Raw genomic sequence first — 144,179 nt, 5'->3', positions numbered from 1 at the left:
AATTTTTCGTGAAGGGACATTGTTTTAAGTCTTAGGTCAATATAGGCTTCAACTTACAATGGCTTCTAATGTTTCTATTACGTGATTAGCAAACACTTTAAAATAGCCGCATATTGTATTGCTTTCAGCGACACTTCGAAACGTCGTTTTTTACCCGACTGAAAACTGTATGTGGATCTGTACATATGCAAATTATGCGGACGCATTGCGGTTTATTTAGTTTAAATTTAAAGTTTTAAATCTTTTTTTAAATATAGCCAATAGATGTCACTTATTCATGCATTAAAGTTTGGTTGTTAAAAAGTACTTCGAGATTAGAATATGGAGCATAATTTCACAGATACGAACTAAAACAGCTCACGAATGCGAAGAGAACTACCGATTTCGACATGAAATTCCGAATTGTGAACGCCACAGACAAGAAAGTACGCACTGAATATTCAAAAGTATCCATTGTGCCGGTGCGAGTTGCAGCGAAACATTTTTATTTAGCCAACAAAAGAGCATCTGTGTCAATACTGCGCCACTCCCTGTACGAGACATGCTGACATGACGATAGTTTACCAAACGTGTACCTATTCGTTATTTGCAGATATAAAACACAGTAAAAATAATGCATTTCTTCCCTCGATATATAACACTAACTACCACACTAATTAAACTGTATTAAATGATCCCCCTTAGTACACTTAGAATGTGGAATCTACACCGAGGAACTGTAAAGTAATAATTAAAAGACTATGAGGGTGAAGCCAGTTTTATTTATTTACTTATGTTTTTCAATTTGTATCAAGCTTGTGCTTGTACAAAACTCTACAAGCTTAAGATAAACTTGTAACGTCTATCACAATTATATTAATACGAACAATTTGTTATATCACCATTGTCTTAAGCCTACGTAACCAACGCCCACGCGCAATCCTAAAAGGCTTCTCCTATATCATAGTAATTATTCAAACATTTTTACAACTATCAAGGAGGCATTCGCATGAACTGTTGACGCCGAGGCCATCGTTATGAACAATACACACAATTTTATACTTTAAAATTACAGCATTAAGTTAAAAACGTGTTATTAGTTACTTAAAGTCATTGTTTGTTTGGCGATTAGTAATTATCTGTCATTTTGACACGTGTCCACGATTATGTCAAATCGATTAGTCAAGTGTCAGTTCCGGTTAATTAGTTACGGTCCTACTATGTTCAAAACATTGTGCGGGTGTATTTTCGAATAAATACTTGAAGCAATGTTGGCTATATAGGGTGATATGCGTTCTGGAATTGACATACATTATAACCCGCATACATTTAGAAAAAAAATATTATTGTAGGCGTGATGTTAATTTTACATAGCTTTTAACACTTTGATGTAACTTAAAAACTTACGATATAGCAATAAAAGATAATTAAGAGTGAAAGCTAATTGGACGTCATCGAGTTCAGATCACAGCATGGCGGTTTTTATTGTCTTTGTAAGATATAGGGTTGTCACTTGGCAATTTGTGATTTTATTACATACTTTAATGAACAAGTTCTATGAGTGGTCCATTATTTAACGGTTATTAGCCAGTTGATGTCCATATCCCTAGGGTAATAGTTTTATTTCCTATTCAAGTCACAACATGATGTAATATATTTCCTGTTTGAATTTAGTTTACGTATATTTCGTTACATGAGATAAACGCAAGAAACTTACATAGCAGAGAGGGAGAGAAAGATTATGCATATGTTCAATACCAATAACATTGCGATACATTTCTTTCAAATGTGCCTTGATCTTACTCTATTGTATTTTCATCTATTTTAACTAAGTGACTGATGCTTCTTTATATCTCTCTCTCGTACTCCTTGTCTCTCGCCAATAAAAAGAACAAATGACATAGGAAAATCTACATAACAGCGGTAAGAACAAATTAAAAGGGAATTAAGTTAATGCATTTAAGATGATGTGACGACAACTGTTTACTAAGATTTTTCAAATTGCTTTAGGAAACCCATTAGTGACTTTAGTATAAGGAAATTTGCATTATTGTTGGAACGAAGTCGTAATATCATTTATTTAAAACTATTTGCAATTTACTGTAATTGTATGCAAAGTGTGATTACCATAGGAAATTATTTCAAAGTGTAGATCGTTTTGTACAGTTTCATAGTTTCACATTTCCTTTAAGAACAGGTGATTACTTACACGCTATTTTATTTTATTTATGTTCCTGTAATTTATTTAATATTGATATTATTTTATTTGAAATATATTTCCCGTCAATATAAAATTCCTATAAGAAAATACAGAACCGCTGACGTCATTAAGTATTCGAAATGTTCGTTTATTTGACTATTAATATTAATATTTAATATAAATTTCCTGACATACATTTTATATACTGGAAATTTACGATACATTGATATTTATACTACTTTCAATAAAACCTGTTCTTTATCTATTAAATTTTAAGTGTCCGTAAAATAATATTTCGATACTGATTTTTTTATAGACAGATTTATATTATATTTATGTTTATAAGAATATAAATAGGTGTGCATTTTTATTATTTTTATATCCTAATTTATTCCGAATAAATTAAAATTATAATATTTTAACCGTTATTGGTTCAACCAGTTATCAAGTTATTATAATTATTATATTCGGAACGGAATGTTTTTTCTTTGCCACATGTAAAGAATAAAAAAAACATTTATATTTTTAAATTATGTGCCTTTTCCTTCAGCTTAATATCACGACGACATAATAATTAAAAGAGCTTTTCTGCAGTAGAAAGTTCCAATATTTATATAAAAAACAGCTGCTCGCTTTTAATTAAGAATGATTTATTTTGAATAATTCACCATAAGTACTATATTCGAAGTTGACGTTCGGAGTTGTGAAAGACACAGAAATAAACCTGTAGTGCGGCCGTGACCTAATATGATGACGTCATATCAGATTAGACTGTCCCATGACGCTGCGGTCGAATAATGACTTCAAACAGTTCAAATTAATATTGGTTTTCTTTTAAATACGTCATTATTTTTACTAGACTGAAATGTCTCCAGATGCGTCGATGTCTCGATGTCGATGAGCATTGTCTAAACAGTTTTCGAGTGTCGAAACCAATCTATTTGTCGACTGATTTGTTTATTTAAACTACACAATACGCTTTTATCTGTGGGTTTTTGAAAACAAAATCGCAGTTTTAAACATATTGTTATCTCGGTTTTTTCAAAGAGATTGACAGGGAAGAAGACATGATTTATAAAATCTCTGATTTTGGTCTCAGAAATCCACGGTAGCTGTGAAGTTATAATATTTTATTTTTATGATTGGAGTATTTCCAATATCTTGCAAACATTTTGCGTTCTCCATAATATGTCGCTTATAAAAAATATATAAACGGCCAAATTAAAATGTTGGGAACATGAGAAGAAATTGTAAATGTTTTAAATTGTTTAGTTATATATTTTGCAGCTGAGTTGTTTGTAGAGCATATACTAATTAATATTTTCGTTCATCCCAAAATATCCACTAGAACTTTCACTGAACAAATTGTGATTCAAATCCGGTGTTCAGCTGTGTTCATAATTCGGCGAATCAAAGCTCCAACGTCCCGAGAAATGCTCACGTTCCTCGTCTATAAATAAACGCAAATGTAACTCGTCCATCGATCGCTTTCTAAACTGAAATTATTTGTTTACATTGCCGCTGCCCGGACCTAACTTAACATACTTTGTTTTGTACTTTGAGCACAAATAAACGATGTTTATATTGTATGTACTAAATGTGGTAAATGAAAACTTAGTAAGTAACCAGATTTTTTAAAAAGTTCAGTTACCTATTATCTTGAGATTTCTTGTATCTGCTTTGTTTAAAAAGACACCATTACTAGACACCTTTTTTGAGGTTAACATAACGCTGCACCAATCAAACATTTTATCCCTTGAACTTAATTGCATATTTAGTATGAGTTTTGGCGACTATTTAAACCGAGTCATGTAGGTTACTTACCAATACACACAGCTGGCAAATTTATGGTGTTTTTATGATATTATTAGGTGGTAAACGAGTGTGCGGCCACCTGAATTTAGCAAATTGGCGAAGCGACCGCTGACTGTAGACGGCCACCTGAATTCAGCAAATTGGCGAAGCGACCGCTGACTGTAGACACAGAGAGATATTACCCCTTCTTATGCGCACCCTCTTGCGTCAAATCCACTTAATCTAAAACAGGTCTAAAATAGAAGGGCTTAAATTATTTCTCCGGAACACAAAAGCGTTACGCGCTTGGAAGTGACGTGACTTATTACTAATCAACTTTATTGTTGATGACTAATATGTTTAAATTAGAATTATGTGATCTAGAAGATTACGTAACACAACAATGTTACGTGTGCAAGACACAATAAGGCTGTGATAATTGCAGACATAATATTAAAGATTTTCTATGTCATCCTTTCGATGTAGATTTGTATTTGGCCTAATTTACTAAAAAGGTATGTTTTGAAAGTCATAACTTAAGTTAATACAATACAATTAACACGTTAACTGCGAGGCCATTTTGGCGGAACTTTCAGCCAGTGCGTTTGAGGCCTGTTCGTGGCAAAGTTGAACGTTTTTCCAATGCTATTGAGGCCTCTCCTGCCTCACAAAATTATGTTTTCGAAAAACATTTTTAAAAAATCCAAATTAGACGATATTTGCTTGAAACTTCACTCTTATGAACTTAAATATGTGCATAATATGAATCTAGCTTCGCCTGGAGTTAGGACGTTTCGTTAATGAATAAAGTAAAATTAAAAATTTGTCATCGGTTCTGCCTCAAATCGCACTGAAAGGAAGGTCAATTAATGCCTCGACTAGTGATGGGATTAAAAGGGAGATGTAGTTACGATAAATGTTTATTGAGTATTAATCACAGAAAATGTTTTTCATTAAAACATGGTAAACAAAAAGATTTGTCACACTGGACACAAAAAGTCACAAATTTTTTAGTTTTCTTAGCAGCTTGCGTGCCATTCAATGTCAATCTTAATTTTTCGTAGCAACCTACGCAGCGCTTTCTTTGACCACCTCTTTGGAACAAATGATCAGCACATCTGCCGATAGGAAATCTTGGAATAAAATATATATTTTAGATCATCAGCAAAAACTTTCAACGTTCTCTGTACATAAACGATGATCAGCACACAATGGTAAAAATTGCCACTATGGACTAAACTTCGAATGGAACTGTGACTTGCTTAAAATAACAGTGAAGAATAATCCACAACTGAGCACACATTTTAAGGCAACACCCATGTGCAAAACAAAATAATGATGATAATTGAGTATTGTTAGTGGTGAATGTGCGTGCGTGCGAATATTATATTAAGTATAAGACGTACTAATCGTGCTATTTAAGTAGAATTAGTTAATAGTAGCTTGGCTTTTAGTGTTGTGTTTCTGGCTCGTAAATACATTCTGTGTCCGATTTATGCACTTTTGGTTCATCACAGACACAGGCCACCCCCTTAAAATTCAAAGTTGCAGTAATTTAGGTTTTGTATGGTATAAGTAAAATTTTTACCGAGGTCAACATAGTTTCTCATAACTCCAATAAACATTTTCAAATAAGTCAGATGAAGTACCATTATTGGTTTCAAACGTTAAGGATTTTAAAATAAAGTTCTACGCTCAATCTTTAATAAATCCTGCCAAAACGTCCTCGAAACTCGAAACGTTATCGAAACTTTCCACAACACTAAGCTAGGATGCGCGGCGCCCGCGCCGCCCGCGCTTCGTGCAGTGCGGCCATGAGGCCTACAATTTTTGAGATAGATTTGACCTCAATCCGCACTAGGCGTAATTTATTTCTTTTTAGTGCGTTTGGGGCCTGTGGGACCTCATTTTTATCTAATTACGCTATTCGGCTAGATATCGCAAGAGAAACATTTCTATATATTTGTCTCTGTCGTACTCATAGAAATACTGATCTAGTAGCCTCCCGCACAGAGCGAAACAACCCGATTTTGACTGCCGCACCAGCGAGAAGTTACGCTTTGGGCCTATCCTGCCTCAATCCGCAGTTAACGTGTTAATAATGACAGCGACACTAAGCGCTAGGTGGTTTTGGCGAAAGAGGGATGCGTAGAAAGAGAAATATCCTCCCTCTGCGACATCTGTCGATTTAATTAAGGCAACGTAACTCAAAATGCGGATGACTATTGCAGCGGTCACTTCGCTATTTTAGCGAATTTAGCTTGCTCATTTGTGCTAATAACAAATCGAAAAAAATATGTAGTTTTAGATAAAGTACGATAAGTCTAAAAATTCATTAAATCTTTTCTTTTAATTATTAGCCGACTTCAAAAAGAAGGAGGTTATCAATTCGACTGAATTTTTTTTTTTTTTTTTTTTATGTGTGTTACCGCGAATCTCCGCCCCTGGTGGTCCGATTTTGATAAAAATTATTTTAATCGAAAGGAAGTGCTTGCAGGTGGGTCCCATTTTTTTGTTTTTTTTTTTAAATAACTAGTCTTTTCTCTCAATTAAAAAAATGGAATTTAATATCTTTGTATAGCAAAAGTAGTATTAGTTAATTAAGAGGGTATTAAACTCCAGTCGGTCAGTATTTACGACTACATCGGCTAAGCTTCGCGCCAACCTTCATTAACCACTTTTAAAAGCTTTTTCAATCACTGAAGGGGCACCGTATTACGCGTAAACCACAAGTCCATTACTCCCTTTTAATTACCAGTAATATATTGAGTGCGATAAATGGTTGTAAAGATAATATTTGAAAACTAAATGTATTTGAATTATAAACATTGTATGGTTAATTAATTGTTACTTTACATAGCTAAGACGATAAATATTTACTAACCGTGAATTTCCACTGAAGAAATACTTGTTTTAATACAAACGTAACATCAATGGAAACGTACCTTTTGTAGTAATTGCAATTATTTTTCATAAGTTTTCTTTGGTTTTTCACACTTTTTAGATGAAAATAAATTACACGAGGTAATGTAAGGTATATTAAAAGTTCAAAGCTCTAATGCATTACATCATACAAAGCAATAAACCCCGCGGTATGTGGATCAAGTAATTATTTATAAAACACTCCAAATGCGTGTATGATCCACGTAATGTCTTAATAATCTTACTAACCATTTGATTCAATATTTACATTGATCGCGTATCTTTGACTTATTAAGTACTTACTAACTGTTTTGACTCATTAAACAGAACTAGACATTTTCCTAATCAATTTTTTTCCGGGTTAGCTTAGGTAGGTTAGACTCAATATGTTGAGTTATCCATCCGTGATAAATAATTAACTAGCACCTTTAATATTACAAAAAAATGTAGTCAAAGATGCGTTTCTTTAAGCCAAAAATGTAAAATATGTGTATGCTAAAATCCATCTCAAATTTCTGTCTATTCAGTAATAATTTCTGTTTCTAAAATTGACCGTGACGCTTAGAGCACTGTCGTATGCGTCGTAAAATAATTACGTGATGTGCAAGTCGATTGCACTGAGCCATGACTAATAGGAAAAGCTCAGTCATTGGTTAAGTTTAGTTCTAGTGATAAAAATACCGATTCCTTTAACATCATGCGTATTGAATTTTTCTAATACGTTTACAAAATTCTAAGCTAACGCCAACTATATAAAAAAACCTCGTGACATGCAATTAATCTTACATAGAATACATAAATCTGCGCAAGAGCACGTGTTAGGAATACATTTTTGTAGTTTTTTAGTGAAATATCGAGCATCGACCGTCAATAGTGCATCAATTGACATTCACTTTGTGTCCAAATTTTTTTTTTTCGTCTTAATGTAGAAACTAATCCTTGTCATTTGTGACTAGACTAGTCAACAAGCTTCTGAGTGTGAAGTTTGACACCTATCTGAATTTAAATTATTTGGTTAGAACTTTTTATCCTTAAATTTTAGGCAAGAAAATCGAGGTAGCTTTATTAAGCAGCAGCATTTTCGTCCACCCCAAAATATTGACTCGAAATTTCGCTGATCAATCTTATATTTAAATGTGGCGTTAAGGCGTGTAGATAATTCGGCGAATCGAAACTTCATCGTCTCGCGAAAAGCTCACGTTCCCCGTCTACAACGCCTTTAGACAGGCTATTGTGTTGTACCAAGTTAGTATTATTATTAATTTGCATATACCTAAGCATCTTTTAAGCCATTCGCTTTTGTTGGTTACGGCGTTATCGTAATATTGGCTCGAAATAAGTAGCCTATGTATTCTTCCAAACAATTTTTTACATCTGCGCCAAATTTCATCAAGATCCGTTGAGCCATTCCGTATACTATACCTTCTAACATCCATCCATCCATCTTTCCCATTTATAATATTAGTACGATTTTTTAGATGACTTTGCTCTAACTAAAATGACATCGGTAACTCAATTATTTCTCATTTAATGGCAACAAATTCTAAAATATTAAAATGCCATCTTTTGCCTGCGGCTTTGTCCGCGCGGAATTAAAAAACAGGATGTATAATATACTATGAGTTGTTGCCTAATTTCAAAAAGTTGAGTAAAACCGTTGCAGAGTTTTCGAGTATATATAAAATATGTAAAAACACAAACATATACAACGGGAACCGTACGTATTACCGGAATCATAGGTACGTGTTCTTCCAGACAATGTTCTACATCTGTATCAAATTTCATCGATATCCATGAGCCATTCTGCAGATAAGTACCTTGTAACAAACATCCATCCATCCATTCGAACATTTCCATTTATAATATTAGGAAGGTTTATTTTATCCATCCTAAACGGCGTTAAATATCATTAATTGGTCATCCATCACGTCACTTGCATCTGTCAGGCCTGTCATCACGAAATGAGCAATGTTTATTCATGAGTTCTGCAGAATGGCCGGTGATGATCCCGCCGGCGGGTGACGACTAGGCTCGTCAGCCATTGTGTCGTCATCTTGCGAACTGTCAAATGCAACAACAGATTCTAAATTTAAATATATGAATGCCAGTATTATTATTCCATACAAATAACTTTTGATAGAAGATCATAAAGACTTGAACGGGTGTCTTAAAAGTCGTTGTAATTCCGGATTAAATATATGAATGAAATACTCAGCTTACATTATGTGTTGTAGATTTAATGGGTGACAAATTTGACAAAATGCAAATAGAAATACACAAATTCGCTATCAGGACACGTTAACTAATAAAATAAAATAACGGCATCTTGAGTTAAATCAGCAAAATAAAATTTAAATAAATGAGATAAAGTTTGTTGAAATTGTCATCAGTGTTGTTTTCATTTTTAAAAAGGGGACAAATCTTTTTTTTATATACGTAAAGAACTGTATCATAAGTCGAACTTGACATAAAACCTGGAGACACAATATCATCTTACTTCACATGCTTCGATATTACTAATACATTCGTTCATTAGCATAATTTTGTTTGAATTAGAAATACATATATTTTGACTTCTTATAAAACCTGCTCGCCTCCTTCCAATATCTTAATTAAATAATGTTTAATACTTATTCATTGTTTTTCAGTTTACATGCGAAAGTTGTTTTAATTTATTAAAAGCACCAAAGAGTATAACATTTTGGAGTGTTTTTTTTTTTAAATAAGCATATATAAACTTGAATGACGAGAGACCAATCAACTATCTTACAATGTCCATTTAAATCACGACCTTTTCCTTTAACTGGCCTTTTACTTCACGAAAAATATTCGTTAATGCAAAACCTTTAGCTGCGTTTAATTCGCTAACATGTCTCGGAGAATGCGAGACAGAAATCGTATCAAGGATCACGATCTGATAATTATTAAAGTTACTTTCTCTATAAAGGCGAGGACAGAATAGTGAAGGGATATTTTCCTATAGAATTATTTTTATACTTCTCTAAAAAATCATAAATCTGTCATTATGGCAAAAAGTATTAAAAAACGACTGCACTTTATATGTATTTCATATAAATATCAGAATAAAATTCATCATTTATTTTTATATAATAAACATTAAAGTTTATAGTTTATAGGATGTGACGACATCGTTGGCGTTAAGGATTGTTCAGCGACGACTTCCGTTTTTCCGGCGAGTAGGCGGATGTAGATGGCGTAACAATAGCTACAGAGAATATTTTAGTGCTAAAAAACATTATTATATTTATTCCACCAGTGTATCCCTAGCTTTATATAAGAGAATGGAGCGGCGTGATTTTTTGATCTCATTAACGTCACTGGCTCCGTCGCGCCCTTTGTAACGGTACCTCAAGTGAAGTGGGAAATTATTAGTGATTGATAATGTCTCACTTATCTTACGCCTCGTGCCGATGCTCTTGCACGCCCCGTTGACTGCTATCAGCTAAATCAATCCTACATGCCGGTAAAACTTGTTAGTGTCTATATTATTCAATAGCTTGGTACATGAAATTCTAAATTGTAGGCAAGAAGCGATTAACGATCCGATTGCTTAATACATTCCGTTTATTTGAAGGCATCTGAAATTATATAGGAAAAATAATTAAAGTGTGTTCACTAAGCCACTACCTGTCTACTACATGTCCTATCCTAGATTGGAACCTTTTTACATATTGGTGTGTATTAATTAATTAATTAAGAATTTACATATAAAAAAGTACTCCGCTCTATCAAGTTTTCAGCAATTCGTTTAATTATATGTGTACACTTATACGAGATTGTGCCAGCTTTCCATGTTGGTATTGTAATTTTATTCAATTCTAAATTAAAGAGAATACGCGAAAGGGGCGGCCGTAATCGTCAGCTTTAGTGATGGGACTTTTGTTTTTATATCCTACACATTTCGTAATTTAATTCATTTGTTTAAATTTACAGAAAAGACTAGAATGACGTATGTGTGTTTTCATGTGTCTTACATTCATAGATTTTAATTTTTTTTTTTATTATTTCGTATTTTATGTCATGTCACTTAATACAATTTTGATATTAAAGAATATTACAGAAAAAGTTACAAGTAGCGTTTGTATTAAAAACTTTTTTCTACTAAATTGTTCGGGCACATCCCTATACCTTCATATTCGTATAAAAAGTTAACAGCAATGCAAATTAAACAAGCCAGGGATTAATGCATAAACGTGGTTAATACGGGACATGAGCGCTAATTGAACCCTCGTCTGGATAGTGTACGTCCGTGGATACGTGCCCGCCTGCATTGTGTGTCAATAGAAACAGCTTTTACAACTGACATTTAGTATGTCGGTTACCGATTATGTTTAAATTTAATTAACGTGCGAATTTATTAAATAATAATGTTTTTATTCATGATTTTTGTAACATTAAATTGTTACACAAAAAGTTACAGGGTGATGTAAGTGTGAAATATATTTGGCTGTATTTTGAATGATTCTTAAAGCTTGGTGTATGTTTGTAAAAATTTGAACACAGTACCGATTCATGGAAATTTATGGGCTTGTATGTTTTATAAGCATATTGGAGTCATTGCATTATATGTCATAGACTCATGAACTTTGTGCAACTTTTTTTTGAGTACACGATCAAAATTATTTTTAAGCTTTTTTAAATAGTAAGATTCTATTTTAGTTTGAAAATTCATTGGTCACAGTCCGCGCTGTATCCAGACAGGTAAATTCTGTCGGTTACGGTTTAATATTCATAAACCTGAGAGCCTGACACATCTGGAAGGTCATGGCCATGCAACATGTATTTTGTGGGACAGAGACTATTAACCTTGTTCGTAAATGGTATTCAGCTGCATATAACATGTACCTATAGCTACTATAATTTCGATCAAGATAGTTAAGACGATAATCTTAAAAAATCTGCAATTAAATACGTGAAACGATAAAAACAAAGGAATGGAAAAGAATATTGATGCGGCAAGTTTTTAACACACATTTTGATTCCTATTTTCTATACAACTTTGTAACATCGAGTTTTCATTTATTATACTCGTTACTACAATATGCTGCAATTTTAACACTCATTTAACTACAAAGTACCTAAATTTATGCTACAATTCTGGAACAAAATTCCAATCAAAAACTTTCACTTGTATCTCAAGAGTTCAATTAATGAAGGAAGCAAGTAAGGGAAGCATTTGCGTAAATAACTACAGTGAGCGGCGTGTAGTGCCAATTAGTGCCAGCGGGCCGGAGCACCTCGCGATATATATCACCCACCTAGCGCATTGTTAGCTGCATATCAGTGAATCACTGTAAGCCTGAGAGAACACTGCAATCATGGCAAAGAAGGCTAGATACAACGTGCATATATCTACGAAGAAATCCAAATATGTGTGTTTAGTCAACCAATCCGAAACAAAAGCCTAGTCACCTCTAACATAGGATAGACTCGAGCCTCTCTGTGTGATCGTATATAAGCTAGCGAAATTCTAGAAACAATAATATATCCTTCTTATAGTGTTTAGCTCGTGGCTACACTGCATATGTATAAAAAACAATCCTCTGGTCATTAAGCTTTATCTCGGTGGATATCGTATATAGCTAAAAAAACTTGCCTTCGTGTTATAAAATAAAATGCTAGCTAGTAATATTATCGTTGATTGGTTTCGTTCTTGCGGCTTCGGCTTGAGCCGAACAAGGAACATTTCACACGCGAATGCGTTCGCGTGACTACTTCAATATAAGCATATGGGATGCATTATCTAACGCCTAAGTTGATCGAACGAGACCTACACGTTCTACGAGTAGCACGCATTTCTTATATTATAATTGATTAATTGACCTTCTCAATAAGGGTCAATTATAAAATTACTTAGAAATTAAATAATTCATGCAGGAAATGGAATTTTATTAAACAAGCGACTACCGCGTCTTTTACTTCTTGACATATTAGATCGTTTGAACTCGTCATTACACTTAAATATTACCTTACCATAAAAACTTAGACAGTTTTTATACACAACATACCTCAACACTTTTATACCGTGACTCTAGCGCCCGGCGCGGATTTTTGGCAAATCATGGTTATTAAAACAATAGTTTTCCCAATATTTGTACCTACCTAGTGTTACATGAAATAAATAAAACAAATAAATTATTATGCGTAGGTTTACGAAATATAATTTCTACCAATAAATAATGAAGTACTTATACCAAAAGCATTGTGGTTTTCATATTTATGGTGAAACATCTCACCACGTTGACGTCAATAATATCAAAGAGTAAAAACAGTGTCTTAACAGTATTTTTGGAGTATTACAAATAATGTTTTAAATACATTTTTCTCTTTTCAGGTAAACATTTAACAATATTAAATCAGTGATATTTTGGAAACAAATAGTAAGTACGTTTTCATTAAATTTATTCACGGTAACTATATTTATTCATGAGATTGTAAATTGCTTGCGAACAAGGATATAAAGCTAAAATTGAACAAACAGTCCACTGTAAAATTAATTATAATAAGGATAATAAAACGACCTTTAAGTAAATGACAGCCAAATTATTATAATTCTGCTTAATAGCAAAATCCTAAATCATATAAAAGTAACTCCGGAAGTAGTGTGAAATCACAATATAGTAAAATATGCTTAAATTTTTTTAACTAATGCATAAATCATCAATCATTTCATCGCTCTGTTAAACACATTATAAATATTATGAAACTTTTTTTGTATAACGTAATCTAATTTAAATAATAATAATATAATGGGCACATAACCTTGAGGCCATAGAACATCTATCACTACGTTACTTTTGCTACATAAAACATATTTCAGTACATATGAACATTTATCAGTTTAACGGAGACAGTAAATTTTAATCGCTTTCCATAGACAAAGAGGGTCTTTGACCAAAGTTTCAGGTACTATTTATGTCCAGACAAGACACGTGTGTTCTATATACGCATCATTGATGCATGTGGGTCACTAAGACCTCGGACAGTCACGACTTCGCACGCCTCCGTACGAGCTGGCGGGCTAATTATCCTAACACTTTGACGCTGCTCCGTCCCTATTATAATTAAAGTGTTAAAAGACACCTAACTAGACAGACGAGATTTGCTTTAAAGCTCTTTGTTAAGAAAATTAAAATACCTAATTAGTAGTCGTTAACTTACCAACTTCAATCATTCTAACTTAAGGTTATGTCGGTACTTTATTTGTTTAAAAACTTTGTCATATTTCGTTATTTTTAAATTGAATAGTACTTAGCTATCTATCGAATAATATTATTCTTAAGATAGGTATGTATCTGTCATTTAAATCTTTATCTTAAATCATCTTACTCATAGTTTCATTTTTAACTGCGGAGCATACAATATACATCTTTTGAACAAAATAATACAGATTTTCATAATGAAATTAATCGATAATTGATGTGGGAAAAATACTCTGAGAAATATCTGCATAATCTCATGACCTCCGTTAGATTCAAACTTGCTAACTGTTAGATTAAACTGGCAAAGATTGTAAGATGTAGGGTGCGAAATCCTAAAATTTCATCTATGTACAAGGTAAAAATATTGACCAGTTATACTCGCGTTTTTGGGTTAGCTAAAGATATTGAAATTTATCAAAATGTTATAATATCAAAGCGACTCGAAATTCGATCGTTAAAAGAGGACGTTCTTAATGAGTAAGTAAATATGAACACATAGAAACCAATGGTAACTCAGTACCAGTTCACCTGTTATTCACTTGCCCCATTATCTTATATCGTTCTCATATGTCCATAATCATAAGCAAATATTTTGATGTTATCAATTTTTTTTATCAAAATTGCTACTCGTAAGTGTTTGACTCTCTATTCCTTGTGGCGGCACTTTTCATCTCTATTTATATTTATTATCATTTGGCATTTCGTGCCAGTCGTGTTATTGTAATCGACCTCTTTGCTATCTTTTATCAAGACATTTTGTCTCGAGGCTTTCTTACGTCAGTGCAGAGTCGAAAATCCCGAGAAAATTGACGCGTGGAACGCGGAAATGGAAAACTAGCGCCACTCGCTACTCTTCCACGAACAGATTCATCAAGTTAAATGTAATGGAGATTCGCTTTATTTATTCTTATGCACATACCAATGTAACTATTGATAACTAATGTCTCCGAATTCAATTTTGATAAATGTTACACTTAAATGTCAAGATGTTTTAAAATTTCGTTTAATAAAATAATTTTATTTAATTTGTGTTACAAGTGATGTGAATAAAAATATGAACAACTTTATGTTATATTCCAATTTAGCAATTAAGTAAAGATTTAAATTACCTTTACTCGATTTATAATTCAAACTGTTATCAAAGTCAATCAAAGAAAACACGTTACGTGGAAGCGGTAAAGTTAAGTGTCATAATTAAGTTTCTACTCTGAATTTATCTTAAAATTCGATATCATCGTAGGTACTTACAGAAACACCGAAACTTTGGCTCAATCCACAGATAACTAGAGCTGATAATGACGTCACATTTACTGCCGAAATTACCAAAATTATGTCACTTATTTCCTCAAACGATCATGATATCGAATTCTAAAAAATATGTTGTTTTAACGGAACATATATACCCATATAACTATATAATGATGTAGATTGAAAGTTTTAGTGACAGGAGGCCTAATTTTAATTTTCTTTCCTCTCCCGCCCTCATAAGAAAGTGATGGGTTGGGTAGATGTCTATGGGCAACGGTCACATCACTATTTTGGTGAATTCAAATGGGAGCTTACTCGTTTGCCAAGTGTTGCTATAAAAAAACAATTAAACTTTACTTACGTCTCAAACTCTAATGTATTATTTTTGCCTAACTGTTTTGGTCTACATTTTATTTGACATCGTATATTAAAACTTAATTCCATAGAATAGAACATGACTCATAATCGCTTTCCTTGTCTTTGATTACGTAACTAAATTTCGTCTGATTAGAAACCCAACTTTCTTCCGTAGCAGTAACCTTAACGGTAAGACGATAGTAACACAGCTGACTCACTATCGGCGCGTTTATTGCCATCATCTAGATTCAACACACGTACCAGTGGGTTACCCATACTACGACATGAGACGACAAGTCCGGGTTCAATTCCTAATTAAGTCATCAATTGTTTAGGTTTATTCTTATGACGTGTACAAAACCAAAAAAGGTAGTTTTCAATAATTAGTAGAAAGTAAAAATATCAGAAAAATTATAAACTATAGATACAGGCCCGGAAAATTCGGTGCCTACTTCCTTAGTTGCCTTACTAAATAAAAAACAATATAAAATAAATTAACTATTAACATGATGCATATCTGAAAATTAAGTACATCTTCATAACAGCATGGAATCTGCGCATACGCATAATATTTTAACTGGTAATGTATGACTTGTATTTCGGAAACAGCGTATTGTTTTGCCCTCATTATGCAATGAGACGCGGCGTTTGACCCATAAAGACTACTCACGAACATTGTTTCACTTCTTTATCTATAACTAAGAAGAGCTGATAACGTTATCAGAGATAACGCGTCTACGAGCACGGTGTTATGGCGAATAAGCTATGCTAATTAGTTTTTGTTAAATTATTTTACATATTCCGGTTGAAAACGTTGAAATATGAAATTCCGTTTCACGAGGACGAATAGTCTACAGCTAGGTTTTCTTTTGACCGCATACAGCAAAATGTTTTATATTTAAAACGGTCATAGTTTCATTCTTTAAAAGGCTTCGTTTACTTTCTTTTAGACGATTACTAACTTATTTGTCGCTGTGTAACTGTCATGGACGCGTTGAGGTAAATTTACAACACTTGTTTTTAAATATATATGAAATAAATCTCAAATAAAAATTTATTATTCTCAATTAATGTGACTACGCTTGCATGAAAATGTATCTTATGTCATACTTAATAAAACTTAATTTGTAATAAACAAGACAGAAGTTGAAAGTGAAATTTTAAATTTCAAGTAACATTTGTTTTAATTGGCTAAATACTATAGCGAACAAATAAATCGGTCAAGGGAAGTCACATATTTATACAAAATACTACAGTATTTATTTATTTAATATCATCGATGAACAAAATTATCCGAATTTGATATTTAAACAAACAAAATAAAATCGAAAATTGAATGTCCAATTTCTGTCCTTGTATAACCTGTGGGTGTAGATGTATCAACCGTATAGACGTCTCTTGACTTATCATTCATGACATCACAGTTTAAACTAGATTCCGACAGATGTCGTGATACCGGTTCTATGTACCCTTTAACACACGGTGATAAAGTTCTAAATATAATACTTACGTAACTTCGTAAATCTACGAACGTTTTCACAATAAACCATTAGGCATTCTTGATTGGACTATAAAGTACCTCATTATACCGGCAAAGGATCTAAAAGACATAAAAGAACAAACTACAATAAACGTCTTAGAGTCTACTTTAGTCTTCAGTCGTATATAAAACGGCATGTCCTTAGCATACCTAGACTTACGTCTCAATCTGATATCATAAAACTAAATTTTGTTCGTAAAATACGTACTTATGTTGTAAATTATACATAACTTATAAATAACTTAACTTACCTAAATTAATGTTTATTTTAGCTTACTTATTTAAGATATTATGCATCTATATATATAAAAGAAAGTCGTGTTAGTTACACTATTTATAACTCAAGATTGGTCGAACTGATTTAGCTGAAAATTGATGGGGAGATAGCTTAGAACCAGGAAAAGGACATAGGATAATTTTTACCCCGTTTTCTATTTTTTTTTTATTCCGCGCGGACGGAGTCGCGGTAAAAGCTAGTACTTAATAATAGTTGATATGTTCATACAGATGTATAAACTATCATAATGTCTACGTACATATATAGGTACAAGTATTCATTCAACCTCTTTTCTATTCGGAATGCTCGCAACATGGCCTCATACCACTATAAATAAACTTAAGCACATCGATCGAGTGTACAAAATACACATTTATAGACACGGAACCAAAGTCAAACACTCGCAGGGTAAGAACCTTTCCACTGGTAAACTAATAGAAAGCAAATAAAATGGTCACGTACATAGGACGAATGTTAAATATTTTTGAGAATTTCTAAACAATAAAGTACCGTAGTAAAGTGGTTAAGGACCTTAGATTCCGGATCGTATCCTGGAGAGCATAAACGTGTTACACTCCAGATGCTGGATATAATTTATTCTGATAAGTGAAATCAAGAAATATGCTTGCTATTGAAACCTTTTATATGCTAGTTAAATAAAAATTTTTGAGTAAATAACAGAGATAATTGTCATTACACCTTCATGTAAAAGGTGTTTGTTTTATTTATTCCGGAACTTAGCTGCAATTTTCTTGACTATGAGCCATTGCTTAGCAACATTATCTTTCAACGCAACTAACATGTGCCATACCTAAAAGTTGAACTTAGTATAGACAATCGATATTTTTATCAGTTTATTATCATCCGCTTCACAAGTACACAGGCAAGGTAACAGAGTACGGACTAACTAATAATCCATTCTGTGTAGTCAGAGAATGCTGACGTAAGCCTCAGTTAATTTCAACGGATATTAAAATATATATTTAAATTAGCTGTCTCTCGCGAATCCGTCCGAGCGGAATTAAAAAAAACTCAATTAGTACCTTATGTGTTCTTCCAGAACACATGTTCTACATATATGCCAAATTTCAACGAAATCCATTTAGCCGTTCTGGATATACTTTCTAACAAACATCCATCCACTTAAATATTCGCATTTATAACATTAATAAAATGATTTGCAGTATTAAACCTTGAAATTTCAACATAAGTTCAACATACATTTGCCATTATTATTTTTAGTTCATTAAAATGTATTCAAATCATTATAATTTAAAACCATCATAAAAATTGTAGTTTATTATGATATTTATGAATAAGTTATTTTAAATTATGAGAAAATATTAAATAAAATCTGTGATATAGCTAAGAGTATTAGTTTTATATCTAAATTTAATATATTTCTTATAAACCAACTTAATAAAAAATGGACATAAAACTCTAAACTTACCCGTTTCTAGACATCTAAATTACCATTTGACTTTGTTCCCAATAGAGATAGAAATTACCATTTTCAATCTCCTTCATTATTTATTGTATCAGAATCAAGTCATAAAGTAACGAAACGCTCAAAGAAGTAATTGTTCTAAAGGTAAATCAATTCATATAAAGAGTCCATATGATAGCTGGCATTGATACATCGGCACTTAGATGCCCAGGAACAGAGGTCCGTTGTACTGAGCCTACGCCATCTCTGGACCTTTCACCGAGGACTGTACGAGAACAACGAGCCTAGTGATTTGAGTGTGGCACGTGCTTCGCGAAATTGTATCATACACCACGACCTCAACGGTAAACTTCAAGCTTCGATAAACATATAGGTCAACGTTAACAGAAAATTCTTATTTATATACCTACTAGCTTTTACCCGCGACTCCGTTCGCGCGGAATAAAAGATAGAAAGCGGGGTAAAAATTCCTATGTCCGTTTCCTGGTTCTAAGCTACCTGCCCACCAATTTTCAGTCAAATCGATTCAGCCGTTCTTGAGTTATAAATGGTGTAACTAACACGACTTTCTTTTATATATATAGAAGATTTACAATAAATAATTATTAATTGAAATCTATCTATATATGTATCGGTCGAACTGATTTAGCTAAAAATTGATGGGGATGTAGCTTAGAACTAGGAGACGGACATAGGAACTTTTTTATCTTCTGGGCATTTTATTTTATTCCGCGCGGACGGAGTCGCGGGTAAAAGCTAGTAAATAATAAACTCGCTACTGTTTGTAATTTTAATAGTACGGTGAACAATAAAACCGGATGACATTTCACTTATCAAATCAGTTAAACCTTTTAGGCAAGAGATTAATTTGGAATATGTAATTAATTACTTGTGTGAATTACTATAAAATAGACAACTAAAGTAATAACAATTGTTATATATCTGTTATATTGTTAGGTCATATTTAAGTCTCTTGTTCAATTATACATTGTATTATTTGATCGTTCTCTTCAACCAAACATCTTTTGTAGGACGTACAATTTGCTTCCAGCTTCGTAGTCATATTAAATTATATAGCACTGATTGTATAAGTTACGAAGCTTACTCAACTCTCTTGTAAAGTCATTGTAAAGCTTAGATTCACTATCTATTGAACCTAAAATAATAACGTTTTGCAATCAACTACATGATTGTTACATGATTTCTTGAAGTTAAATTAATCTATGTATATTGAAATGCTTTCATTATTTAAATAATGTTCGAATGAAGACATAGCCCTAGAAATAGTAAATTTCTGTAGATCGTTCGTCGTACTTTCTTTGATAAAAAGTTAATAAACATGTTACATTACGTACAAGAAAAAAGTGGATCATTTTAAATTTAAATCAATCGAGACAGGCTTTATGTAATATCTTTTTTATTCCGTCCATCATAGTTTTTCTACTGTCTTTTTATCGTTTCAAGAACACCGACAAAGTTGCGTTCCGTTTTATGAATGAAGCTCGAAATAACAAAGGTACGCACATAATAATCGGTTGCAGTTATCGTATTGATTTTTTTGTGAAAGTTGACTTACTGGTTTTTTCTTGGAGCAAAACGATTTTTAAATGTTTAATGAGCAACTGTTGTTTCATGAAAATATGCGTATCGATGTTTTCGGTAATTTATGGCGAAGACAAAAGAATATATAAGATAACTAGCTGTCGCCCGCGACTCCGTCCGCGCGCAGTTAAAAAAAAATTAAAAATAGATGTTGGCCGATTCTCAGACCTACTGAATATGCTCACAAAATTTCATGAGAATCGGTCAAGCCGTTTCGGAGGAGTACGGTGACGAAAACTGTGACACGAGAATTTTATATATTAGATTGAAGTAATAATAAAAAGTACACCGTATACTAGAATATAACTTTTCTACAGTTCAGTGCTCTTAGCTATTTTTTTTTTAAATTGAATTGAAATTTTTGAAAGATTTTACTACTTCTCTGTATATTGATATTTATAATTAACTTTTTAACATGAGTTTAGTAAACAAGATGAGCAAAATAAAATTTTGGATATGAAATTTTAAGCAGGTTCTTGGTACGACTCTGGCATAGCTCCCTTGCTTTTTCATTTAAACATCTACTAATACAAGCAAGTCAATGGCTGTTACTCCTATTACATAATATTAAGATTTAAAGGGAAACAGCATTACTTGTTTTTCCTGCAGATTTAGATACATGCGCTTGCTTCAATTTTCATAGCTGAACTAATATAGACTTTATTTCCGGATGACAAAGTTAATTTTCATAAAATTAGTGTTAAAACATCTGTTACCAAAGCCTGTCGTGTAGGAGTACCGGTCTGTGGGTCAGCGTGTTGTGCAGTAGGTTATGTTTGCACATAAATAACACGCCCCATAACAAATAAATTTAGTTTGGTTTGTTATTAGGAAAGTTTTTGATTTCAAAAGATACCGACGAACCACGCCTTCGGAACTCGAACAAAGACAATATATACATATATATCTTAGAAACATTAAATTAATTTTATAATAAACTTTAACATATTGCAGAAGATTACAAATACAAATCTTCAATATTTCTTAGAAACATAATTTAAAATTACATTGATACATTTTACAATAAGATATATACGTCAGTTCTAGCTAAACTGTAGCTAAACGTTTGGCTCATAAACACTTTAAGAAGACATTTGAAATTAATAGATCAATTCCAATAAAACAATCAAAATTATTGCTTGACTCCGTACGCTTGGAATTAAAAAAGTTAATAAATAGCCTATGTGTTCTTCTACACTATGTTCTACATTTGTGCCAAATTTCATCAAGATCCGTTAAGCCGTTCCGAAGATACTTTCTAACAAACATCCATTCATCCCTTCATCCATCCATCTATCCATCTAAACTTTCGCATTTATACAATTAGTAAAATTGATTTTGACGTTAATTTCAAAAACATATTTAATAGAAACTTTTGTACTCTATTGTGGATGTTAAATAATATTAATACGATTGACCTATAAACATTAATCTGATACACATTTTAAATAAATTCTTCTATGAAGACTCAGACCAGTTTTTATTCTTAATTGGTCATAATTCTTATTCAATTGAGCTACAAGTTTTTTGTTACTATTAATAAAAATAGTGTTTTATTAATATGTATGTTATTATCCATTAACAACTAGCATATAAAAAATAGTTGGATTACATAAAGACATTAGATAAATTACGATATCATTACATTATCATAAAAAATGAGACTAGCAATTATGTTTTCTTTTACCTTAAATTTAGTTTTAAAAACATAGTTAAAGGATATAATAGGATAAGTAGATTCTTTAATAAGGTCACTCCAGCCAAATTCTCCAGTCATAAAAAGCAGAAAAGCTCCTCGTTTACGATGTAATGTCTACGGCTACGAACCGTCAAATTAACTCATCGGCGGCGCTCCATTATTCAAAAACTTCTAAATTAAGCCTCGGTCATGATGTCAGATATTTTTAGCAAGAAAGCTCACGTATTATGGGTGAGTTTCCACTGCTGAAAACATGTATAAAACATATTATGAAATATGTTTTTGCAAGGAGAGTGAGCTGGATGACAAAATCCATTTTTAGGTGTAACTACATAAGCCGAAATAAAATATCTTGTGTGGTTTACCTAAACAAGGACTGTATACTACTAAAGTAGACATCAAATCGTTCATCAGAGCAGGCTTTAAAGCTTAAGTTAATTAAGAAATTCCTGTGAACCTCACGGTCATTAAAATCAAATGTAGTTAAAGGCGTCGTTAATATTGTTACAAAAGAATCAAAAGACAAGTGATAAACAGTAGCGATTTTATAATATAGTAATAGTCTTGAGCAATATTTTACAACCTATCGTGTTATGTTTTCTAAACGAAACATTCTTTTTTACATCTTAAGACAGCGAAACGAAGGTCAACGTTTTCATTTAAATAGGTTTTCTATTTATGTAGTAACTTTGATATCATGAAACTTATACAAAAAAACATGAATTTAAATCAAATTATTCCACTTTACGAGTATTCTGAATTACTTAAAGTCTTTTTGCCATAGTGGCTTATCGTTATAGATTGCTATATGTGCTTTATTAAAGCCAAGAAATCTTCCCGTTAACGATGTCGATGACCGCTGACCGTCAAATTAACTTCCCAGCCGTTCCCTGATCGTTAAAAACTTTTCAATGAAGTGTTGAATGGTAGATATTTCAAGGGCTATAAAAATACTATTGTGTTTGTAAATGATTAATCTAAACGCATATTACTGCAGGCTTTTAATGAGTTCAGAAATTTTATTTTGTTAATTATTCATAAAAAAAACGTTGTTATAGTAACAACCAGCCGTAAAGTAAATTTTAAGGTTATGTTGAATAATGAAAACTTATCAAGACTCATAGAAAATTATTGCAAATATCTTATTTTACGAATCGTGTTACAAACGGAAGTTTAATGTGAACGCTCATTGCGTCAGACATTTCCGTAGGGATTCACGTTGCAAACCAACTTGTTGTTTGCCTTCCCAAATCATCGATATTGAATTTCTATGTACACATCCTAGACCAATATTATAAGTTAAATAAAAAATAAAATAAGTACAAAAAATGTTTCGGAACCCCGAACTTAGCTTACTGCTATTTGGGTCGCCTAAGTATACATAGATCGTAATTCGTAATCCAAGACAGAAATGGGATTAAATGGATGAAATAACGTCTAACTTAATCTTGGCCATGACACAGGAAAAAATACTTTTTTCTTGTATCCTTTATTTATGTATTACTCGTACCTAGAAACATAATAAAAATAATTTACGACCACTTGTCAGAATAACACAACAGGAGTCCATAAAACACATTTAATTGTTCTATATCTAAACGAATAATAAAATTCAATTAAAAACAGACACTTTGATATTTAATTACTTTAGTAGAAGATGCCAAGTTCATTTTAAATATGTGGTAACATCGTAAAACGAACATAGAATTTGACGCGTATTGAAAAATTCGATGGTAAACATTAATAAAAAATAAAACCGCAATTGCTCATTGACTGAGCGTCGGACTTAAGATGCGAAGATTACGAAGAATAATTAATTTGTATAGTTAACGGTTGGTTTCTGAGACCAAAGTCTCTGTATAAAACATATCGTTATCTCTGTCATATCTTTGAAAAAACAGAGATAGGTCTAAAAAGTAGATTCTGGTCTCAGAAATCCATGGTAAAGATTTAGCAACAAACAAATCAACGTAATAAAGCTTCTTTTTACCAAATTGAAAAATAACTGTGACGAGGGCAAATGTTAATTTCATTGTAATTAATTATTTAAAGAACACGGAACTGTACTTAAATATTTCCTTTTATTAAAGATAAGAAAGATAACTAAAGACATATTTGACCTTTAAATATCACAATATGCAATTGTATTTAAAAAAAATAAAAGCCAAAACAAGTAACAAAAGATTTTGTGTCTAATATTGCTAAACGTATTAGAAATTTATTTTTAATTCCTTAACGATTATTTTTATAACTGCCTAATTTCGTCGTACCCAAGTATGATCAAAAACACATACTATACCATCACAATTAATAATTAAGAAAATTTCATCTCTAAAATAAATTTAATTGGCGCTTCAAGGTTCTTATGTAAATTTATCAAAATAGAATCTTAAATAGTCTAGGTCATTGACGTGTGACCGTGGATATTGAAAAAAATTTACGATTCACTTTACATCCGTATTCAAAAATTCAGACGATACGCCCACGATTTTATTTTGTGTTTTCGCGATATCAGAATCTGCGAATTCCAATGTTAATGGACTTCGTAATGGATCGGCACAATCATTAATATTTAAAAGAATACCAAGTAGACTCTCACAACGGTATTGTTTGCATCCTTAAAAATAAAACACTAATGTAAAATATTTATTTTCTTCAAGGCACGATGGAAAATAACGCTGTCTTTAATTTAGTTTAGTCTTCAGGTTATGTTTCTAAAACATTCCTAAACCTTTATATAAAAGAAGTAACACAGGTGATAGCTCCACAAGGACAGCAGATATACAGTTTAATATAAAGCCGTTTGAACGAAAAAAGTTGAAATTCAAAAATGCTACAAAACTGCTTTCTTCCTTTTAAATCCCTTGCATATGTACTAATAGATTAGTCATTTTAGTATTCTTTCTTGGCAGAATTTCTCCTGTCCACGTATTTTCAAATTAGATAAATGGTGCAAAAATTATATATGACATAAAATGTGTTCCAAGCCGCGTCCCACTTACACAACATGCACCGTAAATGTTCCACTTATAGCTGATAACGACCAAGTTCACCAACTTTAGACTTTTACAAATGTACGCTTTGATAAGCTTTGATATATGTTGTGCCATTCTATATTAACGCAATAGTCCAGGGTCGGATTAGATAATTAATTAACATCATTGTCTTATTACGACACAATTTTCTTTTTAGTTTAGGACCTGAATGCTTTAAAATCAACAAAAATTTTGGAACATGGTATAGTGGATAATTTGTACACATATCGATTTTAAAAGTAATTATACAAAAATGCATCGTATTAATAAACAGCGTAAACTTTGATTTCTCTTCTCCTTTGAGAGCAAATTGGAAAAATAGTTGTTACTGAGTGAATTGTGTAAGTGGTAGACAGGCAACAGTGATTACATTGCTTACATTTAATTCTACGTCCAGACATTTCAATGGACGATAAACGGAACCGGGAGTCAAATGATTTTATTGTTGAAGAATGACCCATTTATGTCAATGCGTTATTTTGTCGCGAAGTAATTGAAAAGCGCTGTGTCATTTGTAATACAAAATGAGTTTTAAAAGTGTCTAACTGTGCGTTTTCATTATCAAAATGCTTGGATAAATGTATTATGTTGTCATTATTTTAAATCTCTTATTGTTTTAGGGTGTGCATGTTCTTTGATTCGTTCTTTAACGCATACGCATTTGAATTTAGACAATAAAATAACTGTTATTTTTGTTATAATAATACATTTAATAATGCAAAAGTTTATATTTCTAAATAGGACTAATACAGTCCTGTTTAGAAATCAATTCTGATCGTCTCTTCTGTCTATACTTTATAAATGTCTAGTTTTAAATACAGATACATTATTTTTTAGAGGACATGAAATTAAGATTTTATCTGTTCCGTGCTTGGAATACCATTAAACCGGTAAAACCGATATGCAAAATGGTCTTGATCATCAGGACATTTCGAAGTCGCACTAGTCTAGCATCTCGCATTACCAAACTTCTCAGTTCTAAATTTTACTTTCCATATTAGTATTGCACTTTACGTTTAAGTCTAGATTTTATTCTTACAATTTTAGTGTCAATAAATAATAGGAGTGCAATGGCCAATCATTACTGTCTAAATTACAATTTAAACTGATATTTTGATTTTTTATCAATTGTGAATCACAGTGCTTTAAATTTACGTTTATATAATTATTTATTTTCTTATTTCCTTAGTAATAATATTGAAAATGTAATGAAGTCTTTTATAATACTTAAGAATTAAAAAAAATATAAGTATAGCAATAACTAATAGTGAATAATGTTGGATTGTTTACATAAAATTTAGCCTTGAATACAAGTCTACAAGAAAACAAGTGACGATATTTATAAATGCGACGCAGCTGACTAAATTTTTGATCACTGACTCAATTCGATATGAAATGATTCATAAATATCTTAGTATTAAAACTTGAATATAGTTTTAACCGACACTAGTCAAGGAATTAATATAATATTGTCATTTTACATAATTTTAACAGAAAAGTAAAGCGCTTTGCTTACATTCAATAACCCCATTAGAGTCATAAATAAATGTAACACCAAACCCGTTCGAATAGGAATTGTGTAAAAAAATATCAAAGAATTTTTGGATAAAAGTTTGTTGAAAGATTTATAAAGATATATTTTAGTTTCAGAACAAAATATAATAAATTTAACCTCTCATAGATTTACTTATTTGTCTAATCTTTAAAAATGTAGTATTAAAATTTTGCCAGTGTTAGAAACTGTAGACAAAAATGCTGTTATCTCGTGCCGTCGACCTGTTCAGAACGCAATATCTATGCTGGGACAAAAAAAAAAACAGCCGCACGCGCACATTAAAATGGATTATCGAAGCCGCAGACATTACTGCAAGAATCCGAGGATAAGCGTTATGCTATGCGAGTACAGCTTTAGTAAATGTCTTAGTTAAAATACGCTTCTTTCATCTCTAAGTTTCTCCCACAACCTATAGATTAAACAAGGTGCATTTTTATCAGATCTCTATATAAATATCCTAACATTCTAGTATTACAGTTACGAGTATACATTACTAGCTGACGCCCGCGACTCCGTTCGCGAGGAATTAAAAAAAAACTTAATTTGTAGCCTATGTGTTCTTCCAGATTATGTTCTACATCCACGTCAAATTTTAGCGGGATCATGCAGCCGTTCTGGAGATAACTTGTAACAAACATCCATCCATCCATCTAAACATTCGCATTTATAATATTAGTAAGATTACGGTACTACTGTGTGCGAAGTCTTGTTATTGATCCCGCTAGTTAATAAATTGCTGTACTCAATTTTATTAGATAAATAGCCTTTACTTTAAGTTTTTTATACCACATTTCATATATAAAATATAAATTATATGAAATGTAATATACGGATATTGATCGCACAAGGTCTATAATAATTCCGTAATATTTAAAATCAATATAAAAACAATTATCACTTGCATTATTGCAGCTATTAGCAGTGCTATAACGAAATAATCCAGTATATTTAAAGTTCCATTCATTTGAGTAATTAAACATTCACTGTATTAGAATTATTTTAAATGAATAATTCAAGTAGAGTAAGTTATAAATTTTATTTCAGATTGCATTGCATCTTATTTCAGTTGCATTCATATTTCAGATTCTCCTTTTTAGAAACTGACTAACTGTATACGAATGTATACTGTGATTGAATTTCCATTAACAACATCGTGAGACAACTAACTATAAAAACTTTCGTATCTCTGATTTCATCGATATGTTTTCTTTTATTTCGATAGCTGTAACTACATCACTATATTTAAATGTTGACAGTGAATATAGATTGATACAAGGAGATTCATTCATTGTCATTTTAAATGTCGCAAAGTTATTTGCTATTATTTGATAGTTTTTTGCTCGAGCAAAGCCTCGTCCATTGCCACAAACCAGTTTTATTCAAATCACCGACATCTAGCTGTCAGAATAAGAATTTTAATGTGCCGCGGATTACGCATCCATATCCATTATTCATCGTTTGATTTGATACCTCTAATATAGTTATGTAAAAAATTTATATATTATATTCAAGACTAATATTTACATAAAATTACATGCAATATAAGTTATTTATTACTTATACACTTATACACACTGTACCTAATAGATGGTATGGTGTGATTAGAGTGTTAGTAAAGTTTTGTAACTTTATCGTAAATTTTTTTAAGAACAATCAGGATCATCATGATGTCTGATTTTTAAGAAAAAGAATTACGCAAATTGTTTATATTAAAAATTAATTTTGGCAAGGTTATTCTGCAATATTTATTTATGATCCCATACACATAAAATAGCTCCATAGATCCCATATACATATAAAAGCACCAACGGCTTAAACGTTCAAATATAATTAAACTTTAACATGAAACTGCATATGGACACCGAAAGGCGTCTGTGATGCTATCAGTATAAAAAACCGAAGCCTGGTTACGATCCATTTGCAAAATAATTGAATAAAAATTCTCGCGATACTTGTTAACGGTCATTTTTTTCAAGTGATACAGCCTTGTGTTCATTTGGCACTTTTGATGAGAATAAATTGGTTGATTAATAGTGGAATTTATATTGGGACCTGATAAACAGTTTGTTCGAAGGCGGTTATTAAACTTGTGAAATATGTATATCAAAACTTGTGAATCATATGTCCAACTAACATTCGTATGACTCTATATTGTACCTAATTTAGCTAATGTCTTAAGAGAATTATTGCTAAGCATACTTCTCACTTCTTATGCATTCCTATAAAAATAAATTAATTAATTCAGATGCAAAGTTATCCTTTCTATATTTAGTTACATTTCATATTTCAATATAGAAATTCCTATTAATTTAGAAAATATTTTACTAAATATAGATTGATGTTAATATTTTTAAAGACTAATTAAAACTGACCTGCTTTAAATATGAAAATCAGGTTAAAGTGCCTACTTGAAATTTATTTTTACATTAATTAAATTATTTTTTATATTTTTTTACTTAATTCAATCCTAAAACTTGACCGCAATATGCCCTAATTACGTCCAACTATATTTCCAGATGGAAAGACATAAAATACTTATTAAATGAAGTATTAAATTAATAAATAAAAAATAAAATATTTCTAATACCTATTACTTTTCCGTGTAACAGAATATCCGTAGCATAGCATAGCGAGGATGGATGTATTTTATCGTCATCTCACTGGCCTTTTCCCACTCACGTGGGGTCGGCACACAAGGTTTTACAAACCTTATATATGTATGATGTATTTATATTCGCTTATTACTTTACAATGAATTACGATACATGAAACATATGTCACACAAATATTTTTATATGTATGACAGTTATGTATCAATATGTTCTACAATAATCACAATACAAAATTACTGGTTTTCATTCTTATTTAGGACTAGCTGTCGCCCGCGACTCTGTCCGCGTGGCATTAAAAAAATCGTTGGAAGTAGCCTATATGTTCTTACAAATCATGTTTTACAACCGTGCCAAATTTTATCAAGATCCGTTGATCCTTTCTGGACATACCTTCAAACAATCTTCCACCCATCCATCCATCTAAACATTCGCAATATTTTAAATATATTTGTAAGATTATCTCTATACATTTATAACCAATCTCCACGTTCATTAACAACCATTTAACCAAAAATTTACATTCATTATTCACAACAAAGAATGTACAAATTGGACTTGAACCTTGTAGTATGTTCCATTGCAGTGGCATATTGAATTAATAGATTGTATCTATGAACGCATTCAGAATGTCGTAACATGCCATTGTGTGTGGTCTTGGCCCGACAATTAAACATCGATAAATTTATTAAGAAGTCACAAGACATCATATAAAAAGCCGACAATTCGAACTATGTCGTAACTTCCTCTCTTTATTTTTTAACGAGACTTGTTAACAGAATGCCTGCAAAGAAAGCGGGTATGTCCATTATGTCGTATTTAACATACGAGTACATATTTAAAAATAGTCCAATCAGGTGACTCATTACTTCATGACATTCATTTGGCACATTAACAGCTGCAGGGATCTTTATGAAATTTGGCATAGCTGTAGACCATAGTCTGGAAGAACACATAGGCTAACTGAAGCCCGAAGGCCCGGAAATAGTTACGGTTCCCGTGGGATACGTTGATATACATATTTACTCGATATATCCGTAACGGTTCAACAAATCTTATTGAAATTTGGCACAGATATAGAACATAGACTCGAGTAACACATGAGATACACTTTTTTCTTTTTTAATTCTGCGCAGATGAAGTTGCGGGCATAAGCTAGCATACAAATATATACGAATGTTCTAGCTCAAAACAAACTAGCATATTAGATAATTTCATCGGTAAACAGAAACATATTACAATAATATATGAACGAGTGATCGAAATATTTCCTTCTTTTTGTGCTAGAAGGTCGACAGCGCAATTAAAACTCCTCTGGTCATTTTACGCAAGAAATGTATAAAACAATGTCGGTAATTTAAGTAAAAATAGCGTCCTCTAAGCGATACAAATTATGCCGGTCTGACGTAACTCGCCGTTTAAAGACCTTTACAGCACAGACTATTAAAACAACAGAGAGACAGATGTGAATTACATTTTTGAAGAATACTTATGTGTTTGTTTTACTGTCGCAAAACATGTGGTTTAGTTTAAGTCGAAAGGATACTTGTGTCGACAGACAACTTAAACTATGTCAATGTCATTTTATATGTCCAATTAAATGACTTAATGCAAAATTATTATGCAGACCAACCTAGAAGATTAGCATTTATATACAATTTATCGATGTACAAGATCAAGATTCCATCTCCCTGACTGCAGCGATTACAAAACACATTATACATTGATGAGTGGCGCTTAGCAATAATTCTACAATGATTCATTAATCATTTACGCAAACACCACTCGTACATTTAATTGTTTTGTTACCATTAGAATGTAAATAACTATAGATCGCTAAAAAAATGTTTCGATTTCACGTTGGGTTAAGTATCAATATCATATTTTTCTCCAGAACTTGGTATCTGCGACGTTACCTAATTAAAATAATTAAGAGGTTCTCTCTAACAACAACCTACTCTGTGGCCCGCACCGTACAATTGGTTTACGACTGTCTCTAAAATAAAACAGCGTAACCGCGATGTACCAAGTCCTTGAAAACCGCCTAATATCCCGGACACATTATTCATTTTACTGTTTAACCAACATCCCGCAAAAAATATTCCGGAACACAAGAAAAAACATTTCTAAATTTAATTTCAGCTTTTTCGTCCATAAGCTTGAATCAATTGGAAAAGAAAAACAAAACCATTTTGATATTACGTCGCTGGGTAGCCGGCAACATGAAAAATAAAACTGATCGCCGAATAAGGCACCGCAGAACACCGTAGACGTATTTCATTTTTGATATACCGTGCACGATTCCCGGCATGCCTTCGATATCCCATGTGCAACATTGTACTGAGCCACCTAACCATCACTACTCTTAATCTCAAGTCTTTGAACCTTATACAAAGAGCATCTTGAATTTCTCCAAAAATTCTTTGCTTGCTATTACGACTCTTATGTTTAATGTATTAAGATTTAATTTTAAATTAATTCTGTATTACTTTGTTGGTTACAAATATGAACTAAAGGATTTACTGGCTCGCGATATACGCTTTGTGATACTTATCAAAAATGTCTTACATAAAATTACAACCTTATATCAAGCCTATGTTATTCTTACATTATCGCTTTGTTACTGTTTCGTAAAACATACTCGAAGTGGCAAACAGCACACATTTAAAAATAATTATTTTTAGTTAATCTATCCAGTTTATTATATCAAGTTTATTACGGAGATGCTCTGTGAGACACGATTAACGTCATCAAAATAAAAAACACTTCACATTTTGTCTATGTTACTCTATAGCTGACAGGCTCAGCGACTCGTGCGGTCGACTTGTGGTTACATAGTAGTGTAACCACGATAAAGAGACTTTTGAATAAATGAAGAAGTAAAAATAAAGGAAAACTCTTTAAGACCTTAAGAAAGTAAACAGTATAAAGCTAATTAAAAATGTGGTACCGTTATAATTAGTTCATTTCATATTTATTTAAATACTGAAATTTAATTCAAATGTAAATAGTGTATAATTTATGGAGTCCGTGCCATTTATTTATCTTATTAATTCCGTCAATTTTATCTTTTGATTTTATCCATTTTATCTAAAATCGTGGAGACATCGTCCAGATGGATTCGCATTGCGCTCGGCTCATTACCCGCGCGACGGTTGTGGTCGGTGGTCAGTGCCAATGCGGCGTGAAACGTGGAAAATTGATCATTGAATACAAACATAACCACTCCGAAGGTCTTCTTATGTTTACTTGCCTTCTTTCATTTTAATGAGCCCCCAAAAAGACCTAATCTTTACTTTTTAAGTCTCCTATCACATCGAAAACAGCGATAAATTTATTTGTCTTACTGGGCGAGTACCTTTAATAATATCTCACGTTTACATTTTTATTGATATTTTGATCACCTAAACAATTGTTCTTTTTTACATTGCTAGTGCATAATAATATTTAGATCATTTAATAAATACCAAAACTTACGAAAATAACCTATTTTGCCAACGATTTATCAAGCAACATCAGAATTAACTACGAAATAAATCGTCGACTTTATAGGTTATAATAAACCTACAAACATTTTCCCATTCATGATATAAAAGCAATCAAACGAACGCCTCTGGTAACCATTAAATTAAAAATAATCATTAAGCGCGCAACAGCGAAAACTTTCATTTCCATCAACCACATAACAATTTCACTATGCGCCGCAGACATGTACTTAACTGTATCGAATCGGGAACATTGACTTAAAATATAAAGAAGAATTAACCTTGACATCACACGGTCACGCCCCAATGTTATCATTTTTAGTGAATTTAGACTTAATTAAAAAATTAATAATCGTAACATTTATCGAATGCACATCACTTTTCAATATGGAACTGACTCACAAATTACTGTTATATGAGCAAAAATCAGCTTTCAAATATTTATTTAATTATTTCCCAAATCAATTTGAAACAAACTGCGATCACATAAATTAAACTAACGCATGTTAAAGAATTATCAGTCAGTGTGAAGTAAGTAATGCAATGGTTTGTGCGAAGCACGGCATTTCCGTGTCCGCCGAGATATCGCGCCGCGAAACCATAAATTGTTAGGCCGCAGCTGCAGGCCAACGAGTAAAAGTTATTGTATTTATTAAGATACAATCACTGCATAAATCTATAAGAAGACGGAAAATTTATACGAACAGATGTTCTTTCGTACGTGTTAAACTATAGTTTGTTATAGAAGTAACTACAACTGTATTTGTTACTTAAGTAGTTTTGTATATTTTATTATAAAATAAACATTAATGGTTAAGCATAAAAAGTTGAATTAACTATGTAACTATAAAACGTACACTGAATTTTTGCTGACTAAGGATTTTAAAATACGAACATTAAAACGTTAACAACAAATATTTGTTCTTGAGTGTATTTTATATCTTATGCATCCAAGTCTGCAAACGATGTTAATGATGCAAGATTCCTGACACAAGCTATGTGTGTATATATATACGTACAAGTATGTATGTATACATATAATCGCTTATGGATCTATTTACTTCAAGTAAAGGATTGACCATAGTGTTACTAAGGTTATTCACACATTGATTGTATTTTAACATATTGCACAATAGTATATTTCTAGAACCTAAAGAAACCTATAATATACATATTTATACAAACAAAATTTTAGATGCGTATAGGTCAGTTAAAATCTCTGCTTGCCTCATCACTTTATGACATAATAAATATGTAAAGGCTAACTATATTTTTAATGATTTGAATATTTGCACTAGATTAAAGCTCTCATTAGTTAGACTTTTATAGTGTTCCTACGCCCACGCTTCAAACTGAACGTAACGGTAACAAAATTAAATTTTTAACTGCGGGCATGTATATATTTTACTGCATTCATTATTGATTTATGCCGACTGATGTTTGAATGATTTAACTTACAACTGACAGAGTTATAAAAACTGAAAGAAAAAGTAAATCTTGATGACACTAAATCTTATTAAACTTTGAAGAAATATCTCTCCGTTCATAGCGATAGCAACCTAGTCTACATTACAGTTGTAATTAATTTGAAAATTAATAAATCGCCATAGAAAATAAATGTTTGCATCTTTTTCTAGACGCATTATACTTTAAAGCACTTCGATGTATGTACTTTATATGACTTATATAAACTAATTCCTATTCAAAATATAAATTAATACTCTGATCAATGTAAATGGTATCACATTTTTTCAATAAACTTGTAATTTATGTATAAATATATATATACCAATAATTAATTGTGCTAGAGACACAATATTTAATGTCAATAAAGTTAAGCGCTTGTTTAACAACACTGGTCTAAAGGAACGCAATTCGACAAAGCTGCGTAGAATTACTAGCTAATGCCCTATTATTACTTCTAATCGCTTATAATAGATGGCGGTTACTACAAAGCTTACCGAGATTGCAACTTACAGCGTGTCGCTTAAATTGTACTCTTAGAGAATGTAATTCTATTTTTTACTTCAATGTGAAGTATTAAGTTTTATTAAAAACTTTATAAAAACCCCACACGTTATTGTTTGCTGACGTTTTGCTTTTGCTTTAACTGTAACTAGAATTTATTTGTAAATATCTTTAGCTACTAAACTAAATGCTCAATGGCCGACAAAGGTCTCTGGTAATTTTCTAAATTAATTAAATAAAAATAAAATATGTATTTAGAAAAAGATTATCGAAGAAATAATAGAACAATTTTATAGTCAGCATGAAGACAATATTATGCTCCGAATCTAGATTTCTCTTGCGGCTGAACTTTCTAACTTAGCCTTAATACGTGCCAAGAGTGAATTATTGTTCTGGCAAACGGTTAACAAATTATATTACCTCTTCGGAGTAGTTTTACGACAAGAAAATGATTCACGATTCTGTTTGCCAATGTCATTTATTAAATGTAATTTAGAGAAAATTCACTAATATTCAAGTTAAATAAGTACTAGTGTCACTATTTGAAAAGTTGATGCAGATTAACTTATAGAAATTCGTAAAGAAATCATTTGTTAGAATGTGATGATAATAGGTATATTTAATATAGGACGTGTAGTTGTTCAGTGAAACACGACACTTTACTTTGATAAAAGAGTCTGTTTATTTTTATACACTATTTAATACATAACAATACATTACGAAACGTAATAAAAACTGCTATACAAAACAAACTTGTTAAAACGTAAATAAGGTATTTTCACACAAATGTTGAACTCTTTTAAGTTGATAGTTTAAGTTTAGAATTGTTGTAGTAAAAATTATGGTTTATGTAATAAAACGTACAAACGACGAAAAAAAACTGCCAAAATACACAACTAACTCTGTATTTTTTCCCTTGTTTCAGGTCAATGAACACATCTAGCTTATTAGAATTACATAATGTCCTGATTCAGTTGGAAGTTTAATTGTTGTACAAAAATATGGTAACGGACCGGGTCATAAGCAAGTGAAGTGAAGTGAATCAGTAACATACGCCAGTGTTAAAGTCAGTGTCCTCAGCAGCCAAGATGGAAGCCCTTGAAAGGAGAGGAAAACTTCTAGCGATTGCTGCCATCATTTTCATCGTCTTTTGGTCTCAATGTAAGTTGTACACCTATTCTAACTTATATATAAAATTCTCGTGTCACAATGTTCGTTACCGTACTCCTCCGAAACGGCTTGATCGATTTTTATGACATTTTATATGCACATTCAGTAGGTCTGAGAATCGGCTACTCTCTATTTTCATACCCCTAAGTGATAAGGCTTGTCCATCCTAATTCATTTTTTTATTTTTTGGATAAAATTTAAATTAGAAATTCCTTAGAAATAATTTATACTAGCTTTTACCCGCGACTCCGTCCGCGCGGAATAAAAAAAAAAGAAAACGGGGTAAAAATTATACTATGTCCGTTTCCTGGTTCTAAGCTACCTGCCCACCAATTTTCAGTCAAATCGATTCATCCGTTCTTGAGTTATAAATGGTGTAACTAACACAATTTTCTTTTATATATATAGATAACAAAACAACGTTTAGCTAGTATTAAATAATAGGCTAATACTAATTAAAGATATGGACTATAGTTTTCGTTGAATCAGCCATGGAAGCTACTTTGACATGTACAAAAAGGTATCCTGACCAACATTTATCTCTGGATAACTTATGTACGTAAGAACAGAGTATCAGTTAATTATTGTATTATATGACGCACTAATTAGCTGTATCAAAAAGCAACACTCACGAAGTAAACCATGTTAAGATACGCGCGGTAGATAAGATTTGAGTTTACGTCACAAACATTTACTTTACCCAGGCACGGTGGCGACTATGAGATGATTACATTTCATTTCGCATCTAGTCCATTCAGCCTCGTTTCGCCCACTGCTGGGCATAGGCCTCCCCCAAAGATCGCCACAAACATTAAATTTGACACGTGTGATTAAATTTAATACAGAAGTGATTACCAGACAGGAAATTGACAATGAAATCGCTATATAAATACAAATCACAAATTAATGTGACAAATATATTTGTGTCCTACTAATAGAGGTGACCTTTGTTCTAAAAGAGTTATAAAAGAACCTATTGTAGTCGTTAGTATGAGACACGGTAGTCTCACGTAGTACATTAGCGATGTAGCCCAGAGATGCATTATGCATGATTTATCATGCAGACTACTGCGAGCTGAATTCTGACGTAATGAATTTACTGATACGAATCAATGATACCCTACTTAGATTTGGGATGGAGACATTTTTTTATAAGATAAGGGGGCAAACGAGCAGCGGGAATACCGAGGTGTTCTATAAAAAAATCTACAATATGCACATATGCGTTGCTGCCTGCCTTTGAGAAAATAATATGCTAACTTCTTGAAGAACAGTAAATCGTAGCAGTTTGGAAATACCACCGAGGACAGATCATTCCACAACGCGGCTATATTCATATATTTTAAGCCTGGCACATAAAAATCTGTTCATATTTTAGCAAATTATAGATATATAGCACTTGTGCAATATGAAAACTCCATATAACAACTTTCAGTGATGATCTTCTCAGCCTTTAGGCTTCTTCAAGGTTAGTTATGCAGTTTAAAAAAACATTGGATTTACCTGGTCTACTTGAAGACTAATGATGTGTTCCCAACAAGAACAAATAAGAAAGTAATTGATAGTTTTCTTGCTTTGCCTTGTCTTACTAGTACTAAAGCTATTGAGCTTTAAGTAAATTCTTTGGCAAGACTCACAGACAGACATATTAGCACGATCTGATTCAATAGTAATAAATTAATTCACAACATTGTATCAAACAATGTAAATCCCGTTAATCTAATAATTGAAAATTATTGTGCAAATGAATCGCACAAACGAAATACAGACATCGTAAAAATCTCTATCGATTGTTTCTCAAAAAATGATTTCCTGATAAATTAATTTTAAAAAAAATGGTCAGAAATCACGTACAGATAAGATATTACAGAAAATTCTTTTGATTTCTTTAGCAACCTTAAAATTAATAAATTAATGAAAAGAATTTGAATCTTCATTTAACAATTTATATTTAGTTTTATTATTTTTACATAGACTAACAATAAATGTCACACAAAGTCTAGTTTAGCCGCCACTCGGCCTTGGCTGAGAACAAGTTATTATCTAAATGCTTCGCAGGCGCCGACGCCTACAACCGTTAGTCTTGAAGCTCCGGATGCAGCTTCTCCGAAAACAATTGCCGTATTAGAATCCTTACAAAAATAAATATAACTTGAAAACCGATACATTATTTTTTATAAATCGAGTGATTTTTTTTTGTATGGGATCTCGCCCACTGATAGGGGCTTGTATTTGTCCCGAAATATTTAACGTGAGTAACGCATCAATTCCAGTAAGCGTTTTAATATGAAAAGTTACATTTATATTATACTAGCTTTTACCCGCGACTCCGTCCGCGCGGAATAAAAAATTGAAAACGGGGTAAAAATTATCCTATGTCCGTTTCCTGGTTCTAAGCTACCTGCCCGCCAATTTTCAGTCAAATCGATTCAGCCGTTCTTGAGTTATAAATAGTGTAACTAACACGACTTTCTTTTATATATATAGATATATAGATGACAAAAATAGCGTTTAAAGTCATCATCAATTTTGCTAGGGTTGTTTAAGAAAATTTACTTATTTATGTTAATGTATTTTTTTGCTGAAAATAATTTTGACAGATATAAACTAATCTCGTTACAGTTTAATCATATATGTATATTTTATAGGCCCAGGTGTGGAGGGTCACCGCAACTCAACGAAGATGTCGTACGTGTGTCCGCCGCAGTTCATCCGGCTCGGCCACAGCTGCTACTTCTTTAGCGACAACAAGGCCACCTGGCAGAACGCACTCTTCGCTTGCAAGGTAACCTTACACTATACCTGAGTTCCCACTTTCAGAACAATTGACGTGTACAACACAATTGATATCTGTTACGACAGTTGAAATTCAACTTAATAAAATCGTCTTGAAGTAAACGCCTGTTACTCTATAACTTTACTAATACATCGTATTGGACGTCAAAAACTTGGTTCCCTGACCATGCGTGAGTTGGGATAAGGTCAGAGAGATGATGATGGTGATGAAGTAACCAAACGTATTATTAAGGAATCAAAACTCAACATTTTCATATCTTTAAAGTTTGATTTGGAATGTAATCAACATTTTTATTACGTCCTTTACATCGAAGCTTTCTACTTTTAGCCCAGACCCCAATTAATTTAAAGTAAAATTTACTGAGAACAGTAAGTGTTCTGACAACTTTTTAGTTTTAAATTCTACCTAGGAAATTATTTAAGGTCGAATTGTAATGAAATTCTGCCGAAGTAAATCGAAGGTTTATTTACGGTGCAGTGCTGCGCAATATGTGAACGTGTCCAGTATATCAGTTACTCGCTTTTAAAAACACATTAAATTCTAAAGCTGACTGATGTTTATCTTAAACGTTTTGCCACAGTTTTATATCGGACTATAGGATACGCAAGAGTACGTGAATGCAAACCTCATTCTCTTCCTTATGTCGTATCAATAATTTTCCGTAATTAATTACTAGTATCGGAGGACAAGACCTCACTTTGAGTCCCTGCGCTTGCGCAGCAAGTGTACCACATTTCAAGATAAATCTAATTTTGTTTTCAAGCAAACAATAGTATAGTAAATTATTGCTTAAAGTTTAATGACTTGTGACAAACTTGATATAGAAAAAACATACTTTTACTTACTTTGCTATAAATGTGGCACATCGTTAATGACGACAAATTAATTAGCACTCTATATACCAATCAGTTTTTTGCTTTGATAAAATATTATACTCATTAATATAGTGAAAAAACAGACAAACATTTTAGCTGACACATTTAATTTAGTACAAGACATCTTGATTTGGATTTATTGCGAGCTGTAAAATTAAACTGGTGTCCTTAACATTACGATCTCCGAATTGGCTCAGTAGTTGATGCACCACGCTCTACACGAACAATTGTCTTTCGCTCGTTAATTTGCTAAAGCCGTAACAGATATTAATAATATACTTGGAAGAGACATACATTTTGACTCATTTCGTTCTCAGTTGTTCTTGCTTCCTAGACGATGTTCTATTGGATTTTTTTTTTTTTTTTGATTTTTTGATGATGAAAAATCAAGATTTTAAATGTTGAATTCACAGGTTCTCAAGTTTTATGTACCGTTTAATATAATATTTCGATAAATATGGTCGAATTCAAATCAGTGTTATCGCTGGGGAAGGAAATATTTGCTTGAAGCTAAGTCTATATAATCTGTCATCAGAATCCAATAAAGCGTGCGAATTATTTGACAGACGTCGTGTTTAGAAAACAATATGGCCGTCGCATTGCTTCGCACATGAGCTCCGAGCTTATACTGATTTAGAACATCAATTTACATAATTTAATAAAATATGCATAAAATTACGCATTTTGAGACATAGCTAATTGAAGCCTAGCCTGGTTTTTGTTCTTTTTAATCGTTATATTAAAGTTTTATATGTAATAGTAATAGTATCTTAAGTTACATTTGAATGCGTAGCGTAAAGTCATAAATAATACGAAGTATTTAAAATATTTCTTTGCACATTATACCATAAGAGTGGTTTATGCAACAATAACAAATGATTCGCGCGTGGGCTCCGAACGGCGCAGACTAACATGGAACCAGTTCTCGCACAATATCCTCGACCGCCAATTTAACAGTACAGCTGTCGGACTCATGCACCGTTATACAACAACGTTTTTTGCATACTATTATGATGGTGTTACCAACTCTGGATTATGTACTGAAGATAAAAATCCTTAATCATTTTTATAATCTTATTTGATTAGATGATAATTAAAAAAAAAGTTATCATTTATATCCATTACCACGCATTACAGCTTTATTTTTAGAATAAATTAAACCATTTCGAGGCTTCGCTGCAGATTTTTCATACGAAAAATTTGGAATATTTAATCACACAATCGTAAACGAAACAAAATTTATTACGACATAATGCAAATTTTCGATTATTACAAAACTTCCTGATAATCAGGACAAAGCGTAGAAATTTCGCATAATTAGACATAAAGTAAACACTAGACATCTGGCAACTCATTGCAAACGGTACTGTCCATACACCCCGATGTCTACAGCAAACTTTACATTTGAATACGTCACAAATAGCAATCAATAGCACGACACGAATACATAAGTAAAATAATCCATCTAATTTTCACGAATCCTGGAAAAACTCATAAACTCGCAATGCTGAATTTAAAATAGATTTTTTTAAGTCAATCCACTCGAGTTGGTAATCCCAATGCGGTTTAAATTTAAATCACGTTCGCTAAAATTATATACAAGACAAGGGACAAGACAATAGAAGAGATGATTTTAAACATAATTATATTTACATATATATATATATATATTGGTTTTCATTAAAAGCTTTGGAAGTCGCAAAATTAATCTTGCAGTCATCTAAAGATCAGTGTAAAACTGACAAAATACGTTTCAAGCAAAATTATTAAATGTAATAAATACGTTAACTATATCTTAATTTCTAGAATTATACAAAAAGTAGTATCGTTTTTAAAGAGCTTTGAATAACTTAAATAAATTATGAAGAATTGTAAAGGGAAATGAGCTATTACAGAAAGATTAATGTGACTTTTAAATGCTCTATTTTATAAGTACCAAGGTTTTATAATAGTGGCCTTGCATTTCTTATTATGAAAGCTTTTAATAATCTTACTACTCGTATCATAATAACAGCTGTAGGGATTATCAATCAACCTTTAGGAATACCAACATCGAATACTGTTTCTCTAGCTGACGATTTCGAGGAATAAATCTTTAAAATTTCCGTGAATTAATTAAAGGAATTCAATGATAATAGTTTCGATACTTGAAAAATCATCAGACTACGTCAGTCGTACAAATGAAACATTTTAAATAGATAAAAAATAAATAGACCACCATAGAGGCACATGATCAGCACAGGCCGTGTGTTTTTATAATCTGTTGCTATGTTATTCCAGCGCCACGGTTACACATGGTGGTCGGCGAAGAAATTCAACTCATGCTATATATTTAAATAATACGCTTCCGAAGCATATGTTACGTTTTGTTATAGAGCCGTTAATCAAAACTGACCTATAAATAACAATTCGTAAGGCCGATCGAACATGTTCTTTGACTAGAGTTTAAAAATATTCATCGTATGATTTCACAGCTGGTATGTATCGATGATGGCTTGTTTAGTTATATTAAAATATCATCGACCCGACCTTTAATATTGCTATGAGCTTATCTACTTTTATTTTAACTAACTTACTATTTAATATATTATTCAAAGACCTTGATAACGTTTAAGTTTTTACTAATATATAAAAGGAAATTTTAAATCAAATACGAAATAAATAGATAGTCAAAAACACTTTGGCGTTGTTTAATAAAGACCTATATGCAAAGAATGTTGTGACAAAACAAAAGGAAGAATTTCACAGAACAACATTATAGAATCAACATATAGTATTAGTTCATATATACTGTGTGTATTGTGTACCACCGCCCAGTGCCAAGTAGTCGGCATTACTTTGATCTCTGATTCCGTAACGTGAACGATTCCTTTGAAACTGAAATCTGACGCTAAGTGCTGTTGCCGAGAATGAGGAGTGTGGTTGATTATATTGCATGGTAGTTATTACTTTTTTTAAGTTTAATCTAGTGTATGCACCAACTCTTCTATCAAATCGCACATCTACTCGCAAGACAAAAAACCATCGAGAAAAATGCGTCAAAAATTTTACTTATGTATTTTCACTTTTCGGACGATAAAATAACGACTTTAGAAAAATACTATATAAATACAGAATATTTTGATATAAATGCTTTAGTGCGCATGCAAATGAATTAAGCGCATGTGCGACATGAAACGCACTAACCGCTGGTTACTGAGATAAAAATCTCTGTATGAAACATATCGTCATCCTTGTCATTATCTTTGACAAAACAGAGATAACACTATATTAAACTGAAATTTTACTCTCAGAAACGCACGGTAAATCATAGTCAAAAAAAAAATAGTCATCTTCTATCACGACGTTTACTTCTCAGAAGGAAGTTATTTGTCTAAACTAAAATAAAGAACTGAAATATTTACTACCACTTGTTAAAACAAGTTTATGCTTTTAACACTAGTACGTTTAGCTCAAAGAAACATGAAATGTACATTAAAACATATTTAAAATTTCAACAAATTAACTAATTGCCCAAATTGAAGTTCGAGTCCCAAAAAAATTTTTTTTGGAATAAAGTGTATCCTACGAATCTAGAATTAAAAACTTGTATATTATAATTTAGTTGAACTGACAGGTAAATTTGTTCTAATCACATTTGCAGCATTTGACGAGTGAAATAATCGATTTCACGTCACTCACAAAAATCGTTTTTGAATTCCATGCAGACAACTTGAATTAAAATACTTGATCATAAGTTCGTGCGTAGATAATTCTAAAAATAGGTACTTTATATTTACAAATTAACGCCTTATAAAAACTTGAGATAGTGATGTTTGTTTTCGTATTAATTTTGATTCTCCCCCCTTGTTTAATACGTGAGTCATCGGCTCGATATTTCAAAACAAACTTTTATATTCAAAACAAACAAATGCGTAGAAACACAAGGCACTTGGAGAATGAACCGCACAAGCTTTTGTCATTAGCACCTCATTCTGTAAAGACAAATTCCTACGGCTGTGCACATGGGTTCATTCAATTATTCAAACGTTGTAAAAATGACAGGCAATATGACAAGTAATAAATAGGGTTGTCATTTATCTTTATTATTCATTGCATAAAGAAATTTATTTCAAAATTTAGAGCAATGTTATATAAAGATTAAATAAAAATATTAATAACAAGTTCTTTTATTTTAAATTATACATTTTTAGAGGATGTATTAATAACTAACTGCACTATCACATTTACAACATGTAAAACATATATACAGATCGAAATTAAATTTACATTTTTTAAACAAACCATTATTCACTCATTAATAATGGCCACATTCATTTAAAAATACGTCGAAAGCCATTAAATAATTGCAAAATGGCGTACTAAGAATAACGACGTCTACGAAATCGTTAACTCACCGCCCGCGCCCACTGTCGTAGAGCGAGCGAGTAGCGAGCACGAGTGTGGTCCGAAATAAATGATTTGATCAGAGTTATATCCGGCCGTCACTGGTCGCGGCTGCTGCATGTTCCAGTGACATTATACCAGTGACCGAGACACACTGCGCCCGAATCTAAATACCACATTACTTCTTTGGGAATTTAATAATTTAATACTGAACTCGGTGGAAGAGTCAGTGGCACTGAGTGTGTTATAAATGGCATTTATATCGCAAATTTAATTAATTTTGAATATTGCAAAAGGTTTCATTTTAATATTCAATTTTCAAAACAAATGATATTCGTCGCAGATAACAGAGAAATTTTTGTTAATGTTAAGTGAAAACTTTAGTAGCTTCAAAGTATGTCAGCTGATGGCAGCGGTCTTGTCTTAAGTCATCTTTTATTGCCTCAAGTAATTTCAAGATTACATCAGTATAAGTAAAGGAAAATTGAGAAACTACTAGATTATTAAAAACATATTCAAGGAAAAGAAATATATTTTACCTTAAACACGAATGCATATAAAACCATGATTCATGTAAACCACAAACTAAATTGTTGCAGTTACATTATGCAAGCGTGTGATGATCTCAGACCATCACCATTCAATTGCTCCATACAACTCCAAACAATTCTCGTCAACTACATAGTTGTACATAGCGTACATAAATCATGAGTATTCATAGCTTGTCTTTTAATGATAAGGTGTATTACTCATTGAGTGTGTAAGTAACTTCTAAGCTACATATTGTTACCTCAAGCTTAATAAACTTTAAAACGAATGTAGTCTGCGATAACCATCCAGAGCTTGTATTAAAAGTTAAAACGAAATCAATCACAACAATGAAGGAGCTCATAAACATGTTATAGTTACGAATAAAATGCATTACATAAGTTGTCTAGACTGGTGAGAAACTAGCCTGTGTTTTAACTAGGGTTGCCACCTCTTACGGCTTGACCAAAATCTCTGGAGTTGACCCGAAGTGACCGGGTCTGCAAAGTGCATATTCGGGCTGAGGACTTAACGTTTGGGGATATGCATCTTCGGAATTAATTGAAAGTTGACAGCCCTATGAACAGCACTTATTCGCGATGCACAGCTCAAGGTCAAAGCGAGCTCGTTAGAAATAGTAATGAGTACTGAAGCAAATATAAAACACACTCAAAACTGTTACACTTCTTGGTATTTGCTTACTTTAATCAATATTATAAGATTATATTTATTTATACGTTTCTGATTGAAGAGGTTGTTTATTTTATAACACTTTTGATATCGTTTTAGTTATATTGATGGTATGATTATTATTTCAACAGTCACTCTTAGACTGCCATCTTCTTTTAAAGATCGTCAATCACCAAGGCAACTAAGTTGGTTACTAAAAGGGTAATTCATTTACATACTTCTCTTATAGCAAGGAATTTATATTGATAATAACATTATTTTCAATATAAATTCCTCCATTCCATTGAACAGTTTAAAAAAACCTCAGCTAGTTATTAAGAACATCGTAAAACTGAAAATAAATACCGTGGTTCTAAGAATGGCACTCATATCGGGTGACACAATATGCGAAAAAGCCACATGAATATTTGCACAATGAGTAACAAACATAATACAAATTAACTACTCCTTGCCACTCCGCACATCTTGTAGTCATTGAATGACTAAAATTAAGGAGATAACTGACGAGGAAAACAAAATTTCATATTTTCTTTGTACAATTATCCATATTTTAAATTATTCCATTCCATATTATTAACATCGCGGCAGGTATGAAGAAATTAAACGCTCTGCATTGCTTGCACAGATGTGTCGCACGCAAACATTCATTTGTCACTACCCAATTTTGTGTGCCAAATGAGAAGGAAACGCTGCCCGCAATTATACAACAAATTGTGTTTAAAATAAGGGTCATTGTCGCTTCAATATATGTATTTAAATAAATTAAATGTAAAATGGGATGGGCCACGTTTTCACGCCAGACCTTGATGCAGACAAAACATCTGTTCATACGTTAGCTTTGCAAATTCGTAGACGCAATGTCATTAACAGAAAGAATGTAGAAATTTTAAGAGTACCTATATAATTTCTTTAACTCTCATAATCCTATATAAATATATATAAATATTTACATAATCTTACCTCAATAAATAGTTCGTAGGTAGTTGGTTTATGCACTCGATCATCTCCTTTAACGAGCATCAGCCACTTGAATTAGACGAAAATAATCAGCAATTAGTTTTATTGAAGTAACGGCGCTTGTAAGTGATAAGCCCCGTCTGAAACAGAACACTCCTCGTCTAGTGGACAAGAGAACATTACTTGGCGACGGGATTACATATACATAATTAAAGCTCTATACAACTGAAACATTGAATGTTCATAACTATGACAGGGAGAGCTTTATGAAAAATCTTATTACAAAAAGTAAGCAGAGACAAACAAGTTACGTCATAAATACAATAATGAGCAGTGACTTTATTACTGGCAATATAGAAAAAAATGTAATCTATATAATTATTATGTAATATTAATAATAATAACTCAAATACTCGTAGTATTTTAGTGTGTACGATTCATAAACGAAACAAGGGAACTAAATCTAAATCTAATTTAAGACCTATTTGAAAATAGCAGTCACACATTTTACTCAACTCCACACAGTGAGTACCAAAAGCAAGTTAGTTGTTATTTTTTGTGTGAGTAACAAAGTGAAAACAACATCAATTGAGTCCCAACGCTGATTCACGCATCGGTTGTGGCCACCACAAATATAGAACCAATTGTCCTTTTTCACTGAAATTGTTTACCAAACACGTTTCACTAGAACACGACAAGTTAGAAAGATATATGTGCTTCAAAGAAATTAACTGCGCCTTGTACGCCAACTAAAAGAAATAAGACCTATTAAAACATAAACCATTTATCCTTTCCTTAAATACAATCACTTAAATTAATTGTTGACGTAATTTAGGTTAACATTCTTGTTTTGTTTAATGCTAAATTGATTTGCATTTAACTTTGTCCAGGTAATTCATACTCTTTTTATCAATTATACATTCACAGGAACGTGGTTAAATCATACTTGCACAGAGAAACAAAATAAATTGTCAACTAGCAAATAAGAAATCGAAAATGGCCGTAAAATGTATAGCGTAAGCTATACACAGACGATTTTACATTTAAGTATGAAGTGGCTTTTAAAGTAGCGATTTATCTTAAATTAAGAGACTTCAGAATAATTTCTTTGTTAAGATCTTTTACTGCAGATATCGTGGTATTAATCATGACACCATAAAACAACATGTCACTTGCTCTCAATTAATTTTGATTTCTCACCGCCTGGGCGAGTGACAACTTTTTTTTCTTATTTCCATTGCGCCCCTCAATATCTATAGGCGTAACTTAAGGATGCAATTAAAACTTTAACTAAATTTCGCACTCAATTATAAAATACTGCTTTGCAAAATTTTAAGTGAGGAATTTTAATGAAAATTATAATATCACCATCATCAAGATTATTCTAAATGGAAGGTTATTCGACGCGCCACAATCTTAAGCTTCTTTTTTCTAATGACCCAAAATATCTGCGAATAAAACCTTAAAATAAGATAATTATCTGATTTGTTTTGTGGTTCCAATTTTATCGCCAGGATTAAATAGTTAGATGTTACCAATATTATATGGTGGAATGGATGTTTGTTAGAAGGTATCTCCGTAACGGCTCAACGGAACTTGATGAAATTTGGCACAGATGTAGAACATAATGTGGAAGGACACATAGGCTACTTATTAAATTTTATTTTATTCCACGCGGATACTGTCGCAGGTGACAGCTATAGTTAAATAAATGTTACGGTGAATCTCCACTGGCCTAACCGACAACATTGCCATATCTCTCATTCTTTTATAATAAAAAAAAACAGTAATATTTAAATACCACCATTTGAACTTCACGGTTAGATCTACAACACCTCTTTTTTTCTTAAATCATATTAATCCTATAAACGTGAATGTTTGGATGTGTGAATGGATGGATTAATGGATGGATGTTTGATCTCGATGGAATTTGGCATAGATGTACGACTACGAAATTAGTTTTTTTTTTAACTCCGCGCGCACGGAGTCTCGGCCGACAGCTAGTTTAATACAAGTGTATACTTCTGGCAATCTATTATAATACTTTCTTCTTCTGTTTATATTTAATGTTGAGCACATTAAATGTAAACAAAAGATAAAAGTTTATTATGGTTACACCAGTTTGATGAGTGAAATATATTTCCTAAGGATAATTATAAACGGCGTAGCGACGGCGGCTAAACAATGTCGTACGCCGTTGGTAAATATAAACAGAAAAATGGGTACAACTTTTACATTTTAAATTTTAATATATTGTAAAGTAAAAATTGTATATGTATAAATACTAGGTGTCGCCTGCGACTCTGTCCGCGCGGAATTAAAAAATAATTTAATAAATAGCCTATGTGGTCTTCCAGATTATGTTCTACACCTGTGCCAAATTTTATCAAGATCCGTTGAATCGTTTCGAAGATACCTTCAAACAAACATCCATCTATCCATCCATCCATCCATCTAAACTTACGCATTTATAATATTAGTAAGATATGAATTTAACTTCTTAAAATGTTTTTATACTTAAATGCACTAGTTTCTAAGAAGTTTTAAAACCTACATAAGTAAATATTAATCAGATAGAAGCACTGCGAAGTCGTAAGTCAACGTGGGCGTAAGGTCCATTGATATAAATCTACGTTTGATTACCGGCGCCGGTTTGAGAGGCTTATCGTATGACATTGTTTGCATTCGTGTATGAATGACGAACAATTTTTTTCTCAACACTACAATGTAGATTCTGTAATGAATTTCTGCTCTAATGTGTAATAAATATTCTTATAATTCTTATTTAAAAAAAGATATATTTGTCACACACTGACATGTTATTACAAGCAAAATTATCTAAGAGTATACATTACTAATGAAGAAAATATCCTTATGGTCTTTTCTGTGCAGTCTCTATGGCGTAAAAATTTTACATTCGCATTTATAATATTAAACATATCATAGTGAATAATCAACGAATTATCATCGAACTAGAAACATAATTTAATGAACCCAATATGACCTTAGCGAAGTTTAAAAAACAAAATTAAAATAGCGCTTGTCAGTCACGAGAGGAACACGTTCATATTGAAGTGTCAGAATTGACACACTGCCATTGTTCGCAAAGAATATTGTTTTTATACACGAGGCGTGGCATTAACTGTACCTATGAGTACACATTAGACCGACTAACTATACAACTGAACAGTCGGATTGTTCATTTGCGACTGTACAGTAAAAACTGAAGCCAACTTTATTCAGCATTTAAGAGGATAAAATTATTGTTGATCAATATTGCAACCCTAACAATGTTTCTTCAATATGTAACTGTATTTTTTTAAAATAAATATTTATAATTTATACAATGCATGTATTAATATTAATATACTAACATTGTACCTGTGCAAGACATGCAATAGACTTAAAATAGATAAGTGTCTAAAATAGATAAACTATATGAATATTACTTACTCACGCAAAAGTAAGTAATCGATAAATCGATCAAAAAAATTTCAGGCCAATAAATATTTCATACTTTCTTTAGCATCACGTGTTTAGGCCGAAATCTATTCGAAGATCGGCGCAGTCCGTGACGAAATATAATGCGAATTTCAAGGTATTAGTGGTTATTGTTAGCACGGCATTACTCAGCGCTCGTAGCAGACTCGTGCCGATACAAATAATGTGAACGAACGATCGATGAGGCGCATCTGTTACACACTGCAAATTGTGAGCGAAAGTCTTTTTAAAGCATAACCTATAATTCTCTAAACTAGAATTAAGAGTCGCCAAACTGTTACACTAAGCTAAAGGTATGCTGAAGTGACTACAGACTTTAAAATTGGGTGAAACGCTCTTGGAAATAGAAGGAAACATCTTCAACGAGAATAGTAATATTTTATGCTACGCGATATAAAAAAAGTCTTGAATGTAAAAAAGATTACTCAATTCTAATTACCCCAAGTGAAATAACAAACGAGGAATGAGGTCATAAACGTTGATATCTCATAACTAACACCAAAAGAAAGTTCTAAGAAATCTCACCCTCAGTGCCAGCAGTGAGAAAAGGGCGATGGCATTGGCACGCCACTCTTATCATCTGCGAATACCACAGCTGATCTACAGAGTACCAAATAGTATATAGTCTGCTGACCCAATTGGCTGCATACCATCGTATGCTAACCTCACACTATTTTATAGTTCATTAAATGACAAGTCTATTTGAATTCATTACCACAATAAACAAATACGGTTCACCGAGAAAAATTAACAAACGTCACATTATGTGTTTAAAAAGTTAAGTTACATCTAATCTTATCGACTTTCATACTTAATATTACTTTACAATCCAGTATTGAAACATTACAATAATCAACAATGAAAATTACGTCAACAAATTATGTAATTCATTCTTAATAGATCGTTGAACTATCTGAGACACGGTTCATTAATCCTTGCTCGTTAATCATTCAGTGCTACGCAGAAGGTGCATTAGTTGCTGAACAAGACATATTAATAAACTTAATTGCTATGTCCATTTCAGTAAAACATTTCAACGTATATCACATGAAATTGTGGGCGGATCTGTCTGTGTTCATACGAGATACATTATACCAGTTTTTACATCTATGTCTAACCTCACTATTGTAGGTTAGTTCATATGTTTGTCTTGTAATTTTACTAGACTACGACTACGTAATAAAAATAACATATTCAAATTTTAACACAAAGTGACATTTACTTGGGAATTTTTACTATTTCTTATACTATTTTTTATTTCATTGTCACGTGAAAAATAGATAATTTTCACGGTAATTCTACGTACGTAAGGAAATTTACTACAGTCGATAAAAAAAACAACATTGCAAAATAAATTCCGCGTTCCACAAACACGTACAAGGCATAAAATATTTAATAATACAATCTTCTTAGTACACAACTTGAAGGCAATTCATTTGTACTAAGATATGCGTTAATGAATATTTTTTGCCGTTTTCATATGTTAATTATTGATAATAACAAATAGTCAATTAGTTAAGAAACGGCTTAACTCTCGTGTGATCGTCTGGTGACGGCACCGACTAGTTTCGGACCCTTCGGTGGTCCCGACCGTCACCGGACGATCACACGTGAGTTAAGCCGTTTCTTAATTAATTATTTATTATGTCTCACGAAAGTTAAAACAAATTAATAATAAATAGCTTAAATGATATTTATAAAAATATCCAATTTCCCATTTCTCATTGCAATTAAAAAAAAGATTTTTATACGTAAACTAGCTGTCGCCCGCAACTCCGTACCCGCGGAATAAAAAAAAACGTACTAAGTAACCTATGTCTTCTTCCAGATTATAATCTACATCTATGCCAAATTTCATCGAGATCCGTTGGGCCGTTCCGTAGATACCTTCAAACAAACATCCAACCATCCATCCATCCATAAGATTATTCCTATCAAAGTGTACCCATGACAGTAATTTATGTAATCTGCATTGACAAACAGTTGCATTCAAATTGACGGGAGATTATTATCTATCTCACAGCTAACGTTAGAGTCATTTATCGTTTCATCTCTCTGTGTGTCTGCAAATTGATATATAAAGTAAATTAATAATATCATAAGCGAAATGACTTCATTGATTTAAATATAACGCGCTGAAACAGATGAAGTATGTTGTATTCGTAAAAATATTAAATTGTAATAAATCTAGTCACTCGAAAAAATATCAATTAATAACGTAAATACAACTTCGGCTAACTGATCTTACGGCTAACCAAATAAAAACTTAACTAAATAACTTGTGGTTCTTGCGTTAATAACATTAAAATCGTGAATTCAAAAAAAACTATCAGAATTCACTGACGTAACGTCAATCGTCAGCTAAAAAATAGTTCTATACAATTCTAGCAATTCAATAAAAGTATTTACCAAACACTCGTAACGAAACGCTTTGATCACAACTCAATAAGACCGGCCCTCAATCAGGCCCGTGTTACACAACACTACAAACACGCGGTACTCACAACTGATTTGTTTGCTTACAATTGTGTCTTCTTACTTGGAAAAAATTGTTCCTACTCGTTGAGAATTCATTTTAACGATTTCTAATTGACATCAAGTAGCTTAGTCCGTGTTATAAGTTGTTAGCGAGTTTATTTTATTTATTTTTTTTTATATCTTGAAGTTGCAGATATATTTCAGTAACCAAGTCTGTTTACTTAAAAGGTCCTCTCAGGTGGATTGTTTACAAATGATGACGACAATTTTTTTTAACATTCGTGTTCATAAATGTATGTGTACAATATAATAAATTAACATTTTTTTCTAATACCAAGTATGTTCGGTAAGATCATAGTTAATTTTATTTGATATAATGAACACATAAATTTTAAGCACCCTTGATATTTTGAGCACCCGTGCCTTTGAAAACTGATTTTGCATTTAAAATTCTGTCACAAAAATATTATAGCCTACGTACTTTTCGTAGCTTACGTAGGTGGTAAAAACAGGCCGCTTTCCGCTTGTAACTTGATCAGTTGTTACGAAATGTGCTGGTAGCGCGGCCGTGATCTTGATCTCGATTTTCGATTACATTGCCAATGACAGGCGCGTGCGCATCGGATATCGATAAAGTCGCACGCCGGGCGCCAGCGTACATATCGACGCCTATCGATATCTCTATATGTCCACCACTACACTACATCTCAAAGTATATTTATGTAAATAATTCTTATCGTTCTACAGAGACGAATTGATACGTAACTCCTTTCACAATATATTTTCCTCGCGATGTTGAAATGCTCTTCGTAAATTTACATATATAAAAAAAGTTATGTTGTGCAATAATTTTATTAGATGCCGAATAAAAGCAAGTCTTACTGACTACATATGTAGGTACCCCTTGCTTTTATATTACATTCACTAATTATTACCATAACAAGGCATATCAAGCTGTAACAAATTCTTGAAAATGTGACGATAGAGAGCAGCTGTGGCTGCTTCTCATCATACTAGCGTCGTCATCGCCCTTAGTAACTCTTCAAGGTCGTTCTAATGCAAGCCAACAAATGTCATGTCTGTTTATCACATTATTCAAATATTAACTCTCTAGCTAATGTTTATAGTGATTTTGTTAATCGATAAATGACTTAATAATTTTTTAGACCCTAATTGAAGAAAAGATTAGTGAAAAAAAAAATTATGAAAAACGAAATCTATAAGATTTCAATAATTAAATAGCAGGAACGTAATGCAATTTCTGTAACTAAATGTTGTAAGTGACCTTTCTTGACTTTCAATTAATTAGGTGCTTATTCAATTTTATACACATTTTTATAAAGACACTTGTGCAAATTAACATAACATAATAATAATTTATTTAATATTTCTACTTTAATTTTGTTGTAATGTCCTACAGAAGGCAGAAAGAGTCTGCTTCTCTCAAGATTTATAATCGCATAACGAACCATAATAAGCCTTTTGTTCATTCCACTATCAGTTCTAACTCAAATACTTACTCCATTGGTTAGGTGACCCAAAGTCGAACTTGTCTTCCGACACCAGAGGTAGCCACCATCGCTTGTTTTGCTCCTCTCCTGCCAGTAGACTGCTTGGAATTTGCACATCAACGAGCTTTTTTCAGTGGTGGTCGACATTAGGATTAGCGGAGATTCAAAGAGACGCACTCTTGGCTTAATAACTTAATCAAATAAAGCATTAAACATGCTTTCATAGGCATGTTTCCAACCGGAACAAAATTCGAGCAATAAAGTCAGATTCCATCTGAGTGGTGATTAATTAATGAGCATTAACAGCATTGTATCGTGCTGCGCGCGCGGCTCATTATAATGTCATTAGTCGGCTGTCAATCATCTCGTAATGATAGTGTTAAACTTGCTTAATTGGCGGTGCCGTGCTCGTCATATTTACAATGACATAACAACAATCAAAATATACCGTAGTTTGATTTTTTAAGCTTAGTTTACACTGATTGAAATAGAAAAAATAACCCAAACATTCCCATCATACATTACGTGTCGTAAACAAAATTTCTTTGAAGAGCACTTGAATAATAGACGTACAGTACATTTCTAGGTCTTGAGGTTACAATGAAAAATCAACCCGTATTTTAACGAAGAAATAGTATTCTCTTTGAATTACAAGCACAAAGGAAGCGATAAAAATGTTTTATGCAAGATAACCAATTAGTCTTTGAGTTTCTAAACTAAACGGATAATACCCACAAAACGTTGTTACATATTTTAAAATAAATATTAATGCAAAGCAATTTACTACAAAATAATTATTAATCTAAAAGTATATAGTTAGGTTTATACAAAGTTAGGATATAATTACAATGTCCTATATCTAGATAAAATTAACATTAAATAAACGTTGTCAATAATTTGGTATGCAACTCAACTATTAATTAAGGAATGTTGATTTATTGTCAATACTAAATATTTATATACATTATGTAAATAAAACATGGTTTTTTCCAACGGTTTAGTGGTAGTCGGTGCCGACGTTGGCGCCGCCGTGGTGCCGTCGGTTGCGAGGAGTAACAGACACATGCAACTTATTGGTTTGAAGAGCGACTTAGCTACTGTATTTTCCTGATCTAACTAAACTTCATATTCAATTCGTTAAGATATGTTGGATGTGTGGAATGACTTGTAAACTTAAGAGGTTAGATTTAATGTATTTATATTGATTTATTTATATTGTACCTATTGGAATTTTGAAATTGGAATTTATTCTTTAATGATGTTCGTTTTTTTTTAATAAATAAATAAAAATTGTTAGTCGTTGAATTAAAATATTAGCAATTATCTGTAAAAGCATCTTATTTCTTTGATCTTAAGCGCGAAAATTAATTTTCGTTTGTCTCTTTACTTAATTAAAATTTCGTGTCTCAATTTTTTATATTTGAAATTTCATTAACTTTAAAATTAAAAATACATTCTATATTATTACTTAATAAGGACTGCGTCTACGTTAGAGGTTTTGATGTCGCAATAAACACAAAAGTCGGTGTAAATAACACAATATGACACGACGGGGGCAACCTTCACATAATTTTGTTATTTAGACTAAGTAATTTTCAACTAACTTAGATGATCCAGATTAATCATTTCGTGTACAATAAGCCCAGTGTTCTTATCACTGAACATATCTATCTATCATTGAGATATTTGTCTCTAAGTTACCTGAGATCTCTTTACATCTAGTGAAACATACGATCTCAACAATTCTCTAAGATCGAAGTTAACTCCTATTAGGCTAGCGACCGCGCGGCGCCGGTAGTGACGCCATCGCATCTCAACGAGAACAATTTGCCGCCAACAAATACTATTAGTTAAATGCTTCGTATCTCACGAACTAATGGACGGCGATACGAGGTCTAGGCCACTGATAAAGGACTATCCATTCATTGTTCTTTAATATTCAACCAACTATAAATATTAAAATGCTATAGTGATTGTGGGCGATTACTATCGATAAAATTAAGACTGACAAAATAATTTTTACATTATCTACAAGCGTTTATGTTCATAAGCGATTTACATAGCGATTCCTTGCAAAAAAAATCGCCTCAGTAACCTACTTGGCAAGAAAATTTCGCACTCAGTGCATTTAAACTATGTTGTTCAGATTCCCAAGCACGTGCTAATGAGAGGTAAACGTAAACATAGCGTTATATTAAACATACTCGTACGATTTGTTTGAATATAAACGCCTTTATCACAAGTCGTGTAGGTGATGGAAGAACAAACACCGGAAACATAAAAATTCCCCAGATCATACATAAAAATTACGTAAAATTAAACTCGATTTAATTTCATTATTTTTCTTTTAGGATTTCAAATCACAAAGACATCTAGATATGTTTGGGTGATGTTTAAATTCGACAATTAAAGGTTATGTCTAAATAAAATTACTACTTATAGCTTAAATAAATATTTCAACTGAACTGAGCAATACCTCAATTATGTATGTATATGTGTTTGAGTCACAAATATTTTCAACAGCAGATCGTGTGATCGATAAGAAATTACTGCGGCAAATACTTGTGCACATAAATATTTCTAAATTAAATTGAAGTGTAACAGAAGCGTGAAGTACATAACAGTCGCACATATGTATATATAAAATGGATATGTGCCAACATTACGAATCTTGCCGGATTTCTGGAACTAGTACCGCGATTAATTGCTGCTGTCTGCGACAAGGAATGCACATTAACAATACTAAATACTAAACATGTCACATTATAATCTCATTCTAAACAAGTGCCCTCGCAATTCAGTAGTTACAGTTCGTAGCTTTTACGCCGTGTCTATGTTCGACTCTCGACTGAACATTTATTGTGATAGTTTTTAATGAGATATAACGAATAATTAACGTTCCTATCACATCTTTAATTCATTAATTCTTTTGCTATGTCAATTACTAATATGAAGAAACTATTAAAATTACTGAACCTATTTTATTTCGAAGTAATGGAATTTTTCTTCTTATTTTACAATAATTGAAACTCAGTGAAATGACGCATTGTACGATAACTAGAAACATTTTCATTTTGTTATAAATGTTTATAGAAAGGAATGAACTTGTTCCACTTTTCTTCAACCCATATCTAAAACTAAAAATACTGACCTAATCTACTGAACTGTAAAAGACAACTTTTATTTATTGCTTGTCAAAATAAAACTATTCCAAATTAAATCGTTTAACCATCGCTTTGACATTAATGACCTACTCGATGACAATAATGGCTTAATTCGACTATAAATTTTCTAATGTAAAAAAAATATTTGTGAATTTCTTTCAAGAAAGAATGTTCTGAGACGGAAAATAAAGACTTGATAAATATTAAAACGTAATTCTTTAAAATCACAACAATGTTATAAAAATCCATTACGTACTTTATTTTTACATCATTTATTAGTAAAATAATACTTTATTACTAACAAATCTTTAACCTATCAACAAGTAGGGCTGTTCAGTAAAAAATAACGCCTTGTTTAATATTTCATACATCGTTAAGATGTTTAAAAACAAATTTCGCGGAATGTTCTTCCATAAAACATTTATTGTGGAGTGCTTCGCGAAAATATGTTCTCATAAAAGTTTGATGTGAGGAAATAAGAATGGTACATGTAACTATTGTGGGCCAAGGACGTGTACGATAATGAATCAAACGTATTTGTAGAATGTAAAACGTATTACAATTGAATATTTATATCAACATCTGTTTCACTTTATACCAATATTCCTTACTGAAGTTGTTTTAAAAATATTTTCGTTTTACACAAAATTTTATACAAGCTAGCCGAAGAAAATTACTTTGACAGAGTTTGACTTATGTTTAATCAATGTTACAAGTCCTTAGAATTTATTTTGGACCATTTAAGTGTTAATAAAATCAGCAAGTTATAAATAACCGACAAAATTAAATAAATGAAGAATAATAAAATAATTTACACTCAGCCAATTTGTGTTCCGATCAAGTGGAAAATAGCGTAAATAAATACGCATTTCATCGCATACAGTATGTTTTTAGTATTTCAAATGTACCGGCATTTTTGCACACTGCCAGATGAAGTGTTTGGGCCGAATAGTTATTAACGTGCTATGTGCAGTAACGCTTTATTTTAGCTCTCGAATCCAACCGCTACATGTGAACATATCCGTGATATTATATTTCAATACCGACAATGTTATAACGAACATAAGCCGATTACGGATTACGGTTATTGAATCTTATTTTTGTTTAATTGATAGTTATATTTACGAACAATGAAAAAGGCTTTCAATGAATTTCAGTCACTAAGTCTTAGTTTATGATCTGTGTATATTTTTAGTGACACTTATCTACTTCAATATAATAAAGAAAGATATTTAAGCGAACATTTAAATTCAATCAAAAATAAATTGATTGACAACATTGAGTGGTAGACTCAAATGTTTTAATGTAGCTACGTTAAGTAGCAAAGAATTTCTGTATACATCGGAATGCAAGCACTAACACACGTAACATTGAGTGGCATTACGCTCTGCACAGTTTCAGTCTGAGTGCGTCTAGGCCGCGCAATGTTTATGTTCAGAAATACATACACGATGTTAGTGCGGTGGTGCACAGGTGTACCCTGTCATAGACTAACTGCTCTCTTTTATCTTGCAACACTAGTGACCTCTAGTTTTGACTGCTCTAGATTGCTCGTGTTTATGTTCTGCGGTTCTTTTTAACACTAAAACATTTTTGTTCAATATAGACCTTCAGGAGATTAAATTTTGAATTTCTAACGCTTTCCCCGGCCACTATCGTAACCAAATGTTAATCTATATCTTTAAACTAATTCTTTTTTTTTAATTATAATAATAATATCATCATCATCGTTAAGTGATCTTAAAAATTATCAATTACTTCAAATATTACGAAAGGCATAAAATGTATTTATAAATACTTTTGACAATAGTATATAAGCTGTTTTACTCGGTGACACTCGACTATACTCGTAGTATCACAATTACACGGCGTTCAACACTGCGGTTTTACCTCATTTTCTTCTAACTAGTCTTGACTTATTCCGTTTTGTTTTATGTACGTAAAATAGCGAAGGTTAATGATAAATTTAAACGTGATTTTGATACATCAGACTGACGTAAAACAATCGCATCGTACGTAACGGTCAACTGAACAAATGCTTATTTTAGGCGTTCAAATAAATAATGACTCACTTCTTGTACTCTTAACATAACTTGTAAAAATAGCTTAAAAGCACTGAATTAATACAATTAATAAAATAGGAGTCTGTTTCTAATATCGAAAAAAATTATTCGAGTGCGTGCGTATTTGCTTTACATATAAGGAATTCTATCTGTGTGTCTATCCACGAGCCGCGTTTGTTCCCGGTAATCTCCTAAAAGACATTATTCGATTTTAAATTAAAAGATGTTTTCTATCGTAAACAAACATCATAAATATCTCAACCACATGTCAGCCGCCCAAGTCGACTATATCGTCATATTCATGTCATACCACCGCACACCGCTACTGACATAAAAGTCCAAGTCATCCGGTTACTGATTATACGTAACTGACAAGGCATACGCACTATTTATTTGGCCCGTGGATTTATTGATTGTTGGACATCTGATATTTATGTTCTGCTACGAGCAACAGTGAAAATAGAATTCGATGAAAATTAATATAAAATATAAACGACTTACATCAACTGTTTGTTTGTTCAACTGTCATAGTATCATACAATTTCATACTAAATCTTAATGCCTTCCTTAATAATCATAAACTCGAGTGAGACAGTTTCAGTACACTGGGACCTTATGGTTAATGAATTTCATAATTGATACATCTTAGTAATATTATAAATGCCAATGTTTAAATGGATGGATGGATGTTTGTTTGAAGGTATCTCCGGAACGGCTCAACGGATCTTGATGAAATTCAGCAAAGATGTGATTTTTAAAGCCGCGCGGACAGAGTCGCGGGCGACAGCTAGTGATTTATAAACAAAACATTATTATGTACAGAAATACACAGAAATAGTTTGAAATTTTAACTCCTATTGTACTCGTATTATGCTACAAAAATGTGTGGGTGCAATCAATCTACTGTTTTACAATAAAACATTATACGTACAATAGTTTTGACACCTATTACTATATGTCGATGTATACCAGTTTGTAGCTGCATTACGTGTCAGGTGACTCGTTACCCGCAGAATGCAACGAGACCACCGTAACTGGGTTTATGGCCCAGTTATTTTAAAGTTTTATAACGCGATAAAATAACACATCGCTGTTTGTTTTATGATAAGACAGCCGGCAAGGCGGGAAACTGTTGCATAGCATTGGACTACAGATTGAATATAATTTAAGTCATTTAGATGATGATATCAATGGATGATTGAATTGAGATCACACATGAATAAATATAAACTATCATATCCATACTAGAATACATATAATTAGGTGTCAATTCTATTAGATTACTATTTCTTAACCATTATGAAACATTCTATGAAGTATCACAAGTTTTTACTAAAGTAATCGTTTGTTTTAACATATTGGAATTGTTGTGGCTACGATGTAATAATGTATTGCCAATATTTAACTGGTGGCGCCCGAAAACTAACCTCCAAAAACAATAAAGCATTGTTCAAACAGAAAAATTTATGGTCCACGTTCGGATGTTGTTATTGGACTGGGCAATGTTTACAGGCAATATTATGTCTAGACATCGCTATGTGTTACATAGGGTATTTATATCTTTTACCTAGAAGTAAATCATATCACATTTAAAATAGTGTTTTGACATCGAGTGTATTTTCTTTGCCTTTTTCTTCTTTTGTTTTTTTAAATTAGTAACACTAAATCTACTTTTAAATATAAAAAAAACAATAAATAATCAACTTGGTTCCAGTAATTAATAATTTTATAGGTTGCAGTTTATGTAGAATATACGGAGATAAATTAACAGTCATAACGTAATAATTTGTTGTATTTATCAATAAATAACTTCATAGATTACCACAACATATTATTATCATAAACAAGCACTTCAGGCGATTCATCGCCACAGAGCCGCATTCTAAACAACAATCTACACACCTAGCAATGGTGATTCGATCTGTGACGTCATGGACCCCGGCGTTCATAACCAATTGTCCCACTTTACAATGCTAACATTTGTCGATTCCAAAGAGCCACAGTATAGTACTATCCAAACTTTGTGATGTCTCACAATTTCGTAAAAGACATCACAAGATCATCATGCACGCGCTTTCCTTCACTTACACACAAGGGCAAAACAGCATCGAGCTCGCAGTTAACCACGACGCACAGGTAAAGTTTGAATCTTAAAATACCCGTCCAATCTCGTCCAACCTCGACACTGACAATTCTATCTTATAGTTCTAAGAACAGACCAGCTGTTATTATGAAGTTTATTTTTAGGTCGATTAGAATTAACTCTTTCCTTTTTAATTGGGACATATTATGTGAAAATTAACATAAATTTCTAGTGTTTTGTTGTTCAATGAGTTTGTGTTATTTGTACGTAATTCAGCAAGTCGAAAAACTAACTTTTATACTGAGTAGCCGCCGATCATAAAAAATAAGTAACCACTAAGCTTTTCTCGGTTCATGTAATAGTAAAATATAAAATTATTTTCTAAATAAAATTTTTGGTACAACATTTCAAGGACAGTAATCTGTATTAATCAACTCTTAAATGAAATTTCAAATGTCCGGCACAAAAAAATAAACATTTTACTCATCATAAATACATAATGATTAAAATATATATTCATAATCTGACCGAATAACTTCTGAATTACTCATAGTTGTATATAAATAAGCGGTAAATAAATAAAAATATCAAAAATGTGGGTCGCGATGTCACTCCATCGGTCACCGAGATCAAACACTTTGACGCGCCAAGGCTCACACGCATCACTCACTATCAGAATAACAACGTTTTTTTAAAATCATAACTGAGTTATTTATAGGGTTTTAAACTGTCTAAGATAAAATAAGTTAATCTGATTAGATTAACATCCTAGTCAGTTTAAAAATAATATGACATCAACAAATTCTTCGAGGCGACTGTTATTTTAAGCACTCGAGTCAACAATCAAAATGATTGAAAGAATAATAGTCAGTAAAATTTGTGTATCTGTTTTTACTAGTAGTCGGCCGTGACTCTGTCCGTGGAATTATAAAAAAACTTAATAAGTAGCCTATATGTTCTTCTAGACTATGTTCTACATCTATGCCAACTTTCATCGAGATCCGTTGGGCTGTTCCGGAGATACCTTCAAACAAAAATCCATCCATCCATCTATCTAAACATTTGCATTTTTAAAATTATTAAGATGTAAGATGGTATAAAATAACTGTAAGTTTAAACGAAGGAAATATTTTATTCTCAGGACCGTGAGAGCAACTTGTCAGTACCAGCCCGCTGGGAGGACAGAAACCTTCGCACCTACCTCAACAAACACGACGTTGGTTAGTAGAAGAATTTTATAATCATGATCTTTAGAGTAACCTTTCTCTTTATGATGAACTTAAATTAAACGATTAAATGTCTAGCAATTTGATAGTTTATTTTTATATTATGACCGATGACCATTTAAATTGTTACTATTGTCATTTATTTTCACTTCCTTAACTTTATATTTACAAGGTTATTAGACAAAACTTGGAATTTATTAACTATCTGAAACCGGCACCGACTCGCTCCAGAACAAGGAAGTCAAACTCAGAATCCACAACGTATGGAACAACTGAGTATTATTTCATTAAAATCTGTATGATAAAATGAATCGATATAATTTATGTTATCAGAAAAAGCGAGCCGTTGGATCGGTGGTATCTACGACTACGGCGCTCGCGCATGGAAGTGGGGCGGCGAGTTGCGGCGCATGCACTACCAGTCCTTCTCCAAGATGAAGCGACTCTCCCCTGAGGAGCTCAAGTGGAACTGCATCGCCATGATGCCCGAACTTCTCTACAGGTAACACTCTTAATCAATCTGGATTCAATCATTGAACAGTTAAAAATATTATCTTCAAGAATTCTTGAAAACATTCCAACTAAACTCTGGACTTATGTTAGGACTTGTTCACGGCAATAATCGAATAATTCGAATCGAACCTACGACCACTAGTCCGATACTAGTCTTGTTATAAGTATTTTTAGTTAGGTTAAGTTAATCTATTATTACAATGCACTGTATTTCTAAAGAAAGGGAAGTTATAAATACAATCAAAGTTACTTGTGGTACATAGATATTCTTCGATTACAATAAAGCTAACAATTTTGTAGTTTAAATACGAACTACGTTTTCTTAAGATCCCTTTAGCTTCTAGAAGTTAAGAGAAATGCACAACTCAACTCAAACTCAACAAACAAACAATTGTCTGTAAAACTCGGAGCTCACAAGTTTAACTAGCTCTCGGAAGAAATAAGACGTGGATTTTGTTAGTTACAACTTGTTAAAACTTTAAATCGAAATTTTTAAGACCGTACCAACAAAACTTTTAAGTAGGAAAAAGAACTTACCTTTGGTTGCTTTTTTAGATTTCGTATTTCAAAACTGCGGAAAAATAATGTTTAAATGTAAATTACGATACAATTCACTATCAGTCACAAATTTAACTTAGCTTATAAAAAAATCCTATTCCTTTCTGTGAACGTCGCAAAGTTTGGCTCTTCTATCTTTGACTAGATATGTAAGTGTTCCATACATTCAATGACTGATAAGGATCAATAGTAAAGCTTAATTTCTTCATTAAACTTCTTATTAAACTGATAAAAGTAATCACTACAGCACTTTTCTCCATTAAGATATTTTATCTCTAAACCTTAACAATCTAAAAGTATACTACATCACGTTATCAAAGAGCACATGCAATTAAGGGCAGTTATTGCAAAAGTTTCGCCACAACCCTCCGTTCATAAAGTATGGGCTTTGAATTAACGTAACTAATGTTAAGTTCGTGACAAAAGCGTAGCGGGGAAGCGAGGTTCATTGTGGCGAACGGCCTAAGCCAGAGACAAGCGTGGCGGCTACGCTCTTCGACTACCCTAAACTTCTGAATTCGCTCTATAATTCATTCTCTAAATGGGTATAAGGATTCAATTTATAAGAGATAGCGTAATCAATGACGTGTTTTATCAAAATGCGGCGGTAATCATACCCATTGTCCTCTAGTCCCGTTTTCTCATCATCACTAGGTAAAAATTGTTAGGACGCACTGACGCTTTTTAAACAAAATTATTAGGACACTTAAAAATCGCTGCCGCTTATGTCTTAGTAACTTGCCAAATAAACGATGGTTTGCAAAACCGATTATGTTTAATAAAGATCGATACTGGGAATCGGTATAAAGTTTTACGAGCTGCCGCGGTCAGATTATGTCGCCCCATTGTTCTGTGGACCCCATGTCCTGCACAGATGGCTATGTGTGATTTGGAAATTTATTTTAGGATTATCGTCACATATTCAAGAGGGTTCTTAATTTGATAGCAACATCCAATCGGGACACAAATGTACGTTACACCAAATAAAAACGAAAGTTTATAAACTAACAGTGCCTAATGTAAGTCGTTTGTTATTACTGTATTTTATGTACAAACTAGCTGTCGCCCGCGACTCCGTCCGCGCGCAATTAAAAAAAACTTAATAGGGGTATGAAAAATAGATGTTGGCCGATTCTCAGACCTACTGAATATGCTCACAAAATTTCATGACAATCGGTCAAGCCGTTTCGGAGGAGTACGGGAACGAATATTGTGACACGAGAATTTTATATATATAGATGTAAAAGTTTATACAAAGTAAGTTGTCAAACTTTAAACTTATACATTTTTTTGTAAAAGTTAATCTAAACTCTACCTAACCTATACCTTTTATCGGTTGGCAACAAATGTATAAATATAAATGCTTGCGATACAGTTCAAGGCGAAAGAAACAATTGGCAGGACGTCGTGAGAGCAATCATAGCATGAATGTAAATTGATGTTGGAGTCAAGCGAATTGACTTTTTAATTTACAACTATCTAGAACCCAGTCAACAGCCGTGACTAGACGTAACTGATGGTGATTTGATTGACTACTTAGGAGTACGTAACATATATGAAACGTGACTTTTGACGCACATTTCGTCATAAAACTCGACGCTAATTATATTACGAGTTTTTGTAACAAAGTCACAACTAAAGAACTAATTTTCAACACAAAATATTTGTACAACATTGTATTAGTTAAATACTTTTTACATACAAAATGCTATATATTCATAGATACGATTAATATAAAATCCGTCTGACTTTTTGAACATCTTCGGCTGGTCTAAGCGTCCCCAACCTGTCGGTCGGTAGACCTGTCGGTCTACTTTAAAAAATTACAATTTGTAAAAAACTATTTGCAGATGGGCTCCACGTAGCTGCATAGAGGCGAGACAATACATTTGCCAGACGAAACTGCGCAAGGTGCCGAAGACGAAGCTAAAAGACCTGCGGCGGCGCTGGCAGCGCATGGGCAAGATCAACGAGATTACCGCGCCCAGCGTCAGCCGCGAGGTCGACGACCCCCGCAATAATGACGTCACCACCAACCCCGTCGACAACCCCAAGGCATTCGACCTCCGACCCGCGCCACTGTACGGACCGCGAGGCAACAGACGCGAACCGAATCCGATGCGAAATCACCAGAAACCCTACGATCTGAGACCGAACGAGTTGAAGAAAAGATCCAGGCCAAACGCCCGTAGGCGGCTCACCAGACCGTTCCCTGGGTAAGACTTTGTACGCTAACATAATATACTATCTCCAATATAGACTTATTCATATTTCATAAGGTAATATCGGCAAAGGATTCGCTACAATCATTTATTATATCCACTACATATATGTACATATCACCAACTCGAGAATATTATAACTCTAATAAAACAAATCTTTACAAATTAAAATTTTAAATTCCAGTTACAAATGGAACCGCCATGACCCCGAGGCTTCGTTCCGGTACAACTCGGAGTTACTACGATCGGGCCGTACGGGGCTCAGCCCGCAGCAAGTCAACGGGCACTTGGCGCGGCTGCGGCACCTACGCGACAGGCAGATCAGGCGCCGACGGCTGCGCGAAAACGACGACTGGCTCGTCAACGACGTCAGACAGGTGCTCGTGCCCACACATGCTCGCACCTACACCGTCGACAACAACATCAGCGCCCTGCATCCCAAAGCCATCGTTGAGGAGTTCGATATGATGCCGCGACCCATCGTACTGCCGAGACCAGCGCGCGGTGCTGGCTAAACAACTACTTATATACTCGTAGTAGTAGGCTGGCTTTTTCCGCAACTCTACAACTAACGCGTAAAATGTACCCTACATCTACTTATTTGTATCTTAAATTATCTTTTCTATGCTTTGATTGCTATATTTCTTTAGATGTCTTACTGTCGTTTTGTCTTTGACATTGTGAATTTTTATAGTAATGCTTTAGCTGTTTCTCTCAATCGTTTTAATTAATTCCAATCACTATGTGATCGATCATGACTCGCTCAGTGTTCATCTTTTAACTTCTCCTTCTCTATTTGTTCTGTCTAGAACGAAATAGATGTTTTGTAAACAACTTGTTTTTAAACTATCATCACATAATGTTTTATAAACATCATTCGGCTAATCATAATATTATTCCAACTTAAATTATGCCTCACGTTTTAAAACTTAAATATATTAATTATCTATGCACTAAAAAAAATTACAAACATTATCATTATGAACTATAAACTATTTCGAATAATTGACTTGAATGAAAAAATCGTGTTTGCTCAGTCTATGGCTGGCATCGTCTTTGCTATATCACATACAGTACTGAAGTAAGGATGAAAAAAACTTGAGTAAGTGCTGCATTTTGGAAAATAGTATGAGTATACTTGAGTGCCAAAAGGCAGCACTTTACGAAACGTACAGATGCACTAGCAAACATGGTCTTTAGATAAGGATATCTACGTATTAATAAATACTAATATTGAAACGTTCAATGCCGACTCTAATGAATTCGGTTTCGTAATGTAGAACGTGTTAAGCTTTTAATATAATATGTTACAATGCGTATTTATAAAAAAAAAACTAGTCAGTAAGTTTATTAAGAAATACTGTCAAGTATTTCTTATCATACCAACCAATACGTTTAATACATATTGTTGCTATCAAATTAATTATTCTTTCATCGCTTTAAGTGTAATTTATTAAAAAAATAAAATTAATTAACAATACAAAAATGTGTCGTACACAATATTGGCATTTCGCTTTGTCTTAAAAAAATAGTATTAATTATAATTGTACGTTCCAACTTGTATGTTGTTTAGGTTAAAATAACCAACTTTATATATAAGTGCCAACGTTTTAGTCCTCGCATTTATATCACGAAATCATATTTAGATGGACAACGCCATCTAGAGCATGACAAGAGAAACTTTCCTTGAAGAAGGGACATTTAAAAATACTGGTCATAATACTTTAGACAGCACGTAGAACGTAGAAACTATTTAATAAATATAATAAATTAAAATATAATTATAATTTACTATAGTTTTATAATAACAATTGTTTACTTTTATCACATTTTCGCAATCAATATAGCATACAAAATATTGTCAAAACTAATCGAAACTATGTTAAGAATGTATGAAGAAATTGGTTATGGAAAAAAGAACTATGTTATGATATGAACATCAATGGAATTGCATTCCATTATTTACAGAATATATCTCTCTTATCCAATAATTAAGTCATCTTTAGCGTGGATTTGAAATGTCAAAACATTCGTAGAATAACATATTGCCATCTCTCACTCTTTATAAGAAAAAAAAGATAACAATTTTTCCCATTTTTGTAGAAATAAAATCAACTGTTAGTGTACATTAGATGCCTATCATAGTCACATTTCATCGAGTAATTCTTCAGCTTACTTGTAATATACGGTTGTAAAAATTCGTATATAATATGTTTAGGGTTGCCAGGTCGCCAAACTAGCCGGACAGACCAGCCAGTTTGGCCAGACATTTGGGTAGAAAGGACACCCTATTTTAGAATTTTGTTTCAGTATTAATAGGTACACTCTCGTTTGGGAAATGTATAAAGCCTAACAAAAGCCGGAAAACCGTTTATTTTGACCGGACACGCAATCAAAAAGCCTACCTATATCCGGCCTTATCTGGGCGCCTGGCAACGCTAAATATGTTTAACAATTACTTTTTAATTGTTATTTGTGTTTGACAGTTGTGTAAATGATGGAACAATCTAGATATGGTTTCGTTTAATTATAATTATTACATGGAGAGATTAATTTCCTATGATGTAATGTATGTCTGCATTTTTATTTTTATTAACGATGCAACAAATTGTTGCCGTGATTTTTTAAAGCCGTAACGTAAACACATACTTTTATATATTTCATTTTCATTAACTAAACAAAGACAACGTTTTTGTATACGTGTAAGTGTAGTCAAACCAGTGAGTATATGTTTACTAAGGTTGGATTCCACCTACGGTTTATATTCAATTGATTACCATTATTTTCTGGTAAAATGAAATTAATGCAAATTTTATTGTGTTGCAATTTTGCTTCCAAGTAGAGTTCTTAATAATTCATGTTATTGGTTATGTGTAATTTTTTCACAAAGATTTGGTTTTCAATATTCAGTATCCACCGTTTTGTAAGAAATTTGTTGTTTTAGTATTATTTACTTACCTCCATAGATTTAGTTACGAAATACCATAACTTTCGAAGCAAATTTATTTATTTTCATGTCCGATATATTTTTTTCTATTTTGTGTATGAATAAGTTTAATTTGTACAGAATCATTAAATGTTGTGTCATATAGAAACAAAAGGTATTTTTGTTTAACTTTATTTGTATTTTACGTATACTTTTGGAATGTAAGTGAATAAAGAAATGTTTAAGCAAATTTAGTTTGAATTTTGAAAAGTTTGCAACGCCATCTAGAATTGAGTAGCGGAAATATGACGATCAAGTTTAAAAAAAAAAAAGTAAGGTAAAATGGATACGACGTGCTTGGTTCGATTCTTAGCAAAGGTAAAAATAATATATGATTATAACTATTAGCCCAAAAATGGCAAGTTGTTAAGTGGAGTTGATGATTTTTGATATTAATTTTTAATCAGCTTTAAACATTATATTCTTCTGAGATAGCTGCTACAGGATCATTGGAGACCCTCAAGGCTAAAATTTGATGGCTTAATCCCGCCCAAATTGTCATACGGGATCCGCCGCCGATTCCACCTACATATTCCGAGCCTTACAGACTACAGAAAGTATAAATACACTGGACCTGTTTATGCTCGTATTGTTGTCCACTGCTACATACAAAAATACAAGAAAAAAATTTAATCTACCAACATATATAATAAGTAGATTTACTACGTGCATATGGAGATTGGGGTCGACGACCTGGTGGTGTATTTTGCGGCGCGTGATGCTGCGATACGGTCGCCATGGCAACCCGCGCCAAACAACCAACAACCTCTGCGCCACGAACGAACATAAAACGATACAAAGAAAAAAATATTATTTGATCTTATTTTGTACATTACCATTTCACATATCGATTTCAAATAAAGCTAATACAGATAAAATTGTACAAGTGATTAAAAACAAATAGATTTACTTCTTAAAATACATATATTTTGTATTAAACTTTTTCAAATTTTAATATGAAAAATGTATTAAAAAAATTCCGGTCCCACCACATTAATTTTGTATTATCAAAAAAAGCAAGCTTTTAAACTTAGTATAAGTTTAAATTAACTTACTGTGGTTTTCTGAGACATAATCTGCGTTTAACATATATCTCAATTTTTTCGAACAATACGATATTTTTCATATAGAGATTTTGGTCTTAGAAACCCACGGTTATATAATTAAAATTGCCTTTTACAACAACTACTTCAAAATCATAATTCAACTTCAAAAGTAACTTGAACATAGCGTGATTTACATGTAAAAAAACTAAATCACCAAATCTACAATAGCCTACATGTTATTGTTATAATTCTGACACCAAGAGCATTTGAAGGTCAAGTGTAAGTTTACTATAATTTAGTTATATTGCCTTCAAAGAATTATTAAAAAAAATTAAGTTATATTATTACTATTAAGAACCTTAATTACTGCTATTAACAATATCAGATTTTATGCCGAATCAGTCGTTTTTTTGCAACATTATTACAAGTTCATGACATTTTATTTTTATTTAAAAAGCTATGATGTCTTTGAAATGAGTCACATAGTAGGCGAAAGAAGCACAGATTGACTCCGACGATAAGTACGTATAACAAACTAGTACGCATACACAAGTAAAAAATATAACTAAGATTTGTTACAGTGAAGTACTATGCTTACTGTAATTTGGATTAACCGTTGTATTTATAGAATTAAAAAAAAAAGTCAAAGCTCATTTTATTTATTCGTCATATAAAAGTTAACCAACAATATGTAGTTTTAAAGGAAAAATTAAACATCAATTTGCTTTTTTAGTGGTCCACGATCTGAACAAAATTCAGTAGAACCTTATTAAATATCTTTAACTTATTCATGTCTTATGTTTAGAATAAATCAATTAATTGAAGTAATATATCCATAGAGTCAAGTAAATAATTAATTAATTATTAAATTCGTAACAAGTACCTAATTATCACTATTAATCAGAATAATACGTCATTTAAATAGCTAAAGTCGATTCCAGTGACGAAGGTTTAATGGTGAGACATTCTAAATTGTCATCTAACAATTATCATTTATTCACTGTAGGTTTCTGAGACCAAAACCTCGGTTTAAAACATATTGTTATCTCTGTTTTGTCAAAGATTATGATAGGTATGACGTTACGTTTTATACAGAGACTTTTGTTTCAGAAATCCACGGTCAGTTGTATTATGTAGAGATCAGAGCTGGGCATTAACTCGTTAATCCGTTAATCGTTAATTAACGAAGTTAACATTTTGCTTAACGGATTAACTTTTAAGTTAACTTCAAAAAGTGTTAACGCTTTTGTTAACTTCCGTTAAACTCAACTTCCGTTAATAAAAGTCCGTTAATCGTTAAATTAGAAACTTGGAGACGTGCTGTCATTTTGTTTAAATTACGTGCCACGCCACGCTCGTAAGTTCAACTATGTTGGGCGACTGTCGATGACTCGAATGGTGAACGAAACAGTTGATAATTGATATATATGAAGTTCGCGTGCAAGTGTGATGCATCAGAGCGTCCGGGAAAGACGTGACCAACAGGATAAAATCAAAAGAAGGTTCGAAATAGTATATTTCATTACGAGTATATAAAAGCAAGAGTATGTAATAGCCCACATTCCGAACGCTCTTCGTCTCTGCAATACGCCACTTTTTGAGCAACTGTATTAAAACACTTTTTTATTCGTGCTTTTTCTTTAGCTTTTCCAAACTCGTGCCTTCTCTTTCCCAAATGTCAAAATGATATCTATTATAAAGAAAAAACCAACCACGGAGTTTTTACCAAAAAAAAATCATTGAAGTTTTTATAAAAAAAGCTAAAAAGAAGCTCCTAATTTGTTACAATATCAGATTTAATGATTTGATTCAATGAATTAGGTTAGGTTTCATTTTATTTTATATCATAAAATTTCATTTTCATTTCATATCAATATAAATAGTCTACTGAAGACTTGGCCGTTTGGGCATAGTTCCATTTGCCTACCCAGAATGGGTGAAGAAAACAAAAAAAAATCTCTGTTTGTATTCTTTTACGGTTGGCGCCATTTTTCAAACATTTTAGTTAGTTGAGTTCATTATGTTTTTATTATTCTATTAAATTGCTTCATTTTTTCGCAACTGTATTAAAAATAGTTGTTTAGTACATGGGCGGAACTGTCATTACAACTTGTTCCGACTGTCATCCCTCACCTTCGGCTGCGCCTCGGCTCGGGTAGACATTTGTCGGAACTCTTTGCAATGACAGGCTTTCCGTACTCGTAATAAAATATACTATAATGCATTCATACTTGTCTCTAATACTAATGTGTAATAGAATGTACAGTCAAATTACTATTATAAACAAGTGTTGCCACAATAAGTGTGAAATTAGTATGTACAATTTTGGTATGGTTAACTGTTAACGATTAACTTTAACTTGCGTTAAATTTTCTAGAATTTAACGCTTTAACGATTAACGAAGTTAATTTTTTAATTAACGAATTAACGATTAACGAAGTTAACTTTTCGATTAACTGTGCCCACCTGTGGTAGAGATATATAATTTACTCGTATATTGGCACAGACATTTTTACTGTAGCGTCACTAAAAGCCTCGCTTATTAATAATAGCCTCTTTTCTTTAAGAATTCTCAGTATATTAGTACTAGTATTGCCCCATATTCTTGTAAAGAAAAAAACTATACTTAATAGAAATTATAACGTTCAAAATTAATTGTTTTTTTTTATTACTGGAACTATTCTACGTGTTCAAAATATTTCAACATGATAGGTGAATAGTTTAAAAATAATCAATAGCGCGCGTGGATTTTATAGCGGTAGCAATAGTAATTTGTACAGTGCAGCGCACACAGTCGAACACGCAATGCCTCAGTCCGCTGCACTCGTAAACTATAGAAAAGTCCGGAAATGTCTATGACTTCACCATAACCCTAAAATGAATAAAATAAAATTGTCTATTTAGATCCCTGAGATTTATCTGGAATGTTTTTTTTAGTCTGAGTTTTTTCACATGTTTTGAAAGCAGTGTATTTTATCGGACCAACTAATTGCAGTAATGGTAACAAGAGTTGTCCATTTTAAAAATTTTAAGCTATCTTTCTTCCTCCTTTGCAAAGGCCATCGACTAAGTCGTCTGTCTATTTATTTTTTACGCATCCATAAGAATTTTTACCAAAAAGCCTAAATCTATGAAAAGAAAATTAAAAGTTTTAATAATATTAATGGATGTCAAGGCGTTTCGAGGCAAAAGATTTTTCCATGCTACGTTTGTATGTGAGCTGTAATTTCCATGTAAATACGCGGTGGTAAAGGCGAGGGCGGCACGTGGACAGCGGTCAGTCGTCGCGCCGCGGCCGTCGCGCGCTGGACATGGCGAGTGCCCTCTCGTAGCCACAACACGAAACTGGCAACCATGGCTGACGATATTCCAGGTATGTTTATTTTCAAATGAAATTATTAAAAAAAATTATCTCTTTCGCGCCAATTAATTTGACATTAAGAACCGTAAAATTTTATTAGGTTTTTAGAATAAAAGTAAATATGAAATCCTTATCCTTGTAATTTTAAAGTCGAATTGATTATTTTAAAGCAACAACTATTTTTAGCTTAGCATAACTGTCGGTTAAACGAAAATTATTGTTTTGTAGTATAAATACACGACGTATTCTTATTACTTGATTGCCCTTAAATTGCTATTGATTTTGTAATTTCAGTGAATTTAGGTCGAGTCAATGAAAACATTTTCACACAAATTCTAAATAAATGAAGACAATTAGATTGGCAATCCGATTTCATCATAAAATTATATTCCTAAGTAATATCAGAGGACAGTTTTCTTCTTGACTTCCTTCTTTCTTTCTTGATCTTTCTTTCTTGATCTCTCTTTCTTGATCTCTCTTTCTTGTGTGCTTTCAACTCTTACAAATGGTGAGCAGTCATTTTAAGTAAATGAATAGATTATACGGTATATTAATTGAAATTCTTATACTTTTTATATGATTAGGTCTTCAACATCTTTCCTACTTTTGAAACATATAAGTATAAAATAATATTCTATAATATATACTATCATTTTGTAATTTAATCTACACGTAATTTAATCGTAAATAAAGTAGTAATCAAAGCTCAACTACGCACGAAACCTCCCGGTAATCTGTCCCACAAGTAATCCACGAGGGAAATATAAAAACATAGGCTAGTCCTTTAAAAATTCACAATATTAAATAATCAAATTAGCTTTTTGTTTTTGCAGGTATTGTAAAAATTGGACAATTTACACAGAATTATTTAAAAGAGTGTCATAGACATAATTTAGTCTTGATTTAGTGTAACCATATTTTTATAGTAAAATAAAAAACAATTGCCGTCGACTATAAAGTACGCATGAAGAGGGGAAAAAAGCTCTTGAAGGTCAAAATTAACATGAGCTGTGTAATTTTATTTTCGCGTAATAAAACATATTCATGGTTTCTATTTCCAGCACCTTAACTAATTCGGCAAATGAAAGCCTTAGTGAGTTTCGTACTTGATTACAATCTGATGTCCGATTAGGGGCTGAACATTACCCTCAAGGTCGACGGATATTTCGTGCGTCTAATATATTAAACTCCTTTATTTCGAAAAGTACTAGGTTTTAATAGCACTTAGGTACACAGACGCCTACGCAAATTTTACTTATGTATACTGTATTTTACTTACTGTATTTTGTGTTAATTTACAGCTAAATTCCACTACTGAAGTAACTAAATAAAACATATTTATACGTATTTATGTTTTATGTCTTGGCAGTGAAAACGCTGATCAATTTTCATCATGCTTCAATATGATTTGTTGTCAATAACTGTACACGTGTACAGACACTGGCGCGGTGTTCACGTTCGGCAAGTCGCGATTCGCGGACAATGAGCCGAGCCACTTCTTCATCAAGAACGACCCCGTGGTCGCCATCTCGTGCGGCGACGAGCACAGCGCCGTCATCTGCCGTGAGTACTCGACACAACACTTTAGTTTTTGTTAAATTAGCTACATATGTTGCAAACATTTCAATAAGCTGGTTGACTAATGATTTTCCGGGGAAAAATACGAATCAAATGCGAACTCAAGCGGCCAAAATCGTTTCACGCGTTTAGCTTACTGGACCTCACAAAGTCAAATACCTACTTTGACAAAGTTCGAAGATATATTTAGAAGATTTTGAGGTATTATTATTTAAGCGTATAGCGCTGACAATGTTCTCTAGATTTGATTTCTCTGTGATTTTTGTTAATGATCCTAATGTGACAAATGTACTTGAAAGGACATTTAATAAGTAATTATTGTATTTTTAAATAGTCCAGACGATCTTATCCAATACCAGTAATAAATCATTTCTTTACTAAACAAAGCAGTGACATTGACCTTTGTCAAATAACGCTTTAATTGGCTCTTAACACGACTTAAGACTTCAAATAATAGAGGCCATGAAATTAACAGTAACGTAGGGCATTGATCTTTTATTAGGATTAGTTTTATGAGCACAGTTTCGCATATGTGGAACTTAAGTTATGCCGATAAATCTGAATTTAATTAAGCTGGATTTCGTTTAGCAAACCATATTCATTAAAAATGGTATAGCTTGCATTAAGCTAAATAAATATTTTCAAACATTAAGTCCCTAAAACACTAAAGAGCGTAAGACTATAATATGCTGCACAACATTTTTTGTAATTATTTTGTACTTTGTTGTTCTTCTCTGCCCTTGCAGTTTTGTCAGACTGACCGTAGTTATCGCGTATTACATTGAACTTTAGGATAAGGCAATGATTTCGTATTGTAAGTTGTTGCTTCTATGATTCCCTAGTCCTGGTTGATAGGAAACAGCAAAGTTTTGGTGCTTCAGTTCACTGTGTCTGTGTTGTACAGAGAATGGCCGCGTGTTCGTGTTCGGGGGAAACGCTTGGGGACAGCTGGGGCTGGGCCACCGCGAGGAGGCGACGCGGCCCAGTTGTGTTAAGTGGCTCAAGCCCCAGCGCGCCATGTTCGTCGCCTGCGGACGCGCCCATACCGTCTTCGTTACAGGTAACAATAAACTTTCATTATATATAATTAAAATAGGTTTCGTTTTTTTTTCAGTTAGAAGTCTTTTTTTCTACCTACCTAGTCCTACTTCTATTGTCTTCTTCTGAAGTTTTAGAGATTTAAAAATAGTAATCAATCTTTTAACGTCAATAACTATTAATATGTCAAGATACGAACGCGATTTACACTGTGGGCTGCAACGAGGAAGGCCAGCTGGGCGCAGGCGACACGGAGCCGCGGAATGTACCGCACCTCGTCGAGCTGGAATCCACGCCCGCGCCCGTGCGACAAGTCTCCGCCGGCAGCAGCCACACCGCCATACTCACAGGTCATACTTAATATTTCTCTTCTAGTCACTTTGACCAGCACCAATGTTAATAGGTTGGAAATAACTTCATCGAATGTGTATACAGAGGATGGGAGAGTGTTCGTGTGCGGGTCGAACTCTGAGGGCCAACTGGGAGTGGGCGAGGGCATGCGCAGCTGCAGCCGCCTCACCGAACTCAAGTTCATGGAGCGCATCGCCTTCGTGGAGTGCGGATACTATCACACAGTTTTTATTACCGGTAACCATCAAATAAAACAACTTATTTACGGTGCAAAGTTTAATTACTAGAAAGAAGATTCAAAGCCAATATTTAATAAATCTCTACCAGCGTGTCAGCGAATATTTGGAATCATCATCAGTACATTGCTGGATGTAGGGCCTCACCAATGAATTCATCAAAATTAGCAGTGTTTCTTCAATCCTATTTTAATTAACGATATTTTCTTACAGAAAAGGGTGCAGTTTTCGTAACGGGCGATAATGAGAATCAAAAGCTCGGTATCCCCAACACAGCCACTACGATATACTCCCCGGAGGTGCTTCCACTTAATGTACCGATCAAGAGCGCGTGTTGCGGCGCCAACCACACCTTTCTATTGTCTATGGACGAGAGTCAGATCTTGGCATTTGGTTCTAATGAGAAGGGTCAGCTGGGGATGCCGCAGGAAGTAGAAAATGTCACCACCCCCACCGAGATAGACATGGAGAAAATGTTCGATGGGTACCAGCTGAAGCTAGTGGCTTGCGGTGCGATGCATACGGCTTTTGTCACAGGTGAGTTTTGTCACTGTTAATGTTGAGTCTTTGTTAGTCTTTAGTAAAAGTCACATTAACGTAAAAACATAGAACAAGATTTGTAGTAAATTTTCGACCCGATTTAACCGCTATTATGTTTAGGGAACAAAATCTTCTGTGCAGTCTACAAGAATTTGTATTTACTTTTTAAATTTTAATGGTAAAAATTAACAATCGGTTAGCTGTTTTTAAATTACATGCATTTGTTAAATTACAAATAAATATAGGGGTTACTGACAGCAGTCATTAATTTTACACCTGCATGGCATGGAAATGAAGTTCTTAAAAGAAAATAAAAACCTAAAAAAATGCTCAACAAATACCGAAAACCAATTTAAATTTTAGTTGTTCAGAAGTGTTTCAGTAATAATTATTTGTCAGTAAATTATCTACTTTATTTTGAAATTTTAAGTCATCATAAAATGTTTCAGTTCTAAAAATAGAGTTATATCAATGAGTTAAATTATGCCTTTATGCTATCGCACCTTTTGTATCACCGCGGGTAATCGCAGTTAATTTCCTTTATGGGGTTTAAATACCCATGAAAAACAATTTCTTAAACACACCGATTTTATATAGATTTAAAAAAAAAAATTAAAACAGTTTTCATTTATATAATGTATTAATATTAATGTATCAGTATCACGAATTCATTACAGATAACGGTCTACTTTACACGTGCGGTGAGTCGCGACACAACAAACTGTGTTTAGAGGAGGCGGAGGACGTCAATAACTCGAACGAAGCAGTACCTAATCAATACACGCCCAAGCGGGTCACCGCCATGGACGGCTACATCGTCGACAACGTGTCTTGCGGCGGCTGCCACACGCTACTCACTGCCACCAAGAGTTCACACGACGATTTACTGAACAACGGATTAAGTACATCCCAAGAGCAAACCCAAAAAATATCTTTAATCGAATTACCGCCGCTACAAAAAATACCTGGGCAAAAAATCGGCGATATGTTGCCTGGTGACGTTCTGAATTCCAACTACAATGAAAACCACACGGACACTGTGAATGCAAACAATCACGAAGAAATCGGATCGATAGATTCATTAGAAGCGAACGTGAGCGGTTCACATATCGTCAACATAAACGACCTTGATGAAACTGGTAGTACACACGGAATACCGGACATAAACAAAGATGACATGCATTCGAGTTCGGTAGTAAAAGCTGAAATAGAAGGAACGCCATCGCCAGCGCTTTTAGAAATCGAAACAAAGGACATATTACGAAACCCAGATAAACTTATTGATGAATCTAAGCAAGGAATTGAAGATGTCATTCACAATTTAGAGAAAGACACAGTATTAAAAATGGAAGTAGTTGAAGACATTATACAAAAGACGGAAGCAAAATTAAATCCATTTCATAATGACGAAAAGACAACGCTTGAAATACCTGATAAAACGTCAGAAATAGCAAACTCGCCGCCTCCAAAATCGCCGATTATACAAGATTTGCTCCATATACCAGATATAACACAAATGAGCCCTAATTTGAGCACCCATAGTGATGATGGTCAGAAGAGTGAAACGGGACAGTCTGAAAACGAGACGATTCTTTGTGCTTCCGACAAATCTAGCCCTCAAGCTGGTAAAACTAAAACACAAGCAGTAATGCCCATAGTAAGAAGTGAAGATCATATCGATTCAAATGAAGACACCCATAATGAAGACGTAGTAGTTGAAAATAAACTCGAGGAAAAAGGTCGCTTTGCACGTCTCTTTCAATCAATCAGAGAGAAAGAGAATTCCTGTATGGGTAAAGGAAAAGTTATAGAAGAGAAAGTTATAGGTAAGCAAAAAGACTATTTAATTCCATTTTGGCAGAAAAAAATACTTGATTCAATTCACATAGTTTCTTTAATAATTATTCATAGAGTAAAATAGCAACTGAAATTGAATTAAGAAGTGATTAGTATAGAAGTTTGTTATTTCACCCTTATTCAAACCACTAAATATTTTTGATACATCAATTTGTTTTGCAATTTGTCAGAAAACGTCCACAAAGGACTGGACACCGCGGAGGAGGCCGTGCACAAAGTAGAGGAAAGAGTCGAAACAGAAATAAGGAACCAAACTAATTCAAGAACCTGCAACATTTTATAATCTAGATATAAAAACGATTTGTTTTGTCCCTTATAAATGTTTAAAAATTTCGATAATCTTTCTATTTTATATTAAGACATCATTAATTTGTATATTTGTCATAGGACTTATTGTTATCATAGGATTGTTAAAGAAAATTATTTCCATTAAATTATTGCTAATAGCCACATATTATCAGTAGTTTTAATTTTATAAATTATTAGCTGTCTGTTTACTCTGTCCGTGCGGTTTTAAAAAATCTTAATAAGTAGTCTATGTGTTCTTCCAGACTATGTTCTACATCTGTGAAAAATTTCATCAACATTCGTTGAACTGTTCTGGAGATATCTTCAAACAAACATCCTTTCTCCATCCATACATCTAAACATTCACATTTATAATATTAGTGACATTTACATTCGATTTATCATATCTTTAACTAGAAAATACGCTTTTACTAAAGGTACACTTACGTATATGTTTTGCTTAAGAAAAAATAACTTTTTTTACTACGTAAACTACAACTTTAAGAATAGTTTACAAGATGATTATTTGAACTATGTAGCTGTAATTATGCTGAAATAAAATATATTCAAAATATTTTTCACAACTCTGCCTTCAGAAATTCGGAAAAGGGGTATGGATAAAAATAAAATAAAACGCATTTATTATGTAATCCAAATTTATTTTATAAATGAAACTTTATAGGATCATATGAGTCTTTAATACCTACACTATTAATAACTATAATTCACAATCAATACGTAAGATGGAAATTAAACAATTTGATTATGTATGTTTACTTATCTTTATAGTATGTTGCAAACGTTGTTCAAACGCATTTTTTATAATAATTGAACTTCAATCAATGTTTTAAAAATTAAAAGAACCTCTTTTGCATGCATATCTCAGTATAAGAAAATAAATTTGGAAGATAATTTGAACGACAATTACACCTGTTTTAATAAAATGAATATATCAATGGCCAATGTCATGTTTATCTTACACATTTGGCTACACAGTGGACGAGATAGTCTACGCGAGAAGTCTGTGAAAAGGATTTTTAACGTGTTATTTTTTTTTATATTGTAAAAATACATCACGGCGCATTTAAGTTATTCTACATTTCAATATTTATTAAATAAACGTAACGTATATATATACATACTTACATCAATGTACATATGATAAAATATTCCGCATATTTCGACAGTTCTACAAGGAATAAATTTGCTGGTTCGAGTTATGTGAGTGTAGACAAAGCCTTATATTTGTCGGCAGCTGCTCCTTTAACTTTTGACCAATCTCCAAGTTTGCCGATTTTTGTTTTAAGTTCGTCACCCAAACACCTATACAAGGCAGTTTTTTCAATACTTTTTAGTAAGTAAATACAAGTTGAAAACAAATAATGCTTACCAACTCACCAACTTTACATTTGGGTCGTACATTAACCACAACGCCACAGATTTCTTCCCCGTGTGGTAGGTTTTCGCCGATCAGCATCAGAACCTAAATTTATAACTATGAGTTTAATTTATAAAAATACCGTGACATAGTGTCGTGAACCGAAATATGGTGACATTTGTATTTACAGCTAAGAGATATACTCTCCTAATAAGTATAAATTCATATACGTATATTGAACAATATATATGTACTTATGACGACTTACTTGTACACACATATAGTTATTACCCACTAAACATAACTCTTTTAGAGTTAAGCTTCCCAGTACGTCACCGTCTCGTCAATGTCTCAAAAATTATAATATTGTGTACAAAGCTTAAATAAATAAATAAGTATAAATAAAGTCCGTGCGAGCTTATTAAGACCAAAAATTCCATTCGCTTTGAGGCTTTTAATTTATATGATGACTAGCTGTCGCCCGCGACTACATCTATAACAATCGAGATCCAAAATATCCATCCATCCATCCAACCAGCTAAACATTCGCATTTATAAGTAAGATAATATTATATATTGAGCTATGTTCGCATATTATTACCGTGAAATTCCACCGCCCGACGCACTACCAGCGTAACGCGTATTAAAACATTGTTGTCTCTGCTTTCTCAAAAAGTATAAAAGGGAGGACTATATATTTTGTATAAGTGTATCAAAAACTGTCCAATGTATGAAAATGTATTAACCAGATACAGCCAGATATTGTCAAGTTCTGCGTCGCGCTTCCTGTCAAGTGTGAGCAGCCAGCGGCCGCCCTGCTCGTTGGCGGGGTCTTCCCACATCGGCCGGATACCCTTCTTGAACACTGCATAGTCTTGCCCTATTGGTAACTCCGAAGGTGTTTTCGCATGATGATATATGCTAAAAAATAGTTTGTTACTTATTTTAAAAAACAAATACCTTAAATTGTTACAAACCAGTAACGCACAATGTTTTTCAATGCTTTGCGAATAAGTCTGTTCGTTATAAAGAGAATCACACAAATTCATTAAACTGACCTCCAATAATCTTCTACCGTGTCAAACGTCATCACCTCTACAAGGTTCTCACTCCAATCTTTGCTTGTATTTGTGTACATCCAAAAACTCCACGTATTTTGTAAAGGATGCTTAATATTTGAAAGTTCAATATTTTCGGATTCGATGATTTGATCGTTCTTCATTGCCTTCAAAAAAATTATATATTTAGGAAAATTTTAAATATTTAATTACGACCGATTTTCGAAAGACTTGTATAGCATTCCTTTTAAATATAATTTTATCGCTGCATTTTCTTCAGACCAAATGTGTGAACCAACAGTGAGTTTCCACAGTTTTAACTCCTGAGTAACAAGATAATTGCCGTGCAGTAAATCTCTCAATTAAATTACATATCTTTTTGAAAACCACCGATAGGTTCCAAAACTGGCACAATAAAATTAAAAATAATAACTTCCACCATTAGTTCCTACTTCGATATCAGATAATTCTAAAACTATATTATGATGCTTGAAAAAATTTTTGTTGAGTCAAACTAACAATTTTTCTAAAAGTTGCAATTAAATTATTTACAAATAACTTGTAAACTCACTAAAACTATTAAAAAATGTTTCACTTATTAATCAAAATAAAATATGGATTAATTATGATTATATTCGTCCTTTACAATCAAACAATAAAGTTAACAAATTCATAATTCTTTCAATGTTACAAAAGAAGAATAATTCATGGCTTAATTACTTGAAAACTTTAAGTTTTTTTTTTAATAATAGTAAAAAGTAAATAATTGATAATATTAAAAGATAAATAAAAGGGATAATGTAGACTCCAGAGCTTTTGATTTTAATTCTGTTAGAATTATAGAGCATTACTTATTAAAAAAACTTACGTTTTTCTTCTTCGATTTAATGCATGAGTCCATATCAAATTAAAGATAATTCCGCTCCAAAGCCCAAAGTAACGTTAAAAATATAATTTTTACTTTTTTAATCACAGATAAAAGTTAAGGCAACGGGCAACTTGTACATCTCTCATCAAAAATTTCCATTTGCAACTTATTATTTGTATTTGGAAATCCCCAGTGTAGCCTGTAAATGTTGCCACCACTACAGATATTTTGTTTAATTCACGACGTAATTTGTTGACAAATCAGCTGTACAATTTGTAAATTTTTTTTAAATGTTTAGTCAAGAAAATTTAAGCACCCTTATCGACAAAGTTATCTGACCAAGAGGGTATATATGTGAAACTAAATCACGATAGCTCACTAGTGCTAAACATAACATAATCTTTTATATACTTTCTGGAATATAAACGTCTTCGTACTTTGTCTTTAGTTAGGATGGGGATTGAGGAAAAGGGGTTCCTATCCGAAGACATTCCGCCCATATTTAACTTTAAAATTATCCCACCACATTAATCCAGACAGATTAATATGGTGACCATAATGTTTACTCATTTTAAATTGAGTACCAAAATTAGAAATTTATCAATTTCGGAAACTTAACTTTTTTTTGAGTATTGAACAAATTATTCTTCCACAATGAGTAACGAAGTGCTATCATTCCACAACCTTTTTCCAGTTGTTTGTCAGCTAGATATAAAGCTATAATAGAAGTTCTTACAAGCTATATAGCATTTCCATCATCTAGGTGATCAATAAATTTTATCTTTGTTGTCATCACAAATACTGTTCCGAGTTGAAACTTTTCACAAGTTACAATAAAGGTAAGGTGTAAATTATAAATAAAACCAATGCTTTATTTCAGTACTTTTTATACAAAATACCAAAACATTCTTTAACATATATGCGCAAACATCAATTTCAAACAATGAGTTGTTACACTAGCGAGACATACCATCGTACAGGGATACTAAAGCGTGACAAATTAAATAAACAAAAGTGTTAAAATGTTAAAAAAAAGAGAATTCCGAAGTCAACTTCCTGAATCACCGGATACTTAATAAGTAGTAAATACAGACTTACAACTAGGTGACCATTTTAACATAACCGAGCATAGCTTTAGTACAAACATCAGACTTTTTGTTAATCGTAGTCAATAACTGTTGGTTGAACCAAGCTCTCGTTACGAGGCAAATATGAATGATAACATAAATACTACTTCTGTTAAATAAAACATATCTCAGGGCACCAATGGCCGGAGATGACAATGTACTTCTGTAGACAAATACTTAAACAATGCAACTTTGAAAATTCTTTCATTTATAAATTTATGAATATCATGGCTTATTTGTATAACTTCAACATATTGAAATAAAAACCCAATTATCTTCTTTTAATATCCAATTTCTATTTAAATCAAATGTTTCGTGTTATTTCAATATATGAAAAATTTCATTACATAGTAAGGACAAATCCATTTCAAAGTCTTTATATGATCTTGGACCACAACTCTTAGTGTGTATTGAATACAACTATATATTGGCCTGTCTCAGTAGAATACACAACTTTAACTATAATTGTATTTTTATTTTGTTCTTCAGTGAGTTGTGTAATATATTGTGGATAATTTGTGACCCCTCATACAGTAATTGTCCACAGAAGAAGTACATAATCTAAAAATTATTACATTAAAACATGCTTCATTTTAGTCATCTCTTAACCATTGTTGCGTATTCTAGACATAATTTTTATAATCTAAACAGTATATAGATTCTTGGTTGCGGAACTATGTTTGACCATAGTGTCTCTGTGTAGTTGGAAGCCAATTTTTCCATGGATACCAAGCTGTTCTTTTATTTTCCTTCCAATCTCAAGATTGGCTTGTTGCTTCGATGTATCTGCTGTCCATACACCTAAAATAATAATGTAAAATGTATACAAGTTTAACTACAAAATTTATATATGGTTATAAATTTAAAAAAATGTATTTTTAGACACAAATATGTCTCATAAGGGTAATAATATACCCTTGATCATTAATTATCTAATATATAAAATTCTCGTGTCACAGTTTTCGTTCCCGTACTCCTCCGAAACGGCTTGACCGATTCTCATGAAATTTTGTGAGCATATTCAGTAGGTCTGAGAATCGGCCAGCATCTATTTTCATAACCCCCCCCCCCATTTTTCAACTGCGCGCGGACGGAGTCGCAGGCGACAGCTAGTTATTTATAATTTATGATTCACATGCATACATCAATTTATTAATTTTTCATGGAAGCAAAGTATTAAATTTTCAAACTCACCAATTTTATCAAGCTTAGGTCTTACATTCACAACCGCACCACAAATTTCATCAGAGTGCTCAAAATTTTCACCTATTAGTAGAAGTATCTGAAATTTAAAATAGTTATTTAATTAATGAGTTGTAGTTCAAGTTTAATGATAAATTGAATGATTAATGACATAATTATATATTAGAACCTTTGTTGATACCAAAATCACCTTCATATGAAAACTGAAAATAGAATGGTAAATAAACAAATATTTTTACTTACAATTTCCAACCAAAATCGGTCTAAATCTGAGTTACGCTGCTTCTTCTCAAGACTAATAAGCCATCGGCCACCCATTTTGTTGGCATCATCTTCCCACATGGGCCGAATGCCCTGCTTGAACACTGCATAATCATGACCCTGACGTAGTTCAGAGGGTAGTTTAATATGGTGGTACAATCTGAAATTTATAATTGTATTTATAATATTATTGCAGATTAAATGAACAGTATTGTTAGGTGGCAACAATAAATATAAGTTTTGTTAACAACACAATGTAAAATATTGAATTACTGATTAATCAAATAAATTTTACTATTACTTTGAAAGTTCACAATAAAATGATTGAACCCCAATTTACCTCCAAAAATCTTCCACCGTATCAAATGTCGTCAGTTCAAGCAAGTTCTCCTCCCATGTCTTAGTTCTGTCATTATCATAAAACCACAGACTCCAAGTATTTTGAAGTGGATGCTTGATGAGGAATTCTGGTGGGAGCTCGGCAGGGGTGTTAGTCTTACTATCAGTAGTAGTCCCCTTTAACACAGAAGACATTTTTATGAAACTTAACCTATACGAATGTAACTTAAAAAATCACGTTATTTAATACAAATTACACAAAAATATGTTTTGCTTTGAATCAACGAGGATATTAAAGACAACGAGATGTTTTAAAATTGCTTTAAATTAAGCGAACAAGAAACAAATGAACCAGTGAAAGTTGGTATAGCCACATCACCATAGATTATCGTTAATTGACGCGTTATTTAAGCAATTCATTGTCAAAAGATTATTTTACGGCGGTCTTAGAATTTTTAATTATTTGCTACCCACCTCAACTTCTTCGGTATTATTACCAGCCATATCACAAATTCTTTTTAGAGCCTTGGATTTTTGCAAAAGACAGCCATCGAAGCGGTGTTACAAGATGTTCCTTAAAATTTTACAGATAAAAAAGTAAAAGGTTTATTTTAGTAACTTACATGCTTTAATTATATTTTTAAGATTTTTGTATTCGCCGTTCTTCCTGAAATAATAGAAACTGTGTTTTTCACTACAAATCAGCTTTTGAACTGCAGTTTATTGAATTTTTTTTGGGTCGTGCGTCTTCGCATGCATAGCAACCCTTCTGTAAAATGTCAAATCTGTCAAATATATTTGCGCTTGCGCTCTTTGTCAAATTGGAAGAGGGAGTAGAATATCATCTTTTCAGCTTTAATTTTGCCGGTGTATCCGTCCGAATATTGCTTATTACCACTTCTTGGCCGATTATTAAAGGAAAATGTCGGTACAAACGTTATTGTTAGATTTTTCTGTTGACCCTGCGCGAGTTGGGGATGAGAGCGGTCAGAAAACTGTGTTCGGCCAATTAGAGACCATTCTAAAAGAATATGTACCAAATCTTATATTAGCTGCTGATATAAACATCGATGGTGGGTCTTTAAAACTATTAACTGGGAAAAAAGGGACCACAGTTTCCGTAAGAATGTTTGACCGTGGTCTAGTAACTGTAAATATAGAATATTACAAGGAAGACACTGAAGAGCCACTAATCAGTTTCAAGGTAAATTTATTTCTGTATATTATTTCTATTGCTGCCAATTATTCTAATGAAGGTGTTCATAAAAACTAATAACCAGTATCATTTCATACATTACAATCGTCTCTAATACAAACAAAAGAATATTAAGTTAATTAAAAATGGGTTTATGTAGAACATAATGTTGCATGAAATTAATATAGATCATGTTTAACTAATCTATCAGCTAGATTATCATGATATTAACTAAAACTTATTATATGGAATTAAATATGTTTTGCTTGAAAATCCAATATCAAGCTGTATAATCTAGAAATTTTTTATAATAAAAACTGGTTAGTATAGTAAAAATATTAAGTATTTATTCATAATATCTTTAATATAAATTCATGCAAGATATTTTTAGTTGAAAATATTGTTTGAAAAAAAAAACTATATTTTACATTTAAATCAATACAAAAAAGAAGTGAATATTAAATTTTATAAATTGTTTAGAGTTAAGGTTGAGCGTTAAATATTGTGTTTTAGTGCTGTAAGCAACTGGAAAGTTCGGTGAAGTTATCCATGGACTGTGACAGACTCAAATTAATGCCAACTATCAAACGGGGCTATAAATACGATGTTTACCTTACTAGTTCAGGTCAGCTGAAAAGGCCAGTTTGTTAACTTTTTATTTTTGCCCCTTTGACACCTATTCAATTCTTTATTACATATATGAGTAGTTTATCCTAGTCTACAACACAGATTTTTTATATAGTCCAATGGCTTTTGTGTCTGTAGCATCAAACACTATTTTTCATAATTATTCTGTGATTGATTTTAAAAGATCTTATATAATTATAAATATAATGTATATATAAAATATATATTAACTAGCTGTCGCCCGAGACTCCGTCCGCACGCAGTTAAAAAAAAAACTAAATGGGGGGGGTTATGAAAAATAGATGTTGGCCGATTCTCAGACCTACTGAATATGCTCACAAAATTTCATGAGAATCGGTCAAGCCGTTTCGTTGGAGTTCAAGTTCGAACCCCGTGACACGAGAATTTTATATATAAGATTAATTACACTTTGAAAATAATTATTTTAACACTGTCATGTTTCATTTATTACTATTTCAAAAGCAAATATTTTAACTGATCTTTCACAATTATGACATCAATGAATAACTTATTTGCTTTAATTCAAACCATATTGAATCATTTTACGTATAGATTTAATTCACATGACATTACCACATACATGAATGATTGCATGTTTCCATTATATATTTTAATATTTGTATAGTGCATCTTATTTGTCCTAACTTGTACTAACGAATCTTCCAGTGTTCACCTCAAAAGACGCTCAGCCTTATCTTACCACAGAAATCCTGAATATGGAATGCATGTTATAGAAATCTCTATTCCTGTTACTTTTTTTACATTCCTTTTTTGCCTGACTGACTATGAAAAAAATTATGATTCATTCCGACCATAGAAACAATAGCTTATTTGTTTTAAAGTGTGATTCGGTTTTTATATTTGGAGTGTCATTAGGGGACTGTCAGGTTTTCTTTGTTTTTTTTTAATTAACTATTGCTTGTTTATCCATGTTTATTAATAGTCGGCGAGGGTATTGGAAGGTCAGCTGAAAAAGTACATCACATTCATAAAATCGCAAGCTTATGCTCCGATAAAAAGGTGCTTGTTTAGCAGGTACTATCCGACGTCCGGTAAGTTGATTTGTTTTTTTACTGGTTTAATTGCTTCCGGTTGAGAATGTTTAATTTTGATATCACTAATGCATTTCAAATATTTTTTTTTCTTATAAGCAAGATATATTCAAATTAACAAAATGAAAATATGGCATAAAAAATTGCTTTAAAATAATAAAGGTTGTTGGCTCTTAAATAAATAAATTACTAGAACTAAAGATTTGGGAATTACGATTTTCAAGTAAATAAAGGTGATAAAGAGTGATAGTAATACTGAATTGACTGTACTAGGTCACTCAGAAAGTATTGCGAGAAAAAGTTTTTATGTATGTGAAACTGGCCAGTTATAATTTATTTAAATATATGATTACTTATAAGTAAAAATAGGTATGTTCTAAATTCAAACTTCCCTCCACATTTTTTGCGAGCTAATTAAAATTACTGTGTCTCATTGAAAAATGGATTACCGTCGAGAACATTTTCGCGCTATGGTTTTTTACGATTTTAAGTGTCGCCTAAAACCGGACGAATCGTACGATAAACTTCAAATATCATTCATGGATGAAGGCCCTTCTATGGCAACCGTGTATCGTTGGTATGATGAATTTAAGCGCGGTCGACTAACTTGGGTCGATGAAGAAAGAAGTGGTCGTCCTTTGACGACTGTTATGGAAGAAAACGTGCTAGCAGTGAAAACTTTGATCCAAGACAATAGACGAGATACATACTAAGAGATTCAGCATATACTGCAGATTTGATCAGGAAGCCTTCACGAGATTCTACACGTGCATCTACGGGTGCGGAGAATAGTTTCACGCTGGGTGCCGCACAACCTCACCGATGTTCAGAAGCAGGCAAGGGTGGAATGGTGCCATGATACGATAGACAAATTGAAACAGGCTCGTCTCGGCGTGTTAACGACATCGGTACAGGTGAAGAATCCTGGATTTATCAATACGATCCAGAAACAAAGCGCCAGTCGACGGTTTGGGTGTTTCAAAACGAATCAACGCCTACCAAAGTAAAGCGACCTAGAAGCGGGGGGAAGATTATGATCCCGAGCTTTTTTTTAATTTGTCTTGTTCGCGGGCTACTGCTCCACCACGATAATGCGCCCGCCCACACCGCAATCAAAACGAGGGACTTCCTAGACAGCGCACTGATCAAACTCCTGGCTCACCCTGCTTGCAGCCCTGACCTAGCACCGAGTGACTTCTTATTCCCAAAAATAAAAAATCAGCTCAAAGGGATACAATTTTCGTCGCCATATGATGCTCTCTCAGCGTTCGAGCAGGCTGTAAAAGAGGTGTCTGCGGCGGACTGGAAAAAGTGTTTCGAAAACTGGTTCAAACGCATGAAACTTTGTGTAGAGGCTAGTGAAGAATACTTTGAAAAGATGTAATAAAAACATATTTACCTTTAGAACATTTTTTTTAGTGTCGCAAAACTTTCTGAGTGTCCCACGTATATGATGTTCACTAGCAATTGAAAAAGCTTGAATTTTGGTCTACTTATTATGTTGTATTATTTATGTTTATTGTTAATGTATTTTTAAGTTAAACTATAATTAAACTAAACTAAAACTGAAATTTATTTCAAAAGGAAAATTATTTAATTTCTCTCCCAAGTAGGCGTGGCCATAGGCAGGCGGCCTTCCGTAATAATGTGTCCAAAACATTGAGAGCGTCGGAGGCTCAGGGGTTAAGCACGTGAATTATAATCTGCAGGTTTTGGGTTCGAATCCCACCTATGTGTATTTTCATTTTCGATTTCCATATATATATATTTATCCGATTATTATTGACTAAGGCCTAGTCACCCCTAACTTAGGGTAGGCTCCGAGCCCCTTAGTGGGAGCGTATAGCTGAGGATGAATCAAGGTTTAAAAAACCTCGTGCGTCAATCCCACGTGAATGTCATAAGGTCAGAGAGATGAGGAACTAAAGACTTGTATAAATAAAATCGCACCAGCGCACTAGACTCACTGTCGTTTAATCCGCCGTAGTGTTTAGACGTCTAGTTCACGATCCTCACCCTATCAGGGAGATATAAGGAGATTCTACAAAACTGTTTTATTTAAAAATGAGCGACTATCAAATTGATACTGTTGATGTCAGCGACATCGCACTTTTGAAAAATCCCTCAAGAACAATACCTACAACATGTATGGATCGGGATTTAATATCTATATTTTTTACAACAGAATTACGATAAGATTTTTCTGTTTAAATATTTGCAATAATTTACCAATATTAACTTTACCAACTAAGCATTACCTTGAACCACGATATCGTGGTACATGACAATAAACAAAGGCGTATTCGACAACACGACCGGCAATTTACACACTTACCCATTAGGTTATTTTTGCTTCGTTTTAATAATTAATTTTATTTTTCAGATGAGAGACTCCTTGAATATGACATTGATGGAGTTTTGTTTGACGAACAGTCAACGTTCCAAAGAGTTCAGATTGTTCACTCAAAGTCACTTGGCAATATGTTGGTGTTGGACGACTTACAAAGTAAGTAAATAATATTATCTGACCTAAAATGTATTTTAGACAAAAGACAACAGCATGCATACTGCATAAATTATGTGAAAGACGATATTCATAAGCAGACAATAAACATATAGATGTGTTAGAGATAAAAGGAAGAGTAGTACTGTGCCGACCCCCATTTGAAAGAAGGCATGATGATATTGAGTTTTCTTACAATGCATTCCATTTCATAACCATTCCAACTGATAATGACAGGGATTATGGTTTTATTGGTCCTTTCATTGCACGTTAAATTAAAAAAAAAAGGTTTAATTAACACCCGTCATATGTATATATTTTTTGTTATTAGGTGATATTCGAAAGGATAAGTTTTAAAGTTTTCATTTCAATTATTCATTAATTGGATTAAATTATATTATCATCATACTAATATTATAAATGCGAATGTTTAGATGGATAGATAGATAGATAGATGTTTGTTTGAAGGTATCTCTTGAACGGCTCGACGGATGTCGATAAAATTTGGCATACATGTAGAACACAGTCTGGATAGACACTTTTTTTATATATATATATTACAAGGCAAACGAGCAAGCCGCCACATGAATTCGCCTGAATGGCGAAGCGACCGCTGCCCATAGACATTCGCAATTGCAGATGCATTGCCTACCCTCAATCGACGAAGGAGGAGACGCACAAAAAGAAAATATTTAACCTACCTATGCATCTCCTCCTCCATCAAATCCACCTCCCCTTTCCATCCTTTCTAAGAGGAATAAAATTAGGCCTCCGGCACCACACTCATCAGGCTGTACTTGGAATTACTTCCACTTGACGCCTGTCTTCTGTGTGGTCGTGGTATTTCACCTGGCGAGGCCAATTCGTGCAACTGATGTTGTTGTTGCTGGCGTCTACCTACTTAGGACACTTAGTATATTTTTTTAAATTCTGCACGGACGAAGTCGCGTGCGTCATCATAAATCAGTATAAATTATTTATTAGTCAAAAGTGCAAATAGTATGTTTCATACATAATCCTTTTTTTATTATATAATATAACATAGTAAAAGGTCAGAGATAAATGGTCCAATAACTAAAAAAAGAAATGACCTTTATATCTAGACTTTTGTGTATAAAAATAAGTATTATCATGATTATAGAATTTGGATGTGCTAATTAATGCAAATTAAATATCAACAAAGACGTCATCATATTTTTAATGTTAATTTTATGCAATTATTAGTAGTCTACTACAAACAAACGTAACCGTGAAATTCCGTTGCCTCAACAAATGTTGTTTCTGGTTACTCAAAGATAATGAAGGACAGTAATTTTTTTTTTAATTCACAGTGTAAGCCCAGTTAGTTTAAGTCAGTGATTGCCAAACTTATTTCTTTCACCCAAAATCAATATAATTGATTTTCAAAGGGGGGGCCCTTTGAAAATCAATTATATTTCAGGGGGCTCTGAATTTTTATTCAGCCCTAAAACTTAAAAACCACAATTTAATTACTTTAATTAATTTCGATGCCCCCCATTTTTTGGGCCCCTTATCGCCCCCTCCTATGTTTCAAACGCCCACTTTGGGAAACACTGGTTTAAGTAATGTTAATATTAATTGTATTTGATGATATATTTTCTTCCAGATATATCTGAAGCTGATCTGATCTACACAGAAACTCTTATGCAAAGGGGACGGGAGAGTTATGAAGGCAAAGAAATTGTTATTTTAGGTGAATAAAATTGTATAACATCGTCTTGAATTTGTAGCTATAAATAATTTAAATGTACTTTATTTACATTTACAGGTGTAAATGTTTTTTGCTTAAGTAAAAGGGCCTATGAGGAATTTTTTCCTATATGGTTGAAACTTTGAGAGCATCTCCTGAAAGTTGTCAATTTGCACATTAACCCTTATTCATAGGAGCCATCGATTTAAGAGGTTGACTGTATTCAGGTGGAGGTGATGGTGCACTTTTATATGAGCTGCTGAAAGAGAAGCCGAAGTTCGTATGGATGCTGGAAATCGACGAGATGGTGATGCGCGCCTGCGACACTCATCTGCGCTCCATCTGCGGAGATGTGCTCGAGCGCAGGAAGGGGGACAACTACGAGGTAACTTACCATAGTGTCTCTGATCAATACTTCTTTTGACTTCTTACTTGTCTTTACATTTATCTTAGTAATATTATAAATGCCAATGTTTAGATGTATGGATGGATGGATGTTTGTTTGAAGGTATCTGAAGAATGGTTTAACAGATCTTGATGAAATTTTACACAAATGTAGAACATAGCCTGGAAAAACACATACGCTACTTATTAAGTTTTTTATTCCCGTGCAGACAGAATCGCATGCGACAGTTTGCAAAAAAATTAAAAGTTCTCCTGTTATACATGATTACTCATATTTCATACAGATAATTGTAGAAGACTGCATGGTGACAGTGAACAAGTTCATCAAGGAGAACAGGAAGGTGGACTACATATTCGGAGATCTGACCGACATTCCCATATCTGAGTCGGCGTGTGGTGAACTTTGGGAGTTCATGATCACCATACTGCACGCCTCCTTCCAGATCCTCAAGCCCACCGGCAAGTTCATGACACATGTACGTATATTCAAGTTATTACACAAAGGTTACCACCATTAGGTTTTTTACCCTTAAATTGAGGTATAAAGGTTTTCAAACATTTAAACTGTTTGACTAGGACATATGTCATTTAAAAACAGTTAACCGATTCATAATTTTTACTAACAAAATTTTACACATTCTTGTAGACTGCACACAAAATTTCCCTCCCCATAATAGTGGTTAAGTCAGGTCATCATCATCAGCTCACTATACATCCCCACTGAGGGGCTCGGAGCCTACCCCAAGTTAGGTGTGACTAGGTTATTGTCAACCACACTGGCCAAGGGTGGGTTGACTTCGCACATATCTTTGAATTTCTTCTAATATGTTCAGGTTGCAACATAATGTTTTAGGTATACCGGGGTTAAAAGGGTCGCTGTGTGAGCAAAAGACAAACCTAAGCTGTCAAGATGATTGAAATGGCCTATACAGTAGTTGTCATCTGTAATTATAACCAGATTTATGAGATGCATTGTTATAAAAATTTATAAAGAAAATTGACAACCTTTATGGCACTTTAGGAATTCAAATGACACACTTTGACAAATATCACTAAATCAGTGGAAATATGAAACTTTAATACATATAATGTGTTTTATTTCTAATAGGGTAATGGAGCAACTTCACGTAAATCTTTGGAGTTATACGAGCAGGAGCTCGAGAAATTAAAGCCACCGGTGAGGTTCACAAAGAGCAAGGCTTTTGTACCTTCCTTCCTAGAGGACTGGATCTTCTATCAAATATCATTCAAGTCTACTGATAACGGGGATGCCTAACACACCAAACATTATAACAAATGTTCCTCCATAGTATTTGAACTAAGTCATACAAATGCCATACGCATAGTTAATACTTTAGTATTATTAAGTCTAAGAATGTGTTTGAAACATTTTGTGTACAGTATTTCTTCTGAAAAGTTTACAAGATTGAAGTCTTATCACAATCTAAGATTTAATTACCTCTCGATAATTTTTATTATTCATGTAACAAACATTTGTATATTGGAGCAAACATTTGTCTACTTGAATGACAAATACCATTTTGTGGATTTTCTTTTGGACAGTGCAATTTTAAATAAAATTGAAAATTGTAAGAATAAAAGTAGACCAGTGATTTTTTTATTAGTTTTAGATTATTTTTCTTTGTTGAAGCTTTTATTTGTAATTTGTTCATTTTTTTGTTTTATCAATAAAAATATTTTACCATGCATCATGCCTTTTTATTACATAACCTATAGTAGTTAATCTTACTAATATTATAAATGCGAAAGTTTAGCATTCAGCGAAAGTTTGGATGGATGGATGGATTAATGTTCTTTTGAAGGTATCTTCGGAAATAGTCAACGGATCGTAATGAAATTTGTCACGATGTATGACAGACTGGAAGAACACAGGCTTCTCATTACTTTTTTTTAATCAGCGCGGACGGAGTCACGGGCAACAGCCAGTACTAAATAGAAAAAATCAATACTAAATGAAAAAGTTGAATGTAAAACAGATCTGTCTCTATATATTTTTTGAACACAGAGAGTAATTCTATATTTATATTTGGTATATATTATATATGCATAAAGTGCGTCAAGAGATTAGCATTAAAACATACTAAACAATAAAAAGAAACCATTTTATTTTAACTTTATAAATATTTTATTGTTATTATTTACTTAACAGAACATTCATAAGATTGCATTGAAACAGATTTTAAAACAGAATCAATTTATTCCACATTTTTTAACAAGTTTCAAATGATTTGAGATTTTATTTTTTTGATAAACACAAATACAAAATATATTTTTTACAATAATTGTATCAAGTGAAAAGCCCGTAATCACGATTTTTTTTATTTTCCACCGTTTTTGGAATCGTATTACGTTATATTAATGAGATTTTTATTTTTAACATAGCAATCCATTTAGAATATAACATTATAAAAAAACATATTAAATGCTACATTATCATACTTAAAAGGGCTTTGAAAAATTATTGAATATTTTCCGTAACAAATTGCAATTATTTTATGAACGAAAATAAAATGTAACAATCCCACCTCATGTATTTCCACTGCATAAATACCTGTATAGAAACATTTTCTTCCTTCACATTCTTGTAAACGGACAAAAAAAATGTTTTGTTACAGGTGTATAACCAGTGAAAACTCAAAGTAATGAGTAGCAAAACATCCTTAGACAGTTATAAGTAATCATAAAAAAATAATGCATATTTCTTTCAACACTTCATTACCATCACAATATAAAGCATGATTATATAAAATCTTAACTAAGTTTCTGTACATTTGAACATTATTCGGTTTGTCGTAACCTGGCCAATCTTTGTGTCAACTCGTCCTGTTCCTGTGACACCACAGTGGTTGTGCCTATTGATGTACTTGGCACACCTGATGGCAGTTCCATGTTCAGTTCCAAACTGAAAAAAAAGAAACGGTATGAAAATAAAACTATTCAAAATTCAATTATTCATTATGTATATCTTGAAACATCTTGTGAAAAACTTGGAAACGGTCATATTTTATTGTAAGTTTACTGTGAAACCTAATTAAAGGTGAAAAAAACGAGTTTATAGTAATAAGAATTCACAAAAAAAATATTAATAGATTAGCTTTTAGCCCGCGACTCCATCCGCGCAGAATAAAAAAAAAAGCACAAAAGATAAAAAAGATCCTATGTCTGTCTCCTAGTTCTAAGCTACCTCCCCATCAATTTTCAGCTAAATCAGTTTGATCGATCTTGAGTTATAAATAGTGTAACTAACACAACTTTCTTTAATATATATAGATTATATAAAAATGTGATCAACAGTAAACAGATAAAGTTTATATGAGAAGCTATTATAATATTGTATATGTACCCAGCTTCATCAGCAACTTGTTGCAACAATTTATCCACATCACCCTGTGGTACCGTAGTTGTTGTTGTTTGTGACATAGCATTCTCCATATACGAAGACTGAACATCCAGATCTTCAAATTGACTCTCAAACTTGTCCATTAGAGTTGATATCTTCTCAAGATTCATGGATTTCATTGCAGCATCCATTGCTTTAACTACACCGGCCATTGAATTTGTTACCTGTGAAAGTATTTTAAAACAATCTAAAGTTTGTAGGAGACTGTACTTGTTCTATATGATGTAAAACATTGTGATAACACACCTTTTATTTAGCCGGGAAAAATAGTTATAAAACATTTGACAATTGATTAGTTGAATATTGTCAAGTCAAAAATAGGTTTAAGTTCAATTTGTTGGCATAATAATTGCAAATTTCTCTTGTTAGGGAACCAAATTCTGCCCATTTCATAAGATTTAAAATAAGTTTGTTTTTTTTTGTTATTTTTTAATTTATTTAAGTAGTATACATGACTTTAGGCTGTTTAAAACAAAACCTTTGGCAACTTATTAAAAAAATTGTCAAAGTTACGTCAAAAGTAGTGGAAGAAACTAACCTAAAATACGATTTTATTTATTCAATAACTAAAAATCTACGAACTTACGCAACTTTTAACTTGGGCGAGTAAGTCCTCAGATATTATTGTGTTCGCCATAAAAGCTACAATCGTCAACTCGACCGTCAATAATCTAAATTTTAGCCATAATTATATGTATAGATATTTTAAACAGTATTATCTGATTGTAAATGTTCAAAACATTATTTTAAATACCTTTCTTGTTGTAAGAGCAGTTTGCACTCTACTGGAAACAGCATCCACTCTTGCAGACATCCGAAGGTAATTCAGAGCCTGATTCTTCTGTCGTATTGCATTTTCTGCATGAATTCGGGCCCCCTCTGTATTACCTTTTTGTATCGCTTTTTTTGCTTTCTCCTTTTCAAGTTTTTCCTCTTTCTCACATTTCTTTGAATTTCGTTCTAATTCTTTGACCGCAAATTTTAAATTAAATAGATGTTCTGGTTTTAGTGAGTTAAGAATTATTTAAAATACCCATTTTTGTTACTCAACATCAGTTTAATAACCTCTATAAACTTCTAAAAGATGTTGATTTTTTCAAATCCATGTGACTTAAAAACTAGAGCGAGCGGAACCATGAATAGTGTGTACATGTATCATAAATCACCAACACTGACTTATCCCTAAAGTGCTAGAGTGACTTATTGTTGGTTTCTGAGACTAAAATCCCCTTATAAAACATATTGTCTCTGTCTTGTCACAGATGAGGTAACAATATGTTTTACACCGGTTAAATAATATTCAAGCAAAATTGTTTTACTGAATCACTATGCATTAGTTGGCAATAGGCTAAAGTAATTTTATTAGAAAGTTCTGTTGTGTAAGTTTATCTTTGCATACAACAATGAAATCTATATAGAATAACAAAAACAAGGTATTTTACTAACATCTATTATGGGTCTTAACCATACAATTCGATCTAACAAACAGCTCCAAATGTGTTAAACTATATTAATTAAATTGGTAAGCGCAATAAGTTCATTACACAACGGGCTACTTTGTAGTTTAATTTTTCGGTAATACTTTACAACAGCGAATCATGTCCAATTTTCGTAAAATGTATTTTAGATGATGGTTCAATAGATACATAGAACACATATTTTTTTTAAATCTTCCTTAAAAAGTACTTAAATCCTTGAAAAATAAAGAAAACAGCTATGTTAAAAAGGATACTTTCCATTGCAGACGATGACATTTCGTTCCCCAGCTTGACGGTTTATGGAAACTAGTATAAAAAGAATTAAAGGCGAAGCCTTTTAAGTATCCCTGAATGGCTTCTTTACGACACAAAAGTTTTAAATCTGGAAAATAGAAAACTTTGCTGAGATGAGTCACAACTTAATCACTAATAAATACGATTCCGTGACAATAAGAACTGATTGACAATGACAATGACATCTATTAAAAATGGTGGCTTATAGTGTGTTTTTTTTTCGCCCATGGCGTAGGCTATAGTCTTTCGACCATACTGCCTAGTGCTTATAGTGTGTCTATTTAAGGATCTTAGTTTGACTCACTAGAGATAGGTTAAGTAAAATCGGTCATGAATATTTACGATGGTTGTTCTCAGTGAACTTGCAATCGAAAATTTCGTTATTATTGTTTTTCAATTTCAATATAAATAAAATTATTTCTTTGTAGTCTTACTTTATTCTGCAAATCTAAATAAAGAAATTAAACATTGTACACTAAAAAGTGTGGTGTTGACAAAAAATTAATGTACGTAGATACTTCATAGGCGTCAGTTTTCAAACTAATCATCCGTAGATATACAGATTTACACTATCACGCTATAGTCCATTATAGCACCTCAAAATATAATCCCTACTAGAGGTAATCATCGTCATCATAATCACTATACGCACCCACTGAGGGAGCTCGGAGTTGCCATAAGGTTAGGGGTGATTAGAGTTAATAGATATCCAAAAATTGCCCCTGTGAAAACAAAAAAAGGGTTCTGGTTTTGTATAAGATCAATTCTTTGTGATCCGTATTATCACAAAAAAAGTGTTATTATTTTTTTTAAAGACGTATAAGCTTTTATTTACAGAAACAATAATATAAAATGTATTTTTTTAAATTAAATACGACAGCTCACAGGCACTGTTTGCATATAGAGATGTTCTGTTATTGTTTATTCTTCTTCATAATATTTGTTGTCCCTGCGAGTATACAAAACTACAAAAAATGTTTTTACAAAAAGAATTTACACAGGGGGAATAGTTTAACATTTAAAACCCCTAGGCATTTTTATATGCTCTTTGCCCCTAGGGTATATATTTTACTGAAGATCATAGATATCGTACGGAGGACAGTGGGGAGGATGGACCATCCCAAAATGATCCTCCCTTGCACTCTCTACACTGACCTCTGTACATGGACAGTCTATTAGCGGTGGGATTTTGAACCTATTTCGTTCGCCATATTATGTCGGATTCAAGCAAAAGCTGTAATTTCCTCTATAAAGAGAGGTCAAAACTAAAGTCGAAAAAAGGGAAAAATATAATTGCATATTACACAGATAGGAACCTTTATATGCCTTTACTTTTATGAATCAATTTAAATCCCACCACGATCAATTTCCTCATGGTTCTACCTACTTTGTCTATTTTTGAAGTTATTTTAAAAATGTAAAAAAAAACTATTGTCTATGATTTTGTTCTGTGTATTGGTACCTCACATCGTTGCTTATGTTGGTAAAATGTTTTGTAATAACAAAACTGTCAAAATTGTAAAGTCACAAAAGTCGGGTTGCGGATTTGGAAGTAAGAGAAGTTGCTGCACAGAAATCTAAGATATTTTTAGAAATCATTTAAGATAATTTAAAGTTGAATTTAGTATACGAATTTTAGTGTTAATTTTCTTTAAGTTTTGATAATATTTTTAGTTTTACTTCGTTTGTGACTAAAACATCTCAACCGAATTAAGTATTAGGTATAGACATTCGTTGGGCGTAAAAAGAAAATGGCGTGCGCTACTCTCAAAAGAAATTTGGATTGGGACACAATGTCGCAAACGCCTGCGAAACGAAGATGTGTCCCGTTTGCTACATCTAGCACCAGCCCTGGAATAAAATTGACGGAAAACAAACACTCTGCTTTCGGTGAAACCGTTACTGCTCCTGCGAAATTAACCCCAGGTTTGTTTATTTTTGTAAGCTCCTTCAGTTTCCTTAGTCAATAGTCATTCTTTAACAATACAAAGCAGCTAACTTTGGTCAAACTGAGTTGAACATAGACTTTTATGGAAGTTATATGTGATTATCGCCATTGTTTCTTGTATCAGAAATATTTTTATCGTGTGTGAGAGAGACAACAGATGCGCAATGACCGTTGGGCGTATTGGCTTTGTTATTTTTTCTATTTCGAATAAAAAACAACAAAGGCCAAGCTTGTGCTCACTTTCAGCTTGCAACTTTTCATTCTTGCTAAAGCTTTTTTTACAACAATGTATCTGTTGTTACAAAAGAAATTCAAGTTGCGAGGGTAGTGCAGGTTACAAAATTGATGAGACTGCTATAATGCGTCAATTTATAACAAAAGTAACATAGTTTCTATCAATAATAATAAATGCTTTATTATGACACTCATTTAAACAATTAGTTTAAATCACAAAATTAATTATTTTGTCTGTTTAATGTTAATGCAAGATATTAATAAAGTAACAAAGTAAATATTATGAACAAATTGCGTTGTCCACTTTTATTTTTTTTTATTTTAGCTAAACCCCGTTATTATTAATTATTTCATACATGTTGATTATTCATATTTATGGAAAAGTAATTTGACAATTTATACCATTAAACTTAGTGGATCTTCAACTTAACACGAAGTTCAAGTCATGTAGAATTTTACAGGCATCATTATTTTTTACTAACTTTAACAGAGTCTGATTTGTGATCAGTTATCAAGTATAAATATGTTACTAAAATACCTGCCCAGGGTAATAACATTTTATTAGAGTTACAACATCTGAATAATTTCATGTATTTGAGGGTGCAGGAGAAGGGAACGTCATTTTTTTTTATTTGAACTAATAAGGTTTGAGTTATAGAGAGAGATTCTACTGTACTATTATGTTTTCATAGTACTAAAATCAGCACATTCATAAAATGTTTTATTTTTCTAAATATGTTTTTATTGGGGGTTATAGAGCAGTTATATAATTTTGATTGTGATTATTGGAAACATTCCATATTTTAGGGATCACTTGAGTTTGCTCCTTATATAATTCCTACTAAAATAATAGTATTTCAGACAAATAAAACATTTTTATAGTACTCTGTGGCAATAGGAAAAATTATAAGAGTGTTGTTATGACTGTGATTCCACTTCTGCTGTATTTTGACAGTACTTTAAACCTCAACATCCTCATATAAAGTAGCCAAAATATATTAATTTCTATTTAAATATTAAGTTTAACTCTATTTACAATGTCAGATATCATTGTGTAAACATACATGAATATCAAATCTTTGCTAATTATTAAATATGTACTTACATTGAAATATTCATATGACTGACCAACTTAATTTATAGTGGTAGATATATCCAACTTTTGAGTGATTTATCACTTAAGCTGTACATTAACTTACCTTCCTCATACTAAATCTACATTATGGGCCACCCTTAGTGTTTCAATGCCACAGAGATGTTACCAAGAGAACCCTTTCAGTTATAGATATAAGAAATCCTCACTTAAACTGCTTAAATTTTACAACTGAGTGTTGCAGTAAATTTGTTACCTATCAGTATAGGATTAATTTATCAATGAAGGTTAATTTAAGGCTATTGTTTGAATTCCTACAATTATGTGTACAATCTGAGGCAATGAAACAATTTGCATAATCATTTTGAATAATTGTCTATTCTAGGTTAAGGTAATTACCATGATTATAAAGTAGTATAGGTAATAAAATTATGTTGAAGTCTATATTTTTAAATGATGAAACTTTGGCTCAATATGATAATTTTGGAAGGTGCCTGTTTTCCTAGCCCTAGGTCAACTATTCAAACAGATAAAATTGACATTATACAAAAAATTATTTGGACAGTGACCATTTGTGGCAAATTACACAAAAAGCTGCCATTATGACATCTGACGATAGTTATTATGTGAAAATTCTGAAATAAAGTGATATTGTAAAAACATTATGATTCACCAGAAATATGATTCTCTTGTTTTATCATAAAATGCAGTTTGTCTATGGTTAAGAGTTTGGAATGGAATCTGTATTTTTTTGTGTAAAAATATAATGTGCAATTGAGACATATTTAATATTGTATTTTCAGAGCGCATGGTACAGGAGATATGTGAGGAGATCCTGCGGCTGCGGCGGCGGCGCCAGCTGCGGCTGGCCGAGGGCGCCGCAGGCTCCTCCTCCAGCGGCAGTGAGGGCGACGCCTCTCCGCCGCGACATGCCTCGCACGCATCGCACGCGCACGCTCACTCCACACACAAGGTGCACAAGCGTGTGCTCTTCACATTCGACCAGGTATATCCATAATCTTACTAATATTATAAATGCAATTGTTTGTTTGAAGGTATCTCCAAAATGGCTCAACAGATATTGATAAAACTTGGTACAAATGTTGAACACAGTCTGGAACAACACATAGGCTACTAATTAATATAATATAATAAATTACGCGTGGACAGAGTCTCGGGCGACAGCTAGTTACTGCCATAAAATTAAGAAAACAACTAAATCTAACAATCTTATATGAGTTAGATAATTGAAATTGTTTTAATTTGTCAACTCAGGAGAGCGCTGTCTGCTTATTCACTTTATACATACTGCTTTCTTTTTTCTCTGTCATGGAATATTATACTGTGATTGTGTATAATTCACAAACATACAGTTTGATATGAGTAGAAAAATGTATGCAGCATTTAAAAGGCTGTCATATCTAAATATATAAAAGAAAGTTGTGTTAGTTACACTATTTATAACTCAATCGATTTGACTGAAAAATGGTGGGCAGGTAGCTTAGAACCAGGAAACGGACATAGGATAATTTTTACCCCAACTTTTTAAAATCCAACAGAGTAGAAGTATTGTATTTAAGCAGCAAGTTTTGCGATATTCCGAATCGCTAGTTTGATTTCTTATATAATAAGAGTAAATATGACTTGCAGGTGCGCATGATCTGCGAGCGAGTATTGCGCGAGCAGGAGGTGGCGCTGCGGGCGGAGTATGACACGGCGCTAAACAACAAGCTCGCCGAGCAATATGAATCCTTTGTGCGCTTCAACTTGGACCAGGTATATGACGACATTATGCCGACTCAGACCACAATCATGATTTATGACTTCCTTTGTCAGTGGAACGTTTTCTGACGTGATCTAAGTCTTTAATTATTACCCGATGTGCACCCTGGAGCAATTTCATTTAGTTGCTGTTAAAAAAATAATTTGAACTTGCCTTCTGTTATATTTCATAGCTTAGTACCAAAGTGTATGGACAAACCTACGATGGGTTTATAGACACTTTTATTGTAACTTTGTATTTTGTACCCTGTTTAATATAAATAAATAAAAAAACCTGATAAACCAGTTCTATGTAAGCAATTAACAAGTGATATTTGTGAGAACAAACTGATTTAGTTAATATTTTGGTTTAGTTTACTTTGTGTTAAATATAAATATGTATGGTTATAGTAACTCAAATAATTTATATGAATAAATTGCAGGTGCAGCGTCGTCCCCCGCCAGCCACTTGCATGCCCTTGGGTGTGGACTCGGAGCACCACATGCATCAGGACCTAGTTCCTAGCTGTAAGTACAGAAGTTACAATATTAGGTTAACATTGATATTAATTGAAATATTTATATTGATTTTACTTACATGTTAAATTAAAATTAAACTTATTTGTCTTCAGATCTGTCCTAATAACGAAGGAGCCAGTTGTTGGAAGTGACACTGCAAATATATCAAGAAAAAAATATTTTGATATATTATGTAACATTATATGCTGGAATATAATGTGACCTAATTATTGAAGACATTGTGATTGCTGCTGGAATCTAGCCAATATCAATATTGTACCCATTGTGGCTAACGAACAACTTGCAATGCAGTATTAAGATAATTTTGCTACAATATAACCACTTCCCTAGCGTCGAGTACACAATATTGTTATGGCTAGATTCCACAATATTCATGCCACATAAACATAATTTAGCTTATAATGCTTTAGATAAGATTCGCTGGATAATTGTGTTCATGGACTGAGTGAGGCTGTCAGAGTGAGCCTTCGCCCCGGCGACTCCGCCCCGGCGCCTCCGCTGACTAAATGTTTTGTGTAACACGACGTCAAACCCGAGTGTTTATGTTTTTTGTATATTTTCTAAAGAATACGATAATGTGTAGAGAATTAGAGATAAAAAAAAAAAAACAAAAGGATAAAATTCACACAGAGTGCCTGCTAAGATTAACATCCCTCTTGAGTTGAAAGTTAGTTAGCCATAATTTTGATTTGTTTAATTTTTTTTTTAGTTACTTTTTAGTGTTATCGAAATATAGATGTAGTTTTTAAATTATAGTTTATATTCTTTACTGAATATTGTACACAAATATGTGACCCGACTTATTCATTGTAAGACGACGATACAACTGTCCTCGTGAGTCCGTATTTTGTGTCGTAAGCCACAGTTGGTATGTCAGGGGTAATAATTTTATGACAATTGGCCTCTTGTATCAGAAATTTAAAACTCCTACAACTATTTATATTACGGCTTTCATAAATTATCTTAACTTTCTAAATTAACTGATACATTAAGGCTTTAGTAAATGTTTATGAATTAGCTTTATTTAATTTTCTAAGTTATTGTCGGTAATATTGTTTCGTGGTTCCGACCACACAAGTGCTACTGCATAATTAGCTTTTTGTTTTTCAAAATTTAGTTATTTTTCTTTTAATAATGACCAGGTATAATTTGTTACCAAGCGTTTAAAATAGGATAGATCTTTTCTTTTAAATTGTATTATCAGCTCATCTTATTATATAGGTTATTGGCGTTTAAGAACTGAAAATAAATTAGCTAAACAACCATAACTATTGACTTTTCTTTTTACAATTACCAATGTACTTTTTTTGTGTTTTCAGGATATTAATTTAGGTCATCTATTTGCTAGCTTGAAAATATACTTTAGGAAATCGGAAGTCTGAAGAACATCATTGCAGATCTCATCTTTATCTAGCTATAACAAAGTAATGTCTGACTGCAACGCAAGTTATATTATGCTTTTATATTGAGTCAACCTGAAGCATAGATATCTTACGGAAATGCTAATGTCCGTTGTCATGATACAAATTTCTATCGCATTTTATACGTTTTTAAGTGTATGAGTCCATAAACTTGTACCGAAGAGCTATTTCGTAGTTTAAATAATATAAGGATTGTTTTTAACAATGGTTATGTATGTAATTGTAGCTTACAAAAAGGGAAGTGGTATCATTTTATCACGTAAGTAAATTTAAGATATGAAGGGTGTAAACAACAATCTGATAGAGCATAGTGTAAGCAGATATTCCTTTTTAAACTAACAACATTAGAAAATGTTACCTCCGTGAAGTTGGCCCCCTCACTTTGATTTTTTTAACTTTTTTTTACGCAAATCGTTTGAGAGGGTTTGAGAGAAAAGAAATATCGTTTGAGAGTTCCTACTTTCTCCGTAAAAACAATTTCAAATTCTAGTGTTAAGTTAGCCCCCTGACTTTACTTTTTTTTATTTTTTTCAATGCGAATCGTTAGAGAGTCGTTTGAGAGACATTAAGAGAAAAGAAATATCGTTTGAGAGTTTTTACTTTTTCTGTAATAAATATTTTAATTCTGGGCATCGAAAGTTACAAATCGATATTCTTTTTTTTCTGAATTAAATATGTCAATCATGCACTTGGACGTTTCAAATTTATTGTGTAGGTAGTGAATGGTAAGAGAGTGATTGAGAGAAAAGAGAAATCGTTTGAGAGTTAATACTTTTTCTTAAATAAATATTTCAATTTCGGAATCGAAAGTTACAGATCGGTTTTCCTTTGCTCCGAAATAAACATGGCAATCATGCACTTGGACGTTTCAAATTTATTATGTAGGTAGAGAATGGTAAGAGAGTGATTGAGAGAAAAGAGAAATCGTTTGAGAGTTAATACTTTTTCTGAAATATATATTTCACTGTCGGAATCGAAAGTTACAAATCGATTTTCCTTTTTTTCGAATTAAATATGGGAATCATGTATTTACACGATTCAAATTTATGGTGTAGGTAGAGAATGGTAATAGAGTGATTGAGAGAAAAGAGAAATCGTTTGAGAGTTAATACTTTTTCTGAAGTATATATTTCAATGTCGGAATCGAAAGTAACAAATCGATTTTCCTTTTTTCCGAATTAAATATAGCAATCATGCACTTAGACGATTCAAATTTATGGTGTAGGTAGAGAATGGTAATAGAGTGATTGAGAGAAAACAGAAATCGTTTGAGAGTTAATACTTTTTTTGAAATAAATATTTCAATATCGGAATCGAAAGTTACAAATCGATTTTCCTTTTATTTCGAATTAAATATGGCAATCATGCACTAAGACGTTTCAAATTTATTGTGTAGGTAGAGAATGATTAGAGAGTGATTGAGAGAAAAGAGAAATCGTTTGAGAGTTAATACTTTTCCTGAAATAAATATTTCAATTTCTGAATCGAAAGTAACAAATCGATTTTCCTTTTTTCCGAATTAAATATGGCAATCATGCATTTACACGATTCAAATTTATGGTGTAGGTAGAGAATGGTAATAGAGTGTTTGAGAGAAAAGAGAAATCGTTTGAGAGTTAATACTTTTTCTGAAGTATATATTTCAATGTCGGAATCGAAAGTTACAAATCGATTTTTCTTTTATTACGAATTAAATATGGCAATCATGCACTAAGACGTTTCAAATTTATTGTGTAGGTAGAGAATGCTTAGAGAGTGATTGAGAGAAAAGAGAAATCGTTTGAGAGTTAATCCTTTTTCTTAAATAAATATTTCAATTTCGGAATCGAAAGTTACAGATCGGTTTTCCTTTACTCCGAATTAAATATGGCAATCATGCACTAAGACGTTTCAAATTTATTGTGTAGGTAGAGAATGCTTAGAGAGTGATTGAGAGAAAAGAGAAATCGTTTGAGAGTTAATACTTTTCCTGAAATAAATATTTCAATTTCTGAATCGAAAGTAATAAATCGATTTTCCTTTTTTCCGAATTAAATATGGCAATCATGCACTTAGACGATTCAAATTTATGGTGTAGGTAGAGAATGGTAATAGAGTGATTGAGAGAAAACAGAAATCGTTTGAGAGTTAATACTTTTTTTGAAATAAATATTTCATTATCGGAATCGAAAGTTACAAGTCGATTTTCCTTTTATTTCGAATTAAATATGGCAATCATGCACTAAGACGTTTCAAATTTATTGTGTAGGTAGAGAATGCTTAGAGAGTGATTGAGAGAAAAGAGAAATCGTTTGAGAGTTAATACTTTTCCTGAAATAAATATTTCAATTTCTGAATCGAAAGTAATAAATCGATTTTCCTTTTTTCCGAATTAAATATGGCAATCATGCACTTAGACGATTCAAATTTATGGTGTAGGTAGAGAATAGTAATAGAGTGAAATAGTAATTGAGAGAAAACAGAATCGACTTGTAACTTTCGATTCCGATAATGAAATATTTATTTCAAAAAAAGTATTAACTCTCAAACGATTTCTGTTTTCTCTCAATCACTCTATTACCATTCTCTACCTACACCATAAATTTGAAACGTCTTAGTGCATGATTGCCATATTTAATTCGTAATAAAAGAAAAATCGATTTGTAACTTTCGATTCCGACATTGAAATATATACTTCAGAAAAAGTATTAACTCTCAAACGATTTCTCTTTTCTCTCAATCACTCTATTACCATTCTCTACCTACACCATAAATTTGAATCGTGTAAATACATGATTCCCATATTTAATTCGAAAAAAAGGAAAATCGATTTGTAACTTTCGATTCCGACAGTGAAATATTTATTTCAGGAAAAGTATCAACTCTCAAACGATTTCTCTTTTCACTTAATCACTCTCTTACCATTCTCTACCTACACAGTAAATTTGAAACGTCTAAGTACATGATTGCCATATTTATTTCGGAGTAAAGAAAAACCGATCTGTAACTTTCGATTCCGACATTGAAATATTTATTTCAGAAAAAGTATTAACTCTCAAACGATTTCTCTTTTCTCTCAATCACTCTCTTACCATTCTCTACCTACACAATAAATTTGAAACGTCCAAGTGCATGATTGCCATATTTAATTCGGAAAAAAAAGAAAATCGATTTGTAACTTTCGATGCCCAGAATTAAAATATTTATTACAGAAAAAGTAAAAACTCTCAAACGATATTTCTTTTCTCTTAATGTCTCTCAAACGACTCTCTAACGATTCGCATTGAAAAAAATAAAAAAAAGTAAAGTGAGGGGGCCAACTTAACACTAGAATTTGAAATTGTTTTTACGGAGAAAGTAGGAACTCTCAAACGATATTTCTTTTCTCTCAAACCCTCTCAAACGATTCTCAAACGATTTGCGTAAAAAAAAGTTAAAAAAATTAAAGTGAGGGGGCCAACTTCACGGAGGTGAAAATGTTGATGAAGTTTTCATCGAGTTTTCATAGAGAGGAAAATTCAACGGGATTGTTCATGTCTCTTGTCGAAAATACATATCGATGTTTTCATGTTTATACGTATAGCTTGACCACGATTATAACAATGTTGTTTTTTTATTGATAAACCATAAAATAAAAGATCTACGTAATATCGGTCAGCAGTGGCACTATGACTATTGACTATAGAGAAAGTCAAACGTTTTATCTCTTAAATGATTATACTAGTCGCATTTTTTGTTTGAGTAAATTTTTCCATATAAAACAATTGCATAAGAGTAAGACAGTGAACTTTGCCATTTTAATATGCAAAATTTAAAGCAATCAAAAGCGAATTTTTAAATCGTTAAAAAAGGTCTTTTACACTGGCAACATCAGTTTCCAGTTATTAGCTTGCGGTTTTCTGTAATCTGTGGTCATTTCATTAACCACAGATCGAAAATTGTATATGTTTGTGATATTTATCTCTCAAGAGCAATTTTTATTTCCCAATAAAAACGCAAACGAAAATGAGCTTCGAAAATCCGACAAATAATGGAAACAATCAAGAAGAACATAAGCACGGTAAACCAGAGGGTTATCAAATATCGAGGACAGACATGAATATGTTGATAATGAATTATTTAGTAACAGGTGACGTTCTTTTGTGTTTTATATTCATCTCAAATTATAGAAACGACATGATGTGCTTGAAATATCGGGTAGTTAACATGTAATAGATTCGAATTATAGCGAAAGTCACAATAAGTATATCCAGAGCTGGGCGTTAACTCGTTAATCCGTTAATCGTTAATTAACGAAGTTAACATTTTGCTTAACGGATTAACTTTTAAGTTAACTTCAAAAAGTGTTAACGCTTTTGTTAACTTCCGTTAAACTCAACTTCCGTTAATAAAAGTCCGTTAATCGTTAAATTAGAAACTTGGAGACGTGCTGTCATTTTGTTTAAATTACGCACCACGCCACACTTGTAAGTTCAGCTATGTTGGGCGACTGTCGGCGACTTGAATGGTGAACGAAAGAGTTGATCATTGATATATGTGAAGTTCGCCTGCAACTGTGATGCATCAGAGCGTCCGGGAAAGACGTGACCAACAGGACAAAATAAAAAAAAAAGTTCGAAATAGTATATTTCATTACGAGTATATAAAAGCACGAGTATGTAATAGCCCACATTCCGAACGCTCTTCGTCCCTGCAATACGCCACTTTTTGAGCAACAGTATTAAAACACTTTTTTACTCGTGCTTTTTCTTAAGCTTTTCCAAACTCTTGCGTTCTCTTTCCCAACTGTCAAAATAATGTCTGTTAAAAAGAAAAAAAAACCACGAAGTTTTTACAAAAAAAAAATCATTGACGTTTTTATGATTCATGCAAATGTTTCTAAAAAGAAGATCCTAATTTGTTACAATATCAGATTTAATGATTTGATTCAATGAATTAGGTTGGTTTCATTTTATTTCATCTCATTAAATTAAATTTTCATTTCATATCAATAAAAATAATCCACTGAAGACTTGGTTGTTTGGGCATAGTTCCCTTTGCCTACCCAGAATGGGTGAAGAAAACAAAAAAAAATCTTTGTTTGTATTCTTTTACGGTTGGCGCCATTTTCCAAACATTTTAGTTAGTTGAGTTTATTGTGGTTTTTATTATTTTATTAAATTGCTTCATTTTTTCGCAACTGTATCGAAAATAGTTATTTAGTACACGTGCGAAACTGTCATTACAACTTGTTCCAACTGTCAACCCTCACCTTCGGCTGCGCTTCAGCTCTGGTAGACATTTTGTCGGAACTCTTTGCAATGATAGGCTTTCCACACTCGTAATGAAATATACTATAATGCATTCATACTTGTCTCTAATACTAATGTGTTTTAGAATGTAGTCAAATTACTATTTTAAACAAGTGTCGCCACATAAGTGTGAAATTAGTATGTATAATTTTGGTATGGTTAACTGTTAACGATTAACTTTAACTTGCGTTAAATTTTCGAGAATTTAACGCTTTAACGATTAACGAAGTTAATTTTTTAATTAACGAATTAACGATTAACGAAGTTAACTTTTCGATTAACTGTGCCCACCTGTGAGTATATCAATTAACAGCAAAAAACATTTCTTGTCTTTGAAACATTTTTAGACTCCAAAGCGTACTTGGCGTCTAATGTAAATCACAGACTTGAATTTTCATCTCCCTGAGGTATATCTGATTATAATCTTTTTATAGGCAATATCTTAATATTGAACAAATTTAGACCATTTGCTTAATGTTGAAATGTAATACTTTGGAAATATTGGGGCATTGGACAACCATAAGCTTGGTCAAAATAATTATATTGCTTTACAGAAGGTTTTAAGGAAGCAGCTTTAAAGTTTCAACAGGAGGCAGGGCTGCAGGAGCCTGCGCTCTGCAGTTCTTTAGATGAGCGGATACTGATCAGAGAAGCAGTGCAGAATGGTCGCATCCCTGAAGCCATTGCAATGGTCAATTCCTTGCATCCAGAATTATTGGACAATGATAGATTTCTCTACTTCCACTTGCAGGTATGATACTACTTTATATTAAAAGTACTAATATTACAAATGCTATTTTGAGGTATCTCGAAAATGGCTGCATGCGTCTCAATAAAAAACAAAATGCTAGATGTAGAACACAGTCTGGAAGAACACAGTCTGGAAGAACACAGTCTGGAAGAACACATATGCTATCTATGATTCCAGAAATGTGTATGGTTGATGTTCTGTTTGATTTACATGTTTATTTCATCATTCCAAAATAGGTTAACACATCATATTGAAATTTGGCACAAGTATAGAACATATGTATGGGAATATATAAATATATGTATCGGCTAACACATGAGATAATTTTCTCTCATTTTAAATTATTTGAAGACGAACAAGCAATCACAAGCTAGTATTACTCTAGATAAATATTTTAGCTCATAAATAATTAGTTAAATAGAACACAACCTCATGTTGTTTTTCATTCATATTTACAGCAACTCCAACTGCTAGAGCTGATACGTGCGGGACGAGCGGAGGAGGCTCTAGCATTTGCAAGCGCGACGCTAGCTGAGGCAGGCGCTAACGATCGTGCGGCGCTCGCCGAGCTAGAACGTTCGCTAGCACTGCTAGCTTTCCCCGATCCACATTCCTCACCATTCGCTGACCTACTCTTGCCTGCACATGGACAAAAGGTAATTTTTTTATAGTATATGATGGCAAACAAGCAAATTGCCACTTGATACATCTATTACAAGTTGTTGATGTTTTACCTACCTTAAAGGAGCAAAGGAGAGTAATTTGTCAATAATTACAAATAAAATTTATATAATTCTAGAGGTCTTACATTGTATTTCCAGAAAAGGAGAAAGTTATTTCTTGTGATTTCTTTTTCGTTTAACAGATTGCAAGTGAACTCAATGCAGCAATATTAAAAATGGAAAACCAAGAGTACACAAATCCGAAGCTATGCAGTCTTCTGCGTATGATCCTTTGGTCACAGAGTGAGCTTGACAAACACAATGTCAAGTACCCAAAGATGACTGACTTAGCCAATGCAACTATAGAGCAGCCAAAGTGACTGCAAATTTTAGCTAATAAATTATATTGATTGGAGTGTTTTAATTCACATGACTTCTATAGACATTCTAGTGATGAAAATCAAAATAGTATGCTCAATCATAGTTGATCCAAAATGTACCTTCGCTGAAGAATTACATAACTTTATGATGGTATATTCTCATAACTAATGTAAGTACTGTAAATAACTATGGTCAACTAAACAAGCAACTATTATATGGATATATTACGGAATGTTCATCAAAGATATCAGTAGTATTGAATGTTGTTTTGTTTATATATGTTTCTTTTTTTATATTAGGTATAGTTTAGAGGAAAATGTTTATTAAGAAATCTTAAATTTAGTCATATTAATTTTTGATAATTTACGATTAAAATTGGGTAGTTAATTTTTTTTTTATTGCAAATAATTATTTATCTATACTTCTTTATAAAATTCAAACACGTTGTAAAAATATTATTGCGCGTTTTCTTTTTTTGCATTGTCATCATGTCAGGGGTCACCAACTGAAACATTGTTGTTTTATCCTTAACCATGTTTTTAAAAATATCTTACAAACAAATAGTATTTTTTCATATTAATAAGCCATTTTTTTTTTTGTTATCATTAGTATAAAAATTTTGGTGACTTCTGAAGTATATTTTTAAAGAGTTTAGATCTGGAATGCCCTTGGAAAGGATTAATTAGTGGTCTTAGTATCTTGACTAGTGTTATAGATTTAAAATAGGTTTGTTTCATATGAAGTGTGCTACAATTTATTTTTTTACATTCATACTTTACTAATTTCTTGAAAATTCTAGAAACTTATTTGATTGCTTCTTCAGACAATGTTTTAATAAATTTATTTAAGAAATCTCTCACATATACTAAAATCACTTTGGGTTTACATACAATGACTTAATATATGATTAAGATATTAAGTGTGTTTTCTTTATTTATTCAGTAGTTTTTTTTATATGAAAAGGTGGCAAACGAGCAAACGGTCACCTGAATTCGTCGAAATAGCGAGGCGACCGTTGCCCATAGACATCCGCAAATACAGATGCGTTGCCTACCTTTAATCAATGGAGAAAGAGGACGTTTCCCCTTCCTATGCGTCCCCTCTTCCGCCAAATCCACTTCTCCTTCTCATCCTTTCATAATAAGAAATTGATGTGAAGGGGAAGAGTTCACGCCAGTCTTCTGTAAGGTCGTGGTATTTCACCGGGCGAGCCGACCAATTTGTGCAACTGATGTTGCTGGTGTATACCACTGTTTGTAGAGAATTACCTTTTTTAACTCTTTCAGTCTACAGTGTTTGCTTCATTAGTAACTAGAAATATGAAGACATGGTGTATAAAAATAAAAAAAACAAAGTCTTAATTCATAATTTATCTTCATATTATAGTTATTTTTACATATTAAAATAACTTTACCTGCATTATTTATAAAAAAACAAGGAACAATGATAATTCTGGTTTTACATGTCATTGAAACTGAATTGTGTACCAATTTTTTATTAACTTACATAAATATTATATTTTTTTATGTCACTGTTAGTTTGTCAAATATGTTTACGAAGGGAAGTCAGATTTATAGTCAATTCTTATGCAAGAGTTATTTTAATGAACTTGCAAGTGTCTGAATGTATCTAGGAATTATGTGTCACCATCCTAGTACATAGTCAAGAGCTTTGGCGATGATTCCATTTGATCTCTGAGGAACTGGGGCTGAGGCGATAGGTGTAGGACACAAAGACCTCACTGTTGGATGCCTGTAAAAGATAAGTATTAAATGTTGGAAAAACTACTGATCTTGCTTCAAATACAAGATGTTAAAATCATTGAGTATTTTAGCATTCTTCATGGCCTCAAGTTGTTGAATAATTTTGCAATTATTTAAGTACATGGAGAATACATATAACAAATTTCCTATCAAACTTTAAATTGCATATATTTGCGCATACAACATTAATTTTTGTGGTTATTCCGTAATCATCTATTTTATACATATGCAGTTATAGTACCTCTCAGGTGAAGTTATCCCTGGATGTGATGAGGCCATTTTGGGAGGTTCTCTGCATTCAATCACTCCAACCATAACACCAGGTATGATCTGTCTACCATTTAAAGCTAGTGCCCGTTCTTTCTCTGCCCGGGTGGCATACTGCACATTAGCCCAGTTGCCTTGTGTTGGGTACTGCTTATCTGGTTAAGAATGCGTAATATTAACAAACACAACTACGTGTCCTGTGAGGCATTCAAATAATAAATATAAAATTCGAGATCTTAATAATTATATTGGTAGTTACTGATAAAATGAGTATTATCAAAAGAAAATCATATTTTGTACTGTTATTCATGAAAAATGAAATTATTAAATCTTTGGTCTGTAAAGCAGCATTTGTTCCAGGTAATCTGTGGAACGGCTAGACCAATTTTGACAGGACTTTGGATGGAAGATAGCTGATGCATACAAGCATATTATAGAGTACTGTTTATAATTGGGTGCTGACAAAGTGACATGCAACCACTAGTATAATAATAAAAACTTGAAATTCTTACCTAAAATGGCACCACAATTGCTAAATCTAGCTAACACAGTGTTGGCAGCATTTGGTGGAAAGCCGAAAACAGTAATCCAATACTCATCTTGTTCTTGACAGCCATCTTGCCAGTGGGTTGTGATTGACTGATTGTTCATTGATGTATTAACATATGAGTTCTGCATCATTGAACCGTTATTCCCAAAGGCAAGGAAGCTATCTTGATACATTGACTTGTTAGTTGGTTCATTGCTTTTTATAGTATCAAAAAGATCCTCTATGGGTGGACCATTGGGTTTGCTAGAGTATGACATGTTGGGTGAGGTGGGGATGTTTGCAAACACATTCTGCTGATTGTACAGAGCCTGCTGATGCATTGACACATTTGATCTATACATTTTCTGATCCGGTGTTGAAGTCTGGCTCGGGCTTGTGGGTGATCCTAAAACATATGTGTTCATTCAGTGTAGAAAAAGATTTTTGAATAAACAATTTTTAAATTCGATATCTGATCTATTTTTTTATAATTTAGATACAATGGAATCATCATGATTTGACCAAATTGTCCTCTTCTCCCTTTTAGTTATTGACTGCTACAGAACCTTAAATCTGGTGGTAAAATGTTTGTTAATAAAGATACTCACCAAATGCCATGTTTCGACCCTTTGTCGGTGATAGACTGTTAGTTCTTGGTGTCGTTGGCGGGTTTATTTCCCCTAAGAGAAAAGGTGGTAGATATCCTACATTGGGACTTCCCGAAGGAGAGTGAGTAGGACTTCCTAAAGTCATTGGTTCCATTTTATGAAATAATAATAAACTTTTATCGTGAAAATGTTTTTGTTAAATGATGAAATTTTAACTTAAGGAACTCACAAAAACAATAAATTACAAATTGTAACCGTCCCAGCCACCTCAAAATTTGATTGACAATTGCATTGCTGACAGTAAAGGTGAAGTTACAGTGACAATGACATTTTTTTTGCTCAAAGAGTGTAACTTTAACAGGCATTCGTGGACGGAGGCGCTGCTATCGCGCTTAGTTCTGTCACAAAATACGTATATTAAAAGTTATCCTTACAAAAGGTATACATCGGCATAAAAGAAAAAACATGTCATTGCAGCTACAATACGAAAGGATAAGATCCTCTTTGTACTGTAGCTATCATGTTATTTTTTCTTTTACGTCATTTTCTATGCCTAAGTGGCTTTTATTTATTTAAGGCACTTTAGACCATTTAACTTCACATGTCGAAATACAGACACTGTGTACAGACAGAAAAAGCACTTTAAAATACCCAAATACCAATGAAGTATGAAGTCTATTTTGATTTTTTCTTTGTAAATGCCATAGTCAACTTTTGGCAACATTGATGGTTTTGTCAAAACTGCAGTCAAACAAACGAACATGGATTCTTTGGCTGAAGAGTCTGAAAATACTTTTCAATTTAACGAAAATGAATGCAATAAAACAAACTGCAATACATTTAAAAATGGCTCAGAACACAGTAACAATATTGTGCATAAATTATTTAACAGAGAGGTAAGTTACGTTTTCAATAGTCCATGTATTATTTGAGACATTCGAATTCATTCCTTTTTTTATTTTTCTCATTTATATATACGCCGGTTCTTAAAACATAGTCCTGAAGTTTACTAGTTTTACAGAAGCTACATATTCTTATATGTTGACCTTTATAAATTAGAGAAAATATCAAAATAGATAAAAATTTAACTTAAAATGACTGCAGATGAAATGTTGCTAATGTTAAATGATTGTTGTAATTTATTGAATTTTTGTATGTTGTATTTACCTTTGCTTTCAAGATATACGGGAGCACTTCAAGAAAATCCAATGAAAAAAGTCGTAAAATGTTTGAGAAAATTCCACCACGGTTACGGTTTTGTCTTATGGATATAGTACCAATATCATATCTCAGGAAACACGTTTTTATGGGCTTTTCACAATGCGGACAGTTCCTACTCAGTTTTACTTATAGTTGCAACAACCAGGTTTACTTCAGAGAGAGTTCCAAGTTCAAGTAAGTGCTTATGTATCTATTTCTATGAAGCTTTTGAGATAGTTGACTCAATAAATCAATCAATGAGTCCAAAAGAATTAGATAAAAGCTGGCATATTCACCATTCTATATTATTACATATTAGAGACAAATGTTTGTGATGTGAACTTCTTACTTGAAACTATCAACCATAAGCTGATGTCATTGTCAATCTGTTTTGTTAGTGTCTTTGTCAATGTATCTAATGTAAACAAAACAAGTTTTACTGTTAATTTAGCTTATTAAAATCTTAGTCTTATTTCAGTTTGGTATTTGATATTGTAAATATTTAATAAGTGGTGGCTATTGAACACAAACTATTATCTAAAATATTTAAGTTATATTATAGTTATATAAATATTTAAGTTAAGTTTATGAAATTTAGTGGTTTCTCTACTCAGGTCTCTGACAGTCTATGTACTTCTAGAATTTATATTATATTAATAAAAATTATATGAATGCAATAATTTAAAAATTATATTTTTTTCAGGCTTCATTTTTTATCATGGGTCCCAGGCAAGGTTGTCAAACCTGTTCATAGTGTGCCATTGTTTGGTGATGACTGTGTTGACAGCAAAGTGACTATCTCCATGGCTCAATGGAAACATAATCCAGGAGTTCTTGTTGTGTATGGTATTGCGTAAGTATTTGAAAGATTCCTCATTGATAAATTTTTTTAAAGATTTGTAAAGCCAAATTAGTCAAAAGGTCAATTTAGTCATTTTTTTTTTAATTTTTATGCTGTAATTTTGTAATATCATGTTTTTTGTACATCACCAATTTGTTATATTATTTTCAGATTTTCATGTTCAGAAAGATCATACCTCAGTGTTATTGGTGTACCTCGTTTAGGTTGTAAGAAATGTGCGGCTTATTCAAAAGAAGAAGGTGATTTTACCATTTAAATTAGTGTATTAGTTAAATTAGTATTTTTTTTTTACTAATTTTAACTTAAACTTGTAATTACGTTTTCAGATGATTCACATTGGGGTAATAGATGTTTAGAACACAATTTTGCCATCCACACAAAGTTTTTCTGCACATCTGACTCTAGTATGTACGAACCAGTTGTGCAGTTGGCATATTCAAATCAAATTATAATCTACACAGACTTTATCCACATACTAGAAATTGATTTCGTGGACCCGGACCAAGATCGCAATGAGGCAAATGATTACAATAAATTTGCATTAGATAGGGATGATATGAACTCAATAGACACAAATCCAAGTACACCTGCCTCTGACGTGTCGGCTGCTTTTCAGTCCCCGAAATATCAGAATAATGTGGTGCAAAACATTTTAGCTGATTTCTCAGACCTCGAAGCGGAACCCTATCAAATGTCGCGACCTGTACATTTATCAGATATGATGGGACAAGAACTGTGCATACAGGCTTCCTCTATATCACATAACTTGGTCGAGGAGTGGGAGGGACCCTCTCCATCCATCAGAACATTGATTAGTCCACCTCTAAGATCGCCAAGGAGACGACCGGCCGAAAGCATGTCACGTTTTAATGAAACACATAGAACTATCGCTGAAAAAGCTTACGAATTTGTCGAGGAGACGGATACGAAGTGCGAAAAGCTTAGTATATTTCGTAAGAGAAGACTAGCGGATAAGAAGTACGAATTTTCGGAAGACAACAACGAAAATATTGTCCCTTTTAGAGTGCTAAGGAGTAATAGGAAATACTTTATAGGATCTGCCAGCAAAAGTCAAGCGAAGCGAGCGAAGTCACCTCCGACGGAGAGCGTAGTATTGAGGGCTCACAATCAGATTAGCAGACCGACGTCGCCTACCACCAGCTGTGATTTGAAAAATCCTGGACTATCGGCTCTAGAATCGGACAGGAACAGCGAGTCGGAGTACAGAGTTATGGAAATGTTGGACGACGGCTCGCTAAAGACGGTCGCCGTACATGACAACACGTCGAAGACTCTGTCGGACATTCCCGTCAGTCCACAAGACCCTTACCTGGTACACTCGGAGAATTCTAAATGTAGTAAATTCTTCACAAGATACTTTGTCGAAAGCGATGATGAAATCACTTCTATCATCACCGATTCCGAAGGTAAGTAACCAATTGAAATACAGTCTAACCTGGATAAGTGAGAGTCCAGACCATGTTTTTCGCTTATCCAGGTTTGACTGTACTTAGGGTGACATTTGGGGCAATGTTACTAAGTGTAGATGTGGTGTGTGCAGACGACTGCATGTCGGGGTACCACGTGGCGCTGCACCTGACAGCGCACGGGGCGCGCTACGTCCCGCTGCAGGCGGTGAGCGCGGGCGCGTGGGAGCGGCTGCCGGCGCGCCGCACTGTGCGCGCCACACAGCGCTCACTCGACACCGAGCTGCTGTGTAACGAGGTGTGCGGCCGCCTGTGCCATCTGCGAGGCATCAAGTTCATCTACTGCTTCGACTGGGGTTGTCATGTCATCGACGTCTGCCACTCTAGCGGCTGCCTCTCCGGGGTATGTAGTGTAAACCACGAATAGAAATATCCACATCAAGAAACTTTATTGGACTTAAATTTTGTGTATGTGCAGCTGTGTGCGATGTGGCTGTGGGCGAGCGAGGAAGGTGCTGGGGACGCGGCGGGCGAGTGTGATGCCTGCAGGACTGTCAGCGCCGGTTGCCTCTCACACCGCAGGCAGTACGCCGCTGAGGTTGCCACTATTAAATGTACCTAAACAAAGCTTTGACTTGGTATGCCGTAACAAATTAAACTTATCGGTATATGTCTTTTAACAGTGTCTTTTCGTATGGGATCTGGTTACCGGAGTGTACAGAACTGAAAGAGTTTCCATGACCGAAGATGACAGCCAAGAAGGTTCTAGAGGTTTGTATTGATTTAGTAATTTAACTTATTATCAAATGTATTAAATTCTTTGTAAAATTATAATATTTAAGGCTATAATGTTGTATTATAAAAAATCATAGAGTTAATATTAATATGAATAATTCCATTTGACATATAAACATTTGTAACATCTGAAATCAGAAAGAATTGCAAATTTCTTGCCAGACTTTAGATAAAAAAAAGCAAAGTAAACCATATATAATGCTCAGTGTCTGGTGCGGAGAGAGCGCGCGAGCTGGCCAAGCGGCTCGGACCCATCAACATGCCGCCCGGCAATGAGAACAGGCTGCTCACTACACTCACTGGTATGTTGTCTCTGCATACACACTTTAATAACTAAGATGTCTTAATGACCTTTTACTATTAACCCTTTACAATTTAACTTAAAAAGTACGTCGCCCTAAGACAACTAAACTAAATAAGAAAACTACTAAAAATCTGAAGAATATGTCTATATTTTGTGAAATAATTACCCTGTGTTGTATTAATAACGGGGTTCTTAAACCAAAATATTAATTTAAAAAATATTATTATCTCTGTTTGGGTTTGATGCATTTTATATACAAATTTTGGTTCCAGAAATCAATGTTAAGACACATAAATATACATTACTTAATTAATATTAACTCATTTCAAAAAGGAACTGTAAAGAATATAAAATTATAAAATTACAGGAAAATCGTTAAAAAGGCTGACAGATGTGGACAACTGCATCGAGATAACAAAGAACCATCCGGACAGTTCGGAATCCGAGTCCTCTTCGGAGGAGGACAGCGACTATGACTGATGACGTCACACGGGATACTGTGAGAATTGAACATGTGTACTGATCAGTGTTGCTATCAACCAAGCCCACCAAGAAACTTACAACTAATGAATATTCAAATATTATAAGGTAAGTAGGTATGGGAGTGATAAACGGCTGGCTATGTGTTTGCTATATTGTGAACAGGGTGTTGATCGGTCTTGATATACGTATGAGAATGTAGGCTCAAATATTTATAGTGTAAGATATTTTACTAGTCTTTGTCTATGTACTCTGAAATGTATGTAAAAACTTGTTCTAATGTTCTTAATTTTCAATTTTTTTTTAAAATATGTACTGATTTTTTTTCACCATGTAATTGTTTTTTAACACTGGCAATACTCAACTTGTGGAAGATGTATGTTTGACAGTTAAATACATGACATTACCTGTGCCTGAATAAATGCAATATTAATTCAATAAACTTGTATAGAAAAGAATTTGCACGATTATCAGCAAAAGTAGTGCTATTATAAAAAAATACTTGAGAGGTGTGTTGGGACACCCGGATGGAACGAAGTTCCTTTCGATTATTTAGTGAAGGAACCAATGTTTATTCTATGAATAAAAAACTTAAGTCTTCACAAGAAGTACATTTTATTTCTATGAATTTTCGTTATATATTGTCACGTCGTTGCCATGGTGAAGTAGCGCTCATTCGTCTATAGCAAAAAGTGTCGTGACAACTTTTCGTAAGAATTTTTTCCGTCTAGCCCCCTTTCACAACGCGCTATAAGGAACTTCGTTCCAAAATGTAAAAATTACTTTTGTTGTAACTTACTGAGCGATAGTAAGAAACCTAAGGTATTATATCTTCGATAAAGAATATTAATGCTCATGACTTACAAAAATATATATTTTTTGTTCTTAAAACCTTGCCCTATTTTCGTTTTAAAATAAAACTTTTTTTTTTTCATTGTTTTGTTGACCTTGTAACAATGACAACGAAAGATTATTTGACATAAAGTGATATTTATGATATGAACTATATGTATTTTATCACAAGGTTTTTTTTATATGTTTAATGCATGTTATTTTCATTTTGCAGTAAATTATTGCAATAAAAAGATTGTGCATTACATTGTATACTATATCTTTAGATATAGAACCTATTTCTGTCATGTATGTACTATTGAATTTTATAAGCCTTGGTATTCTAGAGATCACGGACAAGGTATGTGTTTTAGCACCATCAGTGGAACATTTAAAGTTATTCATCTTGATATATTTTATTAATTTCCCTTGTGTTTGTATATTTTTTGCAACTTAAAATGTTAATGGATATCTTTATATTTATATATTTTCTTTGTTAGCTTGAAACTCGGAGAAAGTTTCTTTTGATTTGATTTTCTATGTAGATATTGATGGTTGTAACGATTATATCTATGGTTGTGAATTGTATTTTTGAGATTGGCTCAAAGGTCTCGTAACCAGGGCATAAAATCTTTAAAAAAGTATATGAGGGCAAAATATAAGAGTAAAATATCTGGTAGTGATCTTTCAATGTTTTCGAAATATTGAGATGTGGTTTAATAGGTGTTTTCTTACTAAATTAAAAAAGCATGTAATCGAATGTATTATTAAAATTGATTTTATGTACCTTTTGTATAGAATTGAATGAAATCTCATAGTAATTTTATGTATGTATAAGAACTCATAGCTGTGTTTGCGCAGATCTTTATAATTTGAAATTTTTTCTAAAGTTTTGAGATCCAGTGAGCCAAAGATATATTACATCACAGATAATTATCATTCATTGTCCTAGAATATATATACATATATGTATATATGTCAATACATTTCATTTTCCTCTGGTAATGTAATGTTTTTTAATATATATTAATGAATAATAATTAACCGTTTATATAATAATTGATTTGCAATGTTTTTATTACAATGATTCAGAATAATGTGCAATTAATTTAATTTCATCTATAATTATGCAATTTTAAATAAAGAAAAAGTTTTTAACAAAACTGTCATCGTTGAGGTTTCAAGCAATATTATTTTGTATATATTTTGAATGTCTGCTGTAGTGCTCAACGATTTTCTGTGAAACTTTACGACACACAAACTTGCTAGTACTACAGGCATATGCCATTTAAAAGTTAACTATTTTAATGTAGATAAATTATTATTTAAGATGTGATTTAACTTGATATTAATGCATTTAATTATCGGGTGTTGTCAGCGTGTAAGCTTGCCATCAAAATGTACTTTATTATAAGTAGTTACGACAAAAATATGATGTATCATTTATAATCACTGAATAATTATTATTTTTATTAATAATAATAAGATTAATAAATGATGAAAGGAGTAATTGTTGTTTACTTTTATCCCATTTTATTTTTAAGTCTTGTCACATTATTCTCCTTTTTAGCCGACTTCAAAAAGAAGGAGATTATCAATTTGACTGTTTTTTTTTTTTTTTATGTGTGTTACCGCGAAACTCCGCCCCTGGTGGTCCGATTTTGATAAAAAATATTTTTAATCGAAAGGAAGTGCTTGCAGATGGGTCCCATTTTTTTGATTTTTTTTTAAATAACTAGTTCATTGAAAAATTAAAACAAAGTCAACCTCCTTGTAACCATACAAACTTTAAAACAAGTTTTAATTAAATAAGCACAATTATTTTTAGTACTTTATTGTATTAAAACAATTTTTAATAATAACATACTTCTAAACACATTATTAAAATCAATCTTGTTGCATCACAAAAAGTCATTCATTAAATTGAACTAGAATGTTTTACTATGGATGTATTTGTTAGTAGCTCGTTTAATGTAAACTTGTACTGTAGATAAAAGACTGTTATTTTTAAATTCTGTTTTGATACAATTGTTTTGTTTTATGTACAAATTGTACTCTAATGTGTTTAATGATATTGCACTCTAATTGACATTATTCCAGAACAACTACAGGCAAAAATTAAATTTAAATAGAAGTAACTGTAGGATAAATATAATGCGGTTAATGAATTAGATTAACCATATTTTAATATTTTTTTTATAGTTGTAATGGCTGGGAGTTTGCTAAGTCTTAATAACTTTATTAATATTAAATTTATAATGAATGCAGCATATTAACTATTCAATGGTATGTAGGTTTTTAACTCTTCATATTTTAAGAGTTAACAAACTACATACCATACAATATATTTATTTACACACAAATCTATCATAAATTCTAGAAAGTCTTTAGACATCACAACTTGTAGAACACAAATCATTATTTACAACATTATGTATGGTCACAATGTATCTTCACAGTCTAGGTCTTTATCCACAGTGGGTCGCCGCATTCCCCTTTCATCCATCAAACAATCCAAACATAATTTGTCAATATCATCCCATGACATTTGGTTAAACTTGTCTTCAACTACTCTAAGTAATTTATTTGCAGTATTTGCAGCTTCAGTGTCATTCATTCCTTGTTTTTTAAACATTTTTTTTGATACTTGGTACAGTCCTTCAGGGTTTGACTCTGTTACTTCAGAATTTTTAATGGAAGCTCTGAGTTTTTTTAATGGTCTATCAAGCTTTTTAGCTGGTACTTCAGGTGTTTCGGCTTGCTCTACTGGTTTTTTAAGTGGTTCTTCTGTATTAATAATTTGTCCTTCCGGTTTTTTAACAACTAGATTTATTTTGGATCCGTCCTTGATTGTGGGATACCCCGCAACAGTTTGGTCATCTGCTAGTGTTCTACCTACTAACAATAACTTTTGTTCTTGTACGGGAATACCTAGTTTCTCAGAAACTTGTTTTTTTATTTCGGTTATTGTTGTGGTTGGAAGTATCTGAAATAGTTAAGCAATACTATTAAGTTCAGTAGCATTACAGTAATGTTTATTGTTGTAACATTACTTACGTCTAAGATGCATTCCCCGCCCTGCAATTTTTTAACAGTGATTCTCATTTTGATTGCTCTCAGTAAATATCTGTGGAGTTTTCTATTTTTGTAAAATTTTCATCGATTTCATATATTTCACGTTGAATAAAGTTTACAAAATTATGATGACATGACATTGACATATATTGACGTTGATGTGACAAATTCACAGAGCCATAATCTTAGTCTATGGCCAATTGAAGGCTATACCTACGATGTTACCAGTTGCAAAGACGTGGACGGAAGGCGGAAAGAAATTAAATATTTCTAGATGAATTTTTAGATCATTCAAATCAATAGTAATGTAACATAATATGCTGTAGTTATATAGCAATAAAATATTTTCATCATGTTATCAATGTAAACGGCATCTAAAGTTTAGTCTTAGAAAAACCTAGTTTGTCCGATCGTGTTATCGTGGGAAAATTTCGAACGTAAACTTATGAAAGCGTATAAATATTCAAATATTTAGTAATGGATAAATTTAAGCTATGCTAAGCTACGACATAACGTAATAAGAAATGTTTGGTAGTAACGCTTAACTTATAATTTGATTAAGAAGGTTTCATTTATAAAATGTAAATGGCCATCAAGATTGAAGACACCATCAATACATCTTATATTTAAATAATATCATGTCACTGATCTTTTATGTGTTCATAAATAAATTAATTACCTAGGAGATAAATACTGAGCATCATTTAAATAATTTCGTCACCCAAACAAATTTTTAAGAACTTTACGAAATACAATGGAAAACAAAATTGAATATGGTACTCTGGGAAATCCAGTAATCATTTTCGAAGCTGATGACATAGAAGGTGATGGTTACACTGGGTTAATCAAAAATTATTCTTCATAATCTAGTTTACTGAGTATGATAGATTTCGTCTTAATTTAGGCATAGAACCATAGAAGACTCATGTTCCTTTATATTGAGACTAAAGGTGTGTGGTGTTTAGTCAATGTTCCTTGATAAAATTTTGAGATTACCTGTCGAAACTATAAAATGTGTATTTAATAGAAAAATATGTTAAAATTAATGGACGTACTGTATGGTGACAAAAAATGATAATTATATACCATTGTAATTTAAGAATTAACTGCGCAGAAATTTAACTTTCGTTCAAGTAAGTATTAAAGGGTATTTTAAGAGTTGCGTTTATAAACTTACAGCATTAAGAAAACCTTAAAATCATTTTGGTACGTTTTTGAGCTTATTATTTTGTCCGACTAATTCGTTTGCAGCGCCACCTATTGGTATTGTGGCAGGATACCAAATTTTCAGGCATTCTGAAGTGGCCCGGATCCGTAGCCTAGGAAACGGGTGTAGCTACAGACAACAACACTGATTAACGTGTTACATAAAATTGCTAGAAATACTTTCGAAATTGGATCGTATTCTTGAAATTTTACCAAAATAATAAACTTTATTCATAGTATAGTGTTCAAATTTCACTTCGGAGTAATGAGAAGTTTGACAGCTTAGTGTGGATCGCATATTGTCTTTAATTTTATGCGTTCAAATCCTGTGAGAAAACAAGGTAATGTAATTGTAACATAAGCAATAGAACGTAGATAACGGTAGAACTGCAGAGTATGTAGCGAGGCAGGTAGGACACGTCCTACGTGTTCCCCCTGCGCCGCTCGATTGTCCCGAAATGTGTGATTATGTATATCACCTTTATCAGCCGTGAGCCGGAGGGTCGGGCCGGGACAACGGTGCCTGACACCGTCGTCTCTCATGCACGGCCCTTTACCTCACTTCCATATCTAATATTTAAATGAATAAATTCTCTGAAAATGTTACAATATGAATAAAATAAGTCATATGTAATTAATTGCTTTGTTTCTCGAAATAAATAAACTGTATACCTCATGTTAATGTGAAATTTTCGTAAACTTATAGTTTCCTTTAACTTACTAATTGACAAATTGCTATTTAACTATGTATAATAAAACTGCTTTACTGACAAAATAATATAAAAAGTGTTCTACTGTTACTCTTACATACCTCAAACTTTAAATAATAGAAGATGCAGTTTGACACACACCAAATATGACAATATTAAATGAGCAAAGTAGTTATCAGTAACACTAGGGTAATGTTGTTCAACGGAGCATATTGCACACTAAGAACAGGTGCGCTCAGTGAAGCGAGACACCACCTGCCCTCCCCACCCGTGCCCTCCCACAGCACTGCACCACTTACCTCAGTCCACAGCTAAATTAAACAGCAAAACTACAGAGATAGACAACAATCTGTTTCATAGTAACCGTTTGATCAATATATCAGTCAGTATTTGTCTGTGCAAACATAATGAACACCAGTAGTGAATCAGTGTTCCTTGTTCAAGCTTAAATTATTGAAAATGACTGAGATGGCGTTTGAAAATGTGTTTTATTTAGAAAGTGAGTGTTGTATATAGGCTGTGTTGAGAGCGGAGAAGGGATTCGGAGGGATGAGGTGTTGCCAGGATACCCTCCCCTTGATACTCTCCGCGCCTCGACCTCCGTACAGATCAATAACATCTCCACAATCCGGGATAGTGTTATGCAATTACTATTACATTCAGTTCATTTTATTAATATTTTAATCATTCTTATTTGTATTTTTTTTCTGTTTAAGTTTCAAATTATTTGCTATTTTATGTATACATAAATGTTGAGATTTTATAAATCAGAAGTTAAAACATCAACATTTATTGTAACCAAAGTTTAAGAAAATAAATATAAAATATGTGACCAGAAAAATGTAAGTTTGTAATCTGATATGTTATACAATTTATTAAAATTTTTCTTTTTTAAACTTTTATGATTTTGTGGCTTTCTGAAAACTATATTTTTATTATTTATCATATTAAGTTTTTTAGCACAATATGATGCACTTACCTAATTATTAGCTACTTAGCATTTAAATTAAATTGATTTATAGGTTTGTTTATTTCAATATATTTAATTTCGGTGTTTATAATCTTAAAATTACTCCATAATTTGTGACTTGCATTAGGACAATAGTTCAGTCCTAGCGTAACTTAAATGTTATGTAATTTATATATCTGTCAGATATATGTCTATTTTCACTCTTTATTTAAAACAAAAACGATATTTTATTGAAATGAAAAATTATCCCTGAATATCCTTTGGGTATAAATAATCATAAATTGTCTCATTATCTCTCCAAATTGGTTACTTCTGTGATGGTTGTTTTAGAAAAGGCAGCTTTTGATTGGGAATTTTTGATTTTGATTTTGGTTTGGGGGGGGGGGGGGGCGGAGTGTGTTGGTAATACTATCATGTTTTCGTTATATAGAAGTTAGGACTTATGGATGACGAGAAGTACGGCACTGTGCCATTTAATATTATTACACGACTGTCATCTTTGATGTAATATCAGATGGAATGTATGTTTTTTTGTTATCTATAGACTTCGAGTGCGCGGGCGACGAGGTGCTGGTGGAGTCGTCGCCGCCCGCCTCACCCGACATGGCGGCGCGCCTCGCCGCCCCCGCGCAGGTATGCGATCATGCACACACAACACACATATGCACATATATTATCTGTGGAATTGACCTGAGAGCACAAATTTACACACAAATACACACGTGTCACTTTGTGGGGTTGCTTTTTTTACAGCCAATCAATAACTTTATGTTTGTCAATATATTATGATTTAACATCGTGCATGTACACTATAACATTGGATGGATGACGTGTTGTAGGGCGCAGCACCGGGGCCCGGGGAGGGCTCACCGACGGCGGTGCGCGAGCTCATCGTCATACCCGAGATGCCCAGCTCCATACATCTGCAGCACGCTATTCAACAGGTAATGACGTAAGATGGTGCAGAGTTTAACATGAACTAACTGGACTGAATTACTGAACGGACGACATTGACTGATTGTTACGGTACTGCTTGTCTTAAATTTAATGTCCGACTGAACTAACAAGACCGGGCTCACTATGTTGCCGAAATAACTCCCATAGTAAATTAACATAACTGATTCTAGGATTTCTTCATTTATGTTTTACGATTGTACCGCGGTAAAGAGCTAGTTCTAATAAGCGATACCTGTTAAAATGGTGGAACTAAAAGGGTTGAACAATGCGATAAAACTTCCGCAGGTATCGAGCACGGTGGTGGAGATAAACGGCGACAGTTCGGGCCACTCGAGCCCCGCCGCTGACCCGCAGCACACATACATCACTGTAGCCAGTGAGTAATAGATACCAATGTACTCACACAGCATGCTATATTTATTATTGATAGTATAATGTTTTCATTTTTTTTTGCCACTAGTTTTGCTTATTTGCGCTCGTGACTTCTAGCAGCCTATATGTTCTTCAAAACTATGTTCGACATCTGTGCCAAATTTCATCAAGATCCGTGGAGTCGTTCAGGAGATACCTTCTAACAAACATCCATCCATCCATCTAAACTTTCGCATTGATAATATTAGTAAGATTCATACATCACTTTTGTTGGCAGTTTTCTTATCTATGTAAAATTCAACCTAACTTTTTTTCCTAGGAATTAATCGATGGTTTCCTATCCTCGTCAAATCAGTAGTCACTCTTTTATTTTACATATAATCAATTAAGCGAAGCGACCGCTACCCATAGACATCCGCAATTGTAGATGCGTTGCCTACCTAAAATTGACGAAAGAGTGCATCTCGCACAGAAAGAGAATGTTTTCCCTTCCGGTACAACCATTTCTCCGTCAAATCCACTTCCACTTCCAACACTTTTCTTTAAAAAATAGGTGGGAAAGAAAAGAGAACAAAAATTAGGCCTCCGACACCCACTTATCAGACTGTACGCGCAATTGCTACCACTTGTCGCCTATCTTCTGTGTGGTTGTGGTATTACACCGGGCGAGCCAACCCATCCCAGCAACAGATTTTGTTGCTGGAATCTACCACTGTTTTATTAATTCTTCTCCCTTCTCATAAAATATCCATACTATGCAAACCTTTCTTAATTTAATATGGCGTTCCTTTCATTCCTAGACTGGCAACTAGAAAGAGTCAGAATCGACTATAAATCATATTTTTTATTTATTGAAAAATATTTCGAATTTTGTAATTTTAAACCAAAAAAATGTAGAATTGCTTTTTATGTATGCATGTATAAAATCATTTTAGTAGTTTTATTTTTAGCAATTCTAACAGATCTAAGATAAAGTACCTTTCTCAAGTCTATTTGCACACTAGAAATAGTGAAGACCATAATTCATCGATATTATTTTATCGATAGATCGATCTTACTTCTGTTAGAACTAGACAAGGGCAGATAAGGCTTTCGAGGCAGCATTTTCTGGTCTGTAGGTCGCTTTAGTTGTCTGTCTGGAAGGTTTTAGCTGCCCTTAGTGTGTACGCACATTTGCACAAGTTTTATGTTGTGTGTTGTGGCACAGTCGACGGGGCATGGAAGAGAGATGACATTCGAGAACTCAAGGTGGAGACTCCCAGCGACGAAGAAAGCAAGTTGTTTTTTTTTTTTATTTTTTAATTTATTCTTTTTTGGGGCTTTGCATGTTTTTTTACTACTTGTGTGCTGTAGCTAAATTATTAACAATTTCCTGTAAGTATACTAATTTCAAAATGTTAACTTTTGGTGGTAAATATTAAAATAGGTGGTTGTGGAGGTGTAAGACAATAGGTATATTTTTTATTCGTCTTTATAAGTTAGAATTTGAGTCCTCTCAAATGCAACATGATAAGTGCTAATTATTTCTATAGCGTTGGTTATCCTAATCGCTTATTTGCGTATTTCTGAAGAAATAATCTCTATTTCTCAGTTTGGTCAATGTTACGTGGTTTTTCTTACCAAAAGCTTTCACTTGTTAGATTACACCTACAACACACGTGCCGAGGGAGAATATAATCGCTCATTATTATGTCGGATATCGTTACAAACAGTGGCTCAGCTCAGCAGCTCCCGGGGAAGCCCCTCATTGATGTTTCAATTACAAAAATACATCGCAAAATCTCACCCCTTGACGTCTCATATCACTGATTATCTCCCACCTGTTATACCAGTACGTTCAAATGTAAATTAAAACTTCAGTGTCCGGAATAAGGTTCAAAATTAATTATGTTGAAATTATGAAAAAAACTTAATAATAGCAAATAATTGGTGATGCCCCATCGGATTACTCAGGTGGATGAGTTTAAATGATGTAGTGAGGGGTCCGTAAGATATTGTCTATTGTGATATGCGATAGTCCACCTGCGCTGCTTACCTTTGATATGACTCGTGCCGCCTGGTTTATTGGACGACGCTTTTACTGCTGCGTATGTTGTTAACGAAAGTATATACGATTGTTGTACACTTGTGTGCAAGCAAACATCGATTATGTCTCGACTCGCTACCATCAATTCGTAATATGCTAGGCATTGTCAATATAGTGGTCTTTATACAACGGTATAATTTTCATAATTTTTATGGTTGATTTAAATTGTAATAATTATGATTAAATTGTAATATTTTATTACGACTTTAACAGCGCTATTTTTATTTAATAAGTAGCTTTTTCCCGCGACTTCGTCCGCGTGGAATAAAAAATAGAAACGGGGTAAAAATTATCCTATGTCCGTTTCCTGGTTCTAAGCTACCTGCCCACCAATTTTCAGTCAAATCGATTCAGCCGTTGTTGAGTTATAAATAGTGTAACTAACACGACTTTCTTTTATATATATAAGATAGATAAGATATTTCTCATTTTATTTTGACTGTAGTAATGAGATTTTCTGAAGCAAGATTTTTTCTTTGGTCTTTTTTCTTTATTGTTTATTTGGTTTCTTGTTTTTTTATGTTATAAGGTGGCAAACGAGCGAGTAGCCACTTGAATTCGCCGAAATAGCGAAGCGACTGTTGCCCATAGACATTCGCAATTATATTTAGATACGTTGCCTAACTTTAATCGACAAAGGAGACGCACAGAAAGAGAATATTTCCCTTTCCTATGCGTTCCCTCCTCCAGCAAATCCAATTTCCCTTTCTGTTCTTTTCTTATAAGGATAGGGTTGAAACTCCTTAGAGCAGACGCGGAATTACTATCGCATGACGCCTGTCTTCTGCGTGGTTGAGGTGTTGCACCGGTCGAGTCAGCACATTCGTGGAACAGATTGTTGTTGTTGGTGTCTACCACTATTAAAATTAACTAAGTATCTTGATGAAGATACTGTCCTGTAGAACCATCGCCTTCTATTCTATTAAGATGTTATTCTCAACATGGTAGCCAAAGTTGATGGTTGAATTTATTGTTTTCTAACGTATGATTTTCTTAACGTGAGTTTCTATTGTTCTAAATATCCTTCATACTATTATATGTGAAACTCTATGGTTATTTATTTAAATTCAATAACATTCAGCGGCACGTCACAAGAAACATCTGTAATTCGTTTTAAATTTATCCATCTGAAGCAACACGACGAGACCAAACTTTTCTCGAAATGACAAAGAACATTAATTTTTATTTCTCGACGTGGATTTTCTTAGTTACGATGGCTCCGGTTTCCTCCGACAGGTTCATTGTTAGCAAACATTTAAGGCCCCCTTGTACCTAAATTTAGTAGTGTATAAATATGTACAGTACTAATCTCAGGTAAGTATATAAACATGAAATGGCGGGGTGGTGGAGTGGCGAGGAGGGCGGGTGGGGCGGGTGGGGTGAGGTGGCGGGGCGGGACGGTGGCGCAGGGTCGCGTGCCGTCCGCAGGCGAGTTGCCCGGGAGATGTCCGTCGGTATGGAGGTGCCTCGCTACCGTTTCTGTGAGTTCCCATGTGAGTGCCGCGCCCCCCACCCTGCCACTGCTCTGAAGAGGTCTACATCCAGCCCGGAGTAGACGTTGAATCTCTTTCGTTGTTCGCTTTACTGGAAACTCTTAATTTTAAACTGTTCTAAATATAACTTGAAGTTTTAATGTTTTTAACCATTATGTCTTGTTTACTTCTTTAATTCTATTTGTTTAAATTTGATTAGCGTTTTCTTTTTCTTTTATTAATAATAATATTAAATGATATTTGTTCTAATAAGAAATTAGTCATATTAACAATGCATATCCAGGACTTTTAATAATTTAATTGGAACATTAACATTATAGTGGTTAAAAGTGCATTATGCATGTTTAAAATTTAGTGTAGACATCTGAAGCTGAACTCATCCTGGGGTTAGTCTGTCTGTAGGGGAGCATGCATGTAGATGTTGAACATTGATGGTAACGTGTGTGGTGGCTGTGCAGGCGAGGGCGGCAATGGCGTCAACTACCACGTGCAGTACATGGAGCCGCAGGAGCTCTACGCGCAAGGTCACCAGCCTCACATGTAAGATGCATAGCATTTGTATTTTTACTTTTGTGATCATTTTGAAGTCCTAATTAACCAATTGGCGCTTATACCTAGAAAAAAATTGTCTCGTCTAAACAATTTCGTTGCGGTGCAGGGAGCAGCTGCGCACATACCCCGTGTACAATGTGGCGAACGTGGCCAACGGGCAGAACGTGGGTCTGGATGTGGGCGGCGTGGGCGTGGGCGTGGAGAGCGCGGCGGAGGGCGCGTGGGGCGGCGACTTCGCCTTCGCCACGAGCAACACGGTGGCCGCGGCCGAGCCCGACGCGCCCGCCTCGCCCGCACCGCCCGCCCGCATGCCGCCCGCCACCGTGCAGTGGCTGCTCGACCACTACGAGACCGCAGAGGGTAACACCACATATTATGCTTCATTTATAAAACTAACAAATAAATTAAACGAGCCCTTTCAGTGGATTAGAATCTTCTGAGATTCCGGCACCAAAAAATTTGGTTACATTATAAGATTGTGTTGTAAAGGCGTGTCGTTGCCGCGGTCGAGCCTGTACGCGCACTACCTGCGGCACTGCGCGGCGCACCGCCTGGAGCCGGTGAACGCGGCCTCCTTCGGCAAGTTGATCCGCTCCGTGTTCGTGGGACTGCGCACGCGCCGCCTCGGCACTCGCGGCAACTCCAAGTACCACTACTACGGTATCCGCGCCAAGCTCGGCGCGGACTCGCCGCTCGCCGCGCACGGCGACAACCAAGACACCGACCTACAGGCTAGTGACACGCTTATTTATATTCAAACAAACAGTTTTGAAGAAAAATACATAATGAGCCAATGGTTTGTATACAGGAGCGGCAGGTGGGCGAGGGGGAGGGCACGGAGGGCGCGGAGGGCGCAGGCGGGCCGCACCGGCAGTACTTCGGCTGTCCGACGCCGCCCGAGCCACCCGAGCTGCGCGTCACCTCGCTGCCCACCGACATACCGCTCTCTGCGCTGGACGCCCTGCGCAAACACCACCGGTATGTCGCTCCGCCCTCTACTGCTCGTTGCAGCGACTCCGTCCACGCGGAGTAAAAAACTTGATAAGTGCCCTATGTGTTCTTCCAAACCATGTTCTATATCTGTACCAAATTTAATTACGATCCATTGTCTATCCATTCATTTAAACATTCACATTTATAATATTAGTATGATTTTGATATCGAGTTCAGAGCAAGAGTAATAATTTCTAATAAAAAAAATTCGATAAGGACTCACAAGAATGCGAAAGTAAGAAGTCTGTAGGAGTACAGAGATGGGTATAATGTGGGTGGTGTCGGTGCAGAGATCACGGCGCGGAGCTGCTGTCGGCGGTGGCGGCGCTGGACATCGGCGGCGTGGAGCGCGCGCGCCGCGTCTTCTGGCGGCGGCCGCGCGCGCTCTGCCGCCGGCTGCTGGTGCGGCTCTGTGCACGTCGCGCCGTCGCCCGCTGGCTGCTGCGCGCCGACCTGCAGCTGCACCAGGCCGCCGTCGACCTGCTGCTGCCCGACGTGCTGCAACCCATACCCTCGCATCTCACCCAGGTACTGCATCTATCTCATCATCGTGACTTTGCAAGTGAATGAAAAGTGTCAGTGCAAGTTTGTATCTCGCAGTCGATCCGCAACTTCGCGAAGCTGCTGGAGGGCGCGCTGTCCGCGGGCGGGAGCGGGGCTCCGGCGCTGGCTGTACGCGCTCAGGGCGCCGCCGCCGCCGCGCTGGCCGCCGCCCTGCGCCGCTACACCTCGCTCAACCACCTCGCGCAGGCCGCACGCGCAGTGCTCGTCAACCACACACAGATCGAGCAGGTGCCCTCACTATCGAATACTAACTTTTTATTGCAATCATTATTTTTTAATCATTTAGTTCATCCGATCTGATATTTTCCTCCGATCCTAAATGTACACACCCGGCGAAGAATGTTTCATGAAGGCGTGTGTGTCATCTGTCAGATGCTGGCGGACCTGAACCGCGTGGACTTTCGCGTGGTGCGCGAGCAGGCCGCCTGGGCCTGCGCCTGCGGCTCCTCTAACGCGCGCAGCCTCGAGCAAGACTTCAAGGTGAGTACCGACATCCCCCCCTCCCCCCACTTCATACCACACCACTTAGGCCGCAAATTCGAAACGTGTACGATCGACTACTGAACGTATGGATTTCTCTCAAAGTGTATTTGTAGCAGCGTTTTAAGCGTGTAGTTAAGCGGCGTGATCAGTGTTTGGACGTTTTAACGAGCGTTTACAAATATTTTCTTGAGTGTGTCAAGATTTGCCAGCAAATGAAATGGTGTGTTCATAAGTACAATATGAAATGGGAAGATGTTGATTATTAGTAGAAAAAATTTTTTTTTTTAAGATGATAATTATTTAATGAAAATGAGGAATGGTGGCCTCCCATTGGTCAACGTGTTTGTACGTCCCGCTTGTACGCACGCTCTAGTGAGACCTAGTTGCGTGCTCGCTGAACTAGACGCTGCACGTCGGGCCGTTCCTTAGTGACCACTATGTGACGACCGCCATCTACACTATTATAATGTCTTTACAGTTTTTCAATTTCTACTATTAGCTTGCTCATCGACTACGTTTATTTGTTTGAATTTCTTATACAAATCTTGAAACTTAAATAAGACCTACTTCACGTAAAAATATTTTTTGGAATTTGGATTCTTTTGTTAATGTAAATCCAAGATGGCGGACGTCATATTTGTGAATATCAAATAAAAGGGCTTGACTTGTTGAATACAGTGCTCTATGAAATCTAAAATGGTGGCAGGTACATGATGGCGAATGACATATCTTTGTACAACCACCCCAATACAGGTATCATATGAAAGATCTTGACTAGTACAGTATGGCCGCCATTACAAAATGGCCAAAAACACATTTTTAGAATCCCCTAAAAAAAGTTGCGTGGTACAGTTGATTTCAAAACATTAAGAAACTTAAGTGAATTGCAAAAATTAGGAATTGACTTAAAAATATTTTTAATACAGTTGCTCAAAAAGTGACGTATTGCAGGGACGTATAGCGTTCGGGATGTGGGCTATTGCATATTCGAGATTTTTCTTTACCTTTTCCGAACTCGTGCGTTTTCTTTCCCAACTGTCAAAATAACGTGTATTAAAAATAAAAAATCAACCACGAAGTTTTTACAAAAAAAAAAAAATTAAATAATATAATTAAAAAAAAATTATTAGAAGTTTTTATGATTCATTAGTTAGGTTAGGTTTCATTTCATTTCATCTCTTATATTTCATTTTCATTTCATATCAATAAAAAATCTACTGAAGACTTGGCTGTACGGGCATAGTTCCCTTTGCCTGCCCAGAATCCTTGAAGAAAACAAAAAAAAATGTTTTGCCTAAATTATTTGACGGTTGGCGCCATTTTCCAGAAATTTTACTTAGTTTAGTTTATTGTGTTTTTATTATTCTATTAAATTGTTTAATTTTTTCGCAACTGTATTAAAAATAGTTGTTCTGTACACGTGCGTCATTTCAACTTGTTCCGACTGTTAACCCTCACCTTCGGCTGCGCCTCGGCTCGGGTAGACATTTGTCGGAACTCTTTGCAATGACAGGCTTTTCGTACTCGTAATGAAATATACTATTTTAACATTATTTACTTGTTATGTAATCAACTGGACGATATAAACAAGGAAAGAGATGGTTGGAATTTGAATCTATTTAATACTTTTGAAATCTCAAGAATCATAGTTGTGATAGTTCTCTAGTTGAGCCGTCTTTGCTGCGGTAACTTTGAATCACATTTGAACGCTAATAACACAAATATCATCCAACTAATAAATCTTGCAATTTTTTAAGATGAAAAAAAGTTATTTCTCCCTAAAAGTGTTGATAAACCACTCGACTCGTTGGTAAGGAAAGTTTTGGATAGTAATGAAATGTATTACACGTAGAATCTCTGGTACAAAAATGTAATAAGTGTATATTGTTAAAAATGGACGCTGTAAATGACATTTAACTGAGTAGATATTTAGTAGATGTACATTTATGAGGTAATTTGCACATTATCATAGGCAGTATAAGCAAAAATATTATATTGGTTAATCATAAATGAGGTTGTTTTGTTTAGAGAAACGGTTATGATTCACAGTTTACAGTAGAAAGAAACACTGGAAATGTAGAAAAATATCTCTAGTCTGTAATATTGTTAACTTTTTTAATATTTTAAAAATTCACTGCAAGTGTGAAATGCAAATGGAAAAACAAAATATATTACGCAAATGTAAATGGCAAATGAAAGAAATTGCAAATGTGCACATCTGCAGTGAATTTATTTTTGTATGCACTAATATTCGAAGAGTCTTTGGAGTTTTGTTTTGTTTGGATCATTCCAGAAAACTAGTCTCGGGATTATCGAAGCCCGCGGAGAGCCCATACGGTATATCCTTCTGCAGGCGACTCTGGGGCGCGGCGCCACGCTCGAGCAGTGGGCCGACTGGCTCGACGGCTGCGTGCGCAACGCGCTCGTCGTGCACGACCGCCGCCCCGACTACGTGGCGCGCGCGCGACGTCTGCTGCTCGACTGGTCCTTCTACTCCTCGCTCGTCATACGCGAGCTCACGCTCAGGTACACTGCCACTGCCACACTCAAACAACGCGCTCGTCGTGCACGACCGCCGCCCCGACTACGTGGCGCGCGCGCGACGTCTGCTGCTCGACTGGTCCTTCTACTCCTCGCTCGTCATACGCGAGCTCACGCTCAGGTACACTGACACTGCCACACTCAAACAACGCGCTCGTCGTGCACGACCGCCGCCCCGACTACGTGGCGCGCGCGCGACGTCTGCTGCTCGACTGGTCCTTCTACTCCTCGCTCGTCATACGCGAGCTCACGCTCAGGTACACTGCCACTGCCACACTCAAACAACGCGCTCGTCGTGCACGACCGCCGCCCCGACTACGTGGCGCGCGCGCGACGTCTGCTGCTCGACTGGTCCTTCTACTCCTCGCTCGTCATACGCGAGCTCACGCTCAGGTACACTGACACTGCCACACTCAAACAACGCGCTCGTCGTGCACGACCGCCGCCCCGACTACGTGGCGCGCGCGCGACGTCTGCTGCTCGACTGGTCCTTCTACTCCTCGCTCGTCATACGCGAGCTCACGCTCAGGTACACTGACACTGCCACTGCCACTGCCACTGCCACACTCAAACAACATACTGCCTCTCTATACACCCCCCCAAACACAGACAAAACGAAGAAAAGACAGTATTGTCTTTTTGTGATGTGTGAATGTGACATATTGGTGTTTGTGCAATGTGTGTGTACATCGTGTGCGCCGTGGTGTGCAGGTCGGCGGCGTCGTTCGGGTCGTTCCACCTCATCCGGCTGCTGTACGACGAGTACGTCTCCTACCTCATCGAGCGCCGCGTCGCGCTGCACACGCACCAGCCGCAGATCGCCGTCATGCAGCGCGCACTGGTTACTATACCTCACTCTCCCCCTTCTCCCCCTCTACCCCTCTCTCTAGTCCCCTTCAAATGTACTTGTAATAAACTTAAATACGCTTTCTATATCTGCTCTGTATCATTTATTGTCATGTTACTCAGTGTATGAAGGTTATCAAAGCAACTATCGCATCTAGGAGGAGGAGGAGGACGACCTGCTGATAGAGGCGCGCGAGGGGGAGGGAGAGGAGGAGGAGATGGAGCAGGAGCCGGAGCAGGAACCGGAGCAGGAGGCCGAGCAGGAGCTGGAGCTGGAGCAGGACCAGGAGTGGGAGTGGGCGGACGATGATGATGACGACGACGACGGCCTCGAGATCAAGAAGATCAAGACCAACTAGGGGACTGTCGATATTGCGGTATGTTTCTATTGCTGGTATCAGTTTCATGTTTAGAAAATGGTGGTTTATGAATTTTCCAGCGCAATTCTTGTCGTGTATTTATTTTGTTAATACAAGTTCCGTAATGGTAAAGTAATGTAGGTAAAGCGCGTTGCGAGCGAGCTGTGCGGACCTCATTTATAAGATTGTGGGATGAAAGTAATTAAAAGTAAAGTTTATTTGTTGTTTTAGGTCCTCTTAAATAAATCTAGCCCTGGATTCTAACATGGAAGAAGATGAAACGAGTTACATATTTTAATCTTCAGCATTCTAGAATAGTATCGCTACGTGTTGTGATTAAATATGAATGTGTGTTAAATGTTAGTCTAGAATTATAAGATTTGTCTATGGATAAGTAATGTCATGTATTCGCCACTCAAAAACAGTAGAAATATTTGTGGTCATGATGTTTTTTTTTTTTATATTCGACCAGTTGCCATCTTCCAAATAAATTGTCTAGTCACAGCGACTTTTAAAATGGGTCTGGCCAAATATCTGTTCATTTAATGCTCTATAAATGTTGCCATGTAGAACGTAAAGATTTTTTATTTTTAATTAATTAATTCCAATTTCTTCAAACTACCTACACTGTAGAGTAAATTATTGAATTTACCGTGTTTAATATTAAGATTATATTGTCTATGCTTCGTATAAACTTTATCTTTTATTATTGTAACTGGTAATATAATTATAAGTGTATTTCAATGTAAAAAAAAACCATAATATTTACGAAATTTTTCATATAAGCTATTGGTTTAAGAAAACAATTGAGGCTAGTGTAAAGTGTTGCCATTTTATATTCGAATTGTATTGTGGTAAATTTACACGTAGAGGAAACAGGGCACTATTTCATCACAATATTATTAAAAAATTAATATTGTAAATACACATTCTTAAAGTATTAAATTAAGTGAATCGCTTAAACGTTATTATTTGCACTTACCAAAAGTTTTCTTTACTCATATTATGTATACGAAGAGTTGCTGTTAGGCTTATTATTTTAAGCCAGAATTTAGTTTTTAATTTATAATTAAAGAAGATTAGTCGTTAATATTAACATGCTTAGTTCTAGTTATAGAATGTTTGATGTTTCGTATAATTAATATTATTATACGATTGAAGTGCATCTCAATTTTTATTCATTTTACGCCCAATTTAAGAAACGAAGAATTTTTAATTCTTTAATTTTATGTATATTATATAAGAAGGCACAATTGTAATATTAGTTTTGTCTTTTGTAGAATGCTTTAAATTTACTAATTTGTCTATGGTAACTTCTGTGAGAGTTGCCATGTTTCACTTTTCCCAGTGAAGTCATTCTGTGTAATTGTAACGTTTGTTTGTTTTAATATTAAAGCGCTTGTAAATATTGGCTGAGACGGAATACTTGATATACTAAATAATATTAATTTCACTTTATTTTATGGACACATATATTTTCATATAAATGTACACATTCCACTGTTTTAGAACTTGTGTTATTTATTTTCTGTCGTAGAGCTGCTGTTGCGTTTTTATTTCATCAACTTTGATGGAACTCTATGATTTTTTATAAGGTGTCATAATTTCTTTGATGATATTAAGCTCCATACAGATTACAGATCACTTGGTGTTGCCATGTAAAAGGCCCAAGTCTTGATGAATTTTGTGCGATATATTCGTCTATTGGCATAGTCGATGTTTGTGTCGCAAAACATGTGGTCTATCATATAATATATAAGATTAGGTTAAGTTAAGAAATTCCTTCTTGAATTTCGTAAATCTGAATTTATAATAAAAAATGAAATGAAATTTTTGAAACTAACCGAAAGATAAGTTAGTACTTACAGGAACTTTCGCTAAAATTTCTTTATTGACATTTATAATCTGTACCTAAAGGTGTATATTTTTGTATCAGTCACAAACGCAGCGTTTGCTCCGCCTTAGTTGTTGCCTTACTACACTATATCACGCTCCGGGCGTTGCTCGCGTCCGGCTCACGGCTCTCTATTAAAGGAAAACATGAAAATATTTATATCTACTAAATTTATATAATGACAGAAGCTGTAGAATATAGAACAGAATTATCACAGTAAGATGAAATATTGAAGACTTCAGTTGTCATAATATTATAAGGTTTTACTAATTTCTTTGCAACCTTAGTCCAAAATTGAAAGTACGATTCAAAAAGATAAAATTTTTGAATATTCTTTGAAATGATTTGAAATCATCGTTTCCCTTTTTTTAGCTTTCTAATCAGCATGTTATAGTGTTGCAATGTAAATATATTTATTTATACTCATCACTTGTTGGCGATTCCAATTACACCTTATTGTCTTCGCTAATAGTTGATTGATGAGAGGGATTCATACTTTTGCGTTGTCTCTGGTAAACATACTAGGTTTAAGTTTGTGTTAAGTCGTTGTGGACGTCATTTCGCTATTATAAAGCAGACAGAACATAATATGGATGGTATCCATACATATATAATACAAACGTCTGGTAAAAACGTGCGAAAAATGTATAAACACGTTTAACACGTCACTTGTCTAATTTGCATCTACAATTGCGGATCTATTGACAGCGGCCGCTTTTAAGCGGACTCAGGTGACAGTCTTGTTTGCCACCTTATGATATAAAAAAAACTTCTCATGCAATGAACGTACACTGTTCGTCTCTGTGTATGATCAACAAGGCCTTAAGTTCCAAGTGTCCTGGATGCCTGACGTACTCTGAGATGCCTAATTTCTATGTAACTTGTGACGTTCACCCAATAAATGTCTATGTAATCTTATACGTATCCTTAGAATTATTGAAGTCATGAGTGTAACGTGTTGGGCGACTGTAGCTAAAATTGTCGTATTACTTTATGATTATCCTGTATTTTTCTTAATGCATTTGGTTAATTAAAATGCTAAATTATATGACAATACTTCACACTTACGTCCAAAGATCTTTGCTTTTAATGTTTTGTGCATCGTTTTTGTTTAGTGGTTTGTCATTTAGCTGCAGTCTGGGAAATGAGCTTATTGTGAGTGGAGATGGCGATTTCTTTGGTAACGAAATATTCGGACTGCATCATAGATAGGAGTTTAATCTTACTAATGTTATAATACTAATATAAATACGAATGTTTAGATGGATGGATGTTTGAAGGATCTTGATGAAATTTGGCACATATATAGAACATAATCCTGAAGAACACATAGGCACTTATTACGTTTTTTTTTTAATTCCGCGCGGACAGAGTCGCGTGCAACAGCTAGTACATTGATAAATTAAAGTCTGTGTGTCTGAATGTCCTTTAAATTCTAAAAAAGATATAAAGAACACTTGATTGTTTTTTTTTTGTCATAGCTTGTTGGTGCAGTCCGAAGTGTTTGAAAAGTGCTGGTTTGGAAAGCGAATATATGTATAATATGTCTGAAAATAAAGCTAGTCATGTGTTTATATTGTTGTTTTATTTATAACACAGCTCTACAACAAAAAAAGTTTTTTTGTTGCCCTGGATATCATCGCTAATTTTTATATTTTCAAGTGATCAGATTACGAATATATTCATCAAAGTTCTCATTGTGCTCGTATTTCAAGGTATGAGGAAAGATATCAGGGTCGATGGGATTATCACATGATGGCAGTTTACTGCTGGTCTTAAGTCTTAAAAGAAAAGCCCATAAAAGGCGTTTTATGGAAATATAAAATATATTTTTGACATTTTCCTCTTTTTAACTTCGATGTATCCTAATTTCTCAAAATATTACTGTCATTATAAATATATCTGCTTTATTTCTCGTTTTTTGATTTTTGTAATGTAAAATGAAAATAAAGATTTAAAAAAAATCAAAGCAAATATAACAAAATTATTGATAGTTGCATGTCTAGGGCAACAAAACCACCGTAGACCAGTGTTATGTAATTTTAATGCCACATGCCATGCTTTTGTGACATCGTGTGGCATTGCAGTTAGCAGTATTAAGTTGTAGGAATGAAATAAAACCAATTTTCTTTCTCATAATAAATATTATTTCAACATCCCACATATAGTTTAGACAATGTACAATGGAGGCGGTTTCGGTGACGAATACAAATTAAAAATAATATTTTTTTTATTTGAGAGATTAGAGAAATTAAACGAATCTACGTAAAAAAGTGCACCTTCTGAAGTAACGAAGTTTGCGAGATGAATTTAGTTAATGGTAAGTTTTCACTAACACGTAAAAAAACATCTGTTTTTGAAATGCTGTAAACATAAAATACTTTTACAAACAAATTAAAACACTTCTTACTATGAACTTGTTTTATATAATAATAATAATAAGATTATACTAAATGTAAATGGAAAAAAGTTTTTTCCCATAAGAAATTGACGTTCAATTAATTAAAAGAATGTTTCAATCAATAAATCAGATATCACTTTATTTTGACTTTTGAAATATATAGAAAATTTTTAGTCTGTGCATATTTTATATAAAATAAAAACTATAATTATTCTATTTAATTAGTATATAATTGGGCTATTTATTTATACGAAACATTTTTTTTTTCAATTTCACACTAACATAAAATGATTAATGTTCCAACTGTGTTTGTGTTTGTGTCCAACTGTGTTGTATTAAATCTAAAAAAGAAAAAAATTAACACTAAGCACAAATTCTAAAAAAATAGCGGCAAATGACACATTTGATGACATTGACAGCTGTCAAATTTGACGTCTGCGATTATCTATACCACAGACAACAAATACATTTTTATAAAAAGTAACAAGCAAAAACAATTCGTTAAGCAATACAATATATCAACAATATTTATTGTTACAGTTGTCGAGGACAAAATCACCAAGAGTTGGAGTAAGTTTAAGCTAGAGATTTAACATTTAAAAAAAAACTTTGTATATATACAATCCATATACAAGTGTACAAAATACGCGAAATTTTATAACAAAAAAAAAGGTTAAACAATTCGTTAATGAAACTGTGTATATTTGATTTAAAATATGACAATATTACATAGTCTGATATCTTTAAATATATATTTCACATAAATATATGAGATATGTGTAAGATGTTCTCAGACAAATAGAAAAAGTCAAAACAGAAACGGGCGGTTCTTTTTTTTAATTAACCATAAATTAAAATATACCATAACTATCAGCTGTATATCTTAAACTCACCTTTCATCTTTGGTTCTAGTACCAAGAAGTACCAATCATGTACCAATACCAAGTACCATTTCAAAATAAAACCTTATTTTATCCTAGTTTCCCTTTTTTTGCATAATTTTGTATGTCATTTATAATTTTCTTGGAAATTTCGTTTTAACTTTTTTTTATATATGTACATATTTTATATAACTAATATTGAACCGCCCGCACTAAGTATGTGTGTCTGTATGTCTGTATGTCTACAATGAGAGTGCTGCGGAGCGCTTGTCGCGACTCTTGTTGCGGGCGAGTGTCCGCGCCTTGCACGCTGCATTGTTCTGTAAATGCTGCAAAAAATACAATCAAATTATTCAAATATATTCATATTAAATTAATATCTGATGTTATTTTATCTCATAGTCTTTAATTGTTCACTAAGGAAAACAAAATCTTACTGTACATTTCCTAAATTCATCATCATCATCAACAGCTTTTATCTATCCAATGCTGGGCATAGGTTTTTTTCAACGTCTTCCGCAGTTATCATCAGCTCACAATACATCCTCACCGAGTAGCTCAGAGCCTACTCCAAGTTAGGGGTTCCTAGGCCATAGTCAACTACAGTTCAGTGCGGGTTGACTTCACACATATCATTGAATTTCTTCTCAGATATGTGCAGCATCATGATGTTTTTCCTTCACCGTAAGAACGTCGGATAAATGTACATATGTAAATCAAAAAACACAATTGGTACATAGCGGGATTCGAATCCAGGTCCTGCAGATTACTGAAGTGCTTAACTA

At 33.4% G+C, this 144,179-nt stretch overlaps 13 protein-coding genes across 15 annotated transcripts in view; 7 read left to right on the top strand and 6 right to left on the bottom strand.

Moving 5' to 3' along the window:
- Window positions 1-35,971: 35,971 nt before the first annotated feature.
- On the top strand, window positions 35,972-67,071 carry LOC106710951. The gene is made up of 6 exons (XM_014503142.2): window positions 35,972-36,101; window positions 38,759-38,895; window positions 62,285-62,363; window positions 62,703-62,871; window positions 65,291-65,656; window positions 65,847-67,071. The coding sequence occupies exons 1-6, from the start codon at window positions 36,029-36,031 to the stop codon at window positions 66,175-66,177; spliced, it is 1,155 nt and encodes a 384-aa protein (XP_014358628.2). The 5' UTR covers window positions 35,972-36,028; the 3' UTR covers window positions 66,178-67,071.
- Window positions 67,072-72,996: 5,925 nt separating this feature from the next.
- Window positions 72,997-78,938, top strand: LOC106710962 (secretion-regulating guanine nucleotide exchange factor). Its single transcript, XM_014503154.2, has 8 exons — window positions 72,997-73,067; window positions 74,493-74,618; window positions 75,538-75,693; window positions 75,863-76,021; window positions 76,107-76,259; window positions 76,472-76,795; window positions 77,476-78,624; window positions 78,826-78,938. Exons 1-8 carry the CDS (start codon window positions 73,049-73,051, stop codon window positions 78,936-78,938), a joined length of 2,199 nt encoding a protein of 732 aa, XP_014358640.2. The 5' UTR covers window positions 72,997-73,048.
- A 1,162-nt stretch (window positions 78,939-80,100) lies between these two features.
- Window positions 80,101-81,543, bottom strand: LOC106710936 (eukaryotic translation initiation factor 4E1). Its single transcript, XM_014503124.2, has 4 exons — window positions 81,380-81,543; window positions 81,068-81,242; window positions 80,342-80,426; window positions 80,101-80,266 (listed from the first exon to the last, which is right to left on the bottom strand). Exons 1-4 carry the CDS (start codon window positions 81,541-81,543, stop codon window positions 80,133-80,135), a joined length of 558 nt encoding a protein of 185 aa, XP_014358610.2. The 3' UTR covers window positions 80,101-80,132.
- Window positions 81,544-83,117: 1,574 nt separating this feature from the next.
- On the bottom strand, window positions 83,118-85,753 carry LOC106710982 (eukaryotic translation initiation factor 4E). The gene is made up of 5 exons (XM_014503187.2): window positions 85,652-85,753; window positions 85,179-85,354; window positions 84,821-84,998; window positions 84,569-84,656; window positions 83,118-84,175 (listed from the first exon to the last, which is right to left on the bottom strand). The coding sequence occupies exons 1-5, from the start codon at window positions 85,679-85,681 to the stop codon at window positions 84,018-84,020; spliced, it is 630 nt and encodes a 209-aa protein (XP_014358673.1). The 5' UTR covers window positions 85,682-85,753; the 3' UTR covers window positions 83,118-84,017.
- Window positions 85,754-85,974: 221 nt separating this feature from the next.
- Window positions 85,975-94,273, top strand: LOC106710981 (spermine synthase). Of its 3 annotated transcripts, none has more exons than XM_014503184.2 (7): window positions 85,975-86,381; window positions 86,886-86,997; window positions 90,456-90,578; window positions 92,203-92,289; window positions 92,514-92,671; window positions 92,976-93,167; window positions 93,800-94,273. In XM_014503184.2, the coding sequence occupies exons 1-7, from the start codon at window positions 86,100-86,102 to the stop codon at window positions 93,965-93,967; spliced, it is 1,122 nt and encodes a 373-aa protein (XP_014358670.2). In that variant the 5' UTR covers window positions 85,975-86,099; the 3' UTR covers window positions 93,968-94,273. The 3 variants fall into 3 exon arrangements, with proteins under 3 accessions (XP_014358670.2, XP_014358671.2, XP_014358672.2); XM_014503185.2 differs by lacking the exon at window positions 86,886-86,997 and adding an exon at window positions 87,964-88,072 and having other exon boundaries at window positions 93,800-94,272; XM_014503186.2 differs by lacking the exons at window positions 85,975-86,381; window positions 86,886-86,997 and adding an exon at window positions 89,914-90,218.
- A 920-nt stretch (window positions 94,274-95,193) lies between these two features.
- On the bottom strand, window positions 95,194-97,872 carry LOC106710959 (charged multivesicular body protein 1b). Its single transcript, XM_014503152.2, has 4 exons — window positions 97,845-97,872; window positions 96,867-97,111; window positions 96,056-96,276; window positions 95,194-95,614 (listed from the first exon to the last, which is right to left on the bottom strand). Exons 1-4 carry the CDS (start codon window positions 97,864-97,866, stop codon window positions 95,491-95,493), a joined length of 612 nt encoding a protein of 203 aa, XP_014358638.1. The 5' UTR covers window positions 97,867-97,872; the 3' UTR covers window positions 95,194-95,490.
- A 1,521-nt stretch (window positions 97,873-99,393) lies between these two features.
- LOC106710950 (akirin) lies at window positions 99,394-104,719 on the top strand. The gene is made up of 5 exons (XM_014503141.2): window positions 99,394-99,810; window positions 101,963-102,165; window positions 102,810-102,935; window positions 103,364-103,448; window positions 103,553-104,719. Exons 1-5 carry the CDS (start codon window positions 99,636-99,638, stop codon window positions 103,561-103,563), a joined length of 600 nt encoding a protein of 199 aa, XP_014358627.2. The 5' UTR covers window positions 99,394-99,635; the 3' UTR covers window positions 103,564-104,719.
- Window positions 104,720-108,761: 4,042 nt separating this feature from the next.
- Window positions 108,762-112,255, top strand: LOC106710956 (glucose-induced degradation protein 8-B homolog). Its single transcript, XM_014503149.2, has 4 exons — window positions 108,762-108,989; window positions 110,706-110,902; window positions 111,361-111,558; window positions 111,768-112,255. The coding sequence occupies exons 1-4, from the start codon at window positions 108,866-108,868 to the stop codon at window positions 111,942-111,944; spliced, it is 696 nt and encodes a 231-aa protein (XP_014358635.2). The 5' UTR covers window positions 108,762-108,865; the 3' UTR covers window positions 111,945-112,255.
- A 1,109-nt stretch (window positions 112,256-113,364) lies between these two features.
- LOC106710960 (nucleoporin Nup35) lies at window positions 113,365-115,403 on the bottom strand. The gene is made up of 4 exons (XM_014503153.2): window positions 115,113-115,403; window positions 114,488-114,910; window positions 113,950-114,130; window positions 113,365-113,697 (listed from the first exon to the last, which is right to left on the bottom strand). Exons 1-4 carry the CDS (start codon window positions 115,264-115,266, stop codon window positions 113,589-113,591), a joined length of 867 nt encoding a protein of 288 aa, XP_014358639.2. The 5' UTR covers window positions 115,267-115,403; the 3' UTR covers window positions 113,365-113,588.
- A 459-nt stretch (window positions 115,404-115,862) lies between these two features.
- Window positions 115,863-120,702, top strand: LOC106710954. Its single transcript, XM_014503147.2, has 10 exons — window positions 115,863-116,008; window positions 116,293-116,507; window positions 117,016-117,165; window positions 117,325-117,413; window positions 117,501-118,601; window positions 118,736-119,004; window positions 119,080-119,199; window positions 119,285-119,372; window positions 119,603-119,698; window positions 120,068-120,702. The coding sequence occupies exons 1-10, from the start codon at window positions 115,874-115,876 to the stop codon at window positions 120,178-120,180; spliced, it is 2,376 nt and encodes a 791-aa protein (XP_014358633.2). The 5' UTR covers window positions 115,863-115,873; the 3' UTR covers window positions 120,181-120,702.
- Window positions 120,703-123,209: 2,507 nt separating this feature from the next.
- LOC106710970 (ubiquitin-like protein 4A) lies at window positions 123,210-124,276 on the bottom strand. Its single transcript, XM_014503165.2, has 2 exons — window positions 124,069-124,276; window positions 123,210-123,997 (listed from the first exon to the last, which is right to left on the bottom strand). Exons 1-2 carry the CDS (start codon window positions 124,114-124,116, stop codon window positions 123,452-123,454), a joined length of 594 nt encoding a protein of 197 aa, XP_014358651.2. The 5' UTR covers window positions 124,117-124,276; the 3' UTR covers window positions 123,210-123,451.
- A 1,049-nt stretch (window positions 124,277-125,325) lies between these two features.
- On the top strand, window positions 125,326-138,865 carry LOC106710937 (DNA-binding protein RFX2). The gene is made up of 16 exons (XM_045678287.1): window positions 125,326-125,633; window positions 127,517-127,605; window positions 127,812-127,916; window positions 128,215-128,305; window positions 129,509-129,574; window positions 132,339-132,420; window positions 132,539-132,792; window positions 132,922-133,163; window positions 133,241-133,410; window positions 133,716-133,953; window positions 134,026-134,217; window positions 134,362-134,469; window positions 136,766-136,998; window positions 137,725-137,854; window positions 138,018-138,236; window positions 138,450-138,865. The coding sequence occupies exons 1-15, from the start codon at window positions 125,606-125,608 to the stop codon at window positions 138,216-138,218; spliced, it is 2,229 nt and encodes a 742-aa protein (XP_045534243.1). The 5' UTR covers window positions 125,326-125,605; the 3' UTR covers window positions 138,219-138,236; window positions 138,450-138,865.
- A 4,349-nt stretch (window positions 138,866-143,214) lies between these two features.
- The window catches only part of LOC106710938 (interferon-related developmental regulator 1), a 7,155-nt gene continuing 6,190 nt past the window's right edge, over window positions 143,215-144,179 (bottom strand). Inside the window, exon 9 of the mRNA XM_045678295.1 lies at window positions 143,215-143,723. Within this exon, the coding sequence (XP_045534251.1) occupies window positions 143,637-143,723 (87 nt within the window). The 3' untranslated portion in view covers window positions 143,215-143,636. The remainder of the gene's footprint in view (window positions 143,724-144,179) is intronic.

The sequence above is a fragment of the Papilio machaon genome, chromosome 6 (genome assembly GCF_912999745.1).
Source record: "Papilio machaon chromosome 6, ilPapMach1.1, whole genome shotgun sequence".
NCBI lineage: Eukaryota > Metazoa > Arthropoda > Insecta > Lepidoptera > Papilionidae > Papilio > Papilio machaon.
The sequence above is the reverse complement of the archived record's forward strand: the minus strand, read 5'-3'. Positions and strand labels throughout refer to the sequence as shown.

Excerpts from the sequence above, each read along its gene's own strand:
- LOC106710951 (XM_014503142.2), top strand. The coding sequence starts at position 36,029 with ATGGAAGCCCTTGAAAGGAGAGGAAAACTTCTAGCGATTGCTGCCATC. Across the intron at positions 38,896-62,284 it reads ACGCACTCTTCGCTTGCAAG|GACCGTGAGAGCAACTTGTC; the intron begins GTAACCTTACAC and ends TTTTATTCTCAG. Across the intron at positions 65,657-65,846 it reads CTCACCAGACCGTTCCCTGG|TTACAAATGGAACCGCCATG; the intron begins GTAAGACTTTGT and ends TTTAAATTCCAG.
- LOC106710962 (XM_014503154.2), top strand. Across the intron at positions 75,694-75,862 it reads CCATACCGTCTTCGTTACAG|ATACGAACGCGATTTACACT; the intron begins GTAACAATAAAC and ends TAATATGTCAAG. Across the intron at positions 76,260-76,471 it reads TCACACAGTTTTTATTACCG|AAAAGGGTGCAGTTTTCGTA; the intron begins GTAACCATCAAA and ends ATTTTCTTACAG.
- LOC106710936 (XM_014503124.2), bottom strand. The coding sequence starts at position 81,543 with ATGAAGAACGATCAAATCATCGAATCCGAAAATATTGAACTTTCAAAT. Across the intron at positions 81,243-81,379 it reads ACGGTAGAAGATTATTGGAG|CATATATCATCATGCGAAAA; the intron begins GTCAGTTTAATG and ends ACTATTTTTTAG. Across the intron at positions 80,267-80,341 it reads ACGACCCAAATGTAAAGTTG|GTGTTTGGGTGACGAACTTA; the intron begins GTGAGTTGGTAA and ends TGCCTTGTATAG.
- LOC106710982 (XM_014503187.2), bottom strand. The coding sequence starts at position 85,681 with ATGGCTGGTAATAATACCGAAGAAGTTGAG. Across the intron at positions 84,999-85,178 it reads ACGGTGGAAGATTTTTGGAG|ATTGTACCACCATATTAAAC; the intron begins GTAAATTGGGGT and ends TATAAATTTCAG. Across the intron at positions 84,657-84,820 it reads ACCGATTTTGGTTGGAAATT|ATACTTCTACTAATAGGTGA; the intron begins GTAAGTAAAAAT and ends TTTAAATTTCAG.
- LOC106710981 (XM_014503184.2), top strand. The coding sequence starts at position 86,100 with ATGTCGGTACAAACGTTATTGTTAGATTTTTCTGTTGACCCTGCGCGA. Across the intron at positions 90,579-92,202 it reads GGTGTTGGACGACTTACAAA|ATATATCTGAAGCTGATCTG; the intron begins GTAAGTAAATAA and ends ATTTTCTTCCAG. Across the intron at positions 92,672-92,975 it reads GGAAGGGGGACAACTACGAG|ATAATTGTAGAAGACTGCAT; the intron begins GTAACTTACCAT and ends TATTTCATACAG.
- LOC106710959 (XM_014503152.2), bottom strand. The coding sequence starts at position 97,866 with ATGTCATCGTCTGCAATGGAAA. Across the intron at positions 97,112-97,844 it reads GTCATCGTCTGCAATGGAAA|AACATCTATTTAATTTAAAA; the intron begins GTATCCTTTTTA and ends CACTAAAACCAG. Across the intron at positions 95,615-96,055 it reads CAAGTTGCTGATGAAGCTGG|TTTGGAACTGAACATGGAAC; the intron begins GTACATATACAA and ends CTTTTTTTTCAG.
- LOC106710950 (XM_014503141.2), top strand. The coding sequence starts at position 99,636 with ATGGCGTGCGCTACTCTCAAAAGAAATTTGGATTGGGACACAATGTCG. Across the intron at positions 99,811-101,962 it reads TCCTGCGAAATTAACCCCAG|AGCGCATGGTACAGGAGATA; the intron begins GTTTGTTTATTT and ends TTGTATTTTCAG. Across the intron at positions 102,936-103,363 it reads TGCGCTTCAACTTGGACCAG|GTGCAGCGTCGTCCCCCGCC; the intron begins GTATATGACGAC and ends AATAAATTGCAG.
- LOC106710956 (XM_014503149.2), top strand. The coding sequence starts at position 108,866 with ATGAGCTTCGAAAATCCGACAAATAATGGAAACAATCAAGAAGAACAT. Across the intron at positions 108,990-110,705 it reads AATGAATTATTTAGTAACAG|AAGGTTTTAAGGAAGCAGCT; the intron begins GTGACGTTCTTT and ends ATTGCTTTACAG. Across the intron at positions 110,903-111,360 it reads TTCTCTACTTCCACTTGCAG|CAACTCCAACTGCTAGAGCT; the intron begins GTATGATACTAC and ends TCATATTTACAG.
- LOC106710960 (XM_014503153.2), bottom strand. The coding sequence starts at position 115,266 with ATGGAACCAATGACTTTAGGAAGTCCTACTCACTCTCCTTCGGGAAGT. Across the intron at positions 114,911-115,112 it reads GGGTCGAAACATGGCATTTG|GATCACCCACAAGCCCGAGC; the intron begins GTGAGTATCTTT and ends CATATGTTTTAG. Across the intron at positions 113,698-113,949 it reads GGGATAACTTCACCTGAGAG|GCATCCAACAGTGAGGTCTT; the intron begins GTACTATAACTG and ends TATCTTTTACAG.
- LOC106710954 (XM_014503147.2), top strand. The coding sequence starts at position 115,874 with ATGGATTCTTTGGCTGAAGAGTCTGAAAATACTTTTCAATTTAACGAA. Across the intron at positions 117,414-117,500 it reads GGCTTATTCAAAAGAAGAAG|ATGATTCACATTGGGGTAAT; the intron begins GTGATTTTACCA and ends TTACGTTTTCAG. Across the intron at positions 119,373-119,602 it reads CAGCCAAGAAGGTTCTAGAG|TGTCTGGTGCGGAGAGAGCG; the intron begins GTTTGTATTGAT and ends TATAATGCTCAG.
- LOC106710970 (XM_014503165.2), bottom strand. The coding sequence starts at position 124,116 with ATGAGAATCACTGTTAAAAAATTGCAGGGCGGGGAATGCATCTTAGAC. Across the intron at positions 123,998-124,068 it reads GCGGGGAATGCATCTTAGAC|ATACTTCCAACCACAACAAT; the intron begins GTAAGTAATGTT and ends TAACTATTTCAG.
- LOC106710937 (XM_045678287.1), top strand. The coding sequence starts at position 125,606 with ATGCGTTCAAATCCTGTGAGAAAACAAG. Across the intron at positions 129,575-132,338 it reads GACTCCCAGCGACGAAGAAA|GCGAGGGCGGCAATGGCGTC; the intron begins GCAAGTTGTTTT and ends GTGGCTGTGCAG. Across the intron at positions 133,164-133,240 it reads ACCAAGACACCGACCTACAG|GAGCGGCAGGTGGGCGAGGG; the intron begins GCTAGTGACACG and ends GTTTGTATACAG.